We start from the raw sequence: 138,333 nt of genomic DNA, 5'->3' as shown, positions 1-138,333 counted from the left end.
CCCCCCCCCAATGCAGGGCTCGATCCCAAGACCCTGGGATCATGACCTGAGCCAAAGGTAGACACTTAACCGACTGAACCACCCAGGCATCCCTCTTTCTTTTTTTAAAAAAGATTTTATTTATTTGAGAGAGAGAGAGCACAGGCAGGGTAGAGGGGGCAGAGGGGGCAGAGGAACAGGAAAGACTCCACACAGCAGGGAGCCCGACACGGGGCTTGATCCCAGGACCCTAAAATCATGACCTGAGCCAAAGTCACCTGAGCCAAAGTCACACTCAGGTGCCCCCCCAAAAAAATTAATTTTGAGTGCATAGAGAAATGCCCATAAGAAAATGCACCGAGGGGCACCTGGGTGGCTCAGTTGCTTAAGCGTCTGACTCTTGATTTAGGCTCAGGTCATGATCTCAGGGTTGTGAGATCGAGCCCCATTTGAGCTCCACGCTCAGTGCAGAGTCTGCTTGAGATTCTCTCTCTCCTCCCTCTGCCCCTTCCTCTCCCATGTGTACGTGTGTACTCTCTCTCTCTAGAATAAATAAATCTAAAAAAAAAAAAAATTTTCTAATCTACAACCCGAGTTTTTGTGGCAAGAGATGTCTGTGCATGCATTCATGACCTTTAAGATAAACCTCCATAATGGGTCTCATCTCTTTAGAGAATCCATTTATTGTCCTATTTCTCTAAGCCAGATTTTTGTAAATTTTGGTCCTGTCCATTAGTGTACTGTTTCTGGCACCTGGTTATCCATAAGAACAGGCTGGCCTGAATATAAAAATTGCTTGGACCTTACGTGTACAATCAGATCCTTATCACCAAGAACATTTACATCCACAGATACAGGGAGTAGAGAAAAAGAGTGCCTAACGGATTGATTGCAGACTCTTGAGCAGTAGAGACATATTCTAGCAGGGCTTTTTGGGTTCGAATAGCATCACTGGCTGTGTGACCTTGAACAATTTAATCTGTGCCTCCATTTTTTCATCTATAAAATGGGCATTATAGTAGTACTTTATTGGTAAGGTTATTGTGATAGAATATCATAACATTGTGACAAAGCCTTTAAGGACCTTGGAGCAGAGTCCAGCACATGGTGATGCTGTGTGAGCATTTGCTGTCCTTAGTGCCGACAGGGGTTTTCACTGAGCCACATAGTGGCTTGACTTCATTGTTGCAGACCTTTTAAGGAAGAAAAATCCCCCAAACAACAGTAAAAGTGCTTTCTTCTGTACTTTTATCCCCCAAAATACTGCCTGCATCTGATTTTCATGGCTCATCTTCAAAAGTCACTTTTTGTGTGGTATCCTGCATTTTCCAAATTAGGAACTTTTTTATATATAGAATTGCTTATGACTTACTTCATACTTCAATTGCAGTATTTACTTATTTATTTATTTATTTATTTTTAAAGATTTTGTTTATTTATTTGACAGAGAGAGACACAGCGAGAGAGGGAACACAAGCAGGGGGAGTGGGAGAGGGAGAGCCAGGCTTCCCACAGAGCAGGGAGCCCGATGTGGGGCTCGATCCCAGGACCCTGGGATCATGACCTGAGCTGAAGGAAGGCAGACGCTTAACCGACTGAGCCACCCAGGCGCCCTCAGTTGCCATATTTATAAAATAAATTCTTTCCACTCATTAGGAAACATGAGGAAGAGGTTTCTGTGTTCTTGCCTAAGGTGTAATATGTAAATACAGGTCAAAGAACAGCTGCAAATGAAAGGATACTATAAATTAGAATCCAAAATGCATTCGAAATTAGTGTTTCACTTCATATTGCTTGATAGTTAGGGAAAAAAGGATTTCTGTCTTTGTGTGTGAGTGGAAGGGAAGCAGCACATCCTCTTACCTTTTAACTGCTTGCTAAGCCTTTTTCTTTAAAATAAAAGTTGAGATGGAGGCCTGCGCAGGTCCCAACCTGTCCGTGGTTTGGGATTGCTATCTGCCTCATCCACACCCAGAGCGGGGTGTACTTGCCTCTAGCACTCATCACGAGGACCCAGCCTGGGCTTCATGACAGTGATAGAAGAGGACTCCTTAACATACTAAGAATCATAAAATGAAAATAAAAAGATAGAGGTTGGGCCCAAACTTGAGGTAAAAGAAAAAGTTACCAGGAGAGCAACCTTGAAACTTGATTCAATAGGTGCAAAGGGTTTCTTTTCTTTTCTTTTCTTTTTTTTAGATTTTACTTATTTATTTGAGAGAGAGAGAGAGAGAGGATGAGCAGGGGGAGCGGCAGGTAGAGGGAGAGGGAGAAGCAGGCTCCACCCTGAGCAGGGAGCCCGATGCGGGACTCAATCCCAGGACTCCGGGATCACAACCTGAGCTGAAGGCAGACGCTTAACCGACTGGGGTGCCACCCAGCACCCCAGCAAGAACGAATTTCTTTAAAAACATAATAGTGATCCAGTTTCTGTGTTACATGAATGCATTGGTAAAAATCTAACATGGGATTAAGCACTCAAGCTGTACAGTTTAGCTGCCTGGGTTCAGATTTCAGCCCTGCCACTTACTAGTGGTGTGATTACTTAGTCTCTTCATGCCTGTGTTCTCATTTGTAAAATGAGCATACTAGTAGTACTTTGTAGATTTATTGTAGTTAAATGAGCTAATAAATGTAAGTGCTTAGAATAGTGCTTGGCACAAACTAAGCAATAAATGTTCTTCCTGTCATTTATCTTCATCATCATCTTCTTCATCATCATCATCATCATCATCAGGCTTCATCTCAAAGCTTATTGACTCTAGCCAGTATACAATATTAACAATGATAGGCAGCTGAGGCAGAAAATAAAGGAAAGATACTGCAACCTGTTAGGTCTATTTGCCAAATATTTGCCATGCATAAGTATATTCTTATTTAATCCTTAGGATTCATTCAACAATTCTTCACCCAGCTCCTATTATGTGTCAGTCCACAGTCCCCACCTTATAAAGTCTCCAGTCGTGAAAAGGCACTGTCCTAGATGATGGGTAAAATAGATCCGGCCCTCAGCAGGCTTACTTAAGAATAAACCAAGGCTCAGAAAGGTAAAACAACTTTCCTAAAGGCCCTGACTCCAAACTTGGGAGCAGAAAGCTGATTCAAATGCAGTTCTTGAATGTAAAATCTATGCAGCTGCAAGCGATTGGCCCCTGTCTCCCCACCCTGCTCAGGGCAGGCTGGAACTTTCTCTTCTACCTGCTATAAATAACGGAGTGAGGGAGAGCTATTTTATTTCTGTCAGGCCACGCACTGACAAGCACAGATGGCTCTAAAGCTGAGAGACTGCTTCGTTCTCCTGACGTGCAATGAAGGGGACAGATTCTTGGAGCTAAAGCTGCTAGGGAGAGCCACGCACGCTTGAACTGTGCTGTTGGTACCACTAAGCATCCTTTATGTGCTAGGTCCTCAAAAGAATAAAAGGGCCATCCGCTGTCCTGTGTTCTCCTGACACTGGACCTTTTAAAAATTGTGTTTTCTAGCAAAGGTATACCTGCTCATAATTTTATTTTATTTTTTAAAGTTTTTTTAAAATTTTTTAAATTTAAGTAATCTCTACATCCCATCCTGAGATCAAGAGTCATGTACTCTTCCAGTTGAGCCAGCCAGGCACCCCAACCTGCTTGTAATTTTAAAAAGCCAAAAGCACTACAAGGCATAAAACATATCCACCAACCCACTGCTCCCTGCTCCTTATTCCCTCTTCACAGAATCAATCACTTTCAAGTCCTTTCATTTATTTACCATTCTTTCTTAATTTATCGATTTTACTATCTGCTGACTTTCTGTTTTGGTAGTAGAGGATTTAGTGTTCTTATATCATTTTTCCCATTTCCCTCTCTCCATCCCAATATAGTTATTTCACAGCTTTTTGATAATCAATAGTGTTTACATTTTGATTATGTAAATATTGTTTCGTGCCTCAGTCACGGTCCTGGCAGGACAAGAATGGCACACTCAAATTGGGGAATTTGAGGAGATGAATAAAGGGACTATTTACAAAGATGTGGGCAGAGTATAGAGAAACCGTAGGAAGAGTGCTGTACCCCAGCCTACCAGGCCTAGGCCTGATTAGGTGATGGAAAGGAGTGCTTCCAGGAGAGAAGAGACAGGAGTTAAGGGCCACAGCCCACCCATGGTCCCGTGGGGAGAAGGTCTACCCCTCCCTCTCTCCCAGTCTCCTCCAGGGAAGGCAGAGGCAGAGGGCATGGGACACCACTGCTGTGTGGTTCATTCAGTCCCCCAGAGCCCAGAGCAGGGTTGGGAAAGAGGAGAGTGGCCCGGCAGGGCAAACAGAAGTCCAGCACTGCAGCCAGGCAGGGGACTGGAACAAACTTTTTTTTTTTTTTTTTAGGTTTTTAATTCCAGTTAACATACAGTGCTATATTAGTTTTAGGTGTACAATATAGTGATTCAACAATTCTATCTGTCACCCTGTGCTCACCACGACAAGTGCCCTCCTTAATCCCCATCAGCTATTTCCCCCATCCCTCCACCAACCTCCCCTCTGGTGACCATCAGTTTGCTCTCTATAGTGAAGAGTCTGTTTCTTGGTTTGCCTCTTTCTCTCTTTTTTCCCTTTGCTTGTCTGTTTTGTTTCTTTAAATTCCACATATGAATGAAATCATACGGTATTTGTCTTTCTCTGACTGACTTCGCTTGGCATTGACCAACTTTTTGGTCTTTTCTGGAAAACCTCACTATAGTCTGCAGTTTGCTTGGTCTTCTAACCCTCCTGGGGCTATTTCTCCTCCAGACAGTGAAAGAACTATAAAACCCCTCAGCTAGCCCTTGTATTTGAGTGAGATACTTGAGAGCAGATTCAAAGCTCAATGTGCAGAGGCAGGCCTGTCAGGTAGAGGGCTTCCTAGGGGTCACTGGGGAGGGAAGGAAGCCTGCTTTCTACCCAGGACTCTTCAAATGTCAGTATTGGGGGACTTTTCTCTGAGGCCATTTAGTCCCTCCAGGGAAAGTGCCTTAGTGTTTCTACCTGGGAATGTAAGCCTAGATGCTAGCTTTCTGGGAACTGCCTCAGGAGTGGGGTTCTCTGTTCAGCTTACAGATGTTCTTTTCTGCTCCTGTATTTATTTATTTACTTACTTAATTTTTTTAAGAATTTATTTATTTATTTGATAGAGAGAGAGACAGTGAGAGAGGGAACACAAGCAGGGGGAGTGGGAGAGGGAGAAGCAGGCTTCCCGTGGAAGGTCCCTGGGATCATGACCTGAGCCGAAGGCAGACGCCCAACGACTAAGCCACCCAGGCGCCCCGTTTGCTCCTGTATTTAGTACTGTACGCTCACCACACCTCTCACCATGCTTGGGTCCTGATTCATCTTCCCAGAGAATAAACCTCCCATTTTCAGTGAGGGTAGAGATAGGAGGCAGTGGTTTTGTTTCATAGGGTGGTGATGGGCGTCTGGGAGTCCAACAGTCCCTTGCATCCCTTGTCCCAGCCCCACATTTACTCCTACCTTCTGCAGTAGCTGCTACCTCCAGTTCCTAGCTGCAGAGTAAATCAGCATCTTTCTCCCTCTTCACTACGTCCCTCTGTGGGCACTTGGATTTCACGCCGGCCTGAGTCACGCTGATTTCAACTTTGTAAAACTTTGTCGGCAGACATCATCTGCAGTCGTCTCCTGTCCCGGTCTCTTCATCTTTGTGTGATTATACCTGTGTGTGTTCTTTTCCCATCAATTTAGTTTAGCTAAGATAAACATATGGATTCAATCCACCATGTTTAACCAAAGGTCCGCTAGTGATGAATTTTGGAGATGTTTTATTTTAGGTCTAGGTGAATGGCCATCGGTTCATGACTAGAGGCCCCATAAGGTGATTGCTCTAAATCAGTATTACCCAAACCCCTATTAGCTGGCCTCAGTTCCTTGTGATACAGTAGGCTAAAGTTCCTAACGTCTTCCCTTGGCATGAGCATGTCATAGGATTCTCCTACTAAGTTCTTCACCTGCCCAGTGTTTTCTGAAGTGTGGTTAGCACACCTCCAAGGGCTTGACTAAGTATCAGATGAAAGAGCATTTCAAAATTGTAATTGTGATAGGTATGTATTTTATTGTATATGTGTATATATATATAATTTTTTATTTATTTAAATGTAACTAGCATATCAGGCCCATATTTTGCTAAGGATGAATCAAAGTGAAACAGTGAATCAATTTAAAGAAAAGTATTGAGGGGTGCCTGGGTGACTCAGTTGTTAAGTGTCTGCCTTCGGCTCAGGTCATGATCCCAGGGTCCTGGGATTGAGCCCCACATCAGGCTCCTTGCTCTCCCTCTCCTACTCCCCCTGCTTGTTTTCCCTCTCTCACTGTCTCTCTCTCTGTGTCAAATAAATAAATAAAATCTTAAAAAAAAAAGTGTTGAGGGGCACCTTGGTGGCTCAGTCAGTTAAGCATGTGACTCTTGATCTCAGCGCAGGTCTTGATCTCAGGGCTGTGAGTTCAAGCCCAGCATGGAGCCTACAAGAAAGAAAGAAAATCTCTCTCTCTTTCTTTCTTGTCTTGTAGCTTGTAGACTTTCTTTCTTTCTTGGAGGGAGGGAGGGAGGGGTGGGAGGGAAGTGTTGAATAAATACTAGTATAGGTGCTATTCCAGAATGGTAAGCATTGTGACAATGACTGAAATTTGGTAAACACTAATCCTGAATTGCAACTAGCTAGTGCTACATGATCCAGAAGGGAGACTTAAGCACACTTTTTTCCAAAATAGCCTTGGGATGTATGCTCTTCTCCGACTGCTGGTCCGCAAACTGGAATGGAAACTAAGGATTGCCCAGTGGTCGCCTTCCTCACCGAAATCAGTTTGTTTCTGTGGAACGAATGTAGAAATGCTTCTGCCCCGGTTTGAGTTAGCTGATTCTGAACTGCAAGAGGCTATCTGCAGAGGGTGTGAGCTGGTACAGCAAAGCACACCTCCTAGAAACTGCCTCCCTCTTAGGGTTGTATTTCTGCTGCCAGTGACCTCCCTTCCTTTGCATCTTGCTTCTGCTACCCTGAGCTGCAAGGTGAGCATATGGTAATTGACAGTTCTATGGTGTGTTTAGTTCTTAGCCTCAGGGAGAGCACTGGCTCCTTGCCTTAGAACTGCCCCTGGCATATCTCCAGCCCAGACAAGGCAGTGCCAGTTGGGAAACATGTGGTATCAAAGGTCTCTCCTGGCTCCTGGGGCTTGTCCCCTCATTAGATTGAGCTCTTGAGAGCTTCCCAGAAAGTGTCGCAGAAGTTCAATATTCCAGATCTCCCCAAAGGGATAGAAAAGAGAACTAATAGTTATTGAGCACCATTTATTTATTTTTATTTTTTTATTTCTTTATTTATTTTTAAAGATTTTATTTATTTATTTGTCAGAGAGAGAGAGAGAGAGAGAAAGCAAGCACAAGCAGGGGGAGTGGCAGGCAGAGGGAGAAGCAGGCTCCCCGCTGAGCAGGGAGCCTGATGAGGGACTTGATCCCAGGACCCTGAGATCATGACCTGAGCCCAAGGCAGACGCTTAACCAACTGAGCCACCCAGGCGTCCCTTGAGCACCATTTATTATGCCCAGAGCTTTGCATTTAAACCTCACAACAATCTATGAAAATGGTATTATCCCCATTCTACAGAGGCTCCATGAGATCAAGTAACTTGCCCCAGTTCTCACAATAGGTGGCAGAGCCAGGAGTCAAATCCAGAGCAGTATGAGGCCAAAGCAGAGAGCTACAGTCGGGGAAATACACTGAGCAGAACCTGTCTCCTGGAGACACGTGCCTCCCTTGGTGGCTGTCCGGACATTGCATGGCTGTCTGTCTTTCCAACCTGGGAGAAAAAGAAAACTGAGGAAAGCCAGGGCCTCACAGGCAGAGGCTGCCTTTCTGAATCCAGGCAAGAGGCAGAAACTGGCCTGTGTGTGGCAATGGCCAGGCAGCATGGCCAGCTCAGGGTGGCGAGGAACACCCATGTGTTTTCTGTCCTAGACTAGAGACACCATAAAAAACCAGGAAACTGGTAGCCCCTGCGTGGCCAGCCCAGCCCAGTATATATAACTCACTATAACACTCAGTAATAAGGTGTTCCTCTTTTTTCTTTTTTTTAAGATTTTATTTATTTATTTGAGAGACAGAGAGAGAGTGAGCAAGAGAGAGAGAGAAGGAGCAGGGAGAGGGAGAAGCAGACTCCCCGCTGAGCAGGGAGCCCGATGCAGGACTCGATCCCAGGACCCTGGGATCATGACCTGAGCTGAAGGCAGATGCTTAACCGACTGAACCACCCAGGCGCCCCAAGGTGTCCCTCTTTAAAAAAAAAACAAAACCACCCCCCCCAAAAAAAAAAAAAAAACCCAACCAAAACAAAGTGGGATAAGGCAGGCATTATATGCAGGGCCTGGAGCTGCCCTCACCCTCCGTGCAGGGCCAAGAATAATTCTGTGAACCAGTTACAGTGCAAAATAAATGACAAACTGTCAGAGCAGTGACAACAAACCCAACTGTCTCTTCAGCTCATTTCCTGAGATAAGGAAATGGCTTATTGAGCAAGTCCCCCGTGCCAAGTCCTCTGTTTGCATTAAAACTATTAGATGGGTTCTGTTATTTTTTCCCTCTCACAGCTGCATAAGGCGTACAGGGGTTAAGTGACTTGCTCAGAAACATAGGGGCAGTAGAAGCAGAGGCAGGGTTGGAAGCCAAGTCTGTCTGGCCCCCAAACCAGAGGTTCCCACTGAGAGCGTCTTTCTGAGGGCTAATGAGTTTGCTGCAGCCTGGACAGAGGAACGCGGTGCAGATCGGGGCCCTGCTGTCTGTGCCTCCGTGTCCTGGAGGAGATGAGAAACGTCTCTCTGTGTGGAGGGGGCAGGAGGGAGACGTCTGCGTTCTGACTGGCCGGGACAGAAAGACACACAGGGCCTCCTCCTCCGAGGGGGTCACTTGGGCTCTGTGTTCCCCACCCCCTCCACCCTCAGGTCTTAGCAAAATGGCCCCAAGACAGGCTGGCGGGAGCTGCCCCCGTGCATTCCTGCTGCTCACATCAGTGAGGGAGCAGCCTCTAGACGGCGATGCCTCTGGAAACCTCATCCATTTTCTGCTTCATTAGGTCACTGAGAGTCTGCCGCTCCGGAGAGAGTCCTCTTCAGGAAGGCCTAGCAATGTCCCTGGGAGCCCGCTGAGAGGAACTACTAGGGGCAGTGGCTGCTCCTGATGTCCGCTCTGGAGCCTGCCCCGTGCTTCCTGGATGGCAGGTCTCGGAAGCCCAGCTAGAGCGTATGTGGCCATGTGACTGTGGGCAAGCGCCTTCACCTCCCTAAGACTCAGTTCCTATATCTAAAACGGAGATAATGATGGTCCCTACTCTCCGGGGCAGTTGTGAGGATTAAATTAGAGAATGCCCTTAAAGGGTTTGGTAGGAGAGCTAGGGACATATTAAATGTTCAGTAAACATGGGAGCGATTATTCAGGCAATTCTCACACAAAGTCTGGATCCACGAGGTTTGGGCTTCCGGCACTAAGAAGCCCCCTTCAGCAGTCACAAGGAATTTCCAAAATAGCTCAGATCCTTGGCTGGCCCTTCGGCAAAGTAGGAGAGGGGATCACACTGAGGACCACAGCGGCACAAAGTGAGAATCCTCCTTCCTCGGCAGCTCACCTTCATCAAGCCTCAGAGTTAGGGCATACCTTTTTAACCTCCTCCCCCCACCGCCCCCACAATTCCCTTGAGATGCTTTCTCTGCTTCTTTATTATGTGTATTAACAGCCTGTAGATCAAAATCTGTCTGCCCTCTACCATCCCTATATAGTCTTAGGCCAATTGGGCTTCTTGATTCTGCATCACAAAAGTCCAAAGAACAAGTTGTGCAAAGACAGACTGCCCTCTGAGACTGGGGGGGAAAGGTAAAGGGGAGTGCTCCAGGGAGCAGGGGAGGCTGTGAACGCCGGCCTGGTACTGTATACAAACAGCCAAATTTCAGGCCCGCTCTTCTCCCCTACCAGGAGTGCTGTCCTTGGAAGCAGAAATGTGCATATCTCTGAGCTGAAAAGAGAAGCGTGAGGAACCAGAAGCAGTTCCACTTGGCATTCTGATTTCTTTTTGTCCTGGAAACAGAACCTCTCTGAAGACACCTCCCCAGTCCTGGGGATTGTGGCAGCGAGGTCAGCTCCTTCCCTGCCCCTGGGCGCCCTGCCAGCACCCTCCTGCTCCATCAGGAGAGCTGACAAGGGGGCAGGTCTGCCCATCCTCTCATTCTCACCAGGATAGAGGTTTCCACAGTCTCACCAGTAAAATGGAGTCTTTGACTCCTCATCGATAACCCCCTTCCATGGTTGAGAGCCTGCCAGCGCCTCAACTGCCCCAGGAGCCATTTTGTGGGGTGAGGGATAGCAAGGAACTGGGATCATTGCCTAGTCCATTGCAGTCTGCCGCCTCCGCCAGGAAGAGCAAAGTCTAAAGCCAACCAACATGTTGTGGAATTTTTAACTTTCACCCATTGCCCTGAAGAAGGTTTAACACCAGAGCCCCACTACCTGCCTTGAGGGATCAGTTCCACATGGGGGAAAGGGGGTGGGCTTCCCAGCCTGCCCCCATTTCAGGACCTTTCTCAAAGAACTGATGGGTTTAAAGTCTTCCAGGGCAGCCCAGCCTGGCTGCCTCCCTAGGCTGTTCCCAGGGATGACACGGAGGTGTGAGGGGCCTGCAGTGACAGTCAGCCTTCCTGGCGTCTACAAAGGAGCTCTGCCAAGGGTGCTGGTTCTGGATTGTTGCCCAAGGCATGAAGCTGAGGCCCCCAGTTACCATGGAGATGCTGGGACAGCCTGTGCCCATCTGTGGCTGATGGAGAAGGAGGAGAAATGTGGTTGCTTCAGAACTAACTGAGACTCAGGGGAGGGTCTGTGACACCATGAGCCTGCTGCTAAGGGGCCTGCCTGGAGAGAAGGCTAAGGCTGCGGTGGCCTCTTGCCAGTCCTGCAGCTTTAATGGCTGGGCTGTGGCCTCCTGCACAGTGAGTCAAAGGCTGTTGGAAGAGGCTCTGATACAGTGGAAAAACCCCACGATTCGGAGACTAGAGTGAGAGCCACACCCACAGTGCCAGGCTAGAGCCCAGGCTGGTTGGTAAGACCACATGTCTGGCGTAGTGAGAAAGTACTAGACTAGCTGGGAGGTTCCAGCCCCTTAGTCACCACCACTGAAACACTATGAGAGCCAAGAGCACTTCACTTCCCTTCACCGAGCCCTCGTTCCCCACAGTGAATGTTTGCCCTGTGGGCCAGAAGAGATAGCTGAGAGGCCCTGCAGGGTAAGCAACGCAGGGGCAGGTCTCCCTCTGATTCAGTAGGTAAAGAAGCACCAAGGCTGGGAGGGCCTCCCCTAGGCTTTCATCCCTTCTGTGGCTAAAACTGGAGGATGAGCTAAGTTGAAATGTCCTTTGACAGGGCCTGACACGGCAAGTGTGTTTGTACAAAGGGCAGAATTTGGCCCTGCGCACACGCACGCTGTGCAAGCTAATGGAGTGCTCCAGATAAGGCCCTGGAGCAGCCCTGTGGACAGATGAGCCGCCTGGACCTTTCTGCAGCCCTGTCACATTTGCCCTTTGAGATCGGGGAGCGGAGGGAGGGCTGGCTAAGTGCTTTCCAGGCCGCGAAGCACTGCAAGAAAGACAGGCAGAGTGGGCCCGGGGAAGGAAAGCTAGTCTGGGAGTGTGTAACCTACCGGGCTGCTTTCCAGCTGTGTGCTCTGGGGCAATTCCAGTCTTTGAGGTTTCCGCAGTCTCACCAGTAAAATGGAGGTGAAAAATTCCTGCTCTGCTTTCTTCTCCTGGTTGAAGTGAAAATAGCACTGCATATGACAGCCGCCCTAGGCTACGCATGAATGAGGGACCCAGTGAGCTTTATCTAGCTGCAGGGGAAGCCTTCTCCTCATCTGCACCAGACCCACCGCGGCCTGAGATCCTTCTTGGGGTAGCTGGGAAGCTCTCCTTTGCTTCTTTTAACAGAAGCTCATGCTCCCCAGGGAGCCAGAACCCCTTCTAGTACCCTAAAAATAAGAGATGGGACTGCCTTTTCAGGCCAGGGTCCTCTGAAGGCTCAAAGTACAGGCAGAACCTGCGTTGTGGGGGTATAGCTAGGTGAATAGCTGCGTGTAACAGTTTGAACAAAATCCCAGGGCCCACAGAGCCAAATTTCAGTGAGGGTGCTCTGTTAGTGAGCAGCTGCACAAATAAGAAGACCTCCATTCCTTGCCCGCACCGTAGCGCCCGGAAATTACAAATAGACTTGTCTGGCTTTATTCATAATTACAATTGCTTTGATCCTCTTGGAATTTTATAGGAAATCAGCCTGCTTTTTTGAGCTAGGGCTTGGAATGTAATTCCTCATTCGGTAAGGTTTAAAGGTTTAAAAAATTCCTTAAAGAATCAAAGAGAGATGGGTTCCTGTTATCAGTAATTTGGTTCCAAAGCCCAGTGAGACTTTTCATTAACAAATTCGACACCCAACCAGTGCCCTGGGAATTCTGGACCCAGTTTTGGAACTAATACTGGGGACAAGAGAATGCTAGGCGTGGGATTCCTGTTGCCATGGGTGCAGCAAGGCCACTTGAATGTCTGTCTCCACCCCAGGAGCGCCCAAATCACTTCCCAAAATGGAGGGCAACTTTGCCTCTGAGTTCTGAGTAATCGTAAAAATGTATGTCTGGAGGCTTGATGCACAAATCAGAGCCTCCCTGGATGTTAGAACTGGCAGAGATCCTCTTAGGTTTAGTCAAGGATGTTGAGGCTACAGAAGGAATGTGACTGCCACATTGTCACTCAGAGGTCCATGACCAAGCCGGGGCAAGAACCCAGGGCTCCTGACCCTCAGGTCAGTGTCACCTCTCCACCAGGCTGCCCAATCATCTTTGCGAAGCCATGCCCATCACTGTCCTTGTCACCCAAGATGTCAGAGAGAAAGGCTAGCACAGCTTCCCACAGTCCTCGCCTGCGGTGATTAGATAAGGGACACTTTATACTTATACGCTGGGGATTGTCTAGCTTGGAGAGGCCTTGGGACTCTCTCTGTAGCACTGATTTTGGGGGCCCTCAATTTGGAAGCCACTTATACTCTGGTGACAGTCTTTGCCTTTGAATCCGTCAATGTGATGGAAAGCTTGAGGCCTCACTCCCTGCCAGGGTAAGATGGAGAGGAAAGGGCACAGGTCTCATTTCTTTTCCTTGGGTAGGAAGTGGCTGGAAGGTGCTTTAGTCCATTCAGGCTGCTGTAACAAAATTCCACAGATTGGGTGGCTTATCAACAACAGAAACTTACTTTTCACAGTTCTGGAGACTAGGAAGTCCAACACCCAGACTCTAGCAGGTGCCTGGTGAGGGCCCACTTCCAAGTTCATAGACAGCTGTCTTTTCACTGTATCTTCACATGATAGAAAGGGCAAGGGAGGCCCTCTTTTTAAAAGAGCACTAATCCTGCTCATGAAGGCTCTACCCTCATGATCTAATCACCACCTAATGGCTCCACCTCCCAACACTATCACATTAGGGATTAGATTTCAACATATGAGTAGGGGGAGCGGGGACCCACAAACATTCAGTCTATAGAAAAAAGAACCCGGAGTTTCTGAGGTGGATTCTGTTAGATGATCACGTGAGGAATGAACTCTGGAGGGAGTAATGATCCAAGCCAAAAAGAGAAACAGAGGCAGCTTCTAGTACCTGACGATGAGTGCAGCCTGGAAGAGGGGTGGGGGAAAGGGGTGGGGGGAGGTACCAGGCTACCAGTAGAGGTGGCACCCAGGAGAACTTGAGGAATCAGGGTGGAGTCTTTGGCTTCCACTCCCATCATGTGAGAGGTGGATGGGGTTGGGGGGATGGCACAAAGCAGTCTTCCAGGGGCAGGCACCTGCTCTCTTGCCAGAGAGAGGAGCCTCTGCTTTGGCACGTATGCAGCAGGGACAGAGACTGTCAGGGACAGAGACTGATGAGACCGTCTGCATCTTGGGTTCCACAACTCAGGAAAGCCATCAGTTTTGCAAACATGGAAAAGGTGAGGGGCGCCTGGGTGGCTCAGTCGGTTAAGCGACTGCCTTCGGCTTAGGTCATGATCTCGGGATCCTGGGATCGAGCCCCACATCGGGCTCTCTGCTCAGCGGGAAGCCTGCTTCTCCATCTCCCACTCCCCCTGCTTGTGTTCCCTCTCTCGCTTTCTCTCTCTCTGTCAAATAAATAAATAAAATCCTTTAAAAAAAAAAGAAAAGGTGAAAAAAAGAGGGGCTGCGGGGCTGTGTAGGGTGTGTCAGGGAAGTGAATGTCCTGTGCAGTTGTGGTTGGAGCTGTATATGTTCTGAGCTTCTTGTGTATTATTACAAACAAGGTGTGTCGCCCCACCCTGTCCCGCTTTCCATGACTTTGCAACTCCCTTGCTTGCACTCTATCTCTCCCATTCTCCCAAAACATCTATGACTTCTATTGACCACCAAAAAACAACAAAAACACCCACATTTCATAGCCTGGCATTTAAAGCTGAAGATTCACCAGGCACACTTCGAATTTCCTGCCTCTATGCATTTGCTCACACTGCATTCTCTGCTTTCTCAACATCTGATCTTCAGCAATTGAAGTCTTTTTCTAGGCTAAGTTCAGATGCTGCCTCTCCCAGGAAGCCTTCTCTGATATTCCTGGCCAAAGGACCCTTCTCTCTTCTGAATGCTAGAGTAATTTTTTTCTACCTCTTCTGAAGTAGTCTTATATTCTATCTTACATTTTAACCATAGGGGGGAATGCTGTTGGTCTCCCCCATTAAATGGTATAGTCTTTGAAGACTTACACATTTGTCTCATTCATTGTTATATCCCCAGCACCTAGCATAGTGCCCTTTGCATAGCAGACATGTAATTCAAAATATATTTATAAAACAAATAAACATATGTGCTGGGAGTATGGAGATGAAGGAGAAAGTTTTTTCTGTCCATGAGGAGCTCATAATCTAATGAGGAAAAGAGAGGAGCAGCAATAAGAATTAGTTTAATATAAAGCTCAAGCAACAGCATTTGATCTATAAGTCTGTGGGTTTTGGGAGGGCAGGGCTGGTGGCAAGGTGGAGAACATGCAGGTTGAAGGAACTGCCTGGGTGGAAGTACATGGCCTATCTGGGGAAGGTAGTAAGGAGTGTTAGGACTGGCATGTAGGAAGCATGCAGGAAAATAGTTATCTCCAGAGAGGGGATGTGGGCACTGCATCATCGAGGGCCTAGGGTGCCTTCCAAGGAATTTGGATTTTATTATTATTATTTTTTAAAGATTTTATTTATTTATTTGAGAGAGAGAGATAGGGAGAGAAAGCACGAGTGGTGAGGGGGGGGCTGTGTGGAGGAAGAAGCAGGCTCCCTGCTGAGCAGGGAGCTCCCACATGGGGCTTGATCCTAGGACTCCTGGATCACAACTCAAGCAGAAGGCAGGTGCTCCACTGAGTTAGCCACTCAGGCACCCCTGGATTTTATTCTTAAGGCCCTCGAATGAAGAGCCATTGAACTTTCTTGAGGAGGAGTGTAACAAATACTTAATGAAGGAATGACTCAGCACTGTATTTTGGGTGGACACTATTCTTTGGCCAGGTCCATTTTAGGAAAATCTTATATTGGTTGCTGAGCACCACCCATTCTGTGAGGCCAGCCTGTCCCCTGGTCAAGCCACCTCTTTGTGAGATGTTCCCTTTTAAAGGGACCATCCTTGAAGAACCCTTGGTTAGGTTGGAGAAGTCTGTTCTGTCCTCTGAAACAGTGTTTTTCTGACCCATCCCATGGGTCCTACATTCTGCTTGGACTTTTGTACAGAAATTCTTCTGTTTGGACCATATTAGGGTCCTCCAGAGAAACAGAACGAATAGGAGATATAACAAGATTTATTATAAAGAATTGGCTCAGGCAATCATGAAGGCTGCGAAGTCCCAAGCTCAGCCATGTGTAAGCTGGTGTAAACTCCAGTCCAGGTCTACAGGCTTGCAAAGCAGGAGTGCAGACGGTGTAAGTACCAGTCTGAGGGCAGGAGAAGACTCAGCTCGGCAGACAGGCAGGGACACCCAGTGACATCTACTACTTGTCACTGAAAATGAAACTTTCTGAGCCTAGAACTGGCTGGGCCCCCTCCATAATTTGACTTTTGTGGAGACGGGGGTGAGGGGTGGAGATGGGGCAACGTCCTGTACAGAAAAAAATCACAGGCTTTGGAGTCAGTTCTAAAGAATCAGCTGAGGGTGTGCCTGGGTGTGCCTTCCTTCTAAGGAAGAAGGAAGCTGTGCTTGGAGGGAGCTGTCTGCCTTTGGCTCAGGTCATGGTCCCAGCGTCCTGGGATCGAGCGCCCGCATAGGGCTCCCTGCTCCGTGGGAAGCCTGCTTCTCCCTCTCCCACTCCCCCTGCTTGTGTTCCCTCTCTTGCTGTCTCTCTCTCTGTCAAATAAATAAATAAAATCTTTAAAAAAATAAAAATAAATAAAAAAGAATCAGCTGAAATCACTTATTAGTTGTATGACCTTGGCAAAGTCACAAATCTCTCTGAGCCTCGGCTTCTTAATCTGCAAAATGGGGATAATTATGCCTACTCCAAAGAATTACCGTGAAGGGGGCACCTGGGTGGCTCAGCTGTTAAGCGTCTGCCTTCAGCTCAGGTCATGATCCCAGGGTCCTGGGATCAAGTCCCACATCGGGCTCCCTGCTCCACTGGAAGCCTGCTTCTCCCTCTCCCACTCCCCCTGCTTGCGTTCCTGCTCTCGCTATCTCTCTCTCTCTGTCAAATAAATAAAGAAAATCTTTTTTTTTTTAAAGATTTTATTTATTTATTTGAGAGAGAGAGAATGAGAGACAGAGAGCATGAGAGGGAGGAGGGTCAGAGGGAGAAGCAGACTCCCTGCCGAGCAGGGAGCCTGATGTGGGACTCGATCCCGGGACTCCAGGATCATGACCTGAGCCGAAGGCAGTCGCTTAACCAACTGAGCCACCCAGGCGTCCCAAAGAAAATCTTTAACAAAAAAAAAAAAGAAGAAGAATTACCGTGCAGATGAGTATAAGTATTACCTAGCTTGCTGCCTGGCACATAGGAGGTGCTCAGTAAATTTGGTACTTGTTTTATGGTACTTGTTTTATTCATATTTGTAGGGTTAAGTAGAGGCTACTGTTCTGCAAAGAAGAAGGAAGCTGTGCTTGGAGGGAGCTGTTAGGTGTCTTAATTTAGGGGGCTGAAAACTTTCTGCCTAGATTACCTTTAGAGGTCAGTCCAGTTCTTACCTGTCTCCCCCGCCTACCTTCTCTTCTCTGAGCTCTGCCCTCTTGCCAGCAGCTGCGGTCACATCTGATAAGTAGGCAGGAGCCCAGCCCTGACTGAATGAGGACATTGTTGCAAAAACTGAGTAACCACAGGCAATACTGCAATCAGCCCTGCCCTGAGAAACAATGGAGAATCTGTGGTTGGCCTTCAGCTGGTCCAGCTGTGTGTTTGAGGTGAGAGCCTAGGTGGCTGGGCCTCCTAGAGTGATGAGAAAACTGTTAAGACATGCTAGAGAGATGCCCTGCTTTTCTGGAACTGAGGTTAGCATGTTATGTTCCCTTCAAAACTAAGAAACCCATAATTATGGGTCTTCCTCAGAACTGGGCACTAAGTTGGTCCCCCGTGCAAAGGAGGAAGTAGATTGATCCATGGAGACACAGCTCCGCAGATGCAGATACAAGGGAGAGAGAGAGAGAGAGAGAGAGTGTGTGTGTGTGCGTGCGCGCGCGCGCGCAGAGACAAGGGAGTTTGTGTGTGTGTGTGTGTGTGTGTGTGTGGTACCAGATGATGGGTAAGTTTTTAAAGAAGATATAGAGAAGGAAGGCAGGCCAGGCAAAGGAACCAGCACCAACGAAGGCTAGAGCTGAGTTGGGGGACTTGGAAGGTTTAGCAGCAGGTGCGCGACGCAGCGACAAGTTTTGGAGGTCACTCGACCTGGGTAAGGTCAGAAGGATGCTGTGCTAGGCATTCCCTCCTTTCCAACAAATTGTTGAGCGCCTGCGTGCCAGAAGCTGTTCTGGGCAATGGGAAACAGCAGTGAAGATTCCGATTAAGCCCTTCCTGAGGTCGGCTTTAATGGCCTGGGCTTCTGCGGCCAGAGGTAGCGTGGCTCTGACAGCCCCTTAGATCTCCGGACGCACATGGGTCTGTCGGCAGGTCCGCGGCCCCGCTGCGCGCGCCGCCTAAGCTTCTCCACTGCCCCGCCCGGCTCGGAGCCCGCCCCTAGCCCGACCCACACGTGGGTTCCCGCACGTCCGCCCGGCTCCCCCCTGACGTCAGCCTCGCGGTTCCATTTAAGGCCCCTCCCGCGCTCAGCTCCGAGTGTCGGAGCCGCTGCCGCCAAGTCCGGATCCAGCCTCGCGCGCCGCTGACGCCCGCCCGCCCGACGTGCACTCCCGGTACGGTCGGGCTCCAAGCGCGCTGAGCTGGAGGGTCAGGAGAGCGAGCTGCCTCTGGATTGCTAGCTCGTGCTGCCCGCGAAGGGCTCTCAGCGTCCGGGGCGTGGGGGTGGCGGGGTGGAGGCAGAGTCCGCTGCCCTGGGCGGTGGCCACGCCATGCGTGGGCTCGGGAGCCCGCCGCGTTCCGCTTTTGCTCTAAGCGGGCACCGCGGCCTCTGGTCGGGCTGGGGAACCGAGGTGGCCGCAGCTATCTGTGGTCGAAAGCCCAGGTAGATGCAGAAAACAAGGATCTGACAGATTTGAAGGGTGGGGCATTCCTACGGGCTTAAAATAGGCAAACGGCGCAGAACTCGAGGTCCGGTTTCCGAAAAGCCTCAGCAGTCGGGGGTGGGGGAAGAGGGAGGAGGTCTGAAAGCCGGGGAGCGCTGCTCGGGTCGCTTTTTAACCCTGGGACTCTCGAGAGGTGGACTCCACAGAGCGGCTGCTGTCTGCTGATTATAGGGCGCTCTTTGCGCAGATTACATTTACTAAGCTGCTGATGTATCGGGTGCTACGCTAGGCACGATGCGTGCAGAGATGAAGCAGGAAGAGAGTCTCAGCCCTCCTGCATCGCAGATGGTATTTTGAGAGTAGGATATCTGGTACCATCCACTCGTTCTGAGAAATGGGGGAACCTAAAGCTGGGAGAAGGTTAGGGCAACTCAGAGGTCACAGAGTGGTGGCAGAGTTGGGGAGTAGACCCTCTTTCTGTAGGGCTCTTCCCTCACCCGTGTCCCCACATTGAAGGGAGCGCTGGATCCCAGGGCTTAGGTTTTGGTGAAGCCAGGTCTAGAAATAGCAATGATTTGTGAGGAGAGACCCGATTCCAGCTTGGTAACTCTGGGCTGCCTGCCTGGAAGTCCTCTCGGATATTTTTGTCCTTTTGGAACTCAAGACTAGACGTGGCGCTTTGGGATGCAACCTGTGATAATCTTCCCGGTGAATGCAGTGCAGGGTTGGATTAGCAGAGCGAAGGCCTCCTCCCCGGCTCAGGAAATGGAGGATTCCACCAAGTATCTATTATAAACTTTAGGGCTCCAGGCCTCTGCAGCTATTTTTGCACTTCCTCCTACGGGGCCTCACGCCTTTGCAACATCGATCACGGTAGAAGCCACAGGAGGCTCCTCCCTCCCTGTTGGTTAACAGCAACCAAGTATTTGCGATTTAAAGTCTAGCTGTGGCCGCGCGCGAGGCCAGGGAGGCAGCCAGCAGGGGCACTAGTTAGGTCTAAAGTCCGCCTCGGGGCTCGCTCCGTGTGACCCTAAGAGCATGCTAATTCCCAATCCTTTCCGCTCATGGGCGGGGCTTCCCAGCCCGCCGCGGTCTGGGCCAGTGCCCGACTCTGGAAAGCAACGGCCCGGACCCTACTTTTGTCCCCGCCCACTGCTTGGAAATGAGCATGCGCGCAAGCCCCGAGCAGGGCAAGGTGGGGGAGGGGCGGTAACCCCAGGAGCTCCTGCTGAGCTGTTGGTCTGATCTCCGCCCATCCTTCTGGGGCTGGAGGAAGGAGTGAGTGCGCATGAGCAGAGCTTTTTGCACCTCCTACGGCGACTGGGTCGTTCCGTGAGGCAGTTACAAGAGCTTTTTGCACGTTCCTCCATTTGAGGGTTTGGCGGGAACCCTGGTGACTGGAGTAGAGCTGAGCAGGCAGCTCACAGTGATTTTGTGTGAGGAAAGGCGGCCCTGCTTGGGGTTAATAAGTCAAGATGAGTGAGTCGTCAGGAAGCTATACTTACACCCAAACGTCAATATTATTTTTCCACGCCAAGGTAAGATCCTTTACACCAAGATCCTAGGCAGGCCAGACCCTGGCATTAGGTCTTTCAGGATTCCTTTGGTCATCTTTAGGTTTTTTCCTTCCCCCTTTTTAGTGGCAAGCATCCCAGAAGTAAAATAAGCTCTTTTGGAACAACTTTTGGTCAATAGCATTAATTTAAAGAAGATGTAGTGACTGTGCGTGTTATTCCCCCTATAGATTCCTTTTGGTTCTAAGTCCAAAATGGCAACTCTCAAAGATCAGCTGATTCAGAATCTTCTTAAGGAAGAACATACCCCCCAGAATAAGATTACAGTTGTTGGGGTTGGTGCTGTTGGCATGGCTTGTGCCATCAGTATCTTAATGAAGGTAAGTGAGAGCCCATCTTTCTGGAAGCCACCCATCCCCCCACTCCTCCAAGAATTGCATTATCACATTGTATGTACAAATACTCAGGTTCATGCACTCAAAGAACTTTCTGTGGAACAAACTTTAGAAATGTGATGCCATACCGAAAAGGTATCTGAACCTTTTGTTAGGCAGGTGACACAGTTCCTTAAATTCACTGCCGTATTAACATGCATGAATTGCCTACAAATGAAAAGTTATTTTAAAATAATTGTTGAATTGAAAATCATTCATACATTTGGTAAAATTAAAATCACACTAAATGTGGGAAATCTTGTCTCTATCCCACAAAAATCCCCACCTTGAATAGTAAATTTTGGTACCAATTATGGAGCTAAAATTTAGTTAGAAAGAATTTGTGAATGAATAAAGGACACATTTTACAGTAGTCAAGCCTGCTTTATGTAAAAAAAAAAAAATTGAGGCAGCTTATGATAAAATATTTTAAATTTAGATTTGGAGTTCCCAATAAGGGAGTGAAATGATTAATTCTGGGTTTTGAACAGGAAAGGATTGAAATAAGGAACTGAAGGCAGAAAAGAGCTATGTAGAGGTTGGGTAACAACACATGTTGCTTTATATGTGTTCTTAGGAGAGGCCACATAGTGTAAAGGTTTCCCCCACTATCCTAAAGGAGAGCATTCCTATGAAGCTTTTCCGAAGCCAAAATGGTATAAAGTGAAGAGACAGTTACCATTAATTAATTATTATTAGTATTTTTTAATTTTATTTATTTATTTGACAGAATCACAGCGAGAGAGGGAACACAAGCGGGGGGGGGGGGAAGAGGGAGAAGCAGGCCTCCTGCGGAGCAGGGAGTCCGATGCAGGGCTCGATCCCAGGACCCTGGGATCATGACCTGAGCCGAAGGCAGACGCTTAACGACTGAGCCACCCAGGCGCCCCTAGTTACCATTAATTTATATGGAAAATTTTTTGAGCATTTGCAGACCCAAGAAAAATAACCTTAGGCTTTTCTGATACTTTAGGACACATCTTGCTAACAGATGCACAAAATAAAGTACAGATGCTCACACAGTTCAAAGCTATGGTAGCTTGAGACTGAGATGCTGAGTAAAGTTCCCTGGGGAGGGAGCTTGGTGGTACCTAGGATGTATGCTACTTCTCCGAGGGCTCACTGTAGAAAAAAACACTGAATGCTATTTCTGCTTTTTGCCTTTTTTTCATAAAAGCAAAGATCCTCTTTGGATTTCTTTCAGTTAGTGAAAACAGGTACTAATGTTAGGTCTTGTGTAAAAGTGAATTGGCATAATGTAAAAAATAATGTAAAATAATGTAAAAAAAAAAAAAATTGAGGCAGCTTACACTTTACATTTCACTCCCTTATTGGGAACTCCAAATCTAAATTTAAAATATTTTATCATAAGCTGCCTCAATTTTCTTTTTTACATAAAGCAGGCTTGACTACTGTAAAATGTGTTCTTTATTCATTCACAAATTCTTTCTAACTAAATTTTAGCTCCATAACCTTTACACTATGTGGCCTCTCCTAAGAACACATATAAAGCAACATGTGTTGTTACCCAACCTCTACATAGCTCTTTTCTGCCTTCGGTTCCTTATTTCAATCCTTTCCTGTTCAAAACCCAGAATTAATCATTTCACTCCCTTATTGGGAACTCCAAATCTAAATTTAAATAAAATAATTTACAAAACTTCTAAAAATGAGGGGATGCCTATACCAATTCTTACTGCTTTCCCACTGGATCAGAAATTGATGCCATCTGTTTTTCTCACATCTGTGAATCACCTGTGGTCTTTTCCTGTGATGCTCTCTAACTCGGGTGTATGTAAGAATAACTGCCAGGTTTTTATATTATAGATAACTCAGGCGGTAGATCTGTAAGCTCAGCTAGTATAATTTACTTGGTTATAATAGTTCACATCCCATGTGTATTAAAGCTCTTATTGGTGCTTCTGGTCTGAGATGCACCTGTGAACATTTACAGGTTCAACTGAAAGGATATTTTTCACCAATACTATTTTGCAATACACAAATCTATCTTAATACTGTTAGTGTTGGTTAATACATGGAAGACATACAAAGAATGATTCAGAATATCACTTTTTTAACTTCCAAGAATTAATACTAGTCAGAATCACTTATGTAGTGAATAATGACCTAAAATCAATGTGTAAAACTGAATTTGAGAGCATAAATAGAGCAGTTTCATGTAATTGAATATTATTCCATCCATTGCCAATCCAGTGTTCTGCTTCCATACAGTGGCATGGTGGAGCTCTTGCAAAGGTTACTCTAGTGAGGAGAGAAGATCAGTACTTCTTCCTATGCATGGGTCATCTGTGAGTCAGTTTTTAAATGGGGGCCTGTCTCTACTTTGAGGTATGTCTGGATACTAATAAAGTAGCAGAACTCTTCTATGCTAGAAATACAGAAATTTTGCATGCCTTTCTAAAACTTGGAAGTAGCAATTTTCCATTTCACTAAAAATTTTATATCTTTTAGGACTTGGCAGATGAACTTGCTCTTGTTGATGTCATAGAAGACAAACTGAAGGGAGAGATGATGGATCTCCAGCACGGCAGCCTTTTCCTTAGAACACCAAAAATTGTCTCTGGCAAAGGTTGATTTCAGCAAGTTTATATTGTGGTCTGTGCTAGACTTAATTCTCTGTCAGGCTTGAAATTCTGCCTCTTCAAAAATTTATTTTTTATACGGATCAGAGAGCCTGCTTTTGAACAGTTTTGCATTGGTAACCTATTTATATCAGTTTCAATTTCTAGTAAATGGTTTTAAATGGAAATCCAGTGTGTCCATAATGTGGAAAGCATCTGAGTTAGAATGTAATTAGTAAAGCTCCTCAGGTTCATATGTAACCACATTGTTTCTAATATTTAAATTTAATATACTTGACTTCCCCTACTTCCTTTCACACACTAACACAAGGTTGAGAATAGGGTAAATGTTCAGGTATTCTTGGGCCTCTCACACTTAAGAGCCCTAGTCAGGAAACCTGAATATGTGTACAAATGGTGTTTTTTTTGGACACTTGAAAATCATTGACCACTTATCTATGGGCTGGGTTAACCATCCTGTGCCATAGGGTATCTAGAAGCAAGACATGCTTGATAAATGTAAAGTTGCCTTTGCTTTAAAAACAAAACAAAACAGCCTGTCTCTGGGCTGGTATGATCACAATGAAGTAGTAAAGTAGAAATAGGAGTACGGAAGAGTGTGAGCATGTGCTCAGGTGGCAAAAAATTGGGGGATAATATCTCATTTGATTCTTTCCATCTCCTCCCAGCTGTCATTATATAAAGTCCCAGTCTAAAACCAGAATACAAGGAAGGTGTCGATGAACTCTTCCTCCATGTTAAGTGGCCAAAAACTAAAGGAGGAGTTGGGGGTGGGAGGGTGGCATTACAGGCCTTTATCTATATTTACCTGTGTGTGAAAGGAAATAGGGGAGGTAACAAAACTGATAAAAATGTCCATAAAAAAAGTTTATGGAACAAATTTTTGCTGGCTAGGTAATAGAGTTCTCTTAAAGGCCTTAATCTGGTTTTTGTTCTTTTTTTTGTCTAGATTATAATGTGACTGCAAACTCCAAGCTGGTTATTGTCACAGCTGGGGCACGTCAGCAAGAGGGGGAAAGCCGTCTTAATTTGGTCCAGCGTAACGTGAACATCTTTAAGTTCATCATTCCTAATATCGTAAAATACAGCCCAAACTGCAAGTTGCTTGTCGTTTCCAATCCAGGTGAGACCTTTAATTGCACAGATGAGCTCGAGTAAAACTGATGGTATATGTCATATTTTTCATTTTCCTCTTGTGAATGGATTTGCTAAAATAGTTAAGTTTAAAATAATAAGGGAGATACAATGCCCCTGAATGTAGTTAGAACTTAAAAATTAGGGGCGCCTGGGTGGCTCAGTCCTTAAGTGTCTGCGTTTGGCTCAGGTCATGATCCCAGGGTGCTGGGATCGAGCCCCGCATCGGGCTCCCTATTCCGCGGGAGGCCTGCTTCTCCCTCTCCCACTCCCCCTGCTTGTGTTCCCTCTCTGGCTGTGTCTCTCTGTCAAATAAATAAATAGAATCTTTAAAAAAAAAAAAAATTAGTTATTTGCCCAAGAAGATCTTAGATAAGGGATAAAGGTATGAATAAGGTGTTCTTGATGCACAGTTTATTTTCATTAAGCTACACTTCTTGAATACTTAATGAATTTGCTGTATTATGCATAGAGGTTTAAAAATTTAACAAATATTGATTGGTCATAATCACTATCAAGATTCATACAGAGTGATGGATCTTGACTAGCTTAACATTATCTAATAATTTACCTAGTATCTTTGCCTGAATGTTTTCTTCGTAGTGGATATCTTGACCTATGTGGCTTGGAAGATAAGTGGCTTTCCCAAAAACCGTGTTATTGGAAGTGGTTGCAATCTGGATTCAGCCCGGTTCCGTTACCTAATGGGGGAAAGACTGGGAGTTCACTCATTAAGCTGTCACGGGTGGGTCCTTGGGGAGCATGGAGACTCCAGTGGTAAGCATAACTTATTTTCTCTTTTTGTTTTCAAAAAGATTGTGTAAAATATTGACAGCAGTTTCATTATTAAATCAGAGCTGAAATCAGATAATCCATTCATTGGAGTAGGATGGTTTCTAGAAATCTTATCTTTTGGTATAATTATGTTAAGAATTGTTAAGGTTTTAACTTTTATATTAACATTTTTTTATGGCATGGGGAATGGGGAATGAAATTTCTTTTACTACTAACAATGGACATATTAAAATAAGAGGGTGGTTCTTAGGATGACCTCAGTCATTTGATATCACAGCTGTCTATACTTGAACTGTATGGCTCTGAAAAGGTCAGCCAATCCAAATGAAGCAGATAGAAAAATTCTGTCACAGTTGAAAGATGTTGTAATTTGTGCAGTGTTCTCAGTTACTTATGCCAAGAATATTCCCCTTATGATCTCATACTATCTTTATATTTCAAATATGTATGGATTAAACATCCCAGTAGATTGAAAACAGGTTAGAATATGGTGAAAATTCTTAGTTTTATATAAATTAATGAATGAAAATTTAAGAGTAAGGGTGTTGGTATTCTTGACCATCTACCAAAAGCAGATAATCCTCCCAGATAAGAAATGAGAATTAGAAAAATGGGTCAAAATTACTAGTATTGTTACCAAAACCCAAGTTCGGCTCCCCATTGCTCAAAAGGCCAGAACTCAAGAGGTGAGTTTTGACTGGAAAGGAATATGAGCTTTATTCAGGAGGCTGGCAACCTGGGGGAGAAGGCAGACTCTTGTCTAAAAGCCCAACTCAGGTTTCTGCCTGGCCCAGAGATTTTTGAAGGGGTTTAATCAGTTGAGGGAACGCAGTGATCTGTGACATTCTTGATTACATGCAGATTTAATGATGCCAGTTAGAGTTATCTCAATGCTTGGAGGTTTTGCAAGAAGTTCTAGTTCCTTGGTGCCCAGGGGGATTGTACAAGAAGGTCTGGTTCCTTGGTACCAAGGAGTTGTGCAAGAGTACTCTGTTCTTTCTGCAGAGGAGGGCAAGGTCTACAGATACTCAAAGGGAAGTCAGTAAAGTCATTTGTCTGACCTTAAAAAAAGGAAAACATTTTGCTGAAAGATGGCTGGGCTAATCAGAAAGGTGAGGGGGTTTCAAACAGACTTGCTGGCCTCTGTGGCCTGGGAAAGTTCTTGTTCTTTATTTCCTAAGGCCAGTGGTCTGCAAATCTCAAAGAAAGTGACTTAGTGCTGTTACAGATCAAGGGTCTTAAGTCAGCAAGCAAGGAGTATGTTCACTTGAAGCGGGTTAACCGTTAAGACCAGTTCAAGTGCTATTGCGGTCTGCTGCATGGCGTGTGGAAATCAATGGATTCTGTACTATTTCTTTTAGTGCCTGTATGGAGTGGAGTGAACGTTGCTGGTGTCTCTCTGAAGAATCTGCACCCTGACTTAGGCACTGATGCAGATAAGGAACAGTGGAAAGAGGTTCACAAACAGGTGGTTGACAGGTAATAGATCCCATAATTTGGCAGTACAGAAGATTAAAACATAGTATTTTTATTTGAAAGTTTAATAGCATTTGAGTACTTGCTGGAAAACATTTTTCTAGGGATGCCTGGCTGGCTGGCTCAGTTGGTGGAGCATGTGACTCTTTTTTTTTTTTTTTTAAAGATTTTTTATTTATTTATTTGAGAGAGAGAGAATGAGAGAGAGCAAGCACATGAGAGGGGGGAGGGTCAGAGGGAGAAGCAGACTCCCTGCCGAGCAGGGAGCCCGATGCGGGACTCGATCCAGGGACTCCAGGATCATGACCTGAGCCGAAGGCAGCCGCTTAACCAACTGAGCCACCCAGGTGCCCCTAGCATGTGACTCTTGATCTCAGGCTTGTGAGTTCGAGTCCCGCGTTGGGTGTAGAGATTACTTAATAATAATAATAAACAAGCTTTTTCCTAAAGTTTTGTTAAAGAGCATACTATAAAACAGAAGTAGAGATACTAAAATTTATTAATGCAACAGTCTTTTTTTGCTATATTTCTCTATAGTATGATAAATCTTTTAGTGCTTGTAAGTCTTTTTTCACATTCAGTCTTCAATAGCATATATGGTTCATTCAGTTAGGAATGAGAATTTTTATTTATTAAAGTTTTCTTTATTTAAGTAATCTTTACACCCCATGTGGGACTTGAACTCACAACCCTGACATCAAGAGTCACATGCTATATGGACTGAGCCATCCAGGTGCCACAGAAATAAGAATACTTATTTATTTATTTTTTAAGAAAAGATTTATTTATTTGAGAGAGAGAGCATGTGCGCGTGGTGCAGGGGAAGGGCAGAGGGAGAGAGAGAATCTTAAGCAGACCTCCCTGCTGAGCATGGAGCTTGACATGGGGCCATTCCCACGACCCAGAGATCACACTCTGAGCTGAAAACAAGAGTCCGATTCTCAACCGACTGAGCCACCCAGGTGCCCCAAGAATTTTTAAATTCAGTTTCCTGTTACAGGCTTTATGAATAGAAGCAGCTAACTTGTTTATTCAGATGATTATAAAGTTTTAAACAACGTCTAGATTCATAATTGTACTGAAAATATAAACTGTTAGAAATTGTTTAAATAGGGAAGCTTTCAGCTTGGTAGCATTATTTACTTATTTTACATATACATACATAAATATATTTTTTAAGATTTTATTTATCAGAGAGGGCAAGCGAGCTCATAAGCAGGGGGGGAGCGGCAGGCAGAGGAAGAAGCAGGCTTCCCGTTGAGCAAGGAGCCAGATACGGGATTTGAACTCCGATCCCTGGGATCATGACCTGAGCCGAAGGCAGACGCTTAACTGGCTGAGCCACCTAAGCGCCCCATTATTTACTTATTATAAATCATGTGTGGACCTCAGGTCTATAGAAATGAATAATGAATCATGATTGATTTAGACAAGGCCCTCTTATAAAAACCTGTGAACCTGGGGCGCCTGGGTGGCTCAGTCGTTAGGCGTCTGCCTTCAGCTCAGGTCGTGATCCCGGGGTCCTGGGATCAAGCCCCGCATTGGGCTCCCTGCTCTGCGGGCAGCCTGCTTCTCCCTGTCCCACTCCCCCTGCTTGTGTTCCCTCTCTCGCTGTGTCTCTCTCTGTCAAATAAATAATAAAAAATCTTAAAAAACAAAAAACAAAACAAAAACCTGTGAACCCACCACCCAACCCAAGAAACATTGACAATAGCTGTCAACCAAGTGTTGTGTTTTTGGGTTAGAATCATTAGTCTCGGGGCGCCTGGGTGGCTCAGTTGGTTAAGCGACTGCCTTCAGCTCAGGTCATGGTCCTGGAGTCCCGGGATCGAGTCCCACATCGGGCTTACCGCTCAGCGGGGAGTCTGCTTCTCCCTCTGACCCTCCCTCCTCTCATGTGCTCTCTCTATCTCATTCTCTCTCTCAAATAAATAAATAAAATCTTTAAAAAAAAAAAAAAAATCATTAGTCTCTCGGTTCTTGGATATGAATGAGTTCTGAGCTCCTTCTCCCACTCATCTTTCTGTCCTACCACCCATCCCTTGCTTGAAATAATCTTGAGTCAAACACACTATATGTAATTTTGGAGTTACTTTTTTAAATTCAGTATTACATTTTAAAGAATTCTTTATTTTGTTGCATGTAGATATAGTTAACTTGTTTTGACAGTTTTGTAAATATTCCACTGTATTGAATATGTTCACTGTATGTACCACAGTTTACCCATTCTCCCTGTTGGAGAGCAGTGGGCTTATTGCCAGGGTTTTTGAAATTACTAACAATACTCTTGGAACATCCCTATACATAATATCTTGGTATACGTGGCAAACATTACTCAGATACATAATGTAACTTTATGGCATTATTTGCTGTAAAGCATGTGTTCAGTGAAAGCAATGTTGTTGTTTGTTTTCTCTTACTCTACTTTTTCCTACCTTTTCCTGTCCTTCCCTACCCTACAGTGCCTATGAGGTGATCAAACTGAAAGGCTACACTTCCTGGGCCATTGGACTGTCTGTGGCAGATCTGGCCGAAAGTATAATGAAGAATCTTAGGCGGGTGCATCCAATTTCCACCATGATTAAGGTAGGTGTGTGTAGTGATACATTGTATTTGAATGCCATTATTTCCTGTTTTTTAAAAAAGATTCTTCTGTGAAAGCAGTTAGGTTAGTTGTCATTGATTTAAGTGACATAAATTAATGCACTCACAACTTTCTTTTTGGAGAGAAATCATTGAGCTTTAGGATTAATGTCTGCTAGTATACTATGTTCACCACATAGATACTTGATAACTTATGATAATAAGTGGAGGTGGGTGGAAGACCATAAAAGAAAAATTTTTTCTTTGGAGGAAAAAAATCAGGGTAGAGTTGCCAAGATGTTATCAATAAAAATTTTGACAGTGATATGGATAATGGCAATAATTTAGATTTTCTTTTAGAACAGAAGTCTTTCCTGGTATTTTGATGACTTGCACTGTTCATAACATCCTAACTGAAAATGGTGGAAAGGAATTCCTGCTTCTCAAGTTGTATTAAATAAGCTTCATAATTGTAAAGAATGCGAGTCTTGGGAGACCCCAGAATGCATACTCAAAACATAAAATACTTTTCATTTTGTCTTCAGGGTCTCTATGGAATTAAAGATGATGTCTTCCTTAGTGTCCCTTGCGTCTTGGGACAGAATGGAATTTCAGATGTTGTGAAGGTGACTCTGACTCCTGAGGAGGAGGCCCGTTTGAAGAAGAGTGCAGATACACTTTGGGGGATCCAAAAGGAGCTGCAGTTTTAAAGTTTTCTAATGTACCACTTCACTGTCTAGACTACAGCAGGATTTTAGTTGGAGGTTGTGTATATTGTCCTTATTATCTGTTACTCAAGTAATATTAAAATGGCCTAAGAAAAAACGTCAGTTTCCTAAAGTCCCAAATAGCAATGGTTCACCAAACCCTGCCCCTATATCCTGATGGTGATGATATCTGTCTTTGTAGCCCTAAATGGGTTAACGTAAGTTAGCCCCACCGTCTCAGAGGCATCATGGCCAGAGCTGCGGCTGCTCTTCACACCGGATGTGTGTTTACTGTGTGTTCTGTCACTTCGGGTTCCTTCCCCCAACACCCAACACCCAACATGCCTAGTCCGTCTTTTCCAGTCAGTCATGTCCTGGGATCCAATGTATAAATTCAATATTGCGTGTATTGTGCATAACTGTTCTCAAGGATCTTACTTTGTGTACCATGTATGTCAGAATATAGTGTACATGGCCATATAATGTAAAAAGATAATGCAACCAACTAAGTGTCATACCAACTAAAATACCAAATAAATTTTGAACAGTGACTCTCAATTTATTATATTAAGATAAGTAAAGCTGTTATTTATTACATTATTGGGACCCATTAGAGTATTCTTAGGCAACACTGCAATGATTTTAATTTTTTTTTTAAGATTTTATTTTTCATCTGTCAGAGAAAGAGCACAAGTAGGGGGAGAAACAGGCTCCCCACTGAGCAAGGAGCCCGATGGGGGACTCAGTCACAGGACCCTGGGATCATGACCTGAGCCGAAGGCAGACACTTGACTGATGGAGCCACCCAGGCGCCCCTGCAATGATTTTTTTTTAAGGTGTATTATTACTAATTATCAGACTTTGATGTGACTTAATGTATTAAGGGTGTGACTAGATGGATTAGGTTGTTTTGGTACCATTTCCATTATAATTTTAATATACTAAGTCCCAAGGTATTATGAGATAAAACTTGATAGTAGTGGGGTGCCTGGGTGGCTCAGTCGTTAAGCGTCTGCCTTCGGCTCAGGTCATGATCCCAGGGTCCTGGGATCGAGCCCCGCGTCGGGCTCCCTGCTCGGCAGGAAGCCTGCTTCTCCCTCTCCACTCTCCCCTGCTTGTGTTCCTTCTCTCGCTATGTCTCTCTCTGTCAAATAAATAAAATCTTTAAAAACAAAAAAAAACTTGATAGTAGTGCTAATCATAATTGGCACCCTACAGTTCTGTAGATGACATTCTATACATGAATGTAAAAATACCATTTGCCAACAACATAAGCAGTGGTACTTGGTCACAATAGGGAAACACAGATTAAAAAAAAAAAATTTTTTTTTTTTTTTTTTTTAAAGATTTTGTCAGAGAAAGGGAGGGAGAGAGTACAAGCAGGGGGAGCTGCAGGTGGAGGGAGAAGCAGGCTTCCTGCTGAGCAAGGAGCCCGATGCAGGACTCAATCCCAGAACCTGAGCTGAAGGCAGACGAGCCACCCAGGCGTCCTGGCAAACAGATTTTAAGAACCTTTTGTTCTCTGGGGCCAGTAACAATGGCAATTAACAATTTTAAACCAAATAGCCCTGGTGGTTGTCCACTCAAAAATTTTCTTTAGATTTTCCTCAAAATACATCTACAACTATGACCCTTACCCAGTCCTGAATATTTTTTTTTTTTTTAAGATTTTATTTGACACAGACACAGCGAGAGAGGGAACACAAGCAGGGGGAGTGGGAGAGGGAGAAGCAGGTTCCCCGTGGAACAGGGAGCCCAAAGCAGGGCTCGATGCCGGGCTCTATCCCAGGACCCTGGGATCATGACCTGAGCCCAAGGCAGATGCTTAACTGAGCCACCCAGGCGCCCCCAGGCCTGAATATTAAAAGAGGTTAACTAGGACAACTTTATTGCCATCACTTCTCCAGCATCTTTCACCAGTTTACTTCCTGAGAGCTAGTGAAGAGAAATAATTAGCTTTTTTCCGAGTGTGTGGCAAATGTAAAAGGACAAGACTGAACTATGTAGTTTTATTTTAAGATTTATTTGATTTTTTTTTTTTTTCAAGATTTTATTTATTTATTTGACAGAGAGAGACACAGCGAGAGAGGGAACACAAGCAGGGGGAGTGGGAGAGGCAGACTTCCCGCTGAGCAGGGAGCCCGATGCGGGACCCGATCCCAGGACCCTGGGATCATGACCTGAGCTGAAGGCAGACGCCCAACGACTGAGAGAGGGAGGTGAGGAACAGAGGGAGAGAAACTTCAAGTGGACTCCCGGCTGAGTGTGGAGCCGACGCACAGCTAGATACCCATGAGATCATGACTTGAGCCCAAACTGCAGAGCTCTGTCTTAGGACCCATGCAATCATGACCTGAGCCAAAACCAAGAGTTGGAGGCTTAACTGACTGAGCCATCCAGGCACCCCTGCAAATTATGTAGTCTTGACAAGTAGTATAATAGGATTTGCTTTTCTGTAGGTTTTTTAAAAAAGCCTTAAGATACAATTTACACATAAAATTCATGTTTTAAAGTTTAATTCTGTGGAACGCATAGTTATACAACCTTCACCACTATCTAATCTTCGAACTTTTTAATTACTCCAAATAGAAACCTGTACTTATGCTATAGCCTCTTGTAAACTTTGAGGCAACTTAAGTCTTTTTTAAAAATTTATTTACATTTATTAATTTCGTATCTGATACAATAAATTAGCCAATACCAACATGACTGAAAAATAATGCTTAAAGATTTATTAATGTAATCTTTAATGAATTTTTTAGATTTTTTTAAAAAAGATTTTATTTATTTATTTATTAGGGAGCGAGCGAGAGAGAAACAGCATGAGAGGGGAGAGGGTCAGAGGGAGAAGCAGGCTCCCCACTGAGCCGGGAGCCCGATGTGGGACTCCATCCCAGGACTCCGGGATCATGACCTGAGCCAAAGGCAGTCACAACCAACTGAGCCACCCAGGCTCCCCATGAATTTTTTAGATTTAATCTTGTAAACCTTCCTCACTTTTTGGCACAAAAAGTGTTCCGGGATCACCTTGTATCTTCCTGCCCCAGGCAAAGAATAGGCCAGCTCTGCAAGAAGCCCTGATTCTTTTATTTTTTTAAAGATTTTATTTATTTATTCATGAGAGACAGAGAGAGAGAGAGAGGCAGAGGGAGAAGCAGGCTCCCAAGGAGCAGGGAGCCCGATGTGGGACTTGATCCCAGGACCCTGGAATCATGACCTGAGCCGAAGGCAGACGCTTAACCATCTGAGCCACCCAGGCACCTGAAGCCCTGATTCTTTTAAATGTAATATGATCTCATTTTAGTCTTAATAAACTTGGGAAGTGGATTTAGTATGCCTTAGTCCCATTTTACACAAGTTGCCAGTTAGTGGGGGAAGCAAATGGAATGTTCAGAACATAGTTATCCTCATATATATATCCATACATATATATACATGTAGATGGATCAACATCTTTTCCACTAAAGCCCATGTTGCCAAAGTAAAAGTATCAGGACTTCAAAGCCATGCTTTCAGAATTCTTCACTGTGTTTCTACTACACTTCGGCAGTTGTTGGCATGTACAAATCTTGGCCCTCCTGTATTTAGATTGCTGCAATCAAGCAAAATGATTGTTAGCTTGGATTGTAGCCACCCAGAGAGCCCACTCAGGCAGTGGATATCAAGGGCCTGCCCTGCACCTTGTGTAGAAACGAATGAGGAGCCTTTTTCTTCACCTAAATCATGAGTTTGGTCACTACTAAGATGACATCTCCTTCTGCCACCAGAGGCCTGTTGGTCATCCTGGCCAGCGGTGCTGACCTCTCAACTGAGTGGTAAATGAGGTGCAAGTACCGGGGTTACTGTGGAAGTAAGCATACAACCAAGTGATAGTACAGGACCAACAGTGGCTGTTGCTCCTGTCTGCTATAGGTAACCTATTTCTTGGGGCTGATAGTTTGTGGAAAGTGCCATAAGAGAAATAGGAGAGATGTGAGCAGGTGGTGGTAATTGACATTGGTCAAGGAAAGCTAGAGGAAGTGTCGTTTATGCTCAAGACTGAAAATAAGGAATCAACTTTGAGAATGGTTGGAGAACTTTCTAGACATAGGAAACAGCAAAAAGTCCTGAGCCAAGTAAAAGCTGTTGAGAAGCTTGAGGGGAGTGAGGTGAGAGTGTCTTGAGATGAAATTGGAGGGCTAGAATGAGGCCAAATCATGAATGTCTTTCAGATTGTGGTAAAAATTAGTTACTTTCCTGATGAATCACTAAATTCTACTTCTGAGATTAATAAAAAAATTAATTTTAAAAAATTGGTTAAGTGTAATGGAAATCCACGGTCGGGTTTTAAGCAGGGTGACTGCATGGTGTGAACTACATTAAAAACAAACCATAGACTTTGAAACAAAATGGAAAAGGATTCAAATGCAAATACTCAACAAAAGATGACTGAGGAGGTTGTGCCCCCTTCTGTGGGTTATAAATTCTTGGTATAAACTAAAACCACCCTTAGAAAACTAGATGTGGCCTTTCCTTTTCATTACTACTTTAATTCAGTCTTTATTTTTTAAAGATTTTATTTATTTATTTATGAGAGAGGGAGAGAGCACAAGCAGGGGGAGCAACAGGCAGAGGGAGAAGCAGGCTTCCTGCTGAGCAAGGAGCCCGATGTGGGACTTGATCCCAGGACCCTGAGATCATGACCTGAATCGGAGGCAGAGGCTTAACCAACTGAGCCACCCAGGTGTCCCTAATTCAATCTTTATTTCAGCACTCCATCCTGAAGTTACAGAGCTCAATAATAATGTTTTAAATTCCTGCAAATAAATGTGTAGATGGTAAGTACATTGAAAAGTACGTTCCTCACATTCAGGTTGGTCAATCCCAAGCCCACCCTTTACTTAAATGCTTCATCTTTGGGGCTCAGGTCCCTTCAGCATGCCCTCAGAAAGAGCCAAGTCATCTGGAAGCAATTTGGAAGCTATCTCCTCAGACGCCATCTTAAGATGGCATCGCCCTAAGACTAGGAGGTGCTCTCAGGAGAGCTTTTTCCTACTAGAGCCTTGAGCCTTGCCCTCACCAGCCTACAGTCATGAGGGTTTCCAAAAATTCAGCACTAAAATCAGTCCCAGGCCTAGGCTGGCTGAGGGAAATGAAACTATACTCCCCAAATCCCTCTTCTGCACACTCATAAAGATTGTCTAGAATTCGTCACAGGGTCACGGAGAACGCTACGGCACACACTCGGAAATGCCCCCACCCCGGAACGAGAGAGGTCGTTAACTGCCTGCCAATGCGCCTGCGCCTGGGCCAGCGGTGGGCGGAGCTTGCGTACTGGCGAAAGAGTCGTGCGTGGGAGCGTTCTTGCGTTGGGCGTCCAGAGAGTAACTGTCACAGGGCTTCGCACCTCAACTGCCGTTGGTGGTTTCCTTTTGGTGTAACTTTTTTTTTTTTTTAAATCTTCCTTAAAGGCAGTGCGTTGCGTGTTCCGGCTGTCTGTGCTAAATTGCGCCAAAGCATTTGTGAGTGTCTAGTACTGGGGTGAAAATGATGGCTTGAGGGCAGGGAGAAATAAAAAAGCTTATTGGTGCCCCAACCCCTAGGTAGACTGGTTCTTCTCTACCTCTCCACACCCCTTTTCTCGCTTTCCCACCACACTCGGCCCCAACATTCTGCAGACTCAATAGGTGAGCCCTTAGATGTTCAGTGTGGTTAGTACATTGATACCTATGAGAGTGATCAATTTAGGGAATTTGATTCCACTGAAATTTCATTATCCCTATCAGGTTCTCAAAATGTCAACTATCAAGGAGAAGCTTATTGAGAATCTAATTGAGGAAGATAAAATCTCCCAGAATAAGATCACCATTGTTGGAACTGGTGCTGTAGGCATGGCTTGTGCTATTTGTATCTTGTTGAAGGTAAGTAAGAAGCCTATCCTGTGGCTGAAAATCAAGTAAGAACTCTTAGGTCTTGTAGATGATGAGTTCAGGGTTGTAGGGCTAATCTTCTGAGAGCAAATATGTGTTCACTTAGATATCTGATTTTGACATAATTTAAGAAACGTTTTTTTGGAGTTTACCATGTGTCCAGCATTGCTAGACTATTTGAACTGATTCATAGGAGTCACATTGATTGCATTGTTTTGTTACTATTCTGTTTAAACGATCCCATACCTTGCCTTCCTGGAAGAGTAATGGGTGAAAGTCATACTTCCCAGAAACTTATACTTAAAAAGAATTTTTTAGGGGCACCTGGCTGGTTCAGTCAGAGAAGTGTGGGACTTTTGATCTCAAGGTTGTGAGTTCAAGTCCCACATGGGTATAGAGATTACATAAAAATAAAAAACCTTAAATTTTTTTTGTTAAAGTATTACATGCTCATTATAAAACAAAAAGTACCAAATTTGATAAAATAATGGAAGTCCTTTAATTTTCTTTTCTGTTTGTACAGCATCTTTTCATGTGCCTGTTGGCAGTTTGTATATCTTCTTTGGAGAATTGTCTGTTCAAATCCTTTCCATATATATATATATAGAGAGAGATAGAGCACATATGTGGGGGTGGAGAGGGGAGAGGGAGAGAGAGATAGAAACTTTTTTTAATTTTAATTTTAATTAATTAATTTTAAAAGACTTTATTTGCGAGAGAGAAAACACGAGAGAGAGCAAGCATGAGTGGGGGGGGGAGGGGCAGAGGGAAAGGAAGAAGCAGATTCCCCGCTGAGCAGGGAGCCCAATGTGAGGCTCAATCTCAAGGCCGTGGGATCATGACCTGAACCAAAGACAGAGGCTTAACCACTGAGCCCCCCAGGTGCCCCTTTATTTATTTATTTTTAAAAGATTTGTTTATTTATTTTAGAGAGGGAGAGCATGCAAGCGGGGGAGGGGCAGAGGGAGAGGGGGAGGGGCAGAGGAAGAGGGAGAGAAATCTTCAAGCCGAATCCCTCCTGAGCGTGAAGCCTGTCATCAATCCCAGGACCCTGAGATCATGACCTGAGGTGAAATCAAGAGTCTGCCACTTAACCAACTGAGCCATCCAGGCGCCCCAAGGATCTTCTTTTTTTTTTTTTTAAGATTTTATTTACTTTTAGATAGAGGGAGAGTGAAGGGGGGTGGTGGAGGTGGGGAGGAGCAGAGAGAGAGAGGGAGAGAAAGAATCTCAAGCAGACTCCTCACTGAGTGCAGAGCCCAGTGTAGGGCTTGACCCCAGGACCTTGAGATCATGACCTGAGCTGAAATCAAGATCGGGCACTTAAGCGACTGAACCACCCAGATGCCACTCCTTTGCCGGTTTTTTTTTTTTTTTTAAAGATTTTATTTATTTATTTGCGAGAGAGAGAATGAGAGAGAGCACATGAGAGGGGGGAGGGTCAGAGGGAGAAGCAGACTCCCTGCCGAGCAGGGAGCCCGATGTGGGACTCGATCCAGGGACTCCAGGATCATGACCTGAGCCGAAGGCAGTCGCTTAACCAACTGAGCCACCCAGGCGCCCCCCCTTTGCCTGTTTTTAAATTGGGTTATTTGTTTTTGACTTGTAGGAGTTCTTTTTATATTCTAGATATCAATCTCTTACCAAATTTGTGATTTTCAAGTATTTTCTCCACTCCGTGGTTTTCTTTTCACTCTGCTGTTTCTTTTCATTGTGTTCTTTGATGCACAGACATTTTTAACTTTTTTAAAGATTTTATTTATTTATTTGAGAGAGAGAGAATGAGAGAGAGAGAGCATGAGAGGGGAGAGGGTCAGAGGGAGAAGCAGACTCCCCGCTGAGCAGGGAGCCCGACACGGGACTCCATCCCGGGACTCCAGGATCATGACCTGAGCAGAAGATAGTTGCTTAACCAACTGAGCCACCCAGGCGCCCCAGACATTTTTAATTTTAATGTAATTCAACTTTTTTTTTTTTTAAGAGAGAGAGCAAGCGAGTGGGAGGGGGTGGGAGGGGCAGAGGGAGAGAGAAAATTTTAAGCAGGCTTCATGCCCAGCACAGACCCTGACATGGGGCTCGGTCTCATGACCCTGAGGTCATCACCTGAGCTGAAATCAAGAGTCAGATGCTTAACCAGCTGAGCCACCCAGACACTGCTCAATTTATCTATTTTTATTTTTGTTGTATGTGTTTTGGTGTCATATCCAAAAATCATTGCCAAGTCCAATGTCATGAATCTTTTCCCTTATATTTTCTCTTAAGAGTTTTATATAGTTTTAGGTCTTACATTTAGGTCTTTGATCCATTTTTAATTATGTATATGGTGTAAGGTATAGGTACAACTTAGTTCTTTTGCTTGTAAATATCCACTTATTCCAGTATGATTTGTTGAAAAGACTCTCTTTCCCCCCATTGAATGGCCTTGGCACTCCTGTCAAAAATTATTTAACCATATATGTGAGAGTTGATTTCTGGGCTCTCTGTTCCATTGGTCTATATGTCTTTATGCCAATACCATGCTATTAAGAAAACTTAGAAGTTTTGAATTCAGGAAGCATGAGACCTCCAAATTTATTCTTTTCCAAGATTGTTTTGTCCATTTGGAGTCCTTTAAGATTCTTTAGAATGGATTTTGTTCTATTTCTTTAAAAAATGTCATTGGGATTTCATAGGGGTTTGCATTAAATCTGTAGATGGTTTTGGGTATGTTGACATCTTAATATTAGGTATTTCAATCCATGATCATGTGATGTCTTTCCACTTATTTGTATCTTCTTTAATTTGTTTCAGCAACATTTGTAGTTTTCAATGTACAAGCCTTTTGCTTCTCGGGGCACCTGGCTGGCTCAGTCGGTTAGGTATCTGCTTTCGGCTCAGGTCATGATCTCAGGGTCCTGGGATTGAGCCCCGCATCGGGCTCCCTGCTCACTAGGGAGTCTGCTTCTCCCTCTCCCTTTGCCCCTCCCCCTGCCCATGCTCTCTCTCACTATCTCTCTCTCAAATAAAATCTAAAACAAAAAACAAACAAAAAACCCAAGCCTTTTGCTTTTTAAAATGTTTTAAAGGTATTATTTAATCTTTATAACAACCTTGGGAGATAGGTACATTATCATCTCCATTTATAAATGAGAATAGTGAAGCATAGATATTAAGTAACTTGCCCATGGTCAAGTGGCTAGTATAGGTGAAGGGGTTAGGATTCAAACCTTGGCAACTGGACATAGATCCTGTTGTGTTCTGAAAAGCTTTACTATATTATCTAGATAATTTTTTTTTTAAAACTGGCAGAGGAAGGTGAGAAGAAGCAAAGCCAGTTAAATTCCAGAACCCCAAGAAAAGCTCAGCAATTAGAAGTACCAACGCCTCACAAAGTGGTGGTAAGAGATGGGACAAACACAGGAGAATTGGTTCAAAGTTTATATGATCAGAAGGAAAAACACCAGATTCTCTTCTGTACCTTACTCAACCAAGAAACCACCTCTCACATCTCAGCAGGCAAGGGGAAGGAGTATATTCTTTGGAGAAATTGAATCAGGCAGGTTCTGCACTCAAGACATTAAGGACAGTAAAGACAGGCATCTTATTGAAAGCAGTAGGATTAGTTGAAGGTCTACAAGTTGGACGGTGAAGCAGAAACCCTTTGACTTCCACTGGGCTGCTAGAAAGCAGATTGTCAAAGATGAAATATAGAAAAGAAATGAAATTAGAGGACCAATCAGGAGGTCCCATTACTCATTGACATTTCAGTAAGAAAAAAGAAAGAGAAGAAAATTATTCAAAGATAAAAGAAAAAGTCTAAAACTGAAGGATGTGAGTTTGCAGATATAAAGAATTTATTGGGAAAAAAAAAGAATTTATTGAAGGGGGCACCTGGCTGGCTCAGTCAGTGGAGTATGTGACTCTGGATCTTGGGGTTGTGAGTTTGAACCCCACATTGGGTGTGGAGATTACTTAAAAATAAAATTTTAAAGAATTTATTGAGTGCTCAGCACAATGAATCAAAAAAAGCTTCCTCCAAGGCATATTATCATGAAATTTCAGAACTCCAGTTGTGAGAGAAGGTCAGTTGTTGGAGCCCATTTATTTCCTACTAGAATCCTTAGTATACTGGTAAATACCCAGTTCCCATAGATGTGCATTGTGGGATAAATGGAAAGTGATGAAGGATATTAAAATATGCATATTTATATAGTTTATTGACTTCAAGGAACATATAGGCTCTAATAAGTACTATAACGCCTGCATATATCATTGAAAGGTGGACTTTAGAGCATAGCAGTATGTCCTACTTCCTTCTGCTGTACAGAATATAGTGGTCCTAGCAGTCTTCCTTAGATTAATTTTAATTCTCTTTTAACTTTACTCTTCTCTTACCTTACTTTGGTTATTCTAGAACTCCCTGGAGAAGAGATCCTGGAATGATCATAACTATTCCTTTTTTTTTTTTTTTTTTTAAGATTTATTTATTTATTTGAGAGACAGAGAAAGTGGGGTGGAGGGGCAGAAGGAGAGGGAGAGAGAGTCTTAAGCAAACTCCATGCTGAACATGGAGCCCAATGCGGGGCACGATCCCATGACCCTGAGATCACGACCTGGGCCAAAACCAAGAGTCAGATGCTTAACTGACTGTGCCAACTAAGCACCCCCTCATAACTATTCTTAAAAGATTCTGGCAGGTTAAATAAACCCAGGCTCTCTATTTGGAATTCTTTTTGAGAAATGACTCATAGATATAGTTAATTCTTAGAAAACAAGAACTTCTGGGATTATTTGAGTTCTGTCTTTGGCAGTCAAGACAAACAGAGCTGGGGGATGCATGGGTGGCTCAGGCCGTTGAGCATCTGCCTTTGGCTCGGGTCATGATCCCTGGGTCCGGGGATCAAGTCACACATCGGGCTCTCTGTTCAGCACGGAGCTGCTTCTCTCTCTCCCTCAGCCTGCCATCCACCCTGCTTATGCTCTCTCTCTTTGTCAAATAAATAAAATCTTAAAAAAAAAAAAAAAGACAAACAGAGCTGGGAAGATTCCCTTGAAAAGAGAATTGTCTGGTAACTTGTTAAGAAGAGATATAATCCGGGACACCTGGGTGGCTCAGTCGGTTAAGTGTCTGCCTTCGGCTCGGGTCATGATCCCAGGGTCCTGGGATCAAGTCCGACATCGGGCTCTCTACTCCGTGGGGAGCCTGTTTCTCCCTCTGCCGCTATCTCTCATGAATAAATAAATAAAATCTTTAACAAAAAAAGAAGAGACATAATTCAAGTTGGAAATATAATTTAAAAAGCAGGCTGTGTTGGCTATTATTATCATTCAGCTTCAAATCCAACTTTCTGTATTCTGTGGTGCTGGTGCTTGATCTCTGCATAATCTTTTTCTCCTTTACCAGTTGGCATCTTGTTAGGTTCTGCGAATAGGAAGCACTAGAGGGAAGTTGGAATGCAGGAGTGGAGAAATGACCTCCTTTCTGTTTGCTTGTTTTGGTCACTTTCATCTCAGCTGCAGCCCTTTGCTTCAGTGGTAGCTGTTGGTTCTAGCTTGCAGTTTCTTTTGGAGCTCCCAGCCTCATTTTGCCCCTTCAGTGGTATCAGTAGCAGCCAGGTTTTGCTTCTTACAGAGGTCTGAGCCTGGCTCCATAAGCACCTCCTTTAGTCTCTCTCTTTGTTCCCTCAGTCTTAGGGGTAGTGGCTTCAAACTGTGATTTCTATCTCTGGGTTACCTCAAATGTTCCCTTTTTGTCGTTTCAGCCCTCCAACAGCTGTCTAACCAGTTCCCTGTATTAAATACCTTCTTTTGAAATGCTTAGAGTGGTTTCTGTTTTCCTGTTCAGAGCCAGACAGATACATAGACTAATATAAAAATGGATCCATAAACATGATCTGGTTTTCTTATCAGTTGGCTTAGAAGTGATATGTGATCCTTCTGGGTGAAACTCCTTTATCTTCCTCATATTCCTGATGTATAACACATAATTTAGTACATTTTAGAATCTGCAGTTTTCCAGAAAGGTCAGATGGTATCTGATCTGAGAAAAAATGGTAGCAAATAGGGACTTTGATCCTTTTCCCTTACTTCTTATCTTTAGAATCTGGCCACTGGAATCTGAGGGAAAACACTCCTTCTATATAGTTCTGTATTCTGTTTCATTTGGTAAACTCAATTCAAATTAGAGTAAGCAAAAAAGAGACTATACAGATCTTCCTGGATTTATGATGATGTTACATCCCAATAAACTCATCATAAGTTGAAAATGTCCTAAGTTGAAAATGTATTTAAGATATAATTATTAATGTATTTAATAATAAATGTATTTAATCATAGCTTAGCCTAGCCTACCTTAAACATGCTCAGAACTACATTAGCTTACAGTTGGGCAAAACCATGAAACACAAAGCTTATTTTATAATCAAGTGTTGAATATCTCATGAAATTTATTGAATATGGTACTGAAAGTAAAAAACAGAATGGTTGTTAAGTGTATCCGTTGTTTACCCTCATGATTGTGTCGCTGACTGGGAGCTATGGTCTGGTTATATGCCCATCTACCCCTAGGTTGGAGATCCAATGTTAAATGTACTGTGCCTGAAATGGGTTCCCACAGAGGGCCACCTTTCTATTTTGGCCACAAGGATGCATATCAAAAACAACTTCAGCCAATTCAGAAATTAGGCATAAAGGTTAAATGTCATAAAATCCTTTGAAAGAACTTAGTAGCTTTTCATCATTTTTAAATTATTATCTGAAGTGGAAAAAAGCCACTTCTAAAAAATCGAACAATTATATGAAGGCAAAGCAGTTAGTAATTTTTGCTACATTCTGTTGCTTACCTTGACTTCTGGTCACTCTAGGCACATTCACCAACTATCACTTTTATATTATTTTTTCTATTAAAATATCACTATACTTTGATTATAAAGTAGCCATACATGAATTTTTCTCATTTTTCTAAAACTGAAATAGGAACATTCTTCAGTACATGTTATTCAAAACTTTCATGTATTTTAGGATTTGGCGGATGAACTCGCCCTCGTTGATGTTGCAGTGGACAAACTGAAGGGAGAAATGATGGATCTTCAGCATGGCAGTCTTTTCTTTAATACTTCAAAGATTACCTCTGGAAAAGGTTAATTTTAATTAACTAATTATTTAAAAAAGATTTTATTTATTTATTTGACAGAGAGAGACATAGTGAGAGAGGGAACACTAGCAGGGGGAGTGGGAGAGGCAGAAGCAGGCTTCCTGTGGAGCAGGAAGCCCAATGCGGGGTTCGATCCCAGGACCCTGGGATCATGACCTGAGCCGAAGGCAGACGCTTACCCGACTGAGCCACCCAGGCGCCCAAACCATATTTTTAAAATAGCCAAATATAGGGGTGCCTGGGTGGCTCAGTCATTTAAGCATCCAACCCTTGATTTCAGCTCAGGTCATGATCTCAGGGTCATGGGATTGAGCCCTGTGTTTGGGCTCTGTGCTCAGTGCAGAATCTGCTTGAGATTCTCTCCCTCTGCCCCTCCCCCCAACTCTCTCCCTCTCTCTCTCTCAAATAAATAAATAAATAAATAAAATCTTAAAAAAAGAAAAGTAAAATAGCCAAATGTAACTTCTAAATAATGAAATAGAATGAAATAAAAAACTCAATTAATGGATGTAATAATAGAGCAGACATCTTGAAGAGAGAAATGATGAATCTAAGGCAATTACAAAGAAGAGAGCAAGAAGTAGAAAATAGGACAGGCTAAGAATCATAGAGGATAAAGTGATAAAATGTCATGTACATCTAATTAGAAAAGTGAATGGGGAAGAGGAAATATTTGAAGATTTATAATTGAGCGTTTTTGAAAACTAATGAAAAATAACCCACACACTCAAGCCAAATAATCTCAAGGATAAATACAAAATCCCTATCTAGACACATTCTTGTGAAATCAGAGAACACTAAAGGCAAAGAGAAGAAAAAGTTGTCACTAGACAAATTATAGAAAAAGGAAAGAGTAACTGACTTATTATTAACAACACCCTGAAACCAGAATACAATGAAATGATATCTTTAATGTGCTGAGAGAGAGTAAATGTCAACCCAGAATCTCTATCAAGCAAAAATATCTTTCAAGAATAAGGTTATAATACAGACATTTTCAGACAGACTAAGTTACCATCAGACCCTCACTAATAAAAATGCAAAGCCAAAATATGGAAAAGCCCAAATGTCCATTGACAGATGAATGGATAAAGAAGATGTAGATGGAACTAGAGGGTATTATGCTAAGCAAAATAAGTCAATCAGAGAAAAACAAATACCATATGATTTTACTCATATGTGGGATTTAAGAAACAAAACAGATGAACATAGGGGAAAAGAAGGAAAAATAAAATAAGATGAAAACAGAGAGGGAGGCAAATCATAAGAGACTTGTAACTGTGGAAAACAAACTGAGGATTGCTGGAGGGGAGGTGGGTGGGGGGATGGGGTAATTGGGTGATGGGCATAAAGGAGGGCACTTGAAGTAATGAGCACTGGGTGTTGTATGCAACTGATGAGTCATTGGATTCTACCTCTGAAACTCATAACACAATATATGTTAATTAAATTGAGCTTAAATAAAAATTTTTTAAAAATTAAAAATTTTAAGAGGTGCCTCGTGGCTCAGTGGGTTAAGCATCTGCCTTCGGCTCAGGTCATGATCCCAGGGTCCTGGGATCGAGTCTCGCATTGGGCTTCCTGCTCAGCGGGGAGCCTGCTTCTCCCTCTCCCTCTGCCTGCCTCTCTGCCTACTTGTACTCTCTCTCTGTCTCTGTCAAATAAATAAAATCTTTTAAAAAATTAAAAATTAAAAAAAATTAAAATAAAAATACAAAAATACATAAGGCAAAAGAAAAGTGATCTTAGATACAAGGTCTGAGATGCAAAAAAAAATATGAAGAGCACAGAAAATGGTAAAAATGAGGACAAATCTAAATAAATATAAATTGTATAAGACTATATAATGTCTTGTGGGATTAAAAAATTTAAAAATATAGCATATAAATCTGGGTGTGAAATGTGATAGTGGGGAATGAAATAGTGTTCTGAGTTCCTCAGTCATTAGGAAAGATGGAAAGGTGATGATTATCTTTGGACTTTGATAACTTAAATATGCATATTGTAATTTCTATAACAACCTTTAAAAGAATAGAAACAGTGTAACCTCTAAATTAGCAAAGGGGAAGAAGTAAAATTAGAAAAACGTACCTGGTGAATTAAAAAGAAGGTAAAGGAAAAAAACAAGAAAAGAGACAACATATAGAGCTAAGAGTTTAGTGAGGATGCTGGACATAAAGTTATTTTTTTTTAAAGATTTTATTTATTTATTTGAGAGAGAGAATGAGAGAGAGAGAGAGAGCACAAGAAGGGGGAGTGGGAGAGGGAGAAGCAAACTCCCCGCTGAGCGGAGAGCCCGATATGGGACTCAATCCCGGGACTCCAGGATCATGATCTGAGCCAAAGGCGGTCGCTTAACCAACTGAGCCACCCAGGCACCCGACATAAAGTTATTAATAAAAAATTCATTGTACTTATATATGTCAAAAACAAGTAAAAGAATTTAAAGCTATTATTTACATTATCAAAAATAGGAAGTATGTGGGAATAAATCTAACAAGATATCTATAGAGCTTTTATTCAGAAAAGGATACAACCTCATTGAATAATATTAAATACATAAATAAATAGACCTTGCATATAGAAGTCTCATGTAAGTCTCTATTGTAAGATGTCCATTCTTCATGATTATAGATGATATGCAACCGTAGTCAAAAGCTCAAAAAGTTCTTTGTTGTTATACACACTAAATTCATTCTAAAATTCATTTAGAAATTCAAAGGTCCAAGAATAGACATTTTTTATAAGATTATTAAAAACACTTATTTTGATACAGTCTATCATCAATAATTCAGTAGAGGTTCCACTCTGCCACAGATGCATCTGTGTGGTAAGAAGCCTGTTCCCTCCAACGGTTGAATGTCTGAGTGATGTCCCGTCTCTTATCCCAGCTAGCGTGCGTGCCTTTCATGTTGTTCCTGCCTATTGATTGCTTCCAAATCCAGATAACCAAATAGTCCTTTATTCCCAAAGTAGGTTCAAAACAGTTGGTTCAGGCACACCTCTAAAATCCCTGGTAAATCATGAGAGGACTAAAGTCCCAGTGGATGGCATATTGGCCATCCTTGAAGAGATTCTGCAGCCTCGTTTGCTTGGCCTCTTTGCTCAGCTTCACCATGGTGATGGCCTGGGCTGCCCAGTCAACAAAATATTATTTTTTAAAAAATATTTTATTTGTTTATTTGAGAGAGAGAGAAAGCACGAGCAGGGGGAGGGGCAGAGGGAGAAGCAGGCTCCCTGCTGAGCAAGGAGCTCCACGTGGGACTCGATCCTAGGACCTCGGGATCATGACCTGAGCCGAAGGCAGACGCTTAACCGACTGACCCACCCAGGCGCCCCCTTAACAAGATACTCTTGAAAAAAAAAAAAAAAAAGAACAAGGTGGTGAGAACTTGGCTTTACCAGATATCAAAACTTCATAAAACTACACAAATTAAGTGCAGAGACAAACAAAAGATTATTATATAACACTGATCATATTGTAGATCAATGGGAAATGTATGGACTTATAAAATTTTTTTGTTATGGAAATGGTTATTTTTATGGAAAGAAGTAAAATTGAACCCTTATCTGATAACACACATACAAATTAATTCCAGGTTTGTTAAAGGCCAAAATGTGAAAGGTAAAACTTCAAATCTTCTATTGAGAAGATAATATAGAATATCTTTATGACCTCAGGGTAGGGAAGAATTTCTTTTTTTTAAAAAAATTATTTATTAATTTGAGAGAGAGAGAGAGAATGAGCAGGGGAGGAGCACAGGGAGAGAGTCTTAAGCAGACTCCACGTTGAGCAGGGAGCCCAGCGCGGGGCTCAGTCTCACGACCCTTAGATCACCATCTGAGCTGAAAGCAAGAGTCGGCCACTGAACTGACTGGGCCACCCAGGCATCTCAGGTAGGGAAGAATTTCTTTTCTCTTTCTTTCTTTTTTTTAGGGAAGAATTTCTTAAACACAAAGACACAAAAAGCACTAACAATAAAAGAAAGAATATAAAGCTAGAATTTGTGTTCATAAAAAGACCCTGTAAAAGAGTGAAGAGAAAGCCATAAACTAAGAGAAGATATTTGCAACATGAACAATTGACAAAAGAATAGTATTTAGAATAAAAATACTTGCATAATAAATAAGCCCCTCCTGCTCATGCTCTCTCTCTCTCTCTCAAATTAATAAATCTTTAAAAAATAAAAAATAAGATAAATATATATAACCCAGTAGAAAAATGGGAAAAGACTTGGAACATTTCACAAAAGAAGAAACTCAAATGGCCTATAAATATATGAAAAGACAATCTCATTAGTAATCAAGGAAAGGAAAATAAAAGGCATATCAATATAACATAGCTGGTAGATTGGTAAAATTGTGTAGGTAAAAGGTAGCTGGTAGATTGGTAAAATTGTGTAGGTAAAAGGTGAAAGGGAAAAGGGAAAAGGATGTAGAACAATAGGTACGCTCATGCATGACATGTAAGAATGTAGGAATGTAGACTAAAACCACTTTTTTAAAAAAGTTTGTCAATAGGGCCCCTGGGTGGTTTAGTACATTAAGCATCTACCTTTGGGTCAGGTCATGATCCTGGGGTCCTGGGATCGAGCCCCACATCTGGCTCCTTGCTCAGCGGGGAGCCTGCTTCTCCCCCTGCCCCTCCCCCTGCTCTTTCTCTCTCTCTCACAAAAAAAAAAAGTTTGTCAATTACCTGGTGAAGTTGAACATGAACATATCCCACAACCCAGAAATTGCATCCCTAGGTATATTCCCAAGAGAAATTTGTGCACATGTGCACTAGATACAGGTACAAGAATGTATAGTGATGTGATTTGTAATTGCCCCAAACTAGAAACAATTCACTGAATACCAATACTAAGTTATATATATTATGCAGTGTGATATTATGCAACAGTGAAAGTGAATGAACTACAGAGACACAGTTAACATGGATAAATATCAGTTATATGATATTTAGCTAAAGTAATATGTACCTTATGATTCAAAGGTGACACCGAATATGTTGCTTCAATATGCATAGATGGTACAACTTTTTGTGTGTGTGACTTTAACAACTCTGAAGAATGGTTGGTAACCTCTGAGTATGAAAGATAGAGATGCAACCTATTAGAGGTACACAGGGGTTTCTAAGATATTGGTGATGTTCTACTAATTTGTGTGATTTTTATGGAGTTGTTAACTTTAATATTTTTAAAATTGAACATATATTTCTTAAACATTCTATATGAATGATGTAATACACAATAGAGTGTCTTGAAAATACATTTAGTGAGTTCTAATGGTGAAGATCAATGGAACATTATTGATTATCCAAGATGTTTTTAATTGCCTCATATGTACAATAGTTAACACAGAGCCCAAGTGCTGGGAACACAGAAGGTGCTAAAAATATTTGTCAAACAAAGGGAGGAATATGAAATCAGAACCTGTTATTATGGAACTTATGATCAAGTTAGGAATGTAAGTACAACATAAACATTGAAAGATAACACAAGGAACCATATATAAGGACTATTTGAGCATTATAGGCAGTAAAGGCTATAAAAATTCAGTCAAGAGTGGTATTTATGAATGATATGATTAGAAGATGCCTAGTGGGGAAATTGGTATTTGAAGAAGTACTTGGCTAATATAATAATAATAATTGCTGACATTTATTGAATATTTAATATATACTAGGCACTGTTCTGCGTACTTTTTGTCTATTAACTCACTGAATTATTTTCTTAAGAACCATATAAAAGAAAAACTATTATTAGCTCAGTCTGGCAGATGAGGATCTAAGGGTCAGAGGAGCAGGCAAAATACTTGTCCGGGGTCACACAGCTAGGAAGTGGCAGAGTCAGGATATAGGCAGTTGGACCTTAAGAGTCTTTGCTCCAGACCGTTATGGTTTGCTGTCTCTTGGAGGATTGAGTTATATTTAGAACAGAAAATAACAGGTGAGGAGATGATGGCATTAACAGAATCAGGGCACCTGGAAAATCTGACATAAAATTAAGACACAAAGCTAGTAAAATAATTCTGAAGCAGATTACGAAAAGACTTGATATTTTACTTTGGTAGACAGTTTAATTATATTTGTTGAACATCATAATATTTCAAATAATCTGAACTGTGGAGAGATGACTCTGAAGAAGTTGCAAGGATTTTTCCCCATTCTCTAAAAATTGAGAGGGTAGTAGGGAGAACTAGAGGGATGAGGAAACAGAGATTGAGAGATTACTTTGGATTTCTACGGTTAGATAAGACTTTATGGAAGTTGAACATTAAGCTAGGTCTTTGAGTGAGCATGAGTAGACTGTGTGCAGAGAGAAAAGAACTTCCTCCTATATAGGTCTTTTACTTGATACAAAGGAGAGATAATTTTCTAGATAATGTGAAACATGTCAAAGAAATGCCATCTTTCTAAGTTTATCTTTCTAGTTAAAATCTTTACCGAGGCAGGGAAAACATTAAAATGTTTATGGTTTATAAATTATCTCCTCTTTTGGATTAGAGAGATATGAAATGACCATAAATGGAGAAACAATAATGTCTTTAAAATTAAGCGGATTTCCTTTTTTAAAAGAGCATGGGGGCACCTGGCTGGCTCAGTTTGAAGACCATGCAACTCTTGACCCCAGGGTAGTGAGTTCAAGCCCCATGTTGGGTGTAGAGATTCCAAAAATAAATAAATAAACAGAGAAGAGCATAAAATAAATTTTTTTAAAAATAGAGATGAGATATATAGGAAATCTTAGATAGTTTAATTTTTGACATCCATATGGAAAATAACTTCCAGGTATTTAATGCTGTTTTAAAAGTCCAGTACAGGATAGTGAGCATCATATCATATTATCATTGGATTTAATAGGTAAAACAGTTTTATGACTGGTCATCAGATTTAGAAAGTAGTTTACCTTCTTGTGAGGATCAAGAACTTCTTTGTGATCTCAAATCTAGTCCCTTATAATAGTTAGAAGTAAATATACATGCTCATCCTTAGAATCTTGAAATAGACATAAATTCTCAGAGTTTTAAGCTTCATAAGGTGTTTCTAAGAAGCCAGAGAGAGCTGACTTGCATTGCCTCAGACCTTAATAAGAAATGAGAATGTGGGCTAAAAGGGATGGTACAATATGTTATTATTTGGAAAAAATGTGAAAACTTGTAAGTCATAGTAACAAGGCCCCCTTCAGCTTATGCAATGTAACATTACTACATGGAAAGTCTATTCATCAGCAAATGCCAGACATGAAGGTAAATGTGTACCTTATTTGTTTATTTATTTATGATAGATGAGTACTTTATTATTATTTTTTTAAAGATTTTATTCATTTATTTGAGAGAGAGAGACATAGTGCGAGAGGGAACACAGCAGGGGGACTGGTAGAGGGAGAAGGAGGCTTCCGATGTGGGACCCGATCCCAGGACCCTGGGATCATGACCTGAGCCGAAGGCAGATGCTTAACCAACTGAGCCACCCAGGCGTGCTGATAGATGAGTACTTTAATACCAAGGTCATACAATAGCCTTTCAAAGAAGTAAAGCACAGTAATTATGGTTCTTGATCCAAGTATTGCCTTCTGTTTCTTTTTAGATTACATAGTATCTGCAAACTCCAAATTAGTTATTGTCACAGCAGGTGCACGCCAACAGGAGGGAGAAAGTCGCCTTGCCCTGGTCCAACGTAATGTAAACATCATGAAATCAATCATTCCTACCATAGTCCAACATAGTCCTGACTGTAAGATGCTTATTGTTTCAAATCCAGGTAAGTCTTTTATCCTGCCTTTAACTGAATAAAGATGATCTTTCCATACTATTTTTAAAAAACAATTTCATTGAGGTAATATTTATGTATAATAAACTGCACCCAAAGTATATAAGAGATCTCCATCCCCCTCTTCCCTAGCCCCTGGCCACCACCCCTTTGTTTTTATGAGTTTGGCTATTTTAGAATCCACATATAAGTGACATCATAAAGTATTTGTCTTTCTCTGTCAGACTTCACTTAACATAGTGCCTTCAAGATCCATCCATGTCACAAATGGCAGGATTTCCTTCTTTCTTGTAGCGGAATATTAAATTGTATATATATATATATATATATATATATATATATATATATACACACACATATATATGTGTGTGTGTGTGTGTGTGTGTGTATACACACAATGTATACATATATATATATATATATATAAAAACATCTTTTTTTCTTGCACTGTCTTTTATTCCTGTAACTTATTCATTCCATACCTAGAAGCCTGTATCTCCTTCTCCCCTTCCCCCATTTTGCCCAACCCTCCCACTACACTCCCCTTTGGCAGCTATCAGTTTGTTCTCTGTATTTATAGGTCTGATTCTACTTTTTTTAATTAAGATTTTATTTATTTATTTGACAGAGAGAGAGAGAGAAAGAGCTTGAGCAGGGGGAGGGGCAGAGGGAGAAGCAGACTCCCCGCCAAGCAGAGAGCCCGATGAGGGGCTCAATCCCAGAACCTTGGGATCATGACCTAAGCTGAAGGCAGACACCCAACCAGCTGAGCCACTCAGGCACCCTCTGATTCTACTTTTTGTTTGTTTATTCATTTTTTTTTTTTTGGATTCCACTTATGAGTGGAATCATATGGTATTTCTCTTTCTCAGTCTGATTTATTTCTGTTAGCATAATGCCCTCTAGGTCATCCATGTTTTCTCAAATGGCACAATCTCATTTTTTGTAGTTGCATAATATTCCATTATATACCACATTTTCCTTATCCATTTGTCTGTTGATATATACTTACATTGTTTCCATATCTTGGCTATTGTGAATAATGCTGCAAAAAATATAGGGGTGCATATATCTTTTTAGTGTTTTCATTTTGGGGGGTAAATACTCAATAGTAGAATAATTGGATCATATGGCATTTCTGTTTTTAATTTTTTGAGGAATGTTCATGCTGTTTTTCACAGTGGCTGTACCAATTTAAAATCCCACCAACAGTGCACGAGAGTTCTTTTTTCTCCACATCCTCACCAACACTTGTTGTTTCTTGTGTTTTTGATTTTAGCCTCTCTGACAGGTGTGAGGTGATATCTTGTTGTGTTATTTTTATTTTTATTTTATTTTTTTAAAGATTTTATTTATTTTTTGAGAGAGAGACAGCGAGAGAGGGAACCCAAGCAGGGGGAGTGGGAGAGGGAGAAGCAGGCTTCCGGCTGAGCAAAGAGCCCGATGTGGGCTCGATCCCAGGACCCTGGGATCATGACCTGAACTGAAGGCAGACGCTTAATAACTGAGCCACCCAGGCACCCCTTGTTGTGGTTTTGATTTGCATTTCCCTGATGATGAATAATGGGCATGTTTTCATGTATCTGTTGGCCATCTGTATGTCTTCTTTGGAAAAATGTCTATTCATGTCTTTTGCCTGTTTTTTGATTGGGTTATTCATTTGGAGGGTGTTGAATTTTATAGGTTCTTTATATATTTTGGATACTAGCCCTTTATCAGATATCAGATACATCATTTGCAAATATCTTCTCCCATTCCATAGGTTGCATTTTAGTTTTGTTGATTATTTCCTTTGCTGTGCAGAAGCTTTTTATTTTGATGTAGTCTCAATAATTTATTTTTGATTTGGTTTCCTTTGCCTTAGGAGACATATCTAGAAAGAAGTTGCTATGGCTCATGTCAAAGAGGTTACTGCTGGGGCGCCTGGGTGGCTCAGTCATTAAGCATCTGCCTTTGGCTCAGGTCATGATCCCAGGTCCTGGGATCGAGCCCCGCATCGGGCTCCCTGCTCGGCGGGAAGCCTGCTTCTCCCTCTCCCTCTCCCACTCCCCCTGCTTGTATTCCCTCTCTCGCTGTGTCTCTCTCTGTCAAATAAATAAATAAAATCTTAAAAAAAAAAAAAAAAAGAGGTTACTGCCTGTGCTCTCCTCTTAGATTTTAATGGTTTCCTGTCTCACATTTAGGTCTTTCATCCATTTTGAGTTTATTTTTGTGTATGGTGTAAGAAAGTGGTCCAGTTTCATTCTTTTGCATGTTGCTGTCCAGTTTTCACAATATCATTTATTGAAGAGACTGTCTTTTTCCCATTGGATATTCTTTCCTGCTTTGTCGAAAATTAATTGACCATATAATTGTGGGTTTATTTCTGGGTTTTCTATTTGATTCCATTGATCTATGTGTCTCTTTTTTGTGCCAGTACCATACTGTTTTGATTACTACAGCTTTGTAATATAACTTGAAGTCCAGAATTGTGATGTCTTCAGGTTTGCTTTTATTTTTCAAGGTTGCTTTGGCTATTTGGGGTCTTTTGTGGTTCTATACAAATTTTAGGATTGTTTGTTCTAGCTCTATGAAAAATGCTGTTGGTATTTTGAAAGGGATTGCCTTAAATGTGTAAATTGCTTTGGGTAGCATGGACATTTTAACAATATTTGTTCTTCCAATCCATGAGCATGGAATGTCTTTCCATTTCCTTGTGTCATCTTTAGTTTCTTTCATCAGTATTTATAGTTTTCAGAGTACAGGTCTTTCATTTCTTTGGTTAGGTTTATTCCTAGGTATCTTATTGTTTTTGTTGCAATTGTAAATGGGATTGATTCCTTAATTTCTCTTTCTGCTGCTTCATTATTAGTTATAGAAATGTAACAGATTTCTGCATGTTGATTTTATATCCTGTGACTTTACTGAATTGGTTTATCAGTTCTAGCAGGTTTTTTTGTGGTTTATTTTGGGTTTTCTATATAGTATCATGTTATGTGCAAATACTGAAAGTTTCTCTTTTTCCTTGCTGATTTGGATGCCTTTTGTTCCTTTTTGTTGTCTGATTGCTGTGGCTAAGACTTCCAGTACTATGTTGAATAAAAGTGGTGAGAATGGGGGCGCCTGGGTGGCTCAGTCGTTAAGCGTCTGCCTTCGGCGCAGGTCATGATCCCAGGACTCTGGGATCGAGCCCCGCATCAGGCTCCCTGCTCAGCGGGAAGCCTGCTTCTCCCTCTGCCTCTGCCCCTGCTTGTGTTCCCTCTCTCGCTGTCTCTCTGTCAAATAAATAAATAAAATCTTTAAAAAAAAAAAAAAAGTGGTAAGAATGGACATCCCTGTCTTGTTCCTGACTATAGAGAAAAGCTCTCAGGTTTTTCCCATTGAGGATGATAGTAGCTGTGGGTTTTTCATATATGGCCTTTATTATGTTGAGGTATGTTCCCTCTAAACCTACATTGTTGATGGGTTTTATCATGAATGGATGTCATGCTTTGTGAAATGCTTTTTCTGCATCTATTGAAATGATCATATGGTTCCTACCCTTTTTTTTTATTAATGTGTTGTATCACATTGATTGATTTGAGAGTATTGAACCATTCTTGAAACCCAAGAATAAATCCCACTTGATTGGGGTGAATTATTTTTTTAATGTATTGTTGGATTTGGTTTGCTAGTATTTTATTGAGAATTTTTGCATCTGTGTTCATCAGAGATACGGCCTTTAATTCTCTTTTTTAGTGGTGTCTTTATCTGGTTTTGGTATCAGCATAATGCTGGCCTCAAAGAATGAATTTGGAAATTTTCCTTCCTTTTCTATTTTTTAGAATAATTTGAGAAGAATAGGTATTAACTCTTCTTTAAAGTGTTTGGTAGAATTTGCCTGTGAAGCCATCTGGTCATGGACTTTGTTTGCTGGGAGTTTTTTGATTACTGATTCAATTTCTTTGCTGGTTATCAGTCTGTTCAAGTTTTCTATTTCTTCTTGTGGTTTTGGTAGTTTATATGTTTCTAGGAATTTATCCATTTCTTCTAGGTTGTCCAATTTGTTGGCATAGTTTTTCATAATATTCTGTTATAATTGTTTGTACTTTTTTTTTTTTTAAGATTTTATTTATTTATTTGACAGAGAGAGAGCAGGAGAGCACAAGCAGTGGGAGCAGCAGAGGGAGAGGGAGAAGCAGGCCCCCTGCTCAGCAGGGAGCCCGATGCGGGGCTTGATCCCAGGATCCTGGGATCATGACCTGAGCCGAAGGCAGTCGCTTAACCAGCGGAGCCACTCAGATGCCCCAATTGTTTGTATTTCTATGGTGTTCGTTGTTATTTCTCCTCTCTCCTTTCAAAGAACCAGTTCCTGGTTTCATTGATCTGTTCTATTTTGTAGTTTCTATTATCATTTATTTCTGCTCTAATCTTTATTATTTCCTTCCTTCTGCTGGCTTTATGCTTTGTTATTATTTTTCTGGCTCCTTTAGGTGGAAGGTTAGATTGTTTATTTGAGATTTTCCTTGCGTCTTAAGGTAGGCATCTATTGCTATATAGTTCCTTCTTAGGACTGCTTTTACTACGTCTCAAAGGTTTTGGACCTTTGTGTTTTCATTTTCATTTGTTTCCATGTATGTTTTGAAATTTCTGCTTTGATTTCCAGGTTGACCCGTTCATTGTTTGGTAGCATGTTGTTTAACCTCCATGTATTTGTGATCTTCCCAAATTTTTTCTTGTGACTGACTTCTAGTTTCACAGTGTTGTGGTTGGAAAAGGTGCATGGTTTGACTTCAATCTTTTTTTTTTTTTTTTTTTTTAATTTATTTATTTGACAGACAGAGACACAGCGAGAGAGGGAACACAAGCAGGGGGAGTGGGGGAGGGAGAAGCAGGCTTCCCGCTGAGCAGGGAGCCCGATGCGGGGCTCGATCCCAGGACCCTGGGACCATGACCTGAGCCGAAGGCAGACGCTTAACGGCTGAGCCACCCAGGCGCCCCATTCAATCTTTTTGTATTTGTTGAAGCTTGTTTTGTGACCTGATATATGATCTATTCTGGTGAGTGTTCCATGTGCACTTGAAAAGAATGTGTATTCTGATGTTTTAAGATGAAATATTCTGAATATATCTATTAAGTTCAACAGATTCTTTCTTCTTGATCCATTCTGTTGTTGATGCTATCTATTGCAGTTTTCATTTCACTCATTATATTCTTCAACTCTAGAATTTGGTTCTTTTTTTATGATTTCTATCTCTTCATTAAATTTCTCATTTTGTTTTCCTGATTTCACTGAACTATTTCTGTGTTTTCTTGTAGCTCATTTAGCTTCCTTAAACCAGATATTTTGAATTCTTTGTTTGCTAAGATCTCCATGTCTTTGGGGTTGATTACTGGAAGATTATTGAGATCCTTTGGTAGTGTCATGTTTCCCCGATATTTTTATGTTCCTTGAAGTCTTGTGTTACTGTCTTTGCATTTGAAGTAGCTGTAACCTCCTCTAGTCTTTACCAACTTAGTTCAGGACAGAAATGTCTTCTGTCGGCCCTGCTAGGGATTCTGAGGCTTTCTCAGACCTATGTATATGCCTGCTCCACACATCTTACACCCTGTTGTGGCAGGATTCTTGAGCTTCTATGCCTCATTTTGACCCTCAGTGCAGTAGGCCGAGTGCTGACAGCCTCTCTTTTGCTTTCCGAAGGATATGGCTTAAGTTGAAGTTTGCAGTTTCTTTTTGACCCACAGTTTTGGTCCAGCTTTCTGCCTGTGCTCACTAGCTGTTTGCTAATGCTCATTCTTGCCATTGGAAGTACATAGAGGGAGCCAACCACAGTAGGGTGTGTATGGGGGTCTGTGTGTGGAATGCTGGGATTGCCTCTGTGTTAGTTGGGGGGATCCACTGGCAGGGCATCCCCAGTGGCTCATGGGCACACTTCCTGTTGGAGTCCACAACACATTTAGTAGGATCTATGTCCCATAATGCCCCTTTGAGAGCCCTTTTGTCTGCCACTGTCTTAGCTTCTTCTCATTCCCCAGTCATGGAGCTCAGGACTCAATACTTTGGATGGGGTGAGAAAGAAATGGGCTTCTTTGGTAGGAGTTTGCATAGCTAGTGAAGGTAGATGCTTACTCACACACTCTGACTTTCCTTTGTGGGGGAAATCATGAGCTAAGAAGATCTCTTTTGGCACTGAGCTCTTCTACCTTGGGGGAGGAGTGATGCAAGTAAAGTCAAACTGTTCCTCTTACCCTTTTCAATGCATCCAAACTCATATTATTTTGCCCCACTGGTGTGCTGGGACTTCTCTGCTGGAAACCTGGACTTCCAGAAAGGCTATCCTATCCATAGGTGGATTGTCTAAGACTGTTTTCCAGGGGCTCCTGGACTGTAGTAAAGTGGGGCTGGAATTGGCTCATGGGCCATTGCAGGGTCCACAGCTGGGACTGAGGCCTCTGTGCTGATTACATGCCTGACACATGGGTGAGTGAGTATCCTTCTGGTTTCCTTGGTGTATAGTGCTGGATCCCACTGCTCCAGCAAAGGCGTTTCTGTCCATGGGTGGATGCCAGATTGTTGGTTTTGAGGGGTGGGTGGTGAGAAGGTATGTCTTATTTGGCTGTGTTGCTGACATCATTCCACAGTGAGTATTTTTTTTTTAATTTTTTACTGTTATGTTAATCACCATACATTACATCATTAGTTTTAGATGTAGTGTTCCATGATTCATTGTTTGTGCATAACACCCAGTGCTCCATGCAGAACGTGCCCTCTTTAATACCCATCACCAGGCTAACCCATCCTCCCACCCCCCTCCCCTCTAGAACCCTCAGTTTGTTTTTCAGAGTCCATCGTCTCTCATGGTTCGTCTCCCCCTCCGATTTCCCCCCCTTCATTCTTCCCCTCCTGTTATCTTCTTCCTTTTTTTTTTTTTCTTAACATATATTGCATTATTTGTTTCAGAGGTACAGATCTGAGATTCAACAGTCTTGCACAATTCACAGCACTTACCAGAGCACATACCCTCCCCAGTGTCTATCACCCAGTCACCCCATCCCTCCCACCCCACCTCCCACTCCAGCAACCCTCAGTTTGTTTCCTGAGATTAAGAATTCCTCATATCAGTGAGGTCATATGATACATGTCTTTTCCACAGTGAGTATTGATAGATGTAATCACTCATGAAACCACCACCATAATCAAGATAAATATATTTCCATTACCTCTGAGAGTTTTCTTGTGCCTCTTTGCAGTCTGTCCCTTATTCTACCTCTGTCCCCATTTTCTGGAATCTCATATAATGGAATTGTACATTCATTAGTGAATGTAGTCTTTTTTGTCTGGCTTCTTTCACCTAGCATGATTATTTTGGGATTCATTCATGTTGCTCGGTGTATCAGTGATCCTGTTCTTTTTTTTACTGCTGAAGAGTAATTATTCTTTTAAATAATTTTAAATCCTCTTTTTCTGTTCATATCCATTTATCCATTGGTAGATATTTAGGTTATTTCCAGTTTTTGGCTATTATGAATAAAGCTGCTGTAAACATTTGTGAACAAGTATTTTCATGGATGTATGTCGTTATTTCTCTGGGTAAATACCTGGGTGGCTTATATGGTATGTATATGTTTAACTCTGTTAGAAGCTGCCAAACGGTTTTTCAAAGTGATTGTTCATTTTACATTCCCATCAGCACTAGAAGAGAGTACTGTTTGTTCCACATCCTTGCGAATACTTGGTATTGTCAGTCTTTTCAGTTTTAGTCATTCTAATATCATTATGGTTTTAATTAACTGTATTCCCTTCATGATCAAAGATGTTGAGCATTTTTCATGTGTTCCTCGGCTCTTAGTATATTTTCTTTTGTGAATGGTCTATTCATACCTTTCATTAAGATTTAAAAATTAGATCCATTGACCTTTAATTCTTTTGACCTATAACTCAACCTTTAATTGTTGAATTATAAGAGTTCTTATATACACTGTATACAAGTCCCTTTGTCAGATATAAGTATTGCATAAGTTTCTCTCAGTCTGTGGCTTGCCTTTTTGTGTTCTTAATGATATTTTTCAAAGAGTAAAGTATATCATTTGGTGAAGTCCAGTTTATCAATTTCTTATTTATGTTTTATGCTTTTTTTACTTTTATTTATTATTATTATTTTTAAAAGATTTATTTTATTTATTTGAGAGAGGGAGAGTGAGCTTGAGCTGGGGGAGGGGTACAGAGGGAGAGGATCTCAAGCAGACTCAGCTCTGAGCACAGAGCCCTACGAGGGGCTTGATCTCACAACCCTGAGATCCTGACCTGAGCCGAAATCAGGAGCCAGCCAACTGAGCCACCCAGGCACCCCTATGTTCTTTTGACTTTTAGCTAAGAAACCTTTAGCCCACCCTAAGTCTGAAGATTTTCTCCTTTATTATTTTCTATAAGTTTTAACATTTTATCTTTTATATTTAGGACTGCAACTCATTTCATATTAATTTTAGTGTTTGATGTGAGGTGTCATTCATTTTTTCAATTATAATATCCAGTTTTTCTAGCAACATTGTTAAAAATACTTTTTTTCCCATTTGAATTGCTTTGACAACTTTTTTGAAGATTATCATTTATGTGAGTCTATTTCTAGATTCTCTGTTTTTTCATTTATCTCCATATATATTCTTTTTTTGTCATTTTCCATATATATTATTTTATTATTATCACACTATCTTGATTACACTAAATCTTCAAATCAGTTAATGTAAATTCTCTTTGTTCTTATTTTCTTTTTTTTCTCTGTTCTTTTCTAAAATTACTTTGGGTATTATGTGTTGTTTTAATTTTCACATGAATTTTACAGTTAGCTCATCTATTTCTATAAAAACACATGCTGGGATGTTAATTGGGATTGTGTTAGATCTATAGATTAATTTGGAGATTGTATCTGAACACTATTAAGTCTTCCAGTCCATGAATATGGAATATCTCTCTGTATGTATGTATGTCTTCTTTATTCTCTTTTAGCAATGTTTTGTAGTTTTCAGGGTATAGGTCTTACACAAATTTTATTAAATTATCCCTAAGCATTTCATATTTTTGATGCTATTATAAAAAAAGTTGTCTTTACATTTCATTTCCCATTGATTATTGCTAGTGTATAGAAATACTATTGTTTTTCTCATATTGACTTTGTATCTTGAAAATGTTGCTAAGTTCACTTACTAATTCTAGTAATTTTATTCAAATTCTTAGGATATTCTGTGTATATTATCATGTCATCTGTAAACACAGTTTTATTAATTTTAATTCTTTCTTTCCAATTTGAAGACCTTTTTATTTTCTTGCCTCATTTCACTGGTTAAAACCTCCAATACAATGGTGAATGTAAGTAATAATGAGATACAAATCAGCATGACTCTGGAGGCTTGCTTCCTTCCTCCTTTTGGTAGCTTAACAGAGAGCTCTATCAGCTGAACTGAGTCAGCTTGGGGAGAGACAGCAAGACCTTACGCTGATATCAGCATTCCTGGCATGCACAGTTCTTTCTGGGGCCCTTGGTGTGTAGACCTTGGTCCTAGAAATACATACTTCTTACCATTGTTGCTAGACCCAGATATTCCTTGATAAATTTCTTGTTACTTAAGGAAACTAAGTGTTCCTTTCCCCCTCCAAAGCTAACTTAAAGATACGTAACATTGTGGTGGTGGGACTTGTTCTTGCTCTTGGAAGAGTTTCTAGAGAACACCCAGCTTTCTAGCCAAAGGAGGTTCCTCTGCACTTGGCTATATTGTGTACAGAGGATCTCTGCCTAACCTGTGCTGTGGAATAATGAAAGTTCAGTGTACACAGTGTGGTTCCTTATTTCTCTGCTTCTAAGATTTTCTCCAGTAAATACTATTTATATCTATATCCTCTGGTGTTAGTGGCATGTGTCACCCTTGCACAAGTATTGAGAGGGCACGTACTCGATTAATTCTTTTTCTTGGGGGGAAAACATTTAGTCTTTAATCATTGAGTATGATGTTTAATGTGAGTTTTTTATGAAATTCCCTTCGTTTCATAGTTGCAGAAAATTGTTTTTTAATTTAATTTAATTTTATTTTATTTTATTTAAAGATTTTATTTATTTATTTGACAGAGAGAGACACAGCGAGAGAGGGAACACAAGCAGGGGGAATGGGAGAGGGAGAAGCAGGCCTCCCGCAGAGCAGGGAGCCTGATGCGGGGCTTGATCCCAGGACCCGGGGATCATGACCTGAGCTGAAGGCAGACGCTTAACGACTGAGCCACCCAGGCACCCCTGATTTTTTCTTAAAGATTTAATTAATTTATTTATTTAGAGAGAGCCCACTTGAGCAGGGGGGACGGGCAGAGGGAGAGGGAGAGAGAGAATCTTAAGCAGACTTGCTCAGCAGGAAATTGGGGCTCAATGCAGGGCTTGATCCCAGGACCCTAAGATCATGACCTGAGCTGAAATCAAGAGTGTGACGCTCAACTGGCTGAGCCACCCAGGCACTCCAGAAAGTTTTTTTTTTTTTAAATTCATTAATGAATATTGAATTTTGTCACTCACATCTGCATATGGCCCTGATCATGCATGTGGCCTTATTCTGGTAGGAGATGCTGAGAGATTAGATGAGGCTGTGGTGAGGGAGAGGCGAAATCTAAGTGTGCTTAAGAAGGTAGAATTAATTTACTGCTTATTTAATACAGATAGGTACATTATCTCAAAAGGGTTTTTTTTGTTTTAAAATTCTTTTAACAAAAAAAATTTGTTTAAAATTCTTACCATGAATAATTTAACCTTTTTAACACCTATGGGAGAGATAATCCTTATTTGTTTGTTGACTTGCTTCACTTTGAACTCTGTAATGAATCTGTATTTGATTTTAAGACAGTTTATCTAGGGGTGCCTGGATGGCTCAGTTGGTTAAGCATCCAACTCTTGATCTCAACTCAGGTCTTGACCTCAGGGTCATGAATTCAAGCCCCACATTGGGTTCCATACTGGGCAGGGAGCCTACTTAAAAAAAATAAATAAATAAAAGTAAAAAATACAATTTATCTATTTAGAAAAGAAAATTGTAGAAGGAAGTTACCATTAATTTTTTTCTAACAAATTATTCCTCCTAGTGGATATTTTGACATATGTGGTCTGGAAGCTAAGTGGCTTACCTGCAACTCGTGTAATTGGAAGTGGTTGTAATCTAGACTCTGCCCGTTTCCGTTACCTAATTGGAGAGAAATTGGGTGTCCATCCCACAAGCTGCCATGGTTGGATAATTGGAGAACATGGTGATTCTAGTGGTAAGTAGAAACCTATTATCATAATGTAATCATACTTCTTATCTCTAATCATGCTTATTTTCTTTAAAGTCTATTTTTTTTCTGATATTAATATAGCTACATAACTTTCATTTTGTTGGTATTGCCCTGGTGTATCTTTTTCTATTCCTATACTTTGTCTTCTGTTCATGGATTTAGCTATCTCTCATAAAATATTGCACATAACATATAGCTGTTTTAAAAGTCAATGAGTGTTTCTCTTATCTGGAGAACTTTAACTTAGTGTGACTTTTAAACAGCAGCATTATTAAGATATAATTCACATACTATAAAATTCACCCATTTAAAGTGTGTAATTCACTGGATTTTAGTGTAGTCAAAGAGTCCTGCAACCATTACTACAAGATAATTACAGAACATTTTCATCACCCCAAAAAGAAACTCCCATTCCTGTGCTCACACCTGCCCCAGGCCCAGGCAACCACTAACCTACTTTCTGATTTGTTTATTTCAGATTTTTCATGTAAGTAGAATTATATAATATGTGGTTTAAACTATTACTTAGGCCACATGAACCTTTTTCTTTTCTGGACTTAAACATTTAATATCTGCTGTACAGTAGAACTTTGTACTTCTTACAATGTTCTCTAATTGTGTCATACATGCAAATCTTTCCATAATGTCAGTAAACCCATTTTATAGGGAATAAGGACCATTTGTTCATTCATTCAGTTGTTCATTAATTCAAAACATTTAATGAGCCCTTCTATTTTCCTTGTATTTCAAGGGTCATAGTATAATAAATATTTTTTAAACCATGATAAAATTTATGGTATACTTTAAAACATTTTTTCACTTAAGTATATATAACATATGCAGAAAAATTATACAGAATATAAATTTATAGCTCAATAAATCATCGAATAGTGAACACATCTGTGTAATTACCACTCTGGTAAATGCACTTTCTGCTCTGGTATGCACTTACCACTCTGGTAAAAGACACTTTCATGACCTCTCTCAATTACTGTCCTTCCTTTTCCCAAGCTAAACTTCTCATATCATAGTGTTTTACTTTTAAAAGTAAATACTTTTGATTTGATTTGGATAAATATTTGTTTCACCAGTGCCTTAATTTGACCCTGTTCACTTGTGTTATTTTCTTAACTCAGTTCTTCCTCCTCAAAGTCATTAAAAATAATTTTCCTAGGTATGTTTTAATGTCTCACATTTAATATTCCAGAATTTTATTTTTTATAAAGTAGTATATTCTGATTAGTATTGATTTGAATATATTTATTATTCTATTTAGCGAGATTTTCTTTTGTTTCTTTTTTCTTCTCTGCTTTCTACTGGATCATTTAAACTTTCTTTAATTTCCTCTACTACTTTGGATTATACACTCACTTTGTAAGTGGTCTGTATTCATACTTGACCTCAAAATAATTAGTGTGTTTATTCTTCTTTGGAATAATACATAGAACTTAGAATGTATTAAGTTTGATTGGCCTTGTTCTCTCACATATGTAATTACGGTTGACCCTTGAACGACATGGAGGTTAGGGGTTCCAGTCCCCACACAGTTGAAAATCTGTGTATAACTTTTGACTCCCCCAAAACTTAATTCTAATAGCCTACTGTTGGCTGGAAGCCTTAGTGATAACATAAACAGTTAATTCAATCAAAGTATGTTATATATATTATATGCTATTTTCTTTATAATAATACATGGTTCATCTGCAAGTTTTTTTCAAATTGTTGCACATCTCCAAAACATTTTCCAGTATACTTATTGGGAAAAATTCATGTATAAGTGGACTCACACAGTTCAAACCTGTGTTGTTCAAGGGACAACAGTATTAACTACTTTTTTGGTTCCATTCTGTTTTCATATCCCCAAACTAATTATTACTATTTAAGTATAATACCTGTCTGGATTTGTGTACATGTTTGCCAGTTGTATTGCTTATCTTTATTTCCTGTGTCTAACTCCTTCCCCTGGATTCAATTCTTTCTTCCTGAAGTATATCCTGTCAGTTTTGTTTATGTGAAAGTGTTTTAGTTTCACCTCATTTTGAATGACAGTTTAACTGATATAAGATTTTAGGTTGACAGTTATTCCCTGTCAGCTCTTTGTTACTGTTGAGTAGTATTTGTTGCTCTTTTCCTTCTAGTTGCTTATGATAGTTTATCTTATCTTATCCTTTTCTTTGTGGATGCTGTAGTTGCATCTTGCTTTAAATGCCTCCTATACCACACAATTATAAATAACTTCTACTACATATTTTTTGAAATTTTATTTTATTATGTTAGTCACCATACATTACATCATTAGTGTTTGATGTAGTGTTCCATGCTTCATTGTTTGCATATAACACCCAGTCCTCCATTCAATACGTGCCCTCCTTAATACCCCTCACTGGGCTAACCCATCCCCCCACCCCCCTCCCCTCTGAAACCCTCAGTTTGTCTCCCGGCGTCCATAGTCTCTCATGGTTCGTCTTACATATTTTTCTAATACTTTATAATTTTGGTTTTTTACATTTCTTTCTTTTGTCCATTTTAAACTTATTTTTATATATGTGTAAGGTAGTAACCTAACTTTATAATATAAACCCATTGAACTCAAAGAATTGATGCAGTACTGGAAAGAAGAGTTTATTCTGAGATATATTTCTTTTAGTGCCTTTGTGGAGTGGGGTGAATGTTGCTGGTGTTGCTCTGAAGACTCTAGACCCTAAATTAGGAACTGATTCAGACAAAGAGCAGTGGAAAAATATCCATAAACAAGTTGTTGAAAGGTAACAGTACTCATTCAATGTCTCGTGCCTTAATAATCAGTCTTAAGAATTAGTTTCACAGACAAAAAGTATATGTTGATCTTTGCCTTTTATGAGATAAATAACTCTAACCTTCTGAAAATCCCCAAATTCAGACTTACATTATGCATAGCTTTCTTCGGGGGTCATTTTTTAAAAGGAAAATCTGCTTATCATTTCACAAGAACTCATATGTGTTTGAGGGTAATATAGCATAGTGATTATGATCACGGACTTTGGAACCAGGTTGCTCTTGCTTCCCTTGCCTTTGGTGATGTGTCCAGGAAGATGTTGCTGTGGCCGAGGTCGAAGAGGTTTCTGCCTGTGTTCTCCTCAAGGATTTTGATGGATTCATGTTTCACATTTAGGTCTTTGATCCATTTTGAGTCTATTTTTGTGTATGGTGTAAGGAAATGGTCCAGTTTCATTTTTCTGCATGTGGCTGTCCAGTTTTCCCAACACCATTTGTTGAAGAGACTGTCTTTTTCCATTGGACATTCTTTCCTGCTTTGTCAAAGATTAGTTGACCATAGAGTTGAGAGTCCATTTCTGGGCTCTGTATTCTGTTCCATTGATCTATGTGCTTGTTTTTGTGCCAGTACCATACTGTCTTGACGATTATAGCTTTGTAGTAGAGCTTGAAGTTTGGAATTGTGATGCCACCAGCTTTGGTTTTCTTTTTCAACATTCTTCTGGCTATTTGGGGTCTTTTCTGGTTCCATATAAATTTTAGGATTATTTATTCCATTTCTGTGAAAAAAGTTGATGGTATTTTGATAGGGATTGCATTGAATGTGTAGATTGCTCTGGGTAGCATAGACATTTCACAATATTTGTTCTTTCAATCCATGAGCATGGGACGTTTTTCCATTTCTTTGTGTCTTCCTCAATTTCTTTAATGAGTATTCTATAGTTTTCTGAGTACAGATCCTTTGCCTCTTTGGTTAGATTTATTCCTAGGTATCTTATGATTTTGGGTGCAATTGTAAATGGGATTGACTCCTTAATTTCTCTTCCTTCTGTTTCGTTTTTGGTATATAGAAATGCAAGTGATTTCTGTGCATTGATTTTATATCCTGCCACTTTACTGAATTCCTGTATGAGTTCTCGCAGTTTTGGGGTGGAGTCTTTTGGGTTTTCCACATAAAGTATCATATCATCTGCAAAGAGTGAGAGTTTGACTTCTTCTTTGCCGATTTGGATGCCTTTTATTTCTTTTTGTTGTCTGATTGCTGAGGCTAGGACTTCTAATACTATGTTGAATAGCAGTGGTGATAGTGGACATCCCTGCCGTGTTCCTGACCTTAGGGGGAAAGCTGTCATTTTTTCCCCATTGAGAATGATATTCGCTTTGGGTTTTTCATAGATGGCTTTTATGATGTTGAGGTATGTACCCTCTATCCCTACACTGTGAAGAGTTTTAATCAAGAAAGAATGCTGTACTTTGTCAAATGGCTTTTTCTGCATCTATTGAGAGTATCATATGGTTCTTGTCCTTTCTTTTATTAATGTAGTGTATCACATTGATTGATTTGCGGATGTTGAAGTAAACTTGCAGCCCAGGAATAAATCCCACTTGGTTGTGGTGAATAATCCTTTTAATGTACTGTTGGATCTTATTGCTAGTATCTTGGTGAAAATTTTTGTTTTCTATATGCCTTACAGCTTTTTGTTCCTCATTTCCTGTATTATTGTCTTCTTTTGTGTTTAGTTGATTTTTTTTGTAGTGAAATATTTAAATTTCTTCTGTATATATTCTATAACTATTATAGTTATTTTCTTTTTGGTTACCATGGGTATCACACTTAGCATCCTAGTATTATAACACACTTATTTGAATTTGTACCAGCTTAACTTCAGTAAGATACAAAAACTCTGCTCCTTTACAGCTCCATCCTCACCCCTTTTGATTATCGATTTCAAAAATAACATGTTTGGGGTGCCTGGGTGGCTCAGTTGTTAAGTGTCTGCCTTCGGCTCAGGTCATGATCCCAGGGTCCTGGGATCGAGTGCCGCATTGGGCTCCCTGCTCAGTGGGAAGCCTGCTTCTCCCTCTCCCACTTGCCCTGCTTGTGTTCCCTCTCTTGCTGTGTATCTCTGTCAAATAAATAAATAAAATCTTTAAAAAAAAATTACATGTTTGTACATTGAATGCCCCCAAAATAAACTAATAATTCTTTTAACTGCATTAGTCTTTTAGACTTGAAAACAGGAATTACAAACTAAAGTCACAATAATACTATCTTTTTGATTGCTTTTTAAAAAATGTATTGGTCTGTTAAATTATTCCAAAAACAAAAAAGTAGAATTGCAACCACTGTTACAATATTACTAGCTTTTTATAATTTTGCCTGTGCATTTTCCTTTATTGAGATCTTTATTTTTTCATATGGCTTTGAGTTACTGTTCACTTTACCCTGCAGAATTCCATTGAGTGTTTCTTGCAGGTCAGGTCTAGTGGTGATGACTCCCTCAGCTTCTGTGTCTTTGGGGATATCTTAATTTCTCCCTCACTTTAGAAGGACAGTTTGCCAAGTATAAAATATAAGATCCTTTGTTGACAGTTTTTTTGTTTTTTTCTTTTAGTACTTTGAATGTATTTGCCCACTGCCTTCTGGACTCTAAAGTTTCTAATGAGAAATCTCTAATAATCTTATTGTTTACTTTTCTTCAATGTTTTTTCTTTCTGTTCCTCAGATTCAGTAATTTCCTTTGTTCTACCTTTAAGTTTGCTGATTCTTTCTTCTGCTTGCTCAAGTCTGCCTTTGAATCCCACTAATGAATTTCTCATTTTAGTTATTATGCTTTTAAGTTCTAAAATATTTTTGGGGGTGGTTCTTCTTAGGTTTTCTTTTTTAAAAAAAATTTCCATTTTGTTCATTCACCATTTTCTTGACTTACTCCACATCTCCTTTATTTCTTTGAGCATCTTGAAGATCGTTACTCTAAAGTCTTTGTCTAATAGATTTGCCATCAGGTCTTTCTTAGGGACGGTTTCTGTTGATTAATATTTTTCCTTTGAACTTTTCTATTTCTTTGAATACTTTGTGATTTTTTCGTTGAAAACTGGATATTTGAATCTAATAATATAGTAACTCTGGAAATCAGATTCTCTCCCTTCCAAGGGTTTGGGGTGTGTGTGTGTGTGTGTGTGTGTGTGTGTGTGATTGTTGAAGGCTGTCTCCATGCCAAGGATCAGCCTGAGGTATAATCTTAAGGTCTTTTAGGTCTATTCTGAGCCTATGCCTTTTCCTGGTCATGCATGGTTACTTTCTAATTTTCCCCCATATATACAATTGATTTTTTACATTCTAGTCTTTAATATCTGGCTCCCAGTAAGAGAAAAAGAGAAAAATAAAGGGAATGGGGAGTGGATGCTTTCCTTTTAAATTTCCTGGAGGTCTCTTTAGCTAGATGGGAAGGGGATGCAATGATCGGGGGGAGGGACAACAACAATGGCTGCCCTTCTTTTTCTACACGTCTGTCATCAGAAGCAACCCATCAGCCATTAGAGCACAGATCCCTGATATTTATTTTTTAATTTTTTTTAAAGATTTTATTTACTTGACACAGAGAGAGAGAAGGAGAGAGCAAGCACAAACAGGGGGAGCAGCAGAGGGAGAGGGAGAAGCAGGCTCTCCGCTGAGCAGGGAGCCCGATGTGGGGCTCGATCCCAGGAGTCTGGGATCATGACCTGAGCCGAAACCAGCCGCTTAACCAACTGAGCCACCCAGGCGCCCCCAGATCCTGATATTTAGAGGATGGGGTCCTTTTTGCAGGCTGTGCACAAGCTGCTTGGGGAACATGTGAACAGCTGTTTGCTGAGGGTGGAGGATGGGTAGCTGCTACTGTGCTAAGAGCTGAAATTGGCTGAAATTAACTACAGATTACCACTGGAGGCTTCCCTTGAAAGTTTCAAACCTTCAATAGACTCCAGAGTTCCAGAATAGTTATATTAGACAGATTTTGACAAAACAATTATTGTCTAGGTAGGGAGATAGAATCCTGGTGCTTCCAGGGCACCTGGGTGGCTCAGTCATTAAGTGTCTGCCTTTGGCTCAGGTCATGATCCAGGGTCCTGGGATCGAGCCCTACGTCGGGCTCCTTGCTCAGCGGGAAGCCTGCTTCTCCCTCTCCCGCTCCCCCTGCTTGTGTTCCCTCTCTTGTTGTGTCTCTGTCAAATAAATAAATAAAATCTTAAAAAAAAAAAAAGAATCCTGGTGCTTCCTACTTCATCTTTTCAGAATCCTCCAGTGCTTAACTAATTTTTTTTAACCTAAAAATTTTTTTGTACAAAAGCATACCCAAAGTCATCTTCCTAGATAGTCCTGCCTTTTTGGAAAGGATCCATACCTACTGTTAACCTTCTACCCATGATACCTCCCCATGACCTTAGGTGATTATCTTTGTATCATATATTCCTCAGAGTTCCTTTGACAAACATGTCTTTGATATTTTATACATAGAAAAAGACAAGCTAGTATACCTCTAACCACCAGGATCTATACAATAGGTAACCAAAATCACTCACAGATGTTTTGGTAATCCTTAGCTAATTGGACTATCCTATTTTCCAATTTTATTTACTATCACCTTATTAAATGTATTGAGAGACTCATTTAATTGTGTATTTGATATTTCTAAAGCAAATTTATTTCCTCTTCTGGCCAATTTATTTCCACAGAGATTACATTGATTGGGAGTTTTAGGTAAATTTCCCCAACTATCTTTCCACTTTGGTAATTGTTATCGGTATTTCATTTTCTTTCTTTCGTTCTTTTTTTTTTTTTAAGAGAGAGCAGGCATGTGTGGGGGGAGAGGGGCAGAGGGAGAGTGAGAGAGAGAATCTTAAGCAGGCTCCACGCCCAGCACGGAGTCTGACTCAGGGCTCGATCTCACAAACCTGAGATCATGACCTGGGCCAAAATCAAGAGTTGGATGCTTAACCAACTGAGCCACCCAGGCGCCCCTCATTTTCTTAAATTTTCTTAAGGGAACCTACAAACCTTTGTTATACCAAATAGCTTTAGATAAGAGATTAAGTTAATGCCTAGCAAAAAACACCTATGTTAATATTATAGTAGCATTTCCTATCCTTCTCAACACAAGTGTCCTTTACCCATACACCATATATTTCCAGATATAGGGGCCATTAGAGGCCATTTCCCAGTAAATGCAGGAACGACCTGATCTGGAGGCAGAACTACAACCCAGCCACTAAGAAGCATGTTTTAACCACTTTAACCAATTTAAATGTTGCAGGGATGTTACAGTATTGGCTGTACAGTGTTTGTCTTCCCAATTCCTAATCATTGCACCACAGTGAATGTTAGTTTCTTTCTAATTTAAAGTATGATATCTAATTTATTTTTTTTAAAGCTTTTTTTTTAAAGATTTTATTTATTTATTTGACAGAGACAGAGACAGCGAGAGCAGGAACACAAGCAGGGGGAGTGGGAGAGGGAGAAGCAGGCTTCCCGCTGAGCAGGGAGCCCGATGTGGGACTTGATCCCAGGACCCCGGGATCATGACCTGAGCCGAAGGCAGACGCTTAACAACTGAGCCACCCAGGCGCCCTATGATATCTAATTTAAATAATGAGTAAGACCACATTTTCCACTGAAGTCCTGTGTGATTTAAATAACAAATACTGCAACACAATACAGATCGGTACTCATTCCAATTAGTCCTCCCAACAATGCAGTGTCCAAATTAAATTATTTGCCCCTTGGTCATTTAGAAGAGGATCTATAATTATAAGAGTCCTCAGGATGCTGCTGGTCTTTACCTAAAAACAACTCAACTCTTATGTTATAGCTTCTGATTTTCCAGTGGCTAACCAACAACTGCAGGGGAGTGACATCATGATTTAATAGGACGTCCTTCCAGGTTTTTAATAGAGCAATCAGTTTTTGTCTTAAGATAGTAGCCTTAAAACTGCTTGTTCTATTTGCTCCCCTTACCTTTCTTTTTATACCAGCAGTTTTATTTTCATTAGGATGGATAATAACAACTAAAGGATTATATTTTTAGCCATTTTTTTTCTCAACCCTTTTCTGTTTGTCAGTCCGTTTTGTTAATTCCTGAGAGGGTGGATCTGTCATCCAGATTCCACCGGTAAGATTTTTCCCCAGTTATCTACTGCAGAGCTTTCTTCAACTCCTACATCATCATTCAATCAATCACTAGGCAGCAGAGTCTCCCTCTCTTTCCTTTTACTTAACCCACAGAGTCTTGGTCATATTGAATTGAGAGTCTGAAAGTTAATCCTAAATTTGACAGCAATCTGTATGCCCTCTAACTGTGCCCCTGATTTTAGATTGACATTCAAATCATAGGATACTACAGTGACTACATCCAGTCTCAACTATCCTGTGCTGAGGTGGTCCATACACACATCAGTCTTATCTTTTGCTACCAAGTGTGTTGTGTGCAGTCCTAGGGACTTGAAACTGTACCTACATAGTTGTAAGACCACCTGATATGAATAATGATGCCAAACGTTCCTTTTCCTGTTCTGGATCCTTTTCTCAGAACTAAATAAGCTCATTGCTAAGTTAAAACCTCTTTATTCTTTGCCTTTGACTATCAATCCAAATCTGTTGGTGGCAATGCAGAAATATAACACATATTCATCGTAGAAAATAAGAAAATTCAGAAAAGTGTAAAGAAGATAATATCACTTGTAATATCACTTAAAAATAATCACTGTTAATAACTTTGTGGATTGATGCAATTCTAAAGTTTTTATAAACATGAATGATGTTTTTTACGAGCCTGAGATAAGAAATTGCATAATGTTTAGGACTGTGCCTTTTTCCTTTGAAAATATATTATGAACATTTCCCCATATTTTCATGTATTGTTGATTTAATGATTTATTCTAATGAAAAATATGTATACATGGCTTATAATTATATAAAGTTACATTGGCATCCTAGTAACAGTTTTAAGTGGTCTGCAAGGTGTATATGCTAACCTTCAAGATGATTGGATTCTGTGTTTGGATACTTAAGCAACAATAACAAAAATTTAAAAAAATTTCATCTTTAGGGGCACATATGCCCTAGTATTCTGCCTTTATGATAAGAGAAGGGTGGGTTAATTATTATTTAAAGTGAATAATGAAGTTTATGAAAATAGTATAGAAACTTTTATTGCCTATTCATAAATAATTTCTAGAAGAAATCTCTGGGAGTGGCATTGACATATAGGTTACTTCAAAATGGATGCCTGAAAAATAATATGTTTTCTCTGAATTGATTTGCCATGAATTTGATTTTCTTACTTTCTACAACCATAGTGCCTATGAGATTATCAAGCTGAAAGGGTATACCTCTTGGGCTATTGGACTGTCTGTGACAGATCTGGCAGGATCAATTTTAAAAAATCTTAGGAGAGTGCATCCAGTGTCTACTATGGTTAAGGTAGGCTTAAATTATCTCTTCATTTATCATCTTTTCTTTAATATTTGTTGAGTCCCTACTATGTGCCAGGCATATATACATTATACAGGCATTGAGGATATAGTGGAGAGCAAAAAAGGTCCTGACTTCATGAAGTTCAATTAAAGAAATGGACTTAATAAAATAATTATAAAAGTAAATTATATAATAACAAATTATGATAAGTGCTATGATGAAAAACTACCAAGTACTTAAGAGTATACAAGAAGATAATTTAACTACCCTGGGTAGAAGCATGGGTGATGGTAAGGGAAGACTTCCTAAGGAAGTAAAATGTGACCAATTCTGAATAATGAGTAGGAGTTAATTTGGAAGGCTGGACAGGCAGAGGGAACACATGTACAGAGGAATGGAGGTAGATATAAGTAGAGGGCACTTATGGATCTGAATAAAAGGTCAGTTGTTGAAATGCAGAGAGTGAAGGGAAGTGCATGGTGAGGCTGAAGAAGTAAGCAGCGTTCGGCCACTGAAAGCCTTATAAAAGGATTTGGGTCCTTACCATAAGGGCTATGGAAAGCCACCAAAAGAATTTGAGCAAGGGACTGGCAAGTTTTCATGTTAAAAATATTTCTATGGCTGTGATAGAGGGAACAGATTTGAAAGGGACAAGAGTAGACATGTGGAAACTTGTCAAGAAGATGAACAGTAGTCCAGAATAGAAAGGATAGTAGTAGAGGTGAAGAGAAGGGGATGAATTTGAGAGACACTGTATTTAGGAGGTAACATTTATAGGACTTGGTAACGGAATGAAGTGGGAAATAAGGAAATGAAAGGTCATTTGTAGGTTTCTATTTTGCACCATTATATAGGTAGTGATATCCACTGAGGAAGGGAATTCTCAAGGAGAATCAGGTTTAAAGATCATGTTTGCAGTTATGGACAAGTTGAATTTAATGTGCCTTTGCAATATCCGAGGGGAAATAGGCAGTTGGGTACAAGCTTCTGGAACTTGTAAAAGAGTTTTAGGTTGGAGTTCTAAGTGTGAGTCAGTTTGGAGAGAGACGTTCCTGAAAGGGAAAGAGAAGTTCTGTCAACAACAACAACAACAACAAAGAGATGCTGGACAAGTGCAGACAACAGATACCCATTACACTTGGTAACAGCAGCTGGGAATTTTAATGAGCTTGCCTAAGGAGAGTATAATAAAATGAGAAGACAGACTGAGATTGAATCTTGAGGAATTCCAGTGTTGAAATTTGAGTTTATAGTGTGAGTCCACAAAGTGACTAAGAAGTGGTGGCCAGACAGTTAAATGAAAAACCAAGAGAAAAGAATGTGGATTCATGGTAACTAAGAGAGAGGAGGATGCTTTAAAGATGAAAGAATTGGTTTTCTGTTGATTGATGTTGAGAAGTCATTTAAGTTAGGATTAAAAATGTCAGGAGGATAAAGTGACAGAGGTCATGGATAACCTTAGCAGGACCTGTTTAATGAAGTAATAGGAATGAAAGCCTGATTGGAATACACTAGGGTTTTCTCAACCTCGGCACTGTTGACTTGGGGCCAGATAGCTCTTCATTGTTGTTGGAGGGCTGTCCTGTGCATTGTGGAATGTTAGCAGCATCCCTGGCCTCTACCTGTTAGATGCCAGTAGCATACCCTCTTTCCCCAGTTTTGACAGTCAAAAATATCTCCAGATATTGACAAATTGTCCCTTTGGAGAGTCCCTTGAGAACTTTTGAGGAAATTAAGACAAGTATAAACAGCTCTTTTGAGGTATTTGGCTGTGAAGGTAAGGAAAGAGAGTAGTAGTAATTGGAGAGGAAAATCAAGGCCAGGCAAGTCTGTGTTCTTTTTTTTTTTAAGATAAGATGCTGATAGTAAAAGAAGATACTGAAGATAGAAGTAAATAAGCAGAGGGGGTGGGATCCAGAGCATAGATGAAGGTATTAGTCTTAGAAAGGAGAGAGAGCCAGTTGTTGTAACAGGAGATAATAGAGGATAGGCAGTGAATCATGTAGATTTATAAGTTTGGCATTGGATGCATCTGATGACTTCTGTCTTTTTAATGAAAAGAGACAAAATCACCTACTGAGAATCGGGGGATGTATAGAGAAGTCAGATGTTTGAGAAGATTTGAAATCATCTTTGTAGATAGTGAGAAATAGAATTTGACCCCCCAAAAAGCAGAATTGCTGTTAGGTGGATGCTTATTTGAGGTTGGTATGAATTAACTAATTAATTAAGATTAATTTTAATATAAGTTAAAGATTAACTTTATTCTGTAGTTTTCTCCAGGGATCTGAGCACAGGAATGGAGAGAGAAGATAGCTGAATTTATCTGGGTGTGGGTTTTACTTGCTGGAGCATGAAAAGGGGAGGTGGGGGAGAAAGTAGAAGGGAGGGATGGGGGAGGTGTAGCTTTTGGCTTATATACATGTTAATAATGGGTTTGACTTTCTGCTAAAGGGTCACAGACAAAATTCAAGAGCTTGGCCCTTAAATATGATCTGCGTACAAATGAATAAATTATAAGAGGAAAATGAATAATAAGGAATTTAAGAAATATTTATAAACTGAAAATTAAAATAGGGCAGAGGGTCTTAGTGTATGGTGAAAGGGTTACAGGATGAATCATGGGATCTAAGTTGGATAGGGAGGAACCCTCTAACAAGGTCCACAGTAGGATCCTTGGGGTGGGAAGAGAAGGTTCTATGAGCTGAAGAAGTCAAGGGACTTGGTTATGGTTAGTTTATCCACATGGACAATGAAGTCACCAAGGTTAATCGTAGAAGTTGGGACAGAGAGGAAAGATTGTAAGCTAGGTGTCAGTCTTTTATGAATGAGATGGAGTAACCAAGAGATTAGTAAATGGTCATTAGTAGATGAGCTACAAAAAATAGGGGGAATGTTAAGAGAGTAGGGGACTAATGGTTTGAAAGAGACAATGAGTACAGAATGAGTACACCCCTCCTTTTTGAGGATATGCAGGGGTTATGGGAGAATAAGCAATTACCCCGAGGGTGCTCCTGAGGCAATGACAGGGAGGTGTCAAATGCTCTGAGAAGAGACTGAGAATGAGTAATATGGGAATTTCATAGTTTTTACTATACAAATTAGTGGACAAGTTTTATTTTATTTTTTTATTAACATATAATATATTATTTGTTTCAGGGGTATAGGTCTGTGATTCATCAGTCTTACATAATTCGCAGTGCTCACCATAGTACATACCCTCCCCAATGTCCATCACCCAGCCACCCCATCCCTCCTACCCCGCTCCACTCCAGCAACCCTCAGTTTGTTTCCTGAGATTAAGAGTCTCTTATGGTTTGTCTCCCTCTCTGGTTTCATCTTGTTTTATTTTTCCCTCCCTTCCCCTATGATCCTCTGCCTTGTTTCTCAAATTCTACATATCAGTGAGATCATATGATAATTATCTTTCTCTGACTGACTTATCTCGCTTAGCATAATACCCTCTAGTGACAAGTTATATTTTATAGGAAAACTTAAATATTTGACATTAAGAGCATAATCATTCATATACTCTTATATTTTTTTACCCCAGTTATTTCAATTTTATTTACATTTCAGCAAATAAATAAGGTACACAGTTTATGTCATATTAATATATTGCTGGATTTTTAAAAAAATATATAGGGAATTCTTTTTTTTTTAAAGATTTATTTATTTATTTGAGAGAGCGAGAATGAGAGAGAGAGAGAGTACATGAGAGGGGGGAGGGTTAGAGGGAGAAGCAGGCTCCTCGCCGAGCAGGGAGCCCGATGCGGGACTCGATCCAGGGACTCCAGGATCATAACCTGAGCCGAAGGCAGTCGCTTAACCAACTGAGCCACCCAGGCGCCCTAGGGAATTCTTTTTAAATAGACTTTCCTCATTTCATGGCCAGTCCAGCAGCAAATGAGAGCCAATTTTAGTGTATTCAGGGGTCATATTGTCAACCAGGCATGAAGCTTAAAGAAAAGAGGGGGCTGGGTAGCAGGTCATGGTCAGTACATAGGACCAGGCAGGGCCAGGCCCCAGGGGCCAGGACCCTTATTTCCAGCCCACCTAGCAGCCCCCAGATGGCATGATGGGATGGATATACATTCTCCAATTCTAGTCCGAGAAGCCCCTTCTAGAAGACAGACAGAGGGAGCAGAGGGGAAACAAATTCCCAAAACACTAACAGGGAAGCAGAGGGGCTTCCTCCTCAGCCACAGTGGCCTTGTTTCTGATGCCACCCAATCCCTAGCAACTCATGCTGAAGCTCCAAAAGTTACACAGAGGTGGCAACAGAATGACCAAGGGCAGGAAAGTCAAGGCAAGGTGAGTGTAACTGGAGCTGGAGCCTGGCTGGGAATGGAGTGTGGGCTGACAGTCTGGCAGGACTGTGGCCTTCCATGGTGAGGCATAGACCGGAGTGGAGGGAATGTGAGTATAGGCTGGCAGGGGCCCTCAGAGGAAGACAGTGTGTGATGGCTGGTGTGATAGAGCTTTTGAGTTTGAATATAAAGTGCCTACCAAAATGAGGGAGGTGCACTGTGGTGGAGGGGTGGCCACAGTCCCTCTGTGGGAGACTAGAGTGAAACAGGAGCAAGGGGCGCACCCTGAGATCCTAGGAGAGCCCCAGAGATAGTGAGAGGGAAGCTTGGCTGAGTAGCTCCTGTGGGCTCTGAGCTGTTGTGGGAAGCTGGGAGGCAGCAGTCCAGAGTCAAGGAGCCTCTTCTTTCCCTCCATGCTAGTTCCTGGTAAATGTTTAATTATAAGGAAGGAAGGAGGAAGAACAAGACCATCCCACTGCCTCCTCCAACCCTAGACTCAACCCCAGGGGTAGATAGGAAAGAGCAGAGTGGTGGAAGGCAGGGAGGTGTGAGGGGCCTACCGGGTCTTATCTTCCAGGGGGTAGTAGGAAGGTGGCAGAAACTGGTTTGTGGGCATGTAGGCCTTGTGTTTGTTGCCTAGGTCGTAATCGGTTCTGGCAGCTGCTTCTGTGACCTTGGCTTCAGCTGCAGGAGTGGAGGGAACATCAGGGCTGCTGGCTGGAGACTCCAGGAGCCCAGAATAGGGTGGTGGCCATGGTTGCAACTATTCCATGTTCGTCATGGGAGGTCCTGGATAGAAGTCAGATGGAGTGGTAGATAGAAGTAGCCAGAAGGACAGGGGTACATTCCATTGGTAACTGGCAGGGAAAAGACAAAGGCCCTGCTAGGCATGTGAGAGTACCTATAGGCTCTGTTAGAGGTTTCACCTTTGGAGGATTGAGATGTCACCTGTAGCATCTATCGTCCGACTCAAGGGTGCCTCTTGGTGTAAAGGTCAACTTATACAAAGCAGTCTTCCCAGCCACTTCCTGCTTCAGCCTTCACGGTTCTGGTGATGTAGTTTATACCAAACCCAGGCTGCTTGATTTTGCAGTCCTTTATCAGATAAAATGGCATCATAAAGGATTGGATGGCATCTTTTCTTTGGACAGAAAAATGGAACTGGTAAGGGGTAAAGTAGATGGTGCCTTTATTGGTCCCTTTGAAGGCCTTTGGTATGTTCTTCATGTCCTTGAACACAAACTCTGCATAGACATAGGACATTAGGATCAGTATTAATTACTCTGCCCACTCTCTGATTCTAGTGAACTCCATGGTCTCCCTGGTATCCTCTTACTCTGAAGCTCTCTTGCATAACTGCTTTTCTATATCAGGTTACTGAACAATAATCTAATTTTGCCTTTTAGGGCTTATATGGAATAAAAGAAGAAATCTTTCTCAGTATCCCTTGTGTCTTGGGGCGAAATGGTGTCTCAGATGTTGTGAAAGTTAACTTGAATTCGGAGGAGGAGGCCTTTTTTAAGAAGAGTGCAGACACACTCTGGAATGTCCAAAAAGAGTTGATATTTTAAAGCCTCTTAATGTTCCACTGTTTTATAGAACAGAAGATATCAGACTGTATATTTTACATTTTGAAAGTATTTTAATCTGATCTGTAAAAAATAAAAAAAATTGGAGACCCATGACATAATTTCAGTCCCTCAAGGCTCGGAAAAAGAAATGGTAAAGAGATTTCTCCTCTCTATGAATCTCTTATAGCTCTGTTTTAATGATACCCAACCTATACAGATGCAAGTTTTACTTCTGAGGTATGTCATATATAAGAGTTGACTTCAAGTTTAGTAGAGTATGTATAACAACCCATTATAATATAAAACTTATGACTTTTCTCACAAAACAACCAGCACTTTTTCTAGTGTCAAAATTTCATTCTTCTATTAGGGCACAGGCATATTTACCTTATATTGCTTCATTAGCTTCATGTGTCTATGTATGATCTTTACTAAGTACTTATCTTTAAGACCATGTATATCAGAAGAAAACAGAAATAAAACTTTTATGGTATAAAAAAATTAAATGGAATGTCTTCAAACCTGTAAGCATTATTCCAAATCACATTAACTCAAATAGTTGATTTGGTGTCTCTGTTGAAATGCCACACAGGAAGCTTAGACCATTTTCTAGGTCATCTGTTGAGCAAACTACAGCTATGCTTGCTGTGTTATGGTTATGAGGTCAATATGACATGATTTATGCCCTCAAGTATCTCACAGTATTTAGGGTACCTCAACTAATTGATTATTGACATGCATGTATATGAGTGCATATATGTACTTCTGATTTATATATACATATAGAACAAATATATATGAAATATTTCCTTGATTTCACAATTTAAGGCAGTTATAGGAAATACACAATTAAAACTAAGAAATCAGGACCAAAATAATTTATAATAGACTAGGACAGGATTAGTGAGAAACATTAGAAGACAGATATGCAGGTCCTAAGGACTTACACGGCTCTAGTGGAGGGGCGCTAATTGGGCAGAGAGTCGCAATTCATATTCTTATTCTTGCAGTCTGAATAGTTTTCATTCTAGTCCTCTCCTGCTGAACATGATTAGTTTCCCATTATTCTTTTTCCTTGTTTCCTCTTCTTTTGAATGCACAAAACAGGATCATGAGAGAGTTTAGTTAGGATAGCAGGGATGGGGGAGTCTAATGTGGATTTTGCCTTTTTTTTTTTAAAGCTGTTCTTTGTACAACAAATTAAAACTTCATTTTAGGAAATCCTTGCAGATATTGAAAGGGTGCAAAATATAGTTTCTACAAGGAATATTCTAGGAAGTAAAACTGCTCCACATGGTGTATTCTCAACAGGGGGCAATATCACCCCCAAGAGTGTAAAATTGGTTATGGGGGGACTTGGGGGAAAATATTAGATATTACAAGGGTTTCGCTGCCTGAAGTTCAACCTTACCAGACAAAATCTTATTCTTTATTTTTTTTTCAGATTTTATTTTTAAGTAATCTCTACACCCAACATGGGGGCTGAACTCACAATCCCGAGATCAAGAGTCGCTTGCTCCATGGACAGAGCTAGCCAGCTGCCCCTCTTATTCTTTAATATTTAATTTCATGCTGGGGGTGGGTGGAGCTGAATGATCGGCAGAGAAAGTCTAAAAAGGCCCTTGAGGGAGAGATAATGAAAAAAAGTTTGAGAAACACTGCTCTATTTCTTCTAAAAGAATTTGTCAGAGGTGTATTATGTATTATGATTCACAAATGAGTTAGAAAACAATTAGGTAGAACGTGGTGGGACAAGAGAACCAGAAACCTTGGTGTATCCCAAAGGATAAGAGGGGAATTTTGGATTCTGCATTTAACTACTTCATAAATAATGAGTTAAGCTTTCCCATCCACTAGTGGAAATGGTTATCAGCCCTGCACTGATCAAATTCTTAGGATTTCATATCTTATTTAAAAATCCCCTTTGCATAGAAGGTTTTAAAATTTTTACTCTCTCTGCTTTGGCTCACATTTGTGGGTGGTTAAAAGTAGCATGCAGATCTTTCTCCAGCTGCTCTGGGGAAAAGTACCCAAGGGAGAGTCAAAAAGCCCTTTTTGGATACATCCAGACAAGGTTTGGTTAGAAATAAATTTACTCGGGCTCTCCAGTGGATGAGTTCTGGGCAAGCAGTACTCGGTTTGATAGCTGAGACTCTCTAGTTCATTGTTGTTGTTTTTTAAGATTTCATTTACTTATTTGAGAGACAATGAGAGAGAGAGAGAGCATGAGGGGGTGGGAGGGTCGGAGGGAGAAGCAGACTCCCCACTGAGCAGGGAGCCCGATGCAGGACTCCATCCTGGGACTCCAGGATCATGACCTGAGCCGAAGGCAGTCCGCTCAACCAACTGAGCCACCCAGGTGCCCTTCTCTAGTTCATTGTTATCTTTTGCACCTCGAGCTCTTGGAGCCCAGGAGCCCAAGGAGCCTCCCTGAAGCCCGCCAACTACAGAAACCTCAGCCCTCCGCTGGTGCAGGTGACGAGCAGCCGGCGCAGGGGCAGGTGCAGTACATCAGAGCCCGCCTCCTGGCCGATCCTCTGCTCCAGGTGTGCGAAGACCCCACGAGGGCCGCACGAGGTGGGCGGGGCCTTGCGCAGCCTCAGTAGCCAACGGTTTTCCCCCTTGCAGCCTCCGACAGTTCTGCCCTTTTCCTCCCTTCTTTTCGTCTGCCTCCTGAGAGGGTGGCCATGTACTCGGCTGCTGGAGTCCTGCAGACCAGCTGGAGCGTGGGCGCCGCGGGAGCGAATTTCTTTTGCCTGAGGATGGCTCTGTGTCCCTTGCAGACCGCACGCATCCCGGTCAGGGGTGGCTGGCCCTTCACCCGTGTAAGTGTGGCCGGAAGTACCGCGCGCCTGGCGGTCTTGGGCCGGAGCTCAGTGCTGGAGCTGAGAGCTGGGCTAGGGGGTGGGGAGGGGAGGAACAGGTGTCCTGACTGTCGTATCGTTTTTGGTGGAGCAGCCCCTTTGCCTTCACTCCTTCTTAATTCCTCTTAACTTACACCACCCTTCTCCCCACTCTCCCACCCCCTTGGTTTGCCTCCTGGGTGTTGGGGTGCTGGCCAGAAACCACCCAGCTTCTTTGCCAGCCACTTTTGTCGTTCTCTGTTGGGTCTACAGCACCTCTCTTCCCACAGGGACCCAGGAGTTCTCTATGAGGCCTCTCTCACTGTAGACCAGTTCCGAATCTGGAAGTGGCTTTGCAGTTTTTCCTCAACTCTGTTAGGTTTCCAAGATGGCGACTGTCAAGGGTGAACTTACTAAGAATTTCACTTCAGAGGAGGCCGCTCATCACAGTAAAATCTCCATTATAGGAACTGGAGCCGTTGGTGTGGCCTGTGCAGCCAGCGTATTATTGAAAGTAAGTTATGTGCCCTCTGCCATAGGGTTAACGAAGTTTCCCTCCTTTGGATGTAAGGCTACTGCATATGGTTGTGCAGGTTGTATCCAGTTAAAGGGGTGAATGGGGGGCCCTATCCAGTCCCTGCTGGTTTAGTCCAGAGGTAAAGGTGCGCTTTTCTAATTGTTTCACCCAGAGCAGGGTGCTTTTTCTAGTTTTTATGATGGTATCCTATGGGTTAGAATGTTGACACCTTTCACTTCCGCTCATGTGATGTGACCGTATGAAGTACCCCTTCGCTTGACTGGGAAACAGCTCACACACACACACTGAAGAAATAGATGGCAGAAAAGAAGTGTACAACCTGTCCGTTGTGGTGGGTGTCCTACTAGTACAATATAATAATCTTTTTCCTTTAAAAATCTCTCTCCTATTTCCTAGTCTCTATCTTTATTTCCCTTCTTCCTTATCCAAGTGGGGTTAGTTTTAGTGTTTAGTTCTTAGTATTGATGTGGCAGATTAAGTTAGCTTCCAGTTAAATGGCTAGACACAGGACTAAAAAGATTCTGACCCCTTTCTAAGAACATTACCCTGGTTTGAATCCATAATGTTTTTGTAAAAATAAACTCTTGGAGCTATGCTTTGCTTTTATTAATGGAATATCTATAAAATTTCCTTAAGCTACCTTTCTATAGCCTTTAATCCTGACATGATTATTGGATTTAAAGGATTGGCCCCGGGTTTCATCTAGATGACCTAAGTGTCCTTAAGGCACTAAGAACGTCAGCCTCTGTCAACTGCGGCTCCTAGCAATCATATGAATTCCCAGTGACTCATTTTGTCCTATCAACTATAATGCCTTTATCAGCAGTGTCGTCATTGCTAATGAAGAATACACGTACATGAAAACCAATACATTTGTTGTCAACATCAATAATAATGAAAACAATATACTTTATATATGTTATTTAATAAAATCCCAAAAAGTAATTATTAGGTCTGTTTTATGAAGGAGGAAAAAAGGCAGGTTGCATGAATAGATAAGTATAGAGATAATATGTACAGAAAACCTTGAAGTAAAAGATTTATTTACTATCTTGCTTTGATAGGGATGGATTGGGCCCTATCCATAAAAAGAAAGTAATAGCCACAAGCTCCTAGAGCTTGAATTCTCTGATGCTGACAAGTATAGCATTTGTATGTCTTAGAAAATGTGGTGCACAATACCCCTTACAAAGTCCCAGGTTAAGGCTCACTTTAATCTCTTCCTCTCCTGGCCCTAGCCTTGGCAACTTCTTTCATTCAAGGAGGTGGTGATACTTTTTTTTTTTTTTTAAGATTTATTTATTTATTTGAGAGCGAGAGAGTGTGTGAGAGTGTGAGCGGGGTGGGTGGGGTGCGGCGCAGAAGCAGAGGGAGAGAAAGAATCCCAACGCGGAGGTCGGAGCCCAACCCAGGGCTCCATCCCAGGACCCTGAGATCATAACCAGAGCCCAAATCAAGAGTGGGGTGCTCAACCAACTGAGCCACCCAGGTGCCCCATGGAGGTGGTGATATCTTTTTTTTTTTTTTTTTTAAAGATTTTATTTATTTGTCAGAGAGAGAGAGCACAAGCAGAGGGAGAAGCAGGCTCCCCGCGGAGCAGGGAGCCTGATGCGGGACTCGATCCCAGGACCCTGGGATCATGACCTGAGCCGAAGGCAGACGCCCAGCGACTGAGCCACCCAGGTGTCCCGAGGTGGTGATATCTTAAATAGCTCCTTGCTGATAAGGAATAATTGTCTGTAGGAATTGTTTATTACTTTATTGGCAGAAATTTATGGTACAAACCTAGTAAAGAAATGGCAATGTTTTTGAAAATTACTGAATTATACCAACAATACATAAACTTTCACTACTATAATGTGATATCTATGAGGGCAGGAATCTTTATTCCATTTATTGCTGTATCCCAAGTCTAGAACCATGCCTAGTGTAATAGATAATAGTTGAATGAAAGAATAAAAGCCAAATGCATGTTAAGAGGGAGAAAGTACAGGATAGCAAATGCGGAGAGTGGATATTCTACCCACCTTCATTTTTATAAATATGGAAAGTGTCCAGAGAGATTGAGTTAAAATACTTTTTTATGGACTTATTTTTTTAGACCTTATTTTTTTAATAACAGTTTTAGATTTACAGAAAAATTGAAAAGTACAGAGTTCTATCTTTACCTCACATCCAGTTATTTACATCATATGGTGTATCTGTCATAATTAATGAGCCAACATCTGTACGTTATCATTAACTAAAATCCATACATTACCCAGATTTCCTTTTTTACCTAATGCCCTTTTTTTCTGTTCCAGGATCCCATCAAGCGTACCACATTACACTTAGTCATCATGTCTCCTTAGGCTCCTCTAGACTGACTGTTTCTTAGACTTTGTTTTTGATGACTGGCAGTTTTGAGGATTATTAGTCAGGTATTTTGTAGAATGCCCCTCTATTGGAATTTGGTATTTTTCTCATGGTTAGATGGGTTATGGATTTTTGGGAGGAAGACACAGATTTAAAGTGACATTTTCATCACATCATAACCAGAGTACATACTGTAAACATGATTTATCATGGTTGATGTTGACCTCAGTCACCTGGCTGAGATAGTATTAGGTTTCTCTACTTAAAGTTACTCTTTTTTTCCCCCTTTCCATACTATGCTCTTTGGAAGGAAGTCTCTATGTACAGCCCACACTTAAAGAGGTAGGGAGTTACGCTTCCTCTGAGAGTGGAATGTCTACATAAATTATTTGGAATTCTGCATGGGAGATTTGTTTCTTCCACCCTATTAATTCATTTGTAAATATTAGTATGGATTCATGGATTTTATATTTTGGGTTATAATCCAGTATGTCTTCATTGATTTTGTTTCTCAAATTGTTCCATCTTTGGCCACTGGAAGCTTATTCAGTTGACTACTGTGTGCCTTTGACATACCCCATCGACATAAGGCTTTTGTTTTGTTTTGAGCACTTCCTTACTTTTTGGCACTATGTTTCAGCTTCTTCATCTTGTATATTTTCTGCTCCAGGGCCAAATCAACCTTTTTTCCAAGGATCCCTAGTTCCTGTTACTGGAGAATGGTACTATATAAACCAAGATCTGGGTGCTGAGCGTGCTCATTGTTACTGGGGTAACAGTACATTTTAAAAATTAGCTTTTCAAAGATAATTTTATCGATACTATATAAATCCTGCTATATACTACTACAATCACTGAATAATTCAGAGTATTCAGAAAGCATTGGCATCTCATTAAGCAACAGCATTTCCCTCGTGATAGAGTTTAGACTTCTGAGCTAATCAATTATGATGTAGTTTAAAATTTAAAGTGCTTGACTTTGGATTTCTATTAATTAGAATAAAGTAAAATATCCAACAATATAAGTTGGACATATGCTTAAATTGTAGATGCTTGATTATTTATTTCTAAGTACTAGAACAGTCATTTTTTTCAGTGAAAATTTTAGTTACTTAGAATTCATAAAAATTTGTAGTTATTTAAAACATTTTTTTCAAAAAATAATACATTCACAAGATTACAAAATAAAAGTAATAAAAACAGATATACCTGGCGAAGTATATATTTCATCTAGTTTCCATCCAGGCTTTCCTCCAACGTCTGCTATAGGCACCCATTTAAATTAGTTTCTTGTGTATCTTCAAGTGTTTCTTTTGCAGATACAAATACATTATTTTCCCTCCTTTCTTACGTAGCATGCTAGAAATAATAGTACTGATTAATTTTCGCAGGTAATATTGCCCGATTATAGAGCTATAAAATTTTAGAGTTGGAAGGGGCCTTATATTTTAATCCATTTATTTAAAAAACTTATTGAGCTCCTATGTGCTAGGTTGGTGCGAAGCATCACAGTGGAGATGAATAAACACTTCCTGTTCTCAAGGAGCTCATAGTCTGATGAGAAATTCCTTCTACAGAATCCCTGCTTTGTCATTGTGCAGCCTCAGCGTAAAGAGGTGTTCACTACCTTCAGAGACTCTTCTGTTTATTAAACAATTTCTCTTGTTTTCCTAAGTGTGAACTGAAACTTTCCTTGTATCTCTTCTGGTTTGGACTTTTGTATCATGAAATGTTGAACATACTATGTCTCCTTTTGAGTCTAATAACTCATAAGGTACACATAGATTGATGGTATAAGAATTTTCTTTCATTCTGCACTTAATTAAGAGGCTCACTCCCTCCCCCTGCTTTTGACTAATTTCTTTTAGTGTTTGAGTGATGAACTTGCCTTTGTGGATGTTGATGAAGGCAAATTGACTGGTGAGACAATGGATCTTCAACATGGCAGCCCTTTCATGAAAATGCCAAACTTTGTTTCTAGCAAAGATTAATGTCATAGTTAAGTACTATAATTATTCTAATGCTACATGAATAAATAAGAAAATCATATCTTTATCTCCCTTTATGAAGACTTCCTCAGTTCTTCTTCTTTTTTTTTTAAGATTGATTTATTTGAGAGAGAGAGAGCACACGCCTGCGTCCAAGCGTGAGCAGGGGGAGGGATTGAGGGAGAGAGGGAGAGAGAATTTCAAGCCGTCTCCTTGCTGAGCGAGGAGCCTGACATGGGGCTTGACCTCACAACCCTGACATCAGGACCTGAGCCAAAATCAAGAGTCGGACGCTTAACCAACTGAGGCACCCAGGTGCCTCTTCCTCAGTTCTTACAAAGTTGGTTGCTCCCTGTACACACATAACATCTTGTTCAGATTTCATTAGGTTTTACTTCCATTTGTTTTCAGGGTTTCCTACAGCACCAGACTGATTTCCTGTGAGCAGCAGTAATACTAGTTATCATAACAATTATCGTTAATCGATTGTCTGTTTTGTGCCAGACACTGTGCCAGAGCTAAGCACTTTATGTGTATTATTTAATCCTTAGCACAACTCTATGAGGTTTTACAGATGATGCATCTGTGAACTGAAGTTAAGTGGAGTAAGGATTTGAACTCAGTTCTATTTGACTCAAAAGCCTAAGTTCTTTTTTTTTTTTTTTTTTTTAAGGATTTTATTTATCTGAGAGAGAGTGAGTGAGCACGAGTGGGGAGAGGGGCAAAGGGAGAGGGGGAAGCAGACTCCCACCCGAGCAGGGAGCCCGATGTGGGGCTCGATGTGGGGCCCGATCCCAGGACTCTGGGATCATGACCTGAGGCAGACGATTAACAGACTGAGGCAGATGATTAACTGACTGAGCCACCCAGGCACCCCAGTTAGGAGGTTTTTAAAAAATGTCCAAGGAAAACTTCAATAAGTTTAGTAAAACTTAGTGACATTTCCTGAATCTAAAAGAGTGCTTTGGGCGTAGTAGATCTAAAAAACCCCCACTCTTTAGTAAACACAGTGTGGTGATTGAGCCTAACAGGAAAGGTGTACTTAAATGTCAGATGTTTTCTTCCATAATATATTTTCTATTCAAATTTTTCCCCAGATTACCTTGTTACTGCAAACTCCAACATAGTGATTATCAAGCAGGTGCACGCCAGATAAAAGGAGAAACACCTTGATTTAGTCCAGCAAAATGTGTCCATGTTTAAATTAATTATTCCCAGTATTATCCAATATAGTCCATGCTGCAAACTGATTTTTTGTTTCCAATCCATGTCAGCTTTGTTTTGATTGTTCACTGAAGAATTTTTATGGGGGTGGGTTTAGTAACTTGGTAGAAAAAAATATATTTTTAAAGATATTTATTTTTTTGGAGAGAGGGAGAGAGCGTGAGTAAGGGGAGGGGGAGAGGGAGAGGGAGAGGGAGAATCCTGGAGCAGACTTCCCACTGAGCATGAAGCCTGACTCATAGCTGGATCCCAGGACCCTGAGATCATGACCTGAGCAGAAATAAAGAGTCAGCTGCTTAACTGACTGAGCCACCCAGGGGCCTGGAGAAAAATATTTAAATTCTAAACTGATGTAATAACCAGAATGTGTTCTGATTTTGTTAAAGTAACATATTCTGCACAGTTGTAATCAATGTGTATTACTATAATGAAGATTTCCTTAAACACTAGCACATATGAAAGCATAATTTGTTTAATCATATGACTTTTGAAGTTTACATTCTAAAGGTTTTCATATCTGAGCTGTTTTCCAGATTATTGAGGGTGCAGAAGTGAAAGTAGCACTCTAGTTTACTGCCTGACTTTCCAGAATTGTACAACTCCTCACTGGTGCATGAATAAAGTGGACAAATTCAAGATATATTTTGGAGATCAAATGTGCAGGACTGCTGATTGTATGTAGTGAGGGACAGGAAGGAATAAAAAATTACTTCTAGATTTTTTTTTCCTTGAGCAACTAATTGGATGGTGGCTCCATTTACCCGGGTTGGATGCTCTCAAGGGGTGGGAGTCAGTGAGGGAAGTAGGAGAGGTTGTTGGGTTTAGGGGAGAAAAATCAAGACTTCCAATTGAGACATGTTAAATTCCAGATATCTGAAGACATTCAGGAAGAAATATCAAACAGGTAGCTGAGTCTGGAGCTCAGAACTCTGGGCTGGGATATTCAGTCAAATTACTGTATTTTAAAGTCGTTTGGAATAGGTTTTGTCTGCAGGTAGGACAAAACTGAGTACATGATTACGTTTATTCATTTCAATTTTGATACCGAGGAACTGCTATTTATTAAAGATTTTATTTATTTGAGAGAGTGAGAGCATGAGAGAGGATTTACAAGCAGGGGGAGGTGCAGAGGAAGAGGGAGAAGCAGATTCCCCGCCGAGCAGGGAGCCCGATGCGGGGCTCAATCCTAGGACCCCGGGATCATGACCTCAGCCAAAGGCAGACGCTTAACTGACTGAACCACCAAGGCGCCCCAAGGAACTGCTATTTAAATTTTGATATTTTTTTGTTTGATAATTTTATTAAATATTTACATGGCTACAAGAAGTCTAGCTTCTATCTCTGTCCTCTTTTCCCTTTAGCCTCCATTTTTAAATAAGTAGTCGTTGAAAATTTTTATTGTTTATTTTTTTATTTTTTTTTTTTTTTTTTAAGATTTTATTTATTTATTCATGAGAGACAGAGAGAGAGAGAGAGAGAGAGAGAGAGGCAGAGGGAGAAGCAGGCTCCCAAGGAGCAGGGAGCCTGATGCGGGACTCGATCCCAGGACCCTGAGATCATGACCTGAGCCGAAGGCAGATGCTTAACCATCTGAGCCACCCAGGCGCCCGAAAATTTTTATTGTTTATAAAACGCTTTTTGTTTCTATGTACACTTTTCTCTATCCTTTTTATTTTATTTACATACTCTCCACACCCAATGTGGAGCTCGAACACACAACCTCAAGATAAAGAGTTGCACGCTCCTCCAACTGAGCCAGCTAGGAGCCCCTCGTCCTCTTCTTTAGTTTAATAACATATCATGAAGATCACTCCATACTATTTAGACATGTGTCAATTACTGTGGCTTTGTGGTAAGTTTTGAAATTAGGAGGTGTTAACTCCTCCAACTTTGTTCAAGATTGTTTTGGCTTTTCTGAATCCTTTGCATTTCCACATGAATTTTAGAACCAGCTTGTCAATGTCTGCAAAAAAGCCTGCAGAGATTTTGATAAAGAGTACAATGAATCTGTAGACTGGTTTTGGTAGTATTTCCATCTTGACAATACTAAGTCTTCCGACTGATGTCTGTGGGATGTCTTCCCATTTATTTATTTAGGACTTCTCTAATTACTTTCAGCAATGTTTTATAGTTTTCAGTCTACAAATCTTCCACTTTTTTAGATTTTTAGATTAGTCGATTTAAGATAGTAGTTTCTTAGAATTTTCTGTATACAAGATCATGTCTGTGAATATAGTTTTATTTTTCCCTTCTACTCTGAATGGCTTTTCTTTCTTTTTTGCATAATTGCCTTGGCTAAAACCTTTAATACAGTATTGCATAAAAGTGGTGAGAGTGGGCATCCTTACCTTAGTTCCCAATTTAAGGATAATGTTAACTGTATGTTTTTCATAGATGCTCTTTATTATATTGGGGACATTCTGTTCTATTCCTAGTTTGTTGAGGGTTTTTACCATGAATGGGTGTTGGATTTTGTCAAATGCTTTTTTTTTTTTTTTTTTTTTAAAGATTTAATTTACTTACTTGAGAGAGAGAAAGAGCCGGGGGTGTGGAGGGGCAGAAGGAGAGGGAGAAGCAGATTCCCCGCTGAGCAGGGAGCCTGACCCAGGGCTCGATCCCAGGACCCTGGCTGCCAAAGGCAGATGCTTAACCTATTGAGCTACCCAGATGCCCCTGTCAAATGCTTTTTGTCTCTTGAGACACTCTTTTTTTGTTTTTACTTTATTAATGGGTTACACCAATTGGTTTTTGGATGTTAAGCCAATTCTGGGATAAATCTCCCTAGTCCTTATGTATAATCTATTTTAATGCTGTTGGATTTAGTTTGCTAACATTTTGTTGAGGATGTTCATATTTACATTCTTGAGGGAAAATGTTTTTCCAGAGGGGTCTTTGTCTACCTTTGGGTAATAATGTCCTCACAGAATGAGTAGTGAAGTGTTCCTTCTTCCATTCTGGAAGAGTTTGTGAAGGACTGGTATTGTTTGAATGTTTAGTAGAATTCCCTAGTGAAGCCTTTGCTTTTGGGAAGATTTCCCAATTACTGATTTAATCTCTTTTTCTTGTATGTCTATTCAGATTTTCTATTTGAGTAGTTTTAGTAGTTTCTGTCTTTCCAGGAATTTACCTATTTATGTAAATTATCTAATTTGTTGGCTCATAGTTCATATTATTCCCATATTATCTTATTTCTCTGAAGTCGATAGTGATGATCCCCTCTTTCATTCCTGATTTTAGTAATTTGATTCCTTCTCTTCTTTTTCTTGGACAATCTAGCTTGGCCAGACTAGGTTTTTCAATTTTGTTGATCTTCTCAAAGAACCCATTTGTGATGTCATTAATTTTCTCTATTGACTTTCTATTTTGCTTCATTTTTATTTGCATCCTAATCTTCATTATCTTTTCTTCTCTTCCCTTTGGGTTTAGTGTGCTCTTCTTTTTCTTATTTTTTAAGATAGAAGGTTAGGTTATTGATTTGAAATCTTTTTTGTTTTGTAGTGGGCATTTATGGGTATTGATTTTCCTTTAAGCTCAGAGAAGCTGCATCTCATAAATTTTGGTATATAGTGTTTTTGTTTCTTTTGTCTCAAGTATTTTTAAATTTCTCTTAAGATATTTTTTTCTCTTTTGAGGAGCAAGAGCCAAGTTTTTTATTTCTTTTCTTGCATCCAAAGTACTCCTTGATGACATCGTTGGCCTGAGATTCTATGCTATCGTCCTTAACCACCACACAACAGCAACCAGTCACTTTATAGGGTTTTCCCTCTGTCAGTTTTACAGATGCCTACTCATTCCCCTAGTTTCTCATTGTTGTCAAACCTTAATTAGGTTAATTTGGTGCTCAGCACAAAGGAGCTTCACCAACTTGACGTACATAGGCTCATCACATTTGGATGAAACACACAAAGATGGGCTTGGTGCTTCTCTAAGGCTTTGGCATCTTCATTAATTCCACATTAATTCCACATTGCATTGTGGATGAGGGCGTCTTCAGCCCCTCTGGTGAAGCCGTGGGGTGTCCACCACACCTCTGGCAGCAGTGCCTGCCTGGGCCCTGGCACCCGAGCCTCCGCCGCTGTATGACTTGGCAGTGGGAGGAAGAGTCTCTTCAGATTTTGTTTCGAACCACTTGTTACTTAAGGGGAACGTGTTGTTTTTCAAATACTTGTGAATTTTTCTGATTTCCTTATGTTGTTGATTTCAAATGTCTGTTCTGGTATAAGAATATACTTTGTATTTCAACTCTCTTAAATTTGTTGAAATTTCTTTTGTGGCCTAGCATGGACAAGATTGCATGTACCCTTGAGAATGTATATTCTGCTGTTGGGGTTCTGTGTAACTTAGTTCTAACTGGTTGTTCAGGTCTTCTGTGTCCTTGCTGATTACCTGAGTAGTTCTATCCATAATCAAGAGCGGGGTGTTGAAGTTTTCAGTTTTTGTTATTGAATCGTTTACTTTTCCCTTTAGTTTTGTCAGTTTGCTTTATGTATTTTAGGGGCCTATGTTTATAACTGTTATAACTTACTGATGAATTACTTTTTATTATTTTAAAATATCCCTCTTTGTTTCTAGTAACTTCAAAAAAATGTGTCTGACATTAATAGAACTACTCAGACTCACATTTGTATGGTGTATAATTTTCCATCCTTTTACTTTCAACCTATTTATAGTTTTATTTTTATTCCAGTGTAGTTAACAGTGTTAGATTTGTTTCATATGCTATTTATATCTTCAAATTTACAATGTGACTCTTCTACAGAGCAATATAATTAGATCTTGTTTTATTCAGTTCGAAAAACTGTCTTTTGAATGGATTATTTATTCACATTGAATATTTTTATTGATATGTTTGGATTTATTTTGGCCATTTTTCTCTTTGTTTTCTATCTGTCTTATATCTTCTTTTGTTCCTCAGTTCCTCCTTTACTGACTTTTTTGCATTAAGGGGATATTTTCTGAAGCACCATTTTAATTCCTTTATTTGTTTTTAACTATGGTTTTCGAGGGTTTTTGTTTTTTAGTGGTTGCTCTTGGGGTTACAATATACAGCTCAACATACCATGATCTACTTCACATTTTTGCACATTTAATTCCAACGAAATATAGAAACTTTGCTCCATTATGGTATCAGCCCCTCACTGACTTTTGTGCTATTATTTTATATATTACGTTTATATAACAAAATCAACAATACAGTGTTACAGTTATTGCTTTATATATATAATCTTGTGTCTTTTGTAGAAGCTAAGAGAAGAAAATATATATTTATTAAGTTTTTTATATTACCCTTAATTTTTCATTTCGGGTATTCTTTATTTCTTCATCTAGATTTGAGTTATTGTCTGGTGTCACTTCCTTGCTCTACTCTAGCTTCTTTCTCTTCTCCCTCCTCGGCGTTGTTATTGTCAAATACCTTTTCTCTCTATATCTTGTAGGCCCAATAATTAAATTTTATGGATAATTGTTTTATGCAGTTTTAAATAAGGGTGTGTGTGTACACACACATTTTTATATATAAATTGTATTTATTTATAATTATGTTTTATATATGATATTATAAAATTATGTACCTATAAATTATAGTTTTGTTTTTGTTTTTACAGTTGCTACATATCACTATTACCGGTACTCTTTATTTCTTCATTTCAATTCGAATTGCTGCCTGGTATCACTTCCTTTCAGCCTGAATAACTTCCTTTAGTATTTCTTGTAGGGCAGAAGTGCTAGCAGTGAATTCTCTTTATTCGGGAATGTCTCTATTTTGCCTTCATTTTTGGAAATATAGATTTGCTAGGTCGAGAATTCTTGGTGGAGTTTCTCTTACAGCACTGTGAATGTCATTCAGCTGTCTTCCAGCCTCCACTGCTCCAGATGAGAAGTCAGCCGTTAACTTATTTTGGGTCCCTTGTATGCAGCAAGTCTGGTTTCTCTTGCTATCTCCAGTATTTCTCTTTGGCTTTTGACAGTTTGACTATAATGTGTCTAAGTGAGAATCTCAGTTTATCTTACTTGGAGTTCCGGAAGTATCTGTGCAGATAAATGTTTTATCAATCTGGGAAGTTTCAGCCGTTATTTCTTCAAATAACTGCTGTGCTTCTTACTCTCCTCTTTCTTATATTACTGTAATGCATATGTTGGTGTGTTTAATGGTGTCTCACATGTCTCTGTTCTTTTTTCTTTCTGTTCTTTAATTTCAGTAGTTCATGGATTATCAAACATTTTCTCTTAGATAAGTGTACCATCTCCAAATAAAGACTTGTTTATTCTTAAGACTTTTATCTTTTTCCTGCCCTATTGCATTAGCTAAGAGGATCTCCAGTACAGTGTTAAATGGAAACACTGGTAGTGGGTATCCTTGTCTTGTTCCTGACTTTTCTTTCTTTTTTTTTTTTAAGATTTTATTTATTTACTTGACAGCGAGCACAAGCAGGGAGAGTGGCAGGCAGAGGGAGAGGGAGAAGCAGGCTCCTCGCAGAGCAAGGGAAGCCCGATGTGGGACTCGATCCCTGGACCCCGGGATCATGACCTGGCCGAAGGCAGTCGCTTAAGCAACTAGGCCACCCAGGCGCCCTTGTTCCTGACTTTTAATGAAAATGCTAATTTTTCTTCATTATGTATAATGTTTGTTTTGGATTTTCATAGATATCTTTTTGAGGTTAAGGAAGTTTCCTGCTTTTCCTAGGTTGTTGAGTTTTATTTTTTATTTTTATTTTTTTAAAGATTTTATTTATTCATTTATTTGAGAGAGTGAGAGAGAGAGAGAGAGCACACATGAGAAGGGGGAAGGTCAGAGGGAGAAGCAGACTCCCTGCCGAGCAGGGAGCCCGATGCGGGACTTGATCCCGGGACTCCAGGGTCATGACCTGAGCCGAAGGCAGTCGCTTAACCAACTGAGCCACCCAGGCACCCTGAGTTTTGTTTTTTTTAAACTCTAAATGGGCTTGGAATTTCATAATTTTTTTCTACAATTCAAATAATCATATGTCTTTTCCTTTGAATCTCATGTGGTATATTAATAGATTTTCTGATACTGAACTGTCTTTGCATTTTTGGGGTAAACTCTACTTGGTCATAAAGTATTTTCAAAGACCCCACTTAATTATATTTGTTAATATTTTATTTAGTACTTGTTGGCATCTATGTAAATAAGTGATATGGGTTTATTATTTTTCTTTTGGTCTTTGCTTAATTTTTTTTTTTTTTTTTTTTTTTTTAAAGATTTTATTTATTTATTTGACAGAGAGGTAGCGAGAGCAGGAACACAAGCAGGGGGAGTGGGAGAGGGAGAAGCAGGCCTCCCGCCGAGCAGGGAGCCCGATGTGGGACTCGATCCCAGGACCCTGGGATCATGACCTGAGCCGAAGGCAGACGCTTAACGACTGAGCCACCCAGGCGCCCAGTCTTTGCTTAATTTTAATATCAGGGTTTTACTATTCCTACCAAAATCTTTGTTATCAAATAAAAAACGGGTTGCATGAGAGAAGAACGAACTGTTCCTTGAAGTTTTGATAAAACTCATCTGTAAAACAATTTGAAATGGTGCGGGGATAGATTTTGAATAGTTCATTAATGTATATTTGTTTATTCAGATTTTCCATTTCTTAAGTCATTTTAGGAAGTTTTCTAGACTTGATCATTTCATCTAAGTTTTTAAATGTACTGGCATGTATTTCATATTTTATGAGAAGTTGTATCCCCCTTTCCCCCTGCCGCAATCATGCCTCCCAGCCTCAAGGTCATATCTTATGACTTTTTGAACTTCTCTGTGGTTAATTCTGTTTCCTAATATTATTTGTTTGTGACATTGCCCTTTCCCCTCCTAGTTTTGCTAAATATTTTTCTAATTTTAAGTTCTCCTCTCCCTGGCAACTAGCTTTCTATTTTATCGATACTGTTTTTTTTTTCATCCTAGTATAGTCTGTTCTTTACTTCCTTTTAAACTTTATGATTAATAACTCCTGTCATTGATTTTATTTTTGTTTTAAAGAGGCATTTGAGAATATAAATTTACCAGTAGGTACTTTTTTGGGAGGTATCTGTGGTATTTTTATTGTTACTTTTAGGGTTAATATCAGCTCTTTGAAATCTAGTAAGGCTTAGTTTGCAATCTAGTTAATTATAAATGTTCCTTATGTATTTAAGGGAAAAAACAACTTTATTGGGCATGATGATTTTTCTATATTTTATATAAATATTGTTAATTGTTTGCTTTTACTAAGTTATTACTAATTTCTACTGATTTTTAATTACTGACTTGGGTATATTAAAAATTTCCACTGATTATGAATCAGATTCACCTTGGAATTCCCAATTTTTCTTCATATATTCTGAGGCCATTTTATTGGTTGCTTCTGAGTTCATGATTATTATATGTTGTTGGATTGTTTCATATACTATGTAGTATCTCTATCCCTATTGCTTTTTTGTTGAAAATTCCATTTTTGCTATTACCACATCTACACTGACCTTCTTTTGGCTTATAGTTACCACTTTTTAAATTCAGTAAGAGAAAAATTCTGATAAAGCTAATATTTTAAAATAGTTCACACATCCTGGGCGCCTGGGTGGCTCAGTTGGTTAGGCGACTGCTTTCGGCTCAGGTCATGATCCTGGAGTCGCAGGATTGAGTCCCACATCGGGCTCCCTGCTCAGCAGGGAGTCTGCTTCTCCCTCTGACCCTCTTCCCTCTCACGCTGTCTCTCATTCTCTCTCTCGCAAATAAATAAAATCTTAAAAAAAAAAAAAATTTTAAAATAGTTCACACATCCAAACCATCAGGCTATACCAAAAATTTTTCCTTTGCCTACTGGGACTAAGGCCTGATTATGTTTTGCTCAACAATGATATTCTAAGATCTGTGCTTGTTTCCGTTCCCACCTTATCTGAGCTTTTTGCTTTAAATGGGTTATTCTCTGAGAAAACTATCATTTAAAAGACTTGATAAGGGAGCATTTGTTTACTTTAATTTTTTTTTTAAGAGGGGGAGAGAGGAGAGGGGCAGAGGGAGCCAGAGAGAGAGAATCTCAAGCGGGCAACACGCCCAGTGTAGAGCCTGACCTGGGGCTCGATCCCATGAACCTGAGATCATGACCTGAGCTGGAATCAAGAGTCAGATGCTGGGGCGCCTGGGTGGCTCAGTCAGTTAAGCGTCTGCCTCTGGCTCAGGTTGTGAACTCAGGGTCCTGGGATCGAGCCCCACGTCGGGCTCCTTGCTCAGCGGGGAGCCTGCTTCTCCCTCTCCCTCTGCCTGCCGTTCCCCCTGCTTGTGCTGTCAAATAAATCTTTAAAAAAAAAAAAAGGAGTCAGATGCTTAACCGACTGAGCCACCTAGGCACCCGTTTCTCAAAATTTTTTATGGAGTGAACCTACTACTGTGTTTTGCACAAAGACTATGCAAGATAGCAACAAAAAGGTTTTTCATTATTAATTTTTTTTTAAGATTTTATTTATTTATTCATGAGAGACAGAGAGCAAGAGAGAGAGAGAGAGGCAGAGGGAGAAGCAGGCTCCCAAGGAGCAAGGAGCCCGATGCGGGACTCGATCCCAGGACCCTGGGATCATGACCTAGGCCGAAGGCAGACGCTTAACCATCTCAGCCACCCAGGCGCCCTCATAATTTATTTCTGTTGGGTAGATATTGTTGGAATTGTGGTATAGTTGGAGTTGATAAAGAACCATGTTTTTTTTTCTCCCATAAAACATCAGATTTACCAGTTTTAGATAAACCTAAAAAATGTATCATGTTAGATAAAAACATTTTCTGACAACTTATTTTCTGACAAGAACTTTTTCTTCTCAGTGGATATCTTAACCTACATAGCCTGGAAGTTGAGTGCATTTCCCAAAAACCGTGTTATTGGTAGTGGCTGTAATCTGGACACTGCCCGTTTCCGTTTCTTGGGCAGAGGCTTGGTATCCATTCTGAAAGCTGTCATGGGTTGGTCCTGGGAGAGCATGGAGACTCGAGCGGTAAGCCTAAAAGCACCACTGAACTGTTCATTCTCTGAAATATATTTAGACGTTATTGACCATACAGAGATTTCATCATAAAGTAAAATAGCTCCTGAGTGGGGGGAAAAAGGACTTATTCCCCTCTAGACCCTTTTAATAGTGGATTTAAGCACATTTTAATAATCTACCAGAAAAACTCAGATTTGAAAAAAGTGAGAATGTTACTATAATCAAAAGACTTTCTTAATGCAGCACTAAGTAACATGATATAGTTTATATTTAATTTGGGACACTCTAGAAAGTTCAGTACTGTAATCCAAGTAACAAAATTAAAAAATATATTTATTTTAGAGCGAGAGTGAGAGCTTGAGCACAGGGGGAAAGGGCAGAGGGAGGGGGAGAAAGCGGACCTTGTGCTGAGTGCAGAGCCCGACGCAGGGCTCAGTCTCACGACCCTGGGATCACTACCTGAGCCGAAATCAAGAGTTGGACACTTAACCGATTGTGCCACCCAGGCGCCCCACGAATTCTTTATATTAACTGGAGAACATTATAGGGAAGAGGACAGGTGCTGTGGTGATGGTAGTCCTTTTTTCCTTAGTTTTTCCTAAGAACCCTTGAAATCCATTCATATAAAGGTTAAAACTTATCTGTAGTTGAAAGTTTAAAACTGTCACTTTCTTGTGTGGAGAATCTCTGCCAAGGTGATAGAATTATGGGCCCTATGCCTGGGGAGATCTTAGTTTAGCATATTTGGGGCAGGACTTAGACATCTGAATTTTTTGTTTTGTTGAACATTCCTATTTGAAAGACAGCGCAATTATAACAGTTTTGCTAAAGCTTAAAAAAATGCTGTTATATAATACCGTGTAATAAAAAGATTTTTTGGTGTCTTTTTCTTAGTTCCTGTGTGGAGTGGAGTGAACATTGCTGGGGTCTCTCTGAAGGACCTGAACTTAGATATAGGAACTGATAAAGATCCTGAGCAGTGGGGAAACGTCCACAGAGAAGTAGTTGCCAGGTAGTATGTTCGTTTTGCATTTTCAGTCCCTGGAAGTTAGATGTGAGCCTGAGTTCTGCCAGGGGGATGAGATTAGCTCAGCTCCATTAAGTATACATTGTTTTATTTCCCACACTTTTCATTAGCTCACCAGTCAGGGACTGAGTCGGTCTCACTCCTTGCTGAGCCTAACCCTAAACACAGCAGGCACTCACTGCTGACTGACAATATAGTCTTTGTTAATGGTAAAATTGATTTCATATTAATTTCTGTATCTCTGTACTTACCCTCATGACTGTTTACCTTAAATAACCAACTGATGTAAGAAATTTCTAGGGGACATTATTGATGGAAACATTTCAGTTTTGTGGCATTGTCCAGATAAGCTGCCACAAAATAGATGTTCAGTGACAATTATTTCTTCAAAGTTAACTTAGGTTCATGATTTCTTCGAACTCCACAGTGGCTATGAGACGACTCCTTTCTTGGGGCTGTTTCCCTGTCTGTAGCTGATTTAATGGAAAGTATTTTGAAGAATCTTAGGAGACCACCATAAGTAAGGTAAGATGTTCATGTTTGAAAAATCATTTAACATTAACATAAAATAGGGGTAAAAGAGCATTTGTGAAGAACAATTAATTTTTGAGGTTGATCTTGTTCAAGCATCTCTCTTCCAAAAGTCTAGTCTTTGCTGCTGCTGAAGAGACAGAGAAGGGTGTGGTGTTGGTGGTAGAGGGACTTATCTTTATAGACCTTTGTCCTGGTATTTATTACATTCAATTGCATAAAAGTAAGTTTTTTTGCATGTTTAACTCTACAAATATCTGGTAACATTGGGAACCACTGTGGGTAGGTCTTGCTCCATTTTGAGTTGTTATTCTAAGAGTTTCAATTATGTCCAATGGAGGGACCTAACAAAGAAGCACTAGTTAACAAAAGTATTAGCAGTTAGTCTCCTGGAGAAGGGGAAGTTGAGGCCTGGGTAAGACTCCCCTGCTAGTCTGAATGTGACAGGCTAAAGCAAAATGGAATCAAATCGTTGGGAATAAAGTAATAGGAATTTTGAAGTGATTCCCCGATAGGAAGTGATCTGGGGTAGGGAGATAGGAAAAGGAGAGTGGTTCCCAGCAAACATGGCCAGACCCTGGGGCCCATGTGGAAAGATGGCTGGTGAATTTGAACAATATGTCTAACCATCTGTTTTATATTGTTCTCTGTCCTGTTGGTCTATTTTTCTGCCATAATTCATTACCACAAAGCTGTGAAATACTCATTCACTCAGCAACTGTTGTTTTTCATGTTGCAGACCTTTGTAGGAAGGAAAGGAAGGGAAGGAAAGGAAGGAAGAACGGAAGAATTAATTATTAAGCCTTTACTTTCAGGGCCTCTATGGACTAAAAGAAGTATTCCTTAGTGTTCCTTGTGTCCTCGGAGAGAATGGCATTACAGATCTCATGAAGGTAAAGCTGATCCCTGAAGAGGAGGCTCGTTTGAAAAAGAGTGCAGAAACTCTGGGAAATTCAGAAGGGGCTCAAGCTTTAAAGTTGCTTAAAGCTTCCATTCTGAAGTTAAGGAAGGAGAGAGAGTAGTTATAGGATTAGATATGTCAAAATCTTGACTAAACTTGAATTCCTAAAAGTGGAAAAAGGGGGCAACAGTGACTTCTCTATTTAGCCCTCCAGCTGTTTGAGCATCCAGATGTTGGATGATACTTTGTTTTTACAATTCCTACATGATTGCAGTTCTTGCCCGTGTTTATGTGTTTATATATATATATTTGCCATTTGGTTCAAAAGAATGAATGATGTGGGTGTATACTGTGTTTACAGAGATTCTGATTCTTTTTTCTGGCTGGTATGTTCATTGATACACTATAAAAAAGTTGCAACTTTCTCTACAATGTAAAAATGGATGTATACACAAAAACAAATGGTAGTTCCAATCCTAATACTAAATTAAACCTTGATTTGACCTTGCTAGCTTTTATTCTAATTTTTTTAAGATTTTATTTTTTTAAGTAATCTCTACACCCAACATGGGACTTGAACTCGCAACCCCAAGATCGAGTCGCACGCTCCACCAACTTCTGATAATTTTTATAAAAGATCTAAACTCTATAAACCCTTCAGTGATGACTGAGACCAAGGTGGGCATTCTTTTCTTTCACAGAAAAAGTCACTCAAATCCCTCAGTTTCAAATATTTCAAGTTAGAATTCTATGTGGTATATCCCATATTAAAGTTTATATGTTACAGAATAAATAATGCTAATTTTTAACTTGATGGATATTATGCTTTGTGAAATAAACTGAGCTTATTAATATTTAATTTTTCCTAAAAATGTTCAATAAAGAGAAAAATTATGCAACAAATTTTATTTAGCATAGTCAGTCCCAACATTCAGCACAAAAAGTTTACAGAGGATAGAAAGTGCATTAATAAAAGCCAGTCTTTACCAAAAGAAAACAGAAAATATATTATTGATTCAAAATATTTTACACTCGAATGATAAACTGCAATAACTTATTCTGGGCACTACTGATAAGAGAAAGAAAGAGAAGAAAAGAATGCTTTAAGAAGAGCTCAATCTCCAGCTGATATCAGAGAAGTCAGTAGAGGTCACTGAGACCGGCAGTCTTTCTTGCTTTTTGCATTAGTGCCCTCAGCTGGAACTGTTTACGGGACAGAAGACGTACATGCTGGGAGGGGGGAAAAAGTTTCAACAGTTTAGAACGGATTTGACCCAGGCATGAAGTATCAGACAGTTTGTAAACTAGATGGGATCTAAGAACCCTAAACTCATTGTCAACCTTCCTTTGGACCCAATACTTTAGGACATACGGCTTTGTAAACTCACTAGATTGATGCTGGCAGGTTATAGAAGGAAAGTTACCTCTGAGACTGTAAAGGATTACGTTACAGGGAAAGCATGCCATTACAGGACCTGGCTCAGGAGTTTGAACTACACCTTGAGATAAACCAAGACACCAGGGAAACTTGAACTGTGATCCTATCAAAAGTTACATAAAACTTTGATAACTACGACTATGCCCAGTTGTCAGAAAGCAGGGAATGAGCAGCATAAGCCAGCTTTTGTCCCAGGCCTAGCAACAGCTTATCTCTCTGGCCTCTCTGGGTGCACCTTTCCCTAAGCTCTGGCACCCAAGCAGGGGACAGTATATAGAAAGGGAGTCTGGGGTCTCTGACTTATACCCAGACATTCATGTGCTTGCACCAGGCCCAAGACTGGTTTGGCCACTTAATCACAGTGAGACAGACAAGATGAGTAAGCGACCCGACCAGCCTCGCACGTTTACTGAAGCACCAGCCGCAGCGGATCAAATATCCAAAGGGCGGCCACTATTATTTCTAAAACCATGCTCTTCGTGACCCAACAGAGCAGAGTAGCCAGAACTGGCTCCCTGGGTCTTCACGTTCTGTACGACGGCAGTAAGCCTGAACAACCTTCATTCAGAAGGGCTCTGGTACGAGCAGGACAGCTCAGTACTTTGCAGGGCTGTTTGATCTAGGAAAACGGGTCTAAAATTATGCAATTCTAAGAAAATTAATAGGAAAAAAACAAAACAGAATCTCAAATGGGTGGGGCAGTCAGCGATCTTAATTTAGATGGTTTATGACCTGAAAGAACCAACGGAAATCTGATTGTTCCTCCCGACCCACGCAGGCCCGGCAGTAAGACCGAAGAATCACCTTCAGCTTCGTGCTGCCGGGGGGGCGGGGACTGCAGCCACTAGTGCACCTTCCTTCCCCTCCCAGATGGAGCCTCAGCCCCAGAGCTGGGAACACAAGGAATTTTAACTTCCCCTACACAGAAACCCTCTTGGTTTGTGGCTTTCAAGGTCAGTGCCTCTTTTAAAACATGAGTTCTGAGCTCCTGGAAAGCAGACTGAGGAAGACATACCTTCAGGAAGACATCCAGATCTATCACTCCCCGCCTCAAGGCTTCTCCCAGGTAAAAGATAGTGTCTTCAATTGCATTTTCCTCTGCATACAGATTTAGGATCTGTTTGTATAGTGGGGCTGTGGGAATGATAACTTCATCAATATCATTGTTTTCAGACTGATTTTCCATTTTCTCCAGAGCAGAACTGAGTTCTTCATCCTTCTTTCTCAAAAGTTCTATGTTTTTATCAACCTCAGCCTGAAAACAAAACAGTCCAAGCATGATGACTTCATACTAACTGTACATAATTATCTGCTGGTCAAAAATCTACAACTCAATTTTACAGAAACAGACCCATGAAATAAAAAAGCAATACTTAAAATGACTCATGGTTGAGATTGTTTCAAACAACATCCTGGCCAAAGGTAGAGGAAAAAGGGTGATGTAAGATGCTGAGTGAGAACAGAGTAACGTTGAAAATACCCTGAGCTGAGCACTTGCAGTGGCAGTGAGAAGTCTGTCACTTAGCAGTGGCAAATGATGTTGCGAACTAAGCCATCAGACAAGATACCGTCCAGCAGGAGGGTCCTCACATGAAAATCATAAAAGAGGTTTTTCTTCCAAACAAGGGGGCCCCTGCTACAGAGGGATAACTTTCCCCAGTCTATAGAACCCCAAACAGCTGAACTTCAGTGACAAGTTACTGTAGGTGGCGGGTGCAGGCTTGGAATTGTCCTGGTGTCGCTTTCCTGAACTTGTAAAAATCGCAGGCTACTGCTGTGAAGCTGACTTTACACCCTAGAAGCATTTTGTAAGACGGATGTGCACACACAAACCACTGTCCCCAGGGCCCTCAGACACATGTGCTGGAATACATTCTCCTTCGTGGGCAGGAAAGTGGCGAGTGAAGCTGGCACTTAAATCATGCCAGTAGGCTTCTTCTTCATCATTAACCAAAAAAGTCATACGGGCACAGCAGTCTGATAAAAATGTGAGAAAGTTTAAGAGCGAAAGGCTGCATTGGAGGGCTCGCTGAAGATGCTTTCAATATAGTTCAAACGACATCTGGAAACAAAAAAGAACTGACCCTTAAGTCTGGACCCACGGTCTGCAGATCTTCATCAGGGCTCAGAACTCTCTCAAATTCTTATTTCCTGGCAACTGTCTGGTAACATCAAGCAATGAACCAACCCTCCTTTGAGTCAAACCTCACCCCTCAGGGTGAAGTTGGTGCAAGGAAAAATGTTCTAAATACCCTCCAACTGCCAAAGACCAAACTGCCAACCCAGGCCCCACGTCTAACAAGGCTATTGAGAAGCTATATTCAAATGCTTAAAGGCATGCATAATTTTCTGAACTCTTACGGGACCCACAACTTCCAGGGTGAAAAAGGGGTAGATATCTAAAATTCGCAACTATTCAATGAGTTACTTACTACTTCTTGATCTAAACGGGTAACCATCTCTTCCAGTTTCTGATGACCTTTTTTCAGGTCTTCCTCTGTTCGTTTCAAGGCATTGAGCTCTGCCTGGGCACGATCCATTTCCTCTTTCATCCGCCATCTCAGCTTGTCACTGACTGCTGAGATAAGAGAGGCTCGGATGGTGTCCTCGCTGATGGTGCCGTCCCGACTGGGACCTGCAGGGGAAAAGGCAGAAACCACTGGCTTAATTTCCTAAGCACTTTCTATTCCTTTCACAGGAACCTTCAGAAAACAGGACAAAATGAGTTGACACTTTCAGAGTGGGAGGAAAGAGAAATTTTCTAGTAAATGTTATAATTTCATAAAAAATAACATTAAAATCTGAGTTGATTCAGAAATACTTTTCCTGCAAGAGGTTACTATGAATCCGTATTTACCCGCCTTTTCTACTGACCGCTGAAATAATCAGCTCTCTTCTCAATGAGGCAGGGGCTCTGTCCCCACAGATTACAATTATTGCCCAATCTCCAAGAAATGGGACAAGTTTATACCAAAGAAAAACATTTGATTCAGGTCAGGTGCATTCTCCGGTTTCACTGCTAAGGTGAGGGAGACAGAAACCTACTGCAGAGGCCAGTAAGAGGACTGAACAGGCAGTTTCCTTGGTGTAAGGTTAATAAGGCTTCCCTTCTACAAGACTTTTACTCCATTACCCTTTACCCAAAGAAGAGGAATGAACAGATGAGCAAGAGAGAGTGATGTACAGAAAATTCAACAGCTGATAAACTTGTTTAGTCTCAAGATTCTTCAGTATTCTCTTCAAAACATCCCTTCCTCATCAGTGTCTTACAGAATTTCCTTGCATATTTCAGATCAAATAAACTTATCCCTCCGATATTTTCTTCAAAAGGTGACAGAAGTATGGTACGGTACTCTTTATGACTATCGGCGTTCTTCAGTTAGGGTCCTAATTCAGCAAATGTGTACATGGTATTCTGATTTCCAATTATGTTTGATGACAGAATATCATGTGGGGAATTATATTTATCTGTCACTGCCTACAATGATTAAAAAATGATTACAGACTAACAGTATCACTACCACTTTGAGCCGAAAATTTCTATCCCGGGGACACTGAGTTATACTCAACAGGAGGAAAAACCCCCAAAACCCTTTAGTCTGTTTGCAGAAATGTATCCAAACTCTTACATTCACGTTCCCACCCATCACAGGCCTGGGCCCCGTACTGAAAAGGCACACTGCTTCTCAAATGCAGCTGAGCTTTACCAACAACAGGCAGCCTACCCCACGCAGCCAGCGCCACACCTGCTCTTCAGTGTCCCGTCTGCTCACAGTTCTTGCCAGTACATAAGCTCGTCTTGTACTAACTAAAAGCTCCACTTGTTAGTTAGGAAAGTTGTCTTCTTGCAGAAGCTGGTTCATACCAAGTTACCCTGAATGCTTTTCTGGCTTTTTGTAAACGACATCAGGACACTCTGGCATTCTCTGGTTTCAGAGGTTTTGAAAGGAAGAGTCTGAGTCTAAATAGTTTCGTTTTTTCTTTTTTCTCTCTTATTCCCACCACAGAAGAACTGTTTTTTGTTGTTGCTTTTTCTGACTTAGGTTTTCTTCTTGCAAGTAGAAATGAGTACAGACAGAGTCTCCTGTGGCCTGCTTTTCCTGAAGAGAGTCCTTCATCCATCTGTGCTGAGGACACTGCTTGCACACAGTGAGAGCCCAGGATCAGACCCCCCCGTGTGCACTGATTTCTCCCTACGAGGGCCTCCCTCTTTCCTGCTAGAAACCTCTTGCCGAGGAGAGCCCAGACAGTATCCATCCTACAGGGTTGACAGAGAAGCAATTAATACCTCCTGTTTGATTATTAACATACAAATCCATAAGGTATGTGCTTTCGAGAATTCATTTCTGATTTTACAAAATATTTCAGCTTATATTTCTGAAAAGCAAAAGTATTAACTCTTTCAGGTAACTTGTGCTTTGGAATTCAGAATGGTAAAGCCAGAGGGCAACCACATTTCCCCTATGAAAACTGAGGTCTTCTTTTTCACATCGCTGGCCTCTTTAATACCTAACTTTTCTAAAGTGTTCCCATCACTTTACCAACTACTGCACCACCTCCAGGCTCATGCCCCTAATTTCTCTTGCTGTTTTCCTGTCTGACCACCTCTTTATTCACATCATCCCCAACAGAGACCAGGATGACTCTAGCAACCTTCCCCAATTACCAAGATCTCCATTCATTCCTTCTCGTCCCTTTGACCTCCCTTTCTCCCACCCCTGCTTCCTGGGAGCATCTCGCCTTGCGCGGATTTCTTGCTGTCCCTTACAGCACGCAGGAGGTCCGCCAAGGCAGCCTCTCTCACATTTATCAGACCACCAGGCCGCCTACCTCCAAAGACTTCACCTGCCAAACCTAACCTAACCCAAGTCCTCAATCCTTCTGACTCTTTCTTAAAGCCCTAGCCTCCTTTTACCATCTTCCCACAAGGCAGAAATCCTCAGGATATCTTCAAAGGATTGAAACCATCAGATGGGAGTTTTCCACTCTTTTCTCCCACTCTCCTTTGGAACAAGAATCCTAACTCCTTTAACTATGGTCTGACCCCTCACTGTTTAAAAGTACTAACCTCACCTTCTCAGGAAGACAACCTGCATTCCTCTAGATCCTTCTGAAAGATCAGATGCTTTTAAGCTTTCATCTGTAGTCTAAGCACAGTGTCTTGCTTTTTCTACTCTGCTCTTGGCTTGCTTTCTTTCATCTCTCTTCCTAGCCCCAAATCTTGGATAATCTTCAAAACTATTCTCTCTAGTTCTTTTTTCCTGAGTTCACGGCCAGTCTTATCCAACATTACTCTAATTAAGAAAAAAAAAATGTCTAAAAAGGCTCCTGAGGAGGAAGATGAAGAAAGAAAGGTTAAGAAACACCGCTGTAATCCACCTGTGATGCTTGCTTTTCTACGACTGTGCTGCTACTGTAAACTTCTGCCTGCTGGCCTTGTCCCCACACCCCAGCCTCATCCCCAGAATTATGGTATACATTTGCTGCAACGCTTGAATTATCCTAATCACAACCTGTGAAAGGCAAAAACTTCCTGAAGGCCTTGTAAATGACTGGGGTGTGCTAATTACCTGCTAGATGATCCTGCTTTTTTCCACAGCCAGCTCTAGCTCTTTCACTATCAAACTCTTAAGGCATTTTAACTACCAAAAACAGTTTACAGTTCTTAAATATCAGATTCCATCTTCTCTCTACCATCAAATATGGTGTTAAAGCTAATCTCCACTAATGATCTTTCCTCTGTTAACCCTAATTAATTCCCACTAATAGTTCTTACTATATTTATCAGTTTAAAAACATACTTTGAACTTTAAAAAATACCTGAGTACAAAAAAGACAAAGGTATATTTTTAAAAGATTAGGATCTGCCAAAAACTTCCTGATACCGTAGTTTCCAGATAAGAAGGGCAACGTGGATCACTGGAAAAGGAGGCAAGCACTTACCTAAACCTGGGGGTGGGGGGTGGGGGGGGCACTGCTCAGGTTACAAACCAGGAACTAGGGACTCCTACACTCATGGGTTTTTTGTTTTTGTTTTGTTTTCTTCGCAATAGAGGTTAGAAACTTAACTGTGGTTTGCGTATCAAAAGGGGTAGGTTGTTACAGAAACAATTTAATGTTTATTCCACCCTGTATTAAGTTGTTTCAATAACATTTTTTTCAGATTTAAATACAATTAGCCTTTTCCCTAAATTTTTTAATTTGTTGTGAGAAACTAAAATCATAAATTGGTTTTCACCTCCCTGGCAAAAATGGCAAACCAAAGCAAGTCAAAGAGACTGAATTCTCGGTAACATTTCCTGGTAAAAATTTGGCTGTCCTTTTGCGGACAGGAACAGTATCTTTAAAGAATTTGACTCCTGAAGGGCTTAGCACTGAACTGTGATAGCTGCTCAGGCAGAATTATTTGAGTTAATGGAAGCAGTGAGTGTTAAAATCTGCAATGTTAACTATTTTACTCTATTTTTTGCTTTTCAACACTCTTTCCAACACACGTCCCTTCAAGGCAGTAGAGTTGTGCGGTTAATCCTATGCAGCCGTTAAAGTGTTCCATTTATCTGTGTAGAAGTTATCTGAAGTAATAAAGGATTAAGTGTATTTTTATAACTAGTCTGGATTTTTCACACACAAAAACATCAAGTTTTGTTAAAATTAGTACCTTAAAATGGATCAACTTACACTGATGTGAAGTTTTCAAATTTCTTTTTAAAAACACACATTTAAATTCTGGAATTTATATTCTGTTTCTCTTATGAAATACGTTAAAGCAAACACTACCATACAGCACCAAATAAGGCCTTCCAAATAAGTCTCCAGCTAAAGCCATTAACACTCAAAATGGGAACCAAGCTGAGGCAGCAGTTAGTTGCTTGGCTTTCGATAAAGGTCGCAGTTCACCTGAGGGTGGAAGTGCCAAGATTAGCCCTTGTCCTTTCCTCTGCCACACATAGACCTTACTATACAGTATATTTAAACACATTAGGTCCACCTACTTTCTAAAAAGAAGAGAATTTTAATTAAGATATGGAATATGAACGCCAAAAAAGAAAACCAATTAAAATTCTAAATTCGATGAACCTTGACACTTTAAGGGATTGTTTAACATAAGTAAGAAAAAAGATCGGTGGGAGATTCTCATCATCTTGATCACTTTTCAAACAAAAAAAATTTTTTGCCCTCAGATGTCTTAAGAGAAATTTTAATTTTCTTTATACCCAGGTAACAAGCCCTGGAGTAAGAAGAGTTTGTGCCAAACTGCCATACCTCAAGTCCCCACACCCTGACCTTTACCCATGCAGAGTCAGATTTCAGACGTGCCCTTCTACAATTCCAGATGAGCCTCAATGAAAAGGTAACAAAGATTTTGAGAAACAATCCTAAGCAAAAACCTCATTTAAATGTTAGGTAGGATCCAATTACTGAACTTAAGTCTTAGGAACTAAAACATTATTGAAAAAAATTTTTTTTTCTACTACGAGGAAAACAATATACTACCCAATGGACCTGATAATTCAATAATTCCGGCCTGTATCTTCAAAGTGCACTAGTACAGACTACCTGATTTAAAACTAAACACTTAAGACAATCAATTTTATTTATCTAATAGTACTTACTGAATGATCAGTTTCCTGTAACTCAAAAAGATCATTTATATTAGAGAATCCACGGTAGTCCCAAAGTACAAGATAACTGAACAGTAACCTTTAAAAATAGTCAATTTATTTAAACCAAAAACGAGAACAGTTTATCCATTTCTCTTACCCTCCAACCACTGCCCTCTGGCAACTACCACTCTGTTCTCTGTATCTGCGAGCTTGGCTTGCATATCTATTGCTTGGCTTATTTATTTTTTGGATTTCACATATAAGTGACATCATAAGGGTAGTTGTCTTTCTCTGACTTATTTCTGTCTGACTAAACAATAACCTTTCTAAACTCTCCTCTAACCAGCCAAAGGGAATCACTTGCTCAGCATTTTTCCTTCTGGAAGTTACTTGCTCAGACCCACGTAACTAGGGTCTTTGGTTAGACATGTGTGCTACAGATCAAGCTGTGGAGCCTACGCAATCCCCAGCGGTAACTGACCGTCACTCAGGGACCGCATCAAGCCCGTATTAGTTCCTTTTATAATAAAAACACACAAAAAATAGGACAATCTCTGAATTAGGAGGAAATTCAAATAACTATATGAATAAAGGCATTCTGATTCATGCTATCAAGTGCAAACCTGGCAAATTCATTAAGCTGCTTAAAAAAGCTTTTGTAGTCCATGAACATGTAAGCTGCTAATACTACCACCAACCTCTGTGTGGGCTATGGAACTTTTCTTCCAACGAAATCAGGGGACCTCAATTTATCTTTTAAACACTATTAGAGCAGTATTCTTTAAGCTCTAGAAGGTTTCTATAATCACCATCAGTAAGAAAAACACTTTTTCTTCAAGGTTTATGCTTCTTGAAAATAAATACAAACCACAAGGAAAGGTTTACATTAGTTTACATAAAAATTCAAGTTTTCACATGTACAGGTAAGTAGGTATGAACCTCATTAAAACAGGATACCAGGGGCGCCTGGGTGGCTCAGCCGGTTGGGTGTCTGACTCTTGGTTGGTTTTGGCTCAGGTCACGATCTCGGAATCCTGGGATCAAGCCCTACATTCGGGCTCTGTGCTCAGCATGGAGTCTGCTTGTCCCTCTCCCTCGGCTCCTCCCCCTGCTCACGCTCACTCTGTTCTCTCTCTCAAGTAAATAAATAAAAATTAAAAAAAAAATAGGATAGCAGAGTAGTTAACTACTTCAAAAAAGGCAGTGCTACAATCATCCAATTATAAAAAATGAGAGATGCTACTAGCAGGCGTAAGCACAAAGGCCAATTAATTTGAAGGACAGTAAAATTCCATCCTTAAAAAGATGGGTCAGAATAAAAGTCATTCCTTAAAATTATTTTGTGAAAGAGAACAATTTAAGAACCTACGTTAGAAGTATCCTATTGGAATAACCCCAGGATGCCAAATTAATCAGCTTCTCATACCCTTCACATATTAACTAAAAAAAATTAAAATACAGTGTTAAATTACGTAAGGGCCTTTTTCTTTAAGCTTTCAAAATTTAGCACAGCAACCCTTAGTAAGCCCTCACTGACTGCCCAGATGGGAAGAAAATACTACTTCACCCTGAAGATCAGGCAGGTATTCCCAAAGGAAGTCTGTGAGGGACTGTGCAGAACGGGTGCCAGAGCAAAAAAAAAAAAAAAGAAAAATTCCATTTGGAAAGTGAAAGTGGGATTCCATTTGAATACAGGAAAAGTTAATGATATACAATCCTAAAGGTACATCTACCCCTTCATAGATTATTTGATTTCAAAGAACTCTTTCTCAAAGTGTGAATTAGCTACGCGGATCTTTCAAGGATGAGACTTTTTTTTTTTTTAAGATTTTATTTACTTATTTGAGAGAGAGAGAGCACAAGCAGGTAGAGGGGCAGAGGGAGAGGGAGAAACAGACTCACCACTGAGCAGGGAGCCCGACGTGGGGCTCGATCCCAGGACCCCGGGATCATGACCTGACCCGAAGGCAGACGCTTAACTGACTGAGCCACCCAGGTGCTCCTCAAGGATGAGAATGTTAACAACAGATCCAAAGTGTCCAAACAACAGATTCGATTCCGGGTCAAGTATTGGCCAGAAGCACCTCATTTTGTTTTCCCCTCAAATTTCTCTCAAATTTGTCTCCTCAAAGTTTCAGAACACTAAGTAAATCAGGGTTGAAGCCATCTGTAACCACTCTCTGATTAAAGGACTCCGTTGAGATGAAATAAACCTGGAGATTCTGGCACAAAGGAAGTATGGCGATAGTACATCCTCTGATACACTTCATAAAGGAGCCAGTTAGTTCTCCGACTTTCTTCACACACATATTCATAACGTGGGGAAGTTTCATTGAGTGGCACCACACTGTTCAGAGGACCACAGTGGACCACACTGTAGTAACATTCTTGAACATTTGCTTGATAGCCTTCAATCCTTCTTAATCCAGATTATAATATCCACACCTTCATCATCTCCAAGTCGGTGCCACCCAGGTGCACGACGGGCACCACGAGCACATGAGGATCTATCTGGCAGATGGCGCCATGCAGGAATCAGAGTGGGAATCAGCTGATCCCACATCATGCCACTCTTCCCTATCCAGGGGCGTTTGGCGTTCTCGACTGAAATGCCCAGCTGGGGACTAACGGTTCTCTTGAGTACCCATTTGTCAGCCCAGAAAACATACAAACGACCACACATCCATACCTACTTCTGCTTTCTTCTGGCATCTGCTATTAAGACAACATAAACAAGTATTAATATTGTCTCCTCAACTTAATCTTTATAATTTGGTGGTGGTCAAGTCATTTTAAACCTTTAAAATCAGAGTCCAGGTTCTGTTACAGCTTTGGCAATACCAACTTGGTGAAAGTTATACTCCTTGTCCTAACAAAAGTGTTTCACTCTTTTTTTTTTAAGATTTTATTTATTTAGTTGACAGAGAGAGACACAGCGAGAGAGGGAACACAAAAAGGGGGAGTGGGAGAGGGAGAAGCAGCCTTCCCTCTGAGCAGGGAGCCCGATGCAGGGCTCAATCCCAGGACTCTGGGACCTGAGCAGAGGCTTAGACTGAGCCACCCAGGTGCCCCCAAGAGTGTTTCACTCTTAAGAAACACGTATTTTAATCCAAAGAAACAGAAATTTAAGTTTTTAAAAACTTAACTTTTACCCTCAGTTATCAAGAAAAGTTTATCTTCCTTCTGATGCCTTTGTTGACGAACAATGCTTACGATGGACAGAAAATCTAAGGAAAGTTATCCAAATTCCACATCTTTTCCCAGTGATTTTCCAGTAGAAAATGTTTTTGATAGTTGCAAAGATGATATACAAAAAATACACCTGGTCTTAAAATGACTTCTAGGAAAAATCTGAGTTACACAGCTTTTTCTTCCCTTACACTATACCAGGGTATTAAAATATCACTACAATTGCCCAGACCTGATGGAAAGCACCATTGACAGGTTTTACATCATTCCACAGCTGTCTTCACTGCTTAGTGCCCTCAGTGAGCTCCAATCTCACAAGACTGGCTTTAGGTAAGGTTAGGTGGGAAGCTATCTAATAAAAAAAGCTATAAAATGAAACGACAAATTCTGATTTTAAATGGTGTTTAAAATCTACATTGATTGGAATCAGAAAGAGCTATTTTAAGTTCTAAGATCTGTATCCGTCCTCCTTCTTCAGTACTTTGTCAGAACAGGTTGCTATAAAAAATGCAATCTCCATTACTTCATTTTTATTTTTTTTTTTAAAGATTTATTTTTTGAGAGAGAGAGCACACACGTGCGTGGGGTGGGGGGCAGAGGGAGAGAATCTTCAGGCAGACTCCCTGCTCAGTGAGGAGCCTACTGTGGGGCTCTCAAGACCCATGAGATCCTGACCTGAGCCAAAAACCAAGAGTCAGATGCTCAAGCAACTGAGCCACCCATGTGCCCATCTATTACTTCATTTTTTTTTTTTTAAGATTTTATTTATTTATTTGACAGAGAGAGAGAGAGAGAGAGAGCGAGAGCAGGAACACAAGCAGGGGGAGTAATAAATAACGTTGCTCCTGTGCTCAAAACTGAGGTTTTCTAGAAATCAAAGGGATTATACTATTATCTCAATGAAAAACGGTAACAAATAGCACTATTCCCATTTTGTTGATGATGCCTGAACCAAAATGGAGAGCTTAACAAGACTTAGTGTGCTTTGCTTATGGATGAAAGATCTCCCATCATTAGGTTTCTAACTCAAATCCTTTAAATTATATTGTAGAAAAAGAGCTACATTAGAGTAATTTTGAGAACATTTTAATAAAACCATGCCACCAGAACCTCAATAACTAGACTGTATCAATGGCAAGAACAGCATTAGAAAACCTGTTTTGGGAGGCGCCTGGGTGCTCAGCCATTAAGCGTCTGCCTTCAGCTCAGGTCATGATCCCAGGGTCCTGGGATTGAGTCCCACATCGGGCTCCTTGCTCAGTGGGAAGCCTGCTTCTCCCTCTCCCACTCCCCCTGCTTGTGTTCCCTCTCATGCTGTCTCTCTCTGTCAAAAAATAAATAAAATCTTAAAAAAAAAAAAAAGAAAAAGAAAGAAAATCCTTTTTTGGGGGGAGGGTACTTACATTAGATCTTGGGATGGTTACAGTTTATCAGGAAATATAACAGAAAGATGAACTTCATACGCTCCTACATTCATTTAGGCACTCAGCAAAATATTTATTGAGGAACTTCTATATATAAAGCACTGTTCTTGGATGTTAGGGGGTCGGGGGCGGGGATTGGTGGTGGTAGGTGATTAGTCAGGTAGGCATGCCTGCTCCTTGCAAAGGAAATAGGAAGTGGATTTCCTAAGATAGAACAGTAGAGGATGAGGTCAGAGAAATAACGGGAAGAAAGCACGATCACACAGGGCCTTCTAGGCCTAAGAACTCTGGATTGAATTCTGAGTAAAATGGGGAAATACTGGCAGGTTTTGAGCACAGGAGCGACGTTATTTATGGTTTTTTATTTTATTTATTTGACAGAGAGAGAGAGAGAAAGCACAAGCAGGGGGAGCAGCAGGGAGCCCAGTGTGGGGGCAAAGACAAAGCACGAGCAGGGGGAAAGGCAGAGGGAGAAGCAGGCTCCCTGCTGAGCAAGGAGCCCCACGTGGGACTTGATCCCAGGACTCCGGGATCATGACCTGAGCCACAGGCAGATGCTCAACTGACTGAGCCACCCAGGCACCCCTATTTCTGTTTTACTAGGATTACTTTGGATGCTGTGTATAAAACAGAGTGTAGGGGCCAAGGACAGACACAGAAACCCTTTGGGAGGCTTCTGAAATAAATTAGATAAGACACAATGTGATGACTTGGATTTGCACTGGGTATGATCAAATTCTAGATCTATTTTGAAGACAGTAGGCTCCTGATGAGGAATCAAGGATGATGCCAAAGTAAGAGTACTGAGTAGGATCAATGGAGATGGGGAAGCTGTGTAGAAAGATTCAGAGTTTAATTCTGGTCATGCTGGGCTTGAGATGTCTATTAAATATCCACGTGGAGATATTAAGAAGGCAGGTGCTCTAAGGATCTGGAGCTCAGGAGAGAGGTGTAGGTTGGAAGTATAAATTTGGGAACTGTGGGCATAGAAGCGGTATTTAAAGCTAAGACTGGTGGAGATCACCAGGAGAATGTACAGAGAACGCTAAGTACAGAGAATGCTAAGGACTAAGCCAGGGGGCACGCCAACATTAAGAAAAGGAGACCTGTAAAGAAGACTGACCATGAGTACCAGCAAGCTAGGAGGAAAACCGAGCGAGTGTGGGGTCTTGGAAAAAAAGATAAAGAAAGTGTATCAAGGAAGGAGTAATTAACTGTGTCAAATGCTACTGACAGGCCAAGTAAGTGGAGAAGAGTAACTACCTGTTGGATTTAACCTTGTAAAGGTCATTAGTGACCTTGACAGAAACAGTTTTAGCGGAATGGTATGAAGGAAATCCCAAATGGAGGGACTTTACAAGAGAAAGGGAGAAGATGAATTGAAGATAATGGAGTACGGATAATTTGTCAAGTTTTGCTTGCAGAGGGGAATGAAGAAATGGAATAGTGGTGGGAAAGTGGAATTGAGAGGAGGATTTTTTAAGGTTAGTTTAGGGCATATTTTTGTGTGTGTGTTGATGAGCATTCCAGTAAAGAACAGAAACTGATAATGGGAGGGAAGAACTGCTGAACTGACTGGCCCCCGAGTGAGGGAGAGAGGGTGAGATCTTGTGCACAGAAGCAAAGATAACTGGCCTATGGGAGGAGGCAGGAATGGCGGTAGAGTGGCGGCGACGGGCACGCAGCAGCGGGGGCGGGGATCTGTAGAAATGCTCGTATTGCTTAAATTTTCTCAACTGAAGAAAATTATACTTCAGGCACTCTAATAAGCAACACTAAACAGAAACAACTACTGGCCTGTGATAATGTGCAATATACCCCGTGGTGCTTTCTTCTCCTAAAGAAGCTCATCTGTTTTTATATACAACCAGGCTAGGGAAATCTAAGTATCTGTCAATAGTTCAACACATACAAAGTTCATCAATAAAAATATGTGAGCCAGGAAAGAGTGAAGAGTCAATCATTTCTTTGTATGCCCTGACAGAAGACTCATTTATATAATGAATGCTAAATCACCTACTTCAAGTTTTGGATTATAGGACACTGACCATTAAGAGTTCTTCGTAACAAGGAGGAATATTCTGACATCTCACATGTAAAACTGAAAGGCACTTTTCACAACAGGAGCCTCTGACTTTCCTTATGGGAGAAAGACAGTTTTGAAGGGTACTTACCAACAGTGGCCACAGGAGGCTGGGAAGGGTACTGAGAACTCGTTGTGGCAGGGTACTGACCACCAGGTGGGAAAGGACAGCCTGGGTAACCACTGAAAAAAGAACAAAACCCATTAGGCTGGGAAGGGTACTGAGAACTCGTTGTGGCAGGATACTGACCACCAGGTGGGAAAGGACAGCCTGGGTAACCACTGAAAAAAGAACAAAACCCATTCAATATTAAGATGACTCAATGCTAGAGTATCTTTAAGAACCCCATTCAGGAAGTTAAACTTGACCTGTTGTTTTATCAGTTAATGACTTTTAGAGCTCCAGGTGTCTATTCAAGCAAAGTTCTACAAGAAGTTCCATTAATGACATTGGATTCACTCTTAAGTAAACGGTTAAAATACTCTTGCTTGGCCCTGTTTATTTGACGGTTGTCTTCACAGGGAGCAAAAAACAACTAACATATTTCTAAGGGCAGATGAACAGTATTAGAACTGGAAGCAACCCCAATTTGTGAGAGAACTTTCCCATTCTGGTTAACGAGCATATCCCGGAAATTATATTATTCAATTTTTACCTATGGTTCATTGATACCCTTTGAGAGTATCTGATCTGAAAATTCTCCTCTTTATAAATAGTTTTAAAAATTTTCTTTTCACTCTATGGATAGTTTGTCTCATTCATGTATTCATATCAGAGTCAGGAGGAATTTTCCTTAGAAGTATTCTCCTCCAATCTGTTATCCAACACTGTCTTATAAATATCATTAACAATATCCCTGACAAACGGTCATCTTTCTCTACTGAACACTAAATATCATTTTGATAGAACTTCCACCTAATGGTCCTAAATTTGCATTCTGGAAAACCACTTGAATAGTAGAAGACTTCTAACATCAGTCTTCTAATCTCTTCTTTAGGTGAAATCTTTTAAATTCCTTCAACCATTATTCACAGGACATGATTTTCAGGTCTAATCACTTTCCTCTGAATGCTCACTGGTTTGGAGGTATTTCCCTTACAATGGGGAAGAAAAGTGAAACAAGATGATCACTAGCTACCTGTTAGTTGTCAGATCTATGATATTGGCAATTCTGATCAATATGCCTTCTACAAGTCCATTAAAATTACTGATGAAACCCAGCCCGTTCAGAGTCTTGGGGCAAGAGCTCTGAGCTGGGAGTCAGTAATCCCTTTCCAGTGTAGTGGCTCAAAGATTCTACTGTTTGTACTACCAGCTCACACTTTATCACTTGTCCCCAACAAAAAAATTTTGTAGCACTTGTTGAAGATTCGATGTAGTCACAGTACTCTCTCATCTATCAGTATAAAAGCAAAATCAAAGAAAATAGCAGGCATTTCTGTTCCTGGCAAACACATGCCAAAGGCTACTGAACGCTGCTTTTGTTTCTGGTCTCTTTAGTAACCCTGCTACCGTGGTATCAGGAAACAGTGCTAATCGTACTGAAATTTCTGGATCTATGGTTTTGAAAACTGGGATAAACGTGCTCTTTTTTTCTGGGGTTACTCCCATTTTGCATACCCTTTTAAAGACAATCTGTGATTATATTGTTGAATTTTTCAGTAACCTGGTATAAAACTTTTCTAGGCCTACATACATTAACTTCCAAGAACTCCCTTGTCTCTTAGTTTGCTCAATTTCTTCTTCATAGTTATTCTCTATGTTCAGGGTTACTTTTTCTTGAGTAAAGAACTGAGTGGTACATTTTTTATCTTTGTATATTATTAAACAATTTGTTCTATGTAGCACATCTTTTTCATACTGAAGAGTCCTTTTAAAACTACGTATTTAAAAAGAATTTTCCAACACTCTTATGTTCCTTTTTCTTTATGTACTCTTTCAAATTTTACTAATTATTATATTTAAGGCACTGTTTCTAAGTGCTTGAGGTAGGAGCTAAGGTATGAATTCGTTTCTTCCTCAAGATGCTATCAAAACAGGGCAAGATCCCTGTAAACAATCCTGATAGGATCAAGGAAATAAGAAATGCTAAGTAAAAATTCAGGAAATATAGAATGGAAAAATCACTATCAGCTAGAGATCAGGGAAGGTTCTGGGAGATGTGTAATATCTATGAAGTTGCACCTTTAGTCTCTTTAATTCCTTTCCTCCTAACCCCATATTCTTCAACCGCATTACAGTGTTTCCTTATTGTTCCTGGGGCTTTTGGTGGCTTTCACACTTTGCTTACATAAAATGAGTGGGCTGGACTAACTGGAAAGTATCCCCTCAGTCACAGAGTGTTATAACTCCTTCCTGCTCCCTCCACCTCTAAACACTGAATTTCCTTCTTCAAGGTCCTCCTTGTAAACCCGTTCTTTCATTTATGAAGTTATCGCTGAGCTCCCAGCGCCACAGCAGATGTGTCCTCCCCTCTGAATTCTATTTATCACAGCACTTACCATTGTCTGTCTTTTCTGATACCAGGAACTGGTTCCTAATATCTTATTACATGCGTGCTAGTACACAGACCCAAACTGGAACCCATTCTTGACATACCTTTTAGTTTCCTTGTATACACGCTGCAGGTGCTAAATTAAACTTTCAAAAGATCTTAAGATTTGGAAGAGAACTTAGAGATCATCTAGTCCAACTTTCTAGAGCAAGAATAAAGACTCTCATATTCATTGTTTTAAGATAAAGATTCTTCTTGAGTCACTGATTTATTAATTCTCCTTTAGGTCAAAGGGAGAAGAGAAAGAGGTTCTGAAGCTCTTCTGCCAAAACCTTTTATATACAGAAAGATACAGATGGCAATTTGAATACAGTTACCCTTAATAACTCATTGGCATATTACTTACACTGAGATTAAAAGTTACATTTCAAAGGAAAAAAAACATCAAATCTTTGAAAAACAGCTGTCTCAAAAAGGAACTTCTTACAAATAACCTCACAAAAGACATTTTTATGGTTACCTAAGTGAGTAAGATTTAGAGTTTTGTCAATATTTTCCAGCTTCATTTTTATCTACGAGTTTCTCTGAAATGGTTTTATTGTTCAGAAGTCCATTTCCTTACTGTACTTCCAACAACCATTTCCTTATGTCCAAAGTTCCATCTTACTACTGACTATTAATTGTAAAGGCTTGTAATTTCAAGGCTTCAGACAAGAAGATTCTGTTTCTAGAACTTAATCAGAAAAATAAGTGCCTCAAGAAATCTAAAACTTATAGCCTGTTTATAGATTATAATCATTTTTTCTTTTTTTGTCTTTTTCTTTATTGTCCCTGACAGATACTCATCTAGTCTTTGCTTACCTAATATGACAGAATACTTCCTACCTTGTAAAGCAAGTCTGTGAAATTAAGAAAGATCCAGAAATAAATAAGATTACTAAATTTAACTTATAGGATCCTGCATATTATACATGTACATACATCAGGTGTTCAGGAAATCTGGCTACATTTATCTGTGAGGGTTGTATGAAGCTAAAAAGAGTTAGCAGGGTGAAAAATTTCTTGTTAATAGTTAAAGTAGCCAGAAATCTCATCTGGACACTGGTATATGCCGTCTTGCATTATAAGTCAACCCAAAGACCACCCTTTGGAAGGTAGTCCTAGATTACCACTGAAACTACACAATTGCAACATGGGTTAATTATTTCTCATGGATTTTCTAATGTGTCTTACTCATAGACTGATCTCACAATTAATTTAACCTACCTGAGTTATGTTATTATCAAATGGTTAACAGAGGTTTGTAGTACATGTAGTCTACGAACTAAATGAATAGATAAGACTGACCCCATCAAGTGAGCCATTAATGCATTCCCTGTAATTTATGAAAAAGTTGGTTTTTTTTTAAAGGGTATTAAAATATAGGGGCGCTTGGGTGGCTGAGTCAGTTGAGCATCCAACTCTTGATTTTGGCCCGGGTCATGATCTTAGGGTTGTGAGATCGAGCCCCACACTGGGCTCCGTGCTGGGAGTGAAGCCTGCTTAAGATTCTCTCCCTCTCCAAGAAAAAAAAAGGTATTAAATTATTTTTCTCCTTGGTTGAATTCATTATAATTAGCAATCCATTAACCTTTCAGTTATCTACACTAAATATATAAAATTCTTAAAAGGGAAGCAGAGCAAGCAAGGATTTCAAAGTCCAAAACCAATCAAGATTATTGTCATTATCTCACTCCTTCCTTCTCTGTAAATAGAATGAAGCTACATTTCTCTAGAATGGAAAAAACTCCTCTGGAATTATATACATACTATAAAATTTCACTAATAAATCAAGTCTTACCTTCCATTAAATTGCAACTATATTTCTTTAATGCTCTAGTTAGCCCCCATTATTTCAATTCTAGATCTAATAGAATTTCTAATACAATTATTCAAAAGATTTTTCATTACCTGGGATTGGGAGGATATCCAGATGGATATGCAGAGATTCCACTTGGCATGCCTGGGATATAGGAAGCTAAAAATAATTTTTAACATTTTAAAATAATATGCATAGTCCTGGATATACAGGCTATCAAAGAAGACATATATCATTGTCAAACCACTGCAAAATTTCATACAGGTAAAGAATCCAAATCTCAGCACCAAAACAAAACAAACACTCCACCCATATTATATTAGTTCTTTACTGCAAGCAGTATCTTCAAATCACAAAATTCTCAAAGCATTAACTATGAGGCAAAACAATACACAGGACAGTCCCAACAGGGAATAACCGGCAAACAGGTCAACCTGGTCAGCTCTCCACACTCTCAAAGAGTTTGTAACCTGACACAGCAGCTGGTTCAACTGGAATTTAGAGGAAGGTAATTCTGCCCTCCTCTGGTCCAAGATCAGCTTCTCAGAAAGTGCCCTCTTTATTATATCTAAGAAATCTTTTGATATTTCTTGTTGACCCATTATTGACCAAATGTTGACCAGTTTGCACAGGTGGTTTTGTTGGCTTGACTGAGGACTTTAAAAGACTTCAAATTACTATGAGAAGTCCTTTATAAAACTTATATTCAGCTAGACTGGTTAAAAACAAAACAAAAGCTTGGAAATACGAGGGAAAAAAGGTTCAAATCTAGCAAGCTTAAAGAATGGTTTATATATTTTTTATAACACTAAAGACCCTGAACTAGTCAGTGGTGCCAGGAGGCTAATCAACACAGTGAAAGGAAAAGAGAATTTTGACTTTAATTGGAAATGACTTGTCTGAGAATCAGTTTATCCTCAGTGAAATTTTTCTCACTGAATACAATGATGAGTTAGCTCTTAATCCAATCAATAAATATTCTAGTGCTTCTATGTAACCAGCACCAGGATTCTGATTAAAAAAAGAAAGAACTCCTGGCTTCAAGTTGCTCATGGTCTAGTGGGGGAGATAAGCAAGGAATAATAATAATACAGAGTGCTAAGTGTTATGACAGGAGAAGTACAGAGTAAAATATATATATACACATGGGATCATACAGGAGGCAGCTAATCTAAACTTAGGATGTGGGGGTAAATAAAAGGGATCTAGTAGAGGAATGGTATATAAAGGCTTGGAAGGCAAGAGAAGTGGAGCCTTCAAGAAATGAACCGTTAAAGCACAGAATGTAAGTGGGTTGGGAGATACATACTGGGATCTGACCAAGGGCCTCATAAATCTTTACCAGACTTGCTGAGCACACATCTCCAAGTATCAGTGTTCACAGTCTCCCTGTTAGGATGAACTATAGATATTAAGTAAATTTTTTCTTAAGTATAATGAAGCTAGGATGATGTTCAATGCTATTTCAGAAAGGGAAAAAAACTCCCGAAATGTCTCAATTGCTGGATTCCATAAGACATTTCTTTCTTCCTGGGCAAAGCACAGCTGATCCTTAAGAACATCAGAACACAAGGCTACTATTGTCGGCAACATACATGGTCAATTACTACCCCTCCCCACCCATGCTAGTTTTTCTCTGTACACATAAGCTACCACTTTGTTTTTATGAGCAATCATAATCGTGCACCAAATTTTCATAATCAGAAGCAATTTTCCTTTTCTAAGGTTCTGAAAAGATACTAATTCCACCAAAGCCTTCAAATTTTAATTCTTAGAAACAACAAATGTTATTTGGATCCAAGACTATCAAGGAAGAAGAAAATGAGGTAAAGTAATTTTAGAGCCAGAATAAAATGGGATACAAATAACATAACATATGGGGCTATTATAAGAATCAAATAAGAATGAATATGAAGTGCTTAGCTGTGTCTCACAGTTACAATTCAGTAAATGCTGACTGTTACTGTTAGTTGTCAAAAAATGAGGTTTGGCCGTTACCTTTTTTAATATGACTCATAGCTAGCTCAAAGTCATCCTAAAACAGCAGATCAAAAAGTTTTTTTTTTTTTTAAGATTTTATTTATTTATTCATGAGAGAGAGAGAGAAAGAGAGAGGCAGAGGGAGAAGCAGGCTCCCCAGGGAGCAGGGAGCCCAATGTGGGACTCGATCCCAGGACCCTGGGATCATGACCTGAGCCGAAGGCAGACGCCTAACCATCTGAGCCACCCAGGCGCCTTCAAAAAGTGTTGTGAGTAATGATAAAAATAATAGAAGTATATAATTTCTGAACTAGAAGATAATCTTCATATAAGTATATATCCAAATTTCTGGGCTATTCCTTGGTGTGTGTGTGTGGAGGGGGGGAATGGAATTTGGACTTAATCTCTTTACACTCATATCTACTACTAATCAATATTGTTTAAATGTATAACAAGTATTAAAACTGGAATTGAAGGATAGTAATAATTAGTCTCTTGTAGTAATTTACTTAAATCAGCTATAGATTGTTTAATGTGATATACAGTGAGTGCAAAACTGAACTGCAAAAATAATCTCTTTACTGTGGTCTCTTTCTGGACACTTCCAGTGTCAATATAAAACTGGAAGAAATTTAGGAAAAAAATGTTGCTTAGGAGACTGCCTAAACTTCTGTAAAGGTTATCTTCGGTGGTCACTAGCTATGTTATTGGAGCAAATAAACATGAATGGCAAACTAGGGAATATTTGGTATTTCAAACTTAAAAGAGCAAGGCTGTCTAACCTCAAATACTAGCCTCAACAGAATTTATTAAGATGAAAACAAATTTCTAGTCCAAAAGAATCACTAGAACTTTTAATAAAAGAGCTACTAATTCCTAAAACCAAACTTACTCTGTGAAAGCAGGGAAGGAAAAGGAAATGGGTTCAGAAAGTTCTTTCTGTTAAATTCCCATTCAGCTTGTGAGTCAAAATGTTCCTCAAGACAGAATTGATTAAAAAGGAAGAGAATAACTCCCAGTACGAGAAAAATGAAAGCTCACATAATCTAACTTAAGTTTTGCTTAATTATAATCTTGAAAAAATTTGTTAAAAAAAAATCACAGCTCAAAACACAATGAAATCAATATAGGTTTAGTAAAGTCAAAACAAGTAAGTACAACCAACTCTCAATTATCCAGGGTGATTTGAAAGTATTAATAGGAATTTCTGGGGGAAAAAAAAAAAAAGAAATAATAGAGATAATGTATACCAACCAGGGGAGAGTACTGACTTCAGGCTCTCACCCTCTCCACACCAGGTAAAATGAATTGGCTGTACTAAAGAGAAGCCAAGAGCTAGATGTTCAGTTGTGTTACAGCCAGAACTGCAGAATGTGAATGATTCAGTTGACTCTAATTGATTCTTATGTACAACACTGATCCTGCAGTTGCAAAGAAAAGCAGCCTACCTTTCGAGTTATATCTGTTTCCAAACTGATGCTATAAGGCTATTCCATGGCATGTATAATTAAAAATTAAAAAACAATTCTAGCTCTATTCCAGCATTCTTTCTCTTCCATTTTGGAATTTAGCACACCCATAGTTAGAGTTCTACCCACAAACGGAAGCCCAAATGCCAGTCTTTGGTGGGAATCTGTACATGCAGATGTGTGGCCTCAGAATACCTCCAAAAAATCCACTAACTGGGTAAGCTAAAAAGTGAAGTCATGAAAAAAAAAATTTTTTTACAAGGTTTTGTGTTTTGTTTATGAGTTTAAAAATCAAACTTAATTATACTTACTATTTGGTGGCCCTGTTGCCTGGTATGGTGGATAAGACGCCGAAATAGGACGAGAGAAGACTGGAGGTTCATCTCCAAACACCACGATCATGACCTGAATAAGCCCCAATAAGTCGGACTGTGGCTAAAAACAGAAAAATTAAGTCAGCTACAGATTTTTCTTTTTAGAGATTTTATTTATTTGTCAGAGAGAGAAGGGGAGAGCACGCGCGCACAAGCAGGGGGAGCGGCAGGCAGAGGGAGAAGCAGACTCCCCGCTGAACAAGGAGCCCGATGTAGGGCTCGATTCCAGGACTCCAGGATCATGACCTGAGCTGAAGGCAGATACTTACCCGACTGAGCCACCCAGGCACCCGCCCCTCCCAGTGGACTATTATGTGAGCAAGAAACTTATCTAGTGTTAAGCCTCTTAGCACTTCGGGGTTTATGTTTTAAAGTCAGAGAGCTAATTAATGTATTCATCTAGTATACTTCAGACATTATACCAAATAATCATTGCTTCTAATACCCTAATCTTGTTTAGAAGTCTAAAATGACTCCCATCTGTCTACTGAAGGACAAAGTCCTTAGCTAACAATCAGGATCCTTCATGGTATAGCCTTGAATACCATACTAAAGTTAGCCACCATTGTGTCTTTTCTGTTAGATCTGTGAAATCTGTCATACCTACAGAAATGTATGACCTATGTAACTTTAAAGAGTAACAATAAAGAAAACACCTGAAAGCCATTGTCCAAGTTAAGAAATAGAAGATTGACTGTAACTTAGAAGTTTCAGACTGCATCCGCTCTATCTCCTCATGAGGTAAACCACTTCTCTGATTTAGTGGATAATCATTCTTTTGCTTGACTTTAAACATACTACCTAAGAATGATTTCCTAAACTGTGTGTTTAATGTGGCTTTTTTTGAACTTCATATGAATTTAATCAAACTGCATATTCATTCTACCGAGATTGGCTGCTTTTGTTCCATGTTTGAAAGATACAGTCATGTTAAAGAGCACAGCTATATTTAACTCATTTTCACTGCTGTATGGTGTGCCACCCAATGAATACACACCTTTTTAATTCATTTTCCTGCTAATAGCCAGCTAGGGTGTATCCAGTCTTCGGCAATGTATGCCGAATACATTCTTACTGTATTTTCGAGTACATATGTGCAAGGGTTACTCTTGTGCAGTAGTTCTCAACTGGGGGTGATACATTTGCCTCCCAGGGGATATTCAGAAATTCCAAGAGAACTTTTTGGTTGTCACAACTGGGTGTTATGCTACTGGCATCTTGTGGGTAAAGGCAAGAGATTCTACATCCTACAACGGATAGGACAGCCCTCCCACAATAAAGAATTACCCAACCTACAATGTCAATAATGTTGAGCTATATACCTAAGGTGTGGAACTGCTAGGTCACAGGGCGTATGCTCACAACTTTACTAAGGCCAAACTGGTTTCCAAAGTAGCTGGTGTCAAAGAGTTCTTGTTCTCCGCTTCCTCACTAACCCACATTGTCAACTGGTTGCACAAATTTGATGGGTATGTAGTGGTATCTCACTGTGGTTTTAATTTACATTTCCCTTACTACTAGCAGGGTTAAACATCTTTCAGTATGTTTATTGCCTACTAGAATTTCCCTTTTGTGAAGTACTTACTTGTTCAAGCGTTTTGTTTTGTTTGTTTTTATTTGACAGAGACACAGCGAGAGAGGGAACACAAGCAGGGGGAGTGGGAGAGGGAGAAGCAGGCTTCCCGCTGAGCAGGGAGCCCGATGTGGGGCTCGATCCCAGGACCCTGGGACCATGACCTGAGCCAAAGGCAGACGCTTAACAACTGAGCCACCCAGGTGCCCCTTGTTCAAGGGTTTTCTCTCTTTTTCTACTGGGTTTCTTTTATGATTCCCAAGTTATTTTAATATTCTAGATATTAGTCTGAGGGTATTAAGTATTACAAATGTATTCTTACAGTTTGTGGTTAGTCTTTTCATACTTTTTAATGTCTTTAATAAATAGAAGTTTTCACTTTGTACAAATTCAAGGTAAAATTTATTACTTTTCCTTTCTAGTAAATGCTTTGTTTTGTTTAAAAAAAAACAAAACCCCACAAAACCCAAAAAACCTAACCTATTCCAAGATCACGAAAGCAATCTTCTATGTTTTTTTTTTCCTTTTCCCTTTTAACAATCTATCTGAAACTTTTGTGTAGTATATGAATAGGAATCTCACTGTCCCAGCTCCATTACTAAAAAGTTCATCTTATCCCCAAACGATCTGTTATAATACCACTGTCCTATATCAAGTGTTTATATCTAGGGATCTTTTTTTGAGTTCTTTTTTTAAGATTTTATTTACATGAGAGCAAGCAAGTGCACACAAGCAGGGGGAGGAAAAGGGGAAGGGGCAGAGGGAGAAGCAGACTCCCCACTGAGCGTGGAACCTGATGCGGGGCTTGATCCCAGGACCCTGAGATCATGAACTGAGCCAAAGTCCAACGCTTAACCAAATGAGCCACCCAGGCGCCCCTATGGGTTATTATATTCCATCTATCCATTTGAATATTCCTATGACAATTCCGTACTATCTTAGTTTTATAATACATTTTGACATGGGTAGGGCAAGTCCCTCCTACCTTATTCTTCTTGGAGAGGGCCTTAGCTATGCTCAATCTTTTGCATTTCCATATAAATTTTAGATTCAGCTTATCAAGTTCACAAAATTAACAAATATACAAAGAAATAAAAACTGTTAGGACAAAGAACCATGAATAAGTTTCTCTCTAAGTCTTCTTTAATGTCTTTCAATAAAATTTAGAATTTTTTCCATAATGGACTTGTACATCTTTTGTAAGGTTTATTCATAAGTCAATAGAATTGAAAAATACAAAGTATTCATTTGCCAGTTCATTCATTCTCTATGCTGCTGAGTCCAATCTGCTACTAAACCAGGCTACTGAGTTCTTACTTTTTTTTAAAAAGATTTTATTTTATTTATTTATTTGAGAGAGAGAGAGCAGAAGAGGGGGTACGGTCAGAGGGAGAAGCAAACTCCCTGACAAGCAGGGAGCCTGATGTGGGACTCGATCCCGGGACTCCGGGATCATGACCTGAGCCGAAGGCAGTTGCTTAACCAACTAAGCCACCCAGGCACCCGAGTTCTTAATTTCTATTATTCTATTTTCCAATTCTAAGATTTCCACTTGGTTCCTTTTTAATACAGTTCTCCATCTTGAACATATTAATCACAATCATTTTCAAGTCTGGGTCTGATAACTGGGTTGCCTGGGAGTTGTGGTGTCCTATTTCTACTGTCTTTTTTTCCTCTCTTTATCCTATTTTTTGATGTACTTGGTAATTTTAAATTGTATGCTGGACATGAAAAATTAGAGGCTCTATACACTATTCTCCCTCCAGGAAGGGTTCACCCTATGCTATGGCAGGCAGATACTGTGAGAATCACCTTAATATAATCAGGACTGAGCTGATTCAAGGCTCCTGGGGTGTGTTCCTTCAGTGGCATCATCTAAGAGTCTAGGATGTTTACTTATACCCCTTCTCCTTGATAAGGTTCCAAGTTCCTACTGTCTCCTTAACCTGGGGCTACAGAGAACTTGGCTGGGTTTTTCAGAGGCTTCTGCTTAGTTTTAGTTTTTTGTGTTTTTAAGATTTTATTTATTTATTTGTCAGAGAGAGAGAGAGCACAAGCAGGGGGGAGCGGCAGGCAGAGGGAGAAGCAGACTTCCTGCTGAGCAAGGAGCCTGATGCAGGACTCCGAAGGCAGGCGCTTAACCGACTGAGCCACCCAGGCGTCCCTCTGCTTAGTTTTTTAACACTGTCTTTGAAGCTTGGAATTCAGTTTATTCCCTTGAGGGAGAAACTCAGGTTATCTGGTTTGCTACTTGATAGGAATGCTGAGTAATGAGATTTGAACAGTTTCACAAATATATGCCACCAGTACACTACTTTTTAAAATGCATTTCCCGTTATGTGAATCCCATTTATTCTTAAAGGTTCAACTCAAGCAAATAAAATAGTGACTATGTGTATTCTGTAAAGTACCAAGCTCTATACAAATATATTTCTTTTGGAGAACCTTTTCCAATTATCCTGCTCAGTGATTAGGATCTTATGTGAACTTATCTATCCTCCTGGGAATCCTCTTTGACTATTAACAGAAAGGAGATGCTAGGGAGCAAAATATATAAAATGCAATGAGTTCACACAATACTGTTAATACTTACATGTTTCCATTCATGTAGATAAGGAAGATATATCTTCCCATTTGCATCAACATGCTTTCCTGTTTTAATAGTCATTGAACTAGTAGGCTTAACAAAACAGATAGGGGGGTTATATGGGTATGTGTCCAGCAGCCACAGGCATATTGGAATATTATAAATATTACCTGAAAGAGAAAGAGAAACTTCAGTTACTCTATTTTTATTATGTTTTATTAATGGCTTAGTAGGTAAGCAAGAGAGAGCTACAACTAAGCAACACTTAAAAGAAAAATCACAAAATACTTTGGTTCAAAGTTTTAAGATGTTTCTCAAATTTTCAGTTTTTAAAAGACATCAGCAGGATTAAGGAGGGGGGATGGGGTGGCTGGGTGATGGACATTGGGGAGGGTATGTGCTATGGTGAGTGCTGTGAATTGAGTAAGACTGATGAATCACAGACCTGTACCTCTGAAACAAATAATACATTATATGTTAAAAAAAAAAAAAAAGATAGTAGGAAGGGAAAAATGAGGGGGAGATGAACCATGAGAGACTATGGACTCTGAGAAACAAACTGAGGGTTTTAGAGGGGAGGGAGGTGGGGGGATGGGTTAGCCCGGTGATGGATATTAAGGAGAGCACTATTGAATGGAGCACTGGGTGTTATACGCAAACAATGAATCATGGAACACTACATCAAAAACTAATGATGTAATGTATGGTGACTAACATAACATAATAAAATAAAATTAAAAAAATAAATAAAATCAATGGGTGTATTAGAGAGTCACAGGTCTTAGGTAGTCACAAAGAATAATTAAGAAACAGAACTGTCCAAAAAGAGAACAGTCATTCATGAAGCTGAATGGTCCCTTATCACTGTAAGTATTCCAGCAGAAGATGGCTGACTGGCTAAAAGAAGACATAATTATCCATCATCAGCATTATCACCAACATTACAACTATAATAACAGCTACCTTTTTAGAAAAAGATTTTATTTGTCAGAGAGAGAGAGCGCGCACACAAGCGGGGGAGTGGCAGGCAAAGGGAGAAACAGATTCCCTGGCTGAGCAAGGAGCCTGATGTGGGACTCGATCCCAAGACCCTGGGATCATGACCTGAACCGAAGGCAGACATTTAAGTGACTCAGCCACCCAGGCATCCCATAATAGCTACTTTTGGTATCTGTTTATTACATGCCAGGCTCTGTGCTAAGTCCTTTACATTATCACAATGAATACTTTTTTTAGTTCTATCATCCAATTGTTCTAGATGTCCACTGTCACAAAACTGACAGATTACAGAGAACTGAAACCTTACTTTGCCCTGACTTTAGAGCCTCTACCTTAGCCATTATACTATACAGCTTCCCATTGTTGGAAACGTCTGGATGGGGTGGGAGGTTGAACTACAAGGCATTGAAAATCCCTCTCTAGGGGGTCCTTGGCTGGCTAGGCGGGTAGACCGAGACTCTTGCTCTTGGGCTTGGGTTGTGAGTTCAAGCCCCACATTGGGTGTAGAGACTATTTAAAAATACAACCTTTATTAAGAAAAAAAAAAATCCCTTTTTTAGTTCTAAGATTCCCTGAGTCTATGAAACATCAAACTCTTCCAGGGCACTGAGGCACTTATTTGTTGATATGACTTAGTAAAGAATGGGGGAAAAAGCTGAAAATATTAGGTGCTGCTGCCAAATGAAGTTCAATTAGAATAAGTTAAAATCTTTATATCATCATTAAAGTCAGGAGAAAGTAGGTTTAATTTACTTATAACTCTTTGGTAACCTACTAGGTGCATCACAATGCATCTATATTGGAACCATAAATTACATAAGATGTTTACCTTTATAAGGCACAGGAATTGTTCCAGTGAGGTTCATTAGTTCCCTGGAACTGCCATCATTAAAAACTGAAAAGAAAGAATAATGATTCAGTCATGAGCATTTTCACAGACACTCCCAGATGAATTATTCTTTCAGAAACATTGGTTAAAACTCATTATTACCCCTGAAAGGAGCTAACTTGTTAATGTCTCACCCATTTTGCCCAATAACAAAATATCCTTTGTTGACTGACTCAGTGGGATCGGTTTTTAAATGAGTGAAGAAAAGATGCTTTGAATTACCTGGAAAAATGAATGTGAGTCCTACAGTCCCAGCAAATATAAGCTCTTGGTCCCCAACTAGTATGATTATAAAGTTACTTAAAAATCACTATCAGCTGATACCACACTAAATGTTAACTCAGTATCGTTAAATTTTAGATTGCCCAGATGTTTATCCCTACTCAATGTCATTCTCAATCCCAATGTAGTATCAAACCACAGTATTAAAAAGTTTTCAGTCAAATATAGACATTTTTCAATACAAGTATTTCTCATATCATGTAAGTTTTTCTATCTGTAATTGATTATAATTAGGCCACATGATTTATATCATATGGACTGCTATTATTTGTAATAATGATTTGGAATTAACACTATCACATAGAAAAGCTGTAATGTGCAGTACAAGAACACAGAACTGTACTGTTTACCTCTGTTCTTTTACTTAGCATTGACAATTATAATCTGTGCTATAATTTATTCTGATTTTGTGCTTTTTTAAAAAAATCACCTTATTTAAATTTAGGGTTTTAATTACTCTAAAAGCATGCTGATAACAATAGTTTAGACTTGGTCCAGCCATATAATGCTATATAAAATTTATTCAGTGATGCTGGAGTCTTTGTTAGTTTAAAGATTTCATTTATTTATTTATTTTGAGAGAGAGAGAACTCGTGAGTGGGAGGCGGGAGGAGGGGTGAAGGGAGAGGAAGAGAGAAACTTAAGCAGACTCTGCGGTAAGCATGGAGCCCAACACTGGGTTCGATGCCACAATCCATGAGATCATGACCTGAGCTGAAACCAAAAGTCTGATGCTTAACCGACTGAGCCACCCAGGCACCCCTCTTTGTCAGTTTAGATAAACATATTTATTCTTTTAGCATGCAGTAAAAACTATACACTTACAGTAAAGTTCTAGCCCCAGTCACTTTTTCCCCTCACTGAAGCCATTTTTAAATTAACTCCAATTCTGGTAATATGAGGTTTTCCCCAGATCTAAATACCACAGTATGTGGACAGGAAGGAGAATTGTGCCCTAGGTTTGGGAGAGAAATTCTGGGTCATGTCTTTGTTGTTCAGAAAATACAGGACTGCCTGTTCCTCTGTTAACTCTCATCTCTTGTCACCAAGCTCCTAATGTTTTCAAAGCCCCAGGAGTGAGTGGAGTTTAGAATGATAGTCTCACCTACAAAACTCAGCTTGTAGCCCTCAGTGCCAAGAGCCTCATAATGGACAGGAGGCAGCAGGGGTTTTCCCCTGGCCCTGGCACATTAGGGGTTTACAAGGACACAGAGTTGGAAAGATGACATTAGGATTGGTGGGGACAAAAAGACTTAAAAAAAAAAAAAGGAACAACTCTGGGGGCATCTGGGTGGCACAGTCAGTTAAGAATCCAACTCTTGGTTTCAGCTCAGGTCATGATCTCAGGGTGGTGAGATCCAGCCCCATGTCGGGCTTTAGCATGGAGTCTGCTTGAGTTTCTCCATCTCCCTCTGCCACCCTGCGCACCCCACCCCCCCACGCTCTCTCTCTCTCGCTAAAATAAATAAATCTTAAAAAACAAAAACAAAGAACAAATCTAGGTATTGTCATTTCTTTACTTATCTCTCAATTTTATTTCATCTCAACAGACAGTAGACACACACTGTACCTACCTATTCTATAGAATTAAGGGCCATATTAAAAAAATGTTTTCCTCATCTATAAAATGAAAGAGATATTCCAGAATATTATTTTGCAAAATGTGTTTCTGGGAATATAAAGAGATGCTCTGGGGAGAAAAAAAAAGTTCAGTAGTTAATTAACTTTAGGATATACTGTATAATAGATTCTCTTCTCTCCCCTCTTGGTGAGGTGTAACATACTAGCCTATTAAAGGCTCTGAGAAATCTTGCTGCAAAGAAACCCATTTAATTTTGTTTAATTTATAATTGCTCAAACTTATCCCCTCATCCCAAGAAACATTCTTCATAACTATGGATAAAATTTGGGGAAATGATAAACTAAATTATTTTTAAGATCCCCTCTAGGTCTAAATTTGCATAGGTCTGTTATTTTTCTAAAACTCAAAATAATTAGGGGCGCCTGGGTGGCTCAATCGTTAAGCATCTGCCTTCGGCTCGGGTCATGGTCCCAGGGTCCTGGGATCGAGCCCCACATCGGGCTCCCTGCTCGGCAGGAAGCCTTCTTTTCCCTCTCCCACTTCCCCTGCTTATGTTCCCTCTCTCACTGTGTCTCTCTCTGTCAAATAAAATCTTAAAAAAAAAAAAAAACTTAAAATAACTAAACAAATCTGTTATTACTAGATTGTGTCATTTCCTATCCCCCCAACACTTTTATTAGGTGGAGGTTCAGTCCTACAAAGGAAAAACCAACAAACTTAGTGGAAAATGGGAAACCTACAAAAAGAGTAAACTCAAAGTATAGTAATTGATGTTTTTATTATATAAACTTACCATATGAATCCAATACAGGTTTGAGATCTTTGTATAAAGTAATAACATTGACAGTTTCACGTACAGTTAGGTCTCTGTATTTGTACTGAAAAGGAAAAATCACACAGGAATTTAGTTTTAAAACTAATGCACATATTTTACTGTTAGGCATATCATCTTAAAATCTTATTTTCTTAATAGCACTCTTCTTAAAAGTATGATGGTTCTTGCGAATCATTAACATTAATTAAAGCCTGAAAGAACCACACACACACATTCCTGACCTCCCTTCCCCTCCAGCTACAACCACACTTCTCCTTTATAGTTCTCCTTTATAGCAACTCTTGCAAGGAAATTCCTACATTTGCTCACTATGATTACTCTTTTCCTATTCTTTTTAGAACTTTTTATTATGGAACATTTCAAACATACCCAAACGTAGGCAGAATAGTAGAATGAGTGCCCTATATCCTATGCTCCGCTTTGACGATAATCAACTCATAGCCAATCATAATCTATAACCTCATTCACCTTTCCCTCCTCTTGTATTATTCTGCAGCAAACTGTAACATCATAACCCAACGCCCATGAATATTTGTGTATATCTTTAAAAGATAAAAACTTAAAAAATTCCACAATACTATTATCATACTAAACTAATCCATTTCCTTAATATTATCAAATATGCAGTTGCATGTCATATTTTGTTTGAATAGAGATCCAAATAAACTCTATACATTATCATTTGCTTAAATGTCTTTTAGGTCTCTTTTAATCCATAGATTCTCTCTTCCACCTCTCTTTCCAATAATAGCTTTACTGAGATAAGTAATAATTCATATGCCATATAATTCACACATTTAAGGTGAATTATATAAAGTTCAATGGTTTTCAGTACCGAGTTGTGCAACCACAATTTAGAACATTTCCATCACCCCCAAAAGAAGTTTGTACCCATTAGCAATCATTCCCTTATAACCGCTAACCCCCCCATTTACCCCAGACAATTGCTATTTTGTTTCTATCAATTTGCCTATTTTAGACATTTCATATAAATGGAATCATATAATATGTGCTCATTTATGACTAACTTCTTTCACTTAGCATGTTTTTAAGCCACATCCATGTTGCAGCATGTATTAGTACTTTACTCCTTTTCATTGCTGAAGAATATTCCATTATAGGGATATAGGACATTTTATTTGTCTATTCATCATCAGTGGGCCCGTTTCTATTTCTGCCCCTTGGAATTTATTTGTTGAAGAAACTGGTTAATTTGTCCTACAGAGATTCTCATGCTTTGGATTTTGCTAACTGCATCTCCTTGTTGTAGTTTAATATATATGTTCCTATGTCCTTCGTATTCCCTGTGAATTACCAGTTGGATCTAAAAGTTATGATCCTTTTCAGGACTTTTTCTAAATTTTACTTCTTTGCCACCTCTTCTCTTCCCCCCTCCAGCAAGATCATTTCACAGATGATGGTGTTTTCCCATCAGGGAGCATATGTTATCTGGGTATCTCTCTGTGATGCTAGCAACCACTGATGCTCCCTGCCTACACCCATTCTCTTCAAACCCACTCCAATCAGGCTTTTGCACTTTGACTGAAATTGACTGTCAAAGTCACCAGTAACTGCCACATGGCTATATGCAATGGCCAATTCTCAGTCTTCATCTTACTCAACCTATCAGCAGCACTTGACCAAGTTGATTCCTTCTTAAGACACGTGCTTCACTCGATTTTGAGGACACCACTGTTTGTTTTCCTCCTCTCTTGTGTCTTTGCTGGTCCCTTCCCTTCTCCTAACCTCTAAATACTACTGAACCCTACGGCTCAGTCCTTGGTCCTCTCCTTTATCTAAACTCACTCCTTTAGTGATCTCTCATGGCTTTAAATACCACTTATGTGACGTTAACTCCCAAGTTAAAAAAAAAATTCCAGTCTGAATCTCTTTTTAAACTCTAGACATGTATAACCAATTGCCAGTTTGATAATCTCCACTTGGATATCTCATGAATGTCAAATTTAACATGATCAAAACTGAATGCTGGGGCGCCTGGGTGGTTCCGTCGGTTAAGCGTCTGCCTTCAGCTCAGGTCATGATCCCAGGGTCCTGGGATGGAGCCCCGCGTCGGGCTCCCTGCTCAGCGGGAAGCCTGCTTCTCCCTCTGCCTGCTGCTCCCCCTGACTTGTGCTCTCTCTGTCTGTCAAATAAATAAAGAAAATCTAAAACAACAACAACAACAAGAACAACAAAACTGAACTGCTTATTTCCCCCCCCAAATTTACTCCTCCTACATTCTTCCATATCTACATCCAGCTGCTCAGGACAAAAACCTTGAAATTATCCTTGACGCCCCTCTTCCTCACATCCACAGTGAACCTGTGAGAAAATCCTATTAACTCTACCTTCACAAATAACCAGATCTGACTACTTCTCACTACTACGGTGGCTATAATACTGGTCTAAGCCACTTCACCTCTCACCTAGCTTACTGCAACAGTCTCTTACAGGTGCCTCCGCCTCCACGCTTACCCTCTACAGTCTAGTCTCAATACAGCAGCCAGAACAATACTGTTCAAAGTTAAAACAGATCGATGGCTTCCCATCCATATTCCAAGTAAGTGCCAAAATCCTTACATAAGTGGCCCGCAAGACCCTCCAAAATCTACCACTTTTATTTCCACTAACTTCCCCCCTTGCTCATGCTACTCTGGCCACCTTAGCCCCCCCTTCGTTGTTCCTTTATCATGCATGACAAGCTTCTGTCTCAAGGCTTTTGCACTTATTTTCCTTCTTCCTGGAATGTTCTTACTCCAGATTGTTCCAGTTGGCCTCCTCATCTCTTTCAGGTCCCTGCTCAAATAGATCTTCTCAGAAAGGCATTCCTTTACTATTCCGTAAAAGTGCAATCCATCCCATCTCCCTGCCCTGAGCATTCTCTATTATCCTTTGCTGCTTTACTCTTCTCCAAAGCATTTATCACCTTTTAGCGTAGTACTTAATGTAGTTACTGAGTTGTTATTACCTTCTATGAGAATTTAAATTGCAGAAGAGTATTTTATCTGACCGTTCACTGTTGTATCCTTAGAACTTAAAATAGTGTGAGGTGCACAGCAATCGTCAATGAGTCAGTTCTCTTCTACCTATTTAGTAGTGACTCCACCTCTAGAAATGCTGTAAGAATACAGGTAGTTGCCTACATGAAAAATCTAAAGCATAAAGTTGTATGTGTAAAACAAGATGGACTAGTGGTAAAATTGTATCTCTGTTAATTAAAATGATGACAGAGAAGGGCATTAACTAAAAGTTAAACTGGAAGCCAAGATAATACTCAAAGGTAAAAATTACAATAATATATAAAAAGGTCATATAATGTATGTAAATTATACCTCAGAATAAATAAAAAGACATTAAGTCAAAACAGGTGGCCCAAAGTACCATGATGCGTGTGGAGGTCCCACAGTCAGATAAGGAGTAAAGGACCATCACCCTTGCAATGTGGCTAGGGTCCTGGCTAACAATTCCTACATCACACCAAACCCAACTGAAAGGCTAACACCCGGAGCTAGCCCTCTACCAGAAAGAAGGAACTCCACAAGCTGCTTTTATTATTCTACTTTCTATTCCTACCTAACATAGGCCGGATAGAAAAGATGTTGATACTCAGAACTGACATTATCACTTGTAGGAGGCTCAGTTTTTCAGATATTGGGACAAGAACCAAAAGTTAGGTAGAATATCCTCTCCCACCTCTTCTTTATGTCCCTTTTTGTTCTTAGGGTAAAAAGAGGCTGGAGGGTGGGGGAGGCAGTGGAGACATAAAAAAAATCTTCTAAAGATGTTCCGTGTCTGTCTTTGAAGGAGGGTTCCGCTACAGGAAGTTTAGGAAACTTACTCATGGTTTTTAAAATTCAGAACCATTATTTGAATATTCTTGTCCTTACATAGGAAGACTAAGGCATAAACCTTAATACTAATGCTATCAATTTAAACATACAAAATGGGGGGCGCCTGGGTGGCTCAGTCGTTAAAAGCGTCTGCCTTTGGCTCAGGTCGTGATCCCAGGGTCCTGGGATCGGGCTCCCTGCTCGGCGGGAAGCCTGCTTCTCCCTCTCCCACTCCCCCTGCTTGTGTTGCCTCTCTCACTGTCAAATAAATAAAATCTTAAAAAAAAAAAAAACAACAGCATGGAACACTTTTCAGTTACATCATATGTAAAACAATGTACTGTTTTTTAAAGTGATATATAAATGTTTCAACATGGACCTGAGCCACTATCTACTAGGACTCCCCCAAACTTCCTCTACAATCAAGAATAACTACTTTATCAAAAGAAAATTAAGAAGCCTAGAAGTTATTAGACAATCAAGAGAAGCTTTATTTTGAAAACTGCCACTTCCTCTTTAGAGGTTATTTGCTCTTCAACCAAAGACTAGAGGCACGATTTTACTGGGGGTGGGGGGGGAGAGGGACTGCATATTTTTCAAAGAAATAAGTTTATACACAAGTGTGTGTTTTCTTAATAATGAAAATTGCTTAAACTACTTTGATTCCTACCATTCTTGCTTTGACAAAAGTATCCAAAGCTAACCCATTGAACTGGAAAAGATTCAACTCTCAACCACTTCACATACATCTTATTCCTAATTGGTGAACTGAAAAAAAGAAGAAAAAACCCCACTATCACCCAGTTCACTCTGTTACCAGGTGCCACATTTAAAGTAATGATCAAAATAATTCATGGCTTTAAAATGTAAAATGCCTATCTACTTTTTAAGAATTAAAAAAATACACTGGTCTTGAATTGTAAAGATTATAAATTAGGTTCAAAGCAAACAAGTTCGCGTTGTAAGAAGCATACAATTAAAAGTGGTTATTCTTAGAAAATCAAAAGTCCCTGAAATTGTCATAAATTCTATTTATTCCATTGAGGTAGTGAGCGACTGGTACTTAGGCTTCTCTGAACATTTTTACTTTTAATTGAACCAATTCAACCAACAGTTAACTGACCTCCGCGGGTATTGAGCTGTGTGAGAAACAGAAAACTGAAAAGGACACAATCTCTGGGGGCCGGGACGGAAGGGCGAAGACGGACGGATCCCTACACTGGGACAGCAGTGGAGGACTATCTCAGATGGAGAATTAAGTCCAACCCCCTCTCTGTGTTTATAAAAACTAGGACGAAAACTGCACTGCCCCACAGACTGTTCCAAACTACCCGCAGAGAGGAGGGCGGGCGGCAGGTGGCAGGCGGCCTCGGCTCCGCGCCTTTGTTGACCGCCGCCCCCCCACCCCTTCCCCGGCCGCGGAGCGGGGATTCCCGCACAAGGCGACAGGCATCTCGGGGCTGGGGCCGCAAAGGCGACTGAGGACTGCACTGGGCCTCCGGCCGGCCCAGGAAGCGCGCTGGGCTGAGTCCGGCCAGGCCCCGCCGGGCGCCAAAGGGAGTGGTGGGCGCGCGCCTGTGGCCAGCGCGCCGAGGACTCACCTTGGACACCATTTTCTTGAGCTGGCTCTCCGACACCGCCATGGCGGCCGCCTCGCGACTCCCGTCCCCGCAGGCAGAGGGTCAGCCGCTCCGGGGCCGCCCCTGGCCGCCCCACACAATCACACACCTAGTAACCAGCCCCCCACCCCCCCGCCTCTAACAACAGGAAGTCGGCCACCAGGCCAGCGCTTCCGCTTCCTTTACGTCACTTCCGGGGTAAGCGACAGGCTGGGACCGGTGTGTGTTCCGACGCACCTGGTGGGGTATTCTCCTCGGGTTGAAACCCTGCAATGGGGTAAGATCAGCAGGTGTTTCACGGTTGCCTTAGACTAACGGAGCAGGTGCAGGGAGGGGAAGTAGGAAGGTTTTGCTTGTGAGCTTTAATGACCGATTCATCATGTGGGCTGGGAGTCAGAAAACTTGGCTAACTTGCCCTTGTGATAATAGAAGGCAGTGCACTTGTAGTTGGGGCTTAAGTTTTTCCCAACTCGGAGATGAGAGGGTTGCGTTAGATGATGCCTAGGGTCTCTCTGATTATGAGGTTTTGTTTTTGTTTTTTAAGCATAAAAGTTCTTCATACTACATCCACAAGGGCGAAGTGTAGAGCCCTGGTTTCACAGGAACCCGGGCGATGATTTCTTCTCTGGGAAACCATTCCGCTAAGTCAGAAACTCTCTTCCTAGCCATAAATCATAATACACGCAGCATTCTACCTTGCTCTACATGTGCATACTGGCCTGGCCACTATCAAAGTCCAAAGCTTTGAGGGCAGGCTCATCTTCAGATCCTCATCCTTGTACAGAGCAAGAGTAGGGGCTTGATCTTAA

General features: G+C 40.5%; 3 protein-coding genes and 3 pseudogenes across 7 annotated transcripts; 3 read left to right on the top strand and 3 right to left on the bottom strand.

Annotated features, from left to right (window-relative positions):
* The first annotated feature begins 18,223 nt into the window (after nt 1-18,223).
* Nucleotides 18,224-30,448, top strand: LOC118546196 (L-lactate dehydrogenase A chain). 3 transcript variants are annotated; one of them, XM_078058320.1, is made up of 8 exons: nt 18,224-18,374; nt 20,389-20,538; nt 23,065-23,182; nt 24,145-24,318; nt 24,933-25,106; nt 26,486-26,603; nt 29,063-29,186; nt 29,729-30,448. In XM_078058320.1, exons 2-8 carry the CDS (start codon nt 20,413-20,415, stop codon nt 29,891-29,893), a joined length of 999 nt encoding a protein of 332 aa, XP_077914446.1. In that variant the 5' UTR covers nt 18,224-18,374; nt 20,389-20,412; the 3' UTR covers nt 29,894-30,448. The 3 variants fall into 3 exon arrangements, with proteins under 3 accessions (XP_077914446.1, XP_077914447.1, XP_077914448.1); XM_078058321.1 differs by lacking the exon at nt 20,389-20,538 and having other exon boundaries at nt 18,291-18,374; XM_078058322.1 differs by lacking the exons at nt 18,224-18,374; nt 29,063-29,186 and having other exon boundaries at nt 26,486-26,580; nt 29,851-30,448.
* Nucleotides 30,449-35,664: 5,216 nt separating this feature from the next.
* Nucleotides 35,665-78,047, top strand: LOC118526358 (L-lactate dehydrogenase C chain). Of its 2 annotated transcripts, XM_078059166.1 has the most exons (7): nt 35,665-35,790; nt 42,799-42,916; nt 50,520-50,693; nt 61,774-61,947; nt 64,610-64,727; nt 72,049-72,172; nt 77,883-78,047. In XM_078059166.1, the coding sequence occupies exons 1-7, from the start codon at nt 35,665-35,667 to the stop codon at nt 78,045-78,047; spliced, it is 999 nt and encodes a 332-aa protein (XP_077915292.1). The 2 variants fall into 2 exon arrangements, with proteins under 2 accessions (XP_077915292.1, XP_077915293.1); XM_078059167.1 differs by lacking the exon at nt 50,520-50,693.
* LOC118526323 (mitochondrial import receptor subunit TOM7 homolog pseudogene) lies at nt 45,893-46,049 on the bottom strand (annotated as a pseudogene).
* On the bottom strand, nt 76,874-77,742 carry LOC118526357 (WW domain-binding protein 2 pseudogene; annotated as a pseudogene).
* A 2,662-nt stretch (nt 78,048-80,709) lies between the features above and the next one.
* Nucleotides 80,710-99,526, top strand: LOC144379431 (L-lactate dehydrogenase A-like 6A; annotated as a pseudogene).
* Nucleotides 99,527-100,305: 779 nt separating this feature from the next.
* On the bottom strand, nt 100,306-137,665 carry TSG101 (tumor susceptibility 101). Of its 2 annotated transcripts, XM_036077537.2 has the most exons (10): nt 137,507-137,665; nt 132,034-132,118; nt 129,317-129,382; nt 127,495-127,658; nt 123,266-123,389; nt 119,598-119,664; nt 115,244-115,335; nt 103,285-103,487; nt 101,868-102,107; nt 100,306-100,644 (listed from the first exon to the last, which is right to left on the bottom strand). In XM_036077537.2, the coding sequence occupies exons 1-10, from the start codon at nt 137,546-137,548 to the stop codon at nt 100,555-100,557; spliced, it is 1,173 nt and encodes a 390-aa protein (XP_035933430.1). In that variant the 5' UTR covers nt 137,549-137,665; the 3' UTR covers nt 100,306-100,554. The 2 variants fall into 2 exon arrangements, with proteins under 2 accessions (XP_035933430.1, XP_077914445.1); XM_078058319.1 differs by lacking the exons at nt 115,244-115,335; nt 119,598-119,664.
* Between the last annotated feature and the right edge of the window lie 668 nt (nt 137,666-138,333).

The sequence above is a fragment of the Halichoerus grypus genome, chromosome 11 (genome assembly GCF_964656455.1).
Source record: "Halichoerus grypus chromosome 11, mHalGry1.hap1.1, whole genome shotgun sequence".
In the NCBI taxonomy this organism is placed as follows: Eukaryota; Metazoa; Chordata; class Mammalia; order Carnivora; family Phocidae; genus Halichoerus; species Halichoerus grypus.
This window is presented reverse-complemented; position numbering and strand designations above follow the sequence as displayed.

What these genes read in the sequence shown, in the direction of transcription:
- LOC118526358 (XM_078059166.1), top strand. Translation starts at nt 35,665, where the DNA reads ATGTCAACTATCAAGGAGAAGCTTATTGAGAATCTAATTGAGGAAGAT. An exon ending in GCTTATTGTTTCAAATCCAG is followed by an intron (nt 50,694 to 61,773) that starts GTAAGTCTTTTA and finishes TATTCCTCCTAG; the next exon opens with TGGATATTTTGACATATGTG. An exon ending in CAGTGTCTACTATGGTTAAG is followed by an intron (nt 72,173 to 77,882) that starts GTAGGCTTAAAT and finishes TTTGCCTTTTAG; the next exon opens with GGCTTATATGGAATAAAAGA.
- LOC118546196 (XM_078058320.1), top strand. Translation starts at nt 20,413, where the DNA reads ATGGCAACTCTCAAAGATCAGCTGATTCAGAATCTTCTTAAGGAAGAA. An exon ending in AAAAATTGTCTCTGGCAAAG is followed by an intron (nt 23,183 to 24,144) that starts GTTGATTTCAGC and finishes TTTTTTGTCTAG; the next exon opens with ATTATAATGTGACTGCAAAC. An exon ending in GCTTGTCGTTTCCAATCCAG is followed by an intron (nt 24,319 to 24,932) that starts GTGAGACCTTTA and finishes TTTTCTTCGTAG; the next exon opens with TGGATATCTTGACCTATGTG.
- TSG101 (XM_036077537.2), bottom strand. Translation starts at nt 137,548, where the DNA reads ATGGCGGTGTCGGAGAGCCAGCTCAAGAAAATGGTGTCCAAG. An exon ending in GGATATCCTCCCAATCCCAG is followed by an intron (nt 115,336 to 119,597) that starts GTAATGAAAAAT and finishes TTCTTTTTTCAG; the next exon opens with TGGTTACCCAGGCTGTCCTT. An exon ending in GCCTCCTGTGGCCACTGTTG is followed by an intron (nt 103,488 to 115,243) that starts GTAAGTACCCTT and finishes TTTCCCCTGCAG; the next exon opens with GTCCCAGTCGGGACGGCACC.